The sequence below is a fragment of the Cheilinus undulatus genome, linkage group 13 (assembly GCF_018320785.1).
Source record: "Cheilinus undulatus linkage group 13, ASM1832078v1, whole genome shotgun sequence".
NCBI classification, from domain to species: domain Eukaryota; kingdom Metazoa; phylum Chordata; class Actinopteri; order Labriformes; family Labridae; genus Cheilinus; species Cheilinus undulatus.
The window spans coordinates 38,033,874-38,135,079 of NC_054877.1; the positions used below are offsets into that span (position 1 = coordinate 38,033,874).

The 101,206-nt window shown below is 38.3% G+C and overlaps 9 protein-coding genes across 11 annotated transcripts; 2 read left to right on the plus strand and 7 right to left on the minus strand.

Annotated features, from left to right (window-relative positions):
• Positions 1–6,371: 6,371 nt before the first annotated feature.
• si:ch211-227n13.3 lies at positions 6,372–14,207 on the minus strand. Of its 2 annotated transcripts, none has more exons than XM_041803334.1 (6): positions 14,133–14,207; positions 12,058–12,138; positions 11,458–11,939; positions 10,251–10,326; positions 10,013–10,132; positions 6,372–9,698 (listed from the first exon to the last, which is right to left on the minus strand). In XM_041803334.1, the coding sequence occupies exons 1-6, from the start codon at positions 14,189–14,191 to the stop codon at positions 9,311–9,313; spliced, it is 1,206 nt and encodes a 401-aa protein (XP_041659268.1). In that variant the 5' UTR covers positions 14,192–14,207; the 3' UTR covers positions 6,372–9,310. The 2 variants fall into 2 exon arrangements, with proteins under 2 accessions (XP_041659268.1, XP_041659269.1); XM_041803335.1 differs by lacking the exon at positions 14,133–14,207 and adding an exon at positions 12,919–13,021.
• A 3,465-nt stretch (positions 14,208–17,672) lies between these two features.
• LOC121520083 (UDP-glucuronosyltransferase 1A1-like) lies at positions 17,673–25,762 on the plus strand. Its single transcript, XM_041803333.1, has 9 exons — positions 17,673–18,275; positions 20,822–20,885; positions 20,955–21,103; positions 21,223–21,350; positions 23,928–24,021; positions 24,111–24,236; positions 24,998–25,085; positions 25,173–25,392; positions 25,492–25,762. Exons 1-9 carry the CDS (start codon positions 17,751–17,753, stop codon positions 25,760–25,762), a joined length of 1,665 nt encoding a protein of 554 aa, XP_041659267.1. The 5' UTR covers positions 17,673–17,750.
• Positions 25,763–25,884: 122 nt separating this feature from the next.
• ndufb3 (NADH:ubiquinone oxidoreductase subunit B3) lies at positions 25,885–29,857 on the minus strand. Its single transcript, XM_041803336.1, has 3 exons — positions 29,768–29,857; positions 26,206–26,334; positions 25,885–26,119 (listed from the first exon to the last, which is right to left on the minus strand). The coding sequence occupies exons 2-3, from the start codon at positions 26,331–26,333 to the stop codon at positions 25,969–25,971; spliced, it is 279 nt and encodes a 92-aa protein (XP_041659270.1). The 5' UTR covers position 26,334; positions 29,768–29,857; the 3' UTR covers positions 25,885–25,968.
• An 811-nt stretch (positions 29,858–30,668) lies between these two features.
• On the minus strand, positions 30,669–36,007 carry pecr (peroxisomal trans-2-enoyl-CoA reductase). Its single transcript, XM_041803827.1, has 8 exons — positions 35,869–36,007; positions 34,898–35,031; positions 34,556–34,721; positions 34,384–34,465; positions 33,832–33,928; positions 33,631–33,741; positions 31,516–31,627; positions 30,669–31,426 (listed from the first exon to the last, which is right to left on the minus strand). The coding sequence occupies exons 1-8, from the start codon at positions 35,978–35,980 to the stop codon at positions 31,344–31,346; spliced, it is 897 nt and encodes a 298-aa protein (XP_041659761.1). The 5' UTR covers positions 35,981–36,007; the 3' UTR covers positions 30,669–31,343.
• Positions 36,008–37,329: 1,322 nt separating this feature from the next.
• On the minus strand, positions 37,330–39,718 carry rpl37a (ribosomal protein L37a). Its single transcript, XM_041803690.1, has 4 exons — positions 39,634–39,718; positions 38,803–38,931; positions 38,559–38,641; positions 37,330–37,496 (listed from the first exon to the last, which is right to left on the minus strand). Exons 1-4 carry the CDS (start codon positions 39,634–39,636, stop codon positions 37,433–37,435), a joined length of 279 nt encoding a protein of 92 aa, XP_041659624.1. The 5' UTR covers positions 39,637–39,718; the 3' UTR covers positions 37,330–37,432.
• Positions 39,719–39,932: 214 nt separating this feature from the next.
• cfap410 (cilia and flagella associated protein 410) lies at positions 39,933–44,626 on the plus strand. Its single transcript, XM_041804402.1, has 7 exons — positions 39,933–40,136; positions 40,231–40,249; positions 40,396–40,442; positions 40,571–40,800; positions 41,359–41,512; positions 43,949–44,048; positions 44,140–44,626. The coding sequence occupies exons 1-7, from the start codon at positions 40,060–40,062 to the stop codon at positions 44,302–44,304; spliced, it is 792 nt and encodes a 263-aa protein (XP_041660336.1). The 5' UTR covers positions 39,933–40,059; the 3' UTR covers positions 44,305–44,626.
• On the minus strand, positions 44,619–54,313 carry orc2 (origin recognition complex, subunit 2). Its single transcript, XM_041804401.1, has 16 exons — positions 54,203–54,313; positions 53,988–54,059; positions 53,740–53,895; positions 52,147–52,233; positions 51,927–52,016; positions 51,820–51,851; positions 51,319–51,376; positions 50,940–51,232; positions 50,743–50,852; positions 49,388–49,520; positions 48,634–48,730; positions 48,405–48,551; positions 47,419–47,590; positions 47,266–47,327; positions 47,049–47,167; positions 44,619–44,995 (listed from the first exon to the last, which is right to left on the minus strand). Exons 2-16 carry the CDS (start codon positions 54,055–54,057, stop codon positions 44,912–44,914), a joined length of 1,710 nt encoding a protein of 569 aa, XP_041660335.1. The 5' UTR covers positions 54,058–54,059; positions 54,203–54,313; the 3' UTR covers positions 44,619–44,911.
• A 1,665-nt stretch (positions 54,314–55,978) lies between these two features.
• On the minus strand, positions 55,979–64,174 carry zgc:162816 (uncharacterized protein LOC571260 homolog). Of its 2 annotated transcripts, XM_041803906.1 has the most exons (11): positions 64,039–64,174; positions 63,330–63,485; positions 61,537–61,666; positions 58,987–59,137; positions 58,727–58,907; positions 57,465–57,583; positions 57,249–57,375; positions 56,643–56,705; positions 56,454–56,559; positions 56,281–56,366; positions 55,979–56,157 (listed from the first exon to the last, which is right to left on the minus strand). In XM_041803906.1, the coding sequence occupies exons 2-11, from the start codon at positions 63,473–63,475 to the stop codon at positions 56,115–56,117; spliced, it is 1,152 nt and encodes a 383-aa protein (XP_041659840.1). In that variant the 5' UTR covers positions 63,476–63,485; positions 64,039–64,174; the 3' UTR covers positions 55,979–56,114. The 2 variants fall into 2 exon arrangements, with proteins under 2 accessions (XP_041659840.1, XP_041659841.1); XM_041803907.1 differs by having other exon boundaries at positions 55,979–56,366.
• Positions 64,175–67,039: 2,865 nt separating this feature from the next.
• col6a2 (collagen, type VI, alpha 2) lies at positions 67,040–95,785 on the minus strand. The gene is made up of 32 exons (XM_041803087.1): positions 95,582–95,785; positions 88,470–88,561; positions 88,245–88,345; positions 88,000–88,143; positions 87,424–87,783; positions 85,854–85,874; positions 85,690–85,755; positions 85,057–85,155; positions 84,917–84,943; positions 84,781–84,807; positions 84,633–84,677; positions 84,091–84,144; positions 83,945–84,007; positions 83,780–83,842; positions 83,618–83,671; positions 83,495–83,530; positions 83,349–83,411; positions 80,283–80,345; positions 80,131–80,193; positions 78,770–78,832; positions 78,633–78,683; positions 78,448–78,546; positions 78,294–78,356; positions 78,051–78,086; positions 77,897–77,942; positions 77,344–77,496; positions 75,664–75,758; positions 74,540–74,721; positions 74,258–74,436; positions 74,123–74,161; positions 69,117–69,448; positions 67,040–67,988 (listed from the first exon to the last, which is right to left on the minus strand). The coding sequence occupies exons 2-32, from the start codon at positions 88,543–88,545 to the stop codon at positions 67,719–67,721; spliced, it is 3,033 nt and encodes a 1,010-aa protein (XP_041659021.1). The 5' UTR covers positions 88,546–88,561; positions 95,582–95,785; the 3' UTR covers positions 67,040–67,718.
• Positions 95,786–101,206: the final 5,421 nt, after the last annotated feature.

The following is a 101,206-nucleotide window of genomic DNA, read 5'->3' on the forward strand; positions in this document are numbered from 1 at the left end:
ACCTTGTCTTTTTTACGTCATGTCCAGCCTCCTGAAACACTCCCTAATTCAACAGGGAAAGTCACCAGCTGTAAAGGACATACACAACAACTCAAGACAGTTTCAGGAGCAAACTGATAATTTCTAGAAATTTTAAGAAATGCATGTGTAAAGACACCTTAATGTCTTAAGCCTGGATCCTGGATTTGAACAGAAATTTTTTTTTTTTTTAAAAGCCCCACAAAAACTTAGTATCAAGAACAAAGTAGCATCAACTTCAAACCTTGATTTGCCCTGTCAGTGGGCTCTGTATTCTTTCTTTATAGTTGAATTTTTAGGGGTTATAAAAATATAGCTAACACTTAGATAATTTCTTTCCATTCGCTGGTGTTTGCTTTTGTGCTTAGTTGAATAAATGTCAATAAAATAGTGTCACATGATCTCACTTTCCCTCCATACATTCAGCTCTTCACCCCTCACCCTGCTGGGTCATTCTCAGATTACAACCTGCACAGATTGCAGCTCATTTACATGTCAATAGTGAAGAAACAACCCCCCACCACTGAATGTGCGTAGAGAAGTGATCTAATGAAAGCCCACTGAAATGACCAAACCGGGACGTGCTGTGTACCACTCCAACAGGGGTGTGGGTGAATTTGTTTTTGCTTCACTGTCTTAAATGATGCATGTTAACATGATGACACATGAGACGGAGACACGGGGAGGCAGGCAGACGAGCAGGAGGAATGTGTGATGGTTATCTTTTCTGTTCTGGTTCCATCAAGACTCCTTAATCGGTGTTATTGTCATTGAACCAGGACAGCGTAAGTCTGTGGGATTAGATATTAGACTATATCAGAGAAAAGTGATGTTTGAACACATCCAGAGGCATGCCCATCTGGAGAATACCACCCTGGCTCTTTGTCTGTTTGGCATTAAGATCTGTCCTGAGTCTGGATCTCACTTGTCAGCCTCTTATGCAAATAAGAGCCCTGTGCATCGTTACAGTTTGAATAGTTCTTAATGGGCGTCATTTTCACCTAGTAGAAGGCAGCATTGTTCTCCCATAGCTTCAGTTGGTTGCTGCTGCAGATAACAAATTAAGGGAAGTGATAGGAACTGTTCCAGGGCTCATGAACAATCACACTACTACACTTAAATGGAAAATGCTTCCCAGAACCTCTGCATGCAGCCTGAGTGATCAGATCTCACTACATCTTAAGGACACATCAGAGTGCATACACACCTAGTTCTAATGTCTTGCTCAAAATCGAAACAATTAAGAAAAAGTGACATGAGGAAGAGGGAAAATTATTTTTAAAAAAGCACCAGTTAACAGACAAATATGAATGCACAGCAGGAATGTTACCTGACTTATGCAAATATACCTCTGCTGTCTACAACCCATTGTTTGCGAACTATGTCCATATGGAGTTTGTGCATTGTATTTATCTGTTGCTACTACTACATACAGTTTGTAGCTAAATTGCTTGATTGGAGAGGGTAATTATGTGTCAGTCTGAGTCATGACTTTTGCTAATTGACTTTCTGCTCCCAGTAAAGCTGCCAAAATTAACAACAATGACACAGACACTGATGCATCCTACTGTTACATTGCAATCTGATGATATCTGCAGGGATTCACACTCTACCATTGGATTGTTGCTTTTGCTCACCTTTTTGCTTGGTCACTCTTTTCCTAGCTCAGTTAATCACTATCCTCTTTTCTTTCTTAGACTCAGCTATTGGATCAAACAAGTGAAGCCGGGAATGAGTCATACACTGAACAAAGAACCAGACGGAGTCTGGGTGAAGTCACCCATTTGGTACTGAAGCTGTCCTCTGAAACCAAACCAGACCAAACCAATTTTTGGTCTAAAAAAGGTAAGGCAAGATTTGCTGTGAGGTTATGCACTTGCTTACAGTCAAATCAGCCCCTAATTATGCATAGCTCATATCCTCTAAACCAAAATGGTTGAGTTATCAAAGAGTAGTTCTAAGAGCTTGCACTGATAAAGACATGAACTTTGCTGACCTAAATCCTTTCATGAAACAGGCTTTAAAATCTTTATTCCAGCTGTAAAAATAGACATTTTAGCTGCAGAAACAGTTTTTTTCACTTGTACACTGATTTATTTTTTCTCCTCTGGAGGTTGCTGCTACACAGTAAAGCCTGGAGTGTTGAAATCTCAGTGTTAAACATTTCAGAGTGATTTTAAGATCCAAAGTGTTATTTTAACTCCATTTTGAGTTAAACGGCCTTCAGTGTTGGAGTTCTTTTAGTTAGTTAGCACTGTAAACTGCAATTTCAAATCTGTAAGGTGGAGTTTTGTCATCATGCATTGGGTGTTTGATGTGTTTTAGATGCATTTATATGTACTTAAATGTGTTGAGACTTCACCGGTTGTACATTTATCACTGCTGGGATTCCGTTTCTCATGTTTCTGATGGATTATTGTTGTTTTTGATGCCCGACAGACCATGAGTGTAGTTGTCCACTGAGTTAATGGCTTCCCACATGTGACATGCAACACACTGCAGGAAATGATTATGAGCTGCAAAAGAGTCAATAATCTCACCTACATAGTGGTAAAGTACTAACACTCAAAAAGAGTCTAATCTACCCTCTGGGAGGTGGACCCATATATATACTGTAGAGGTGTTAGAATTAACTCTGACAGTGGTAATTTGACTATGCAGGTTTTGCTGTGTAGTTGGGATCTTGTGCTATAAAGCTGTACATTCTTCTTGCAAGAGAACGTCAATCCACTAAGTTACATTTTGCTGAAAACTGGCAGTCAAGCACTCTGTGGAACAATAATTCCGTAGGCAGTTGCTGCCACCTTTTTGGACCTTTATCCCATACTTTCATACTCTGTTGAAATCATAGTACCATCAGACCGATTCAGAACTACAATTTTAAAGTGGAAAAGTTACATGCTGTGGCTTTAATTTTGTTGTTTTCCCTTTTGGGCAAATCACCAAGTAGGGGAATTTTGTTGTAAATGGGGCCTCTGACTGGCTGAAGTCTAGCCAATCAAATCTCCTGCTGTTGTGTGGAGATCACATTATTTTCAGGAGGAAATTGAAAACCAAAAGTGAAATAGCTTAGCGTGGGAAAGTAGTTAATCAAATTGTGCAATAATATAATAGAAGTCTTCTTTTATATCTTACCACCCTATTTTAAAATGTAAAACTTCATTCATCAGCTTGGCATTTCATGTAATCGGTGTATAAACTGATAATGAATAAGCTCCTTATTCCTCATTCTTCCTTTTGGATACTATCAGTTCAGACTTTTAAATCCCCGCCATCCTCTCCTAACACATTAATCCTGTAAATAAACAGAAACATCCCCTGACACACAAAAAACACTTTCAAACGTTGAGACAGAGCCCTCAGTCTCTTATCTCTTTCTCTTTCTACACACCCTTCCTCCTCATTCACCGCTATCAGCTCAAACATCTCAAAAATAACATCTTTGTAAGATGCCTGAAGCTTAAAAAAAGCTATAAACAAAATACTATTTCTTTGTCTGAAACATAACATGATAAATCTGCTTCTTAGAAAGGTGTTTGGGTATCGAGCTGAGCAGTCAATTGAAACTCTGATAAGAAATAGACAGGTGTGAATAATCCGTTGGTTAAAGGCCTCATTACATATCTGTGCTTTTGTGCAGAGCTCTGGATAGTGAGCATACTGATGTTGTCCAGAATCATACTGACTCAGTGACACGCTGAAAAGTCTTTAAAAACAGGCATGAGCAGTGATTGCTGATCAAGTCTAACTTCAGCACTGAGAACTTTATTAAGTGGCGCCACCATGTGGGCGTTTAGAGAAAAGGTCTCATTCTTATCAACAGTGGATACTGTAAACATGTTCTTTAACCTCCTCAGACCCTGCATATGAGGACATTACATTTCAGCTTCACTACAACATAGTAATCATTTCTGCTGTTAGAATTTCTGCAAAAAATGTCCAGAATGCCTACTGAAGTTTAGGTGAAAAGTGCTGTTTGGATATTTCAGGGAATTTGCTTGGAAATTTTCAAGTATATCCATGGAAATTTAGGTGATATGTTCTGGGGAAATTTATTGGGGGGTTTTCAGGCATTTTCACTGAAATATGGATTTAATTGGGGTTGTTTCAAAAAATTTGATTTACAAATTTTTAAGTTTATTCATGGAAATTTAGGAGATCTTTCTGTATATTTTGGAGAGTTTTGTTGAAGGTTTTTGGGGAAATTTGATAGTTTTTTTGCCCTTTTCTTTCTTTTTCACAGGAATTTTGATTTGTCTAGAAGATGCTCAGTCAATATCATGGCAATTTATTTGCAATTTCTTTTCAGAGATTTGATGTGTCAATTTTTCAAGTACAGCCATGGAAATTTAGAGGATATATATGTATATTTTGGAGTGTTTTGTTTAAAATTTTGGGGTAATTTAATTGGATTTTTAAAATTTATTTTAACAGGAATTTGGGAAATTTGTTTGGATGTTTAAGGAAATTTGTTTGTTATTTTCATTGATTCATTAGTATTTTTTTTTTTAGGATTTTAATTAGGAAATTTCCAAGTATATCCATGAAAATTTAGGGGATACATTTGAATATTTTGAAGTATTTCATTGGAAGTTTTGGGGGAAATCTGCCTTCAATGTTTTGGCATTTTCATGAGAGTTTAGCAAATTTGTTTTTACTTTTGGGCATCTTTATGGAAATGTTAGAAATTAATTTGTATTTTAAACAGTAATTTTATTGGGAATTTTCCAGTAATTTCATGGAAATCTAGGAGATATATCTTTATTAGAAGTTTTTGGGGAAATTTGCTTTAAATTTTAAAGAATTTTTATGGAAATTTCAGGGAAGTTGTCTGGATGTTTTCAAGGTTTTCATGGAAATTTCAGGGAATTTGTTTCAGTGCTTCCAAGATTTTCATGGAATTTTAGAGAATGGGTCTGTAAATTTTGGGGAATTTGCCGATCAATTTTAGGGGGAATGCTTTGAAATTTAGGGAAATTTCTTAAAAAGTTTTTAGAAATGTACAGTTAATTTTTTGGGAAAAAATTATTAGAATGTTAATGCTTAGGATAAAGTTTTGCTGAAACATTTGGGGATTATTTAAAGACATTTTGGGGTCGGTTTTATGGTATACTTTAAAAATATGTTCAAGACTTTTTATAGAATTGTAGGTAATTTCTTTGACAATTTAGGGAATTTGTGTGGATTTTGTGGAGACACACAAAATCTAGATTAAATAAAAGTAACTGACAAAATGATATATATAAAAAAATTTGTATATTTTGTGCTAGAAAGCGACCTGAGGAGAAGATTCAGGCCTCAGCAGGCATGTTGTTGTTTGTAGCCAAGGATTTATTTGTGGTTAAGTTGATGGTTATTGGGCATATATTTTAGAACACTTTCTATTTTAAGCTGATGATAATGAAAAAAAAAAATAACAGATTTTATGCTATGTACTTTATGGGTGTTATTATTGTTTATATAGCTTTGAGTTTTCTGATTGGACCAGAGGCTCAATGAGTGCTGATATCTAGTAAAACATCAATCCAGGTGTTCTGACTTCTCAAGTCGACATTAGAAACCATAGCTTGTCCTGATTAATCTAGGTGGTACCTCTGAATCACAAAACAGGCTCTGAATGATCAATTTAATCCTACAAATACAGTTATTGATAATTTAGTAATTCAGGATGCTTGGATACTGAAATCAGTATCAGGGATCCGTGCCGGTACCAGGCCCAAGTGCTCATATTCATACTCATAAAACATGACAGATACTGTACATGGTGCTATTTTAAGACATGATGCAAGTCTCTCATCATGTGAGGATGTAGCCAAACCAGATCCATGTCTGCAGACTGGTGATACTTTCTCATAAATGAGGATGAAAAAAATGTAGAGGATGAAAACTTTGCACTAAAATATTGTCAAATCAAGGGAAGAAGAACATGTGATGAAAATAAAACATTCAAAATAATTTTAAAAACTGTTACAGTATTTTTAAGTAGTCATAGTTGTACTCAGTATCGCCAAGTACCCAAATGTAAGAATTTGAACTGGTGCTTAGTCTAGAAAAATGTTGAAAACAAACTAAATAGCAGCAGTTCAGGAGATTGTTTGGGATAATGTCACGGTGTTTAGAGAGGTATGAACCCCCTGACTGCCCTTTGTGGGCCGCAGCTGTCACTCTGACATGTCTCTATTAGTGCATGTGTTAACGAAGCATAATTAACAAGTAAAAATTAAAATCCCCCTTCAAGGATTAATTATGTCTTCTTCTTAAACCCCCAATCATGTTTACAAATCATTACACCTGTCGGGACGATGGAAATATTCATTACAACTACTTTAAGTGTTTTTTATTTGACCAGAAATTGCAAAGGTGCATTTTGTCTGAAATCCACACTATCAACTAAATACAAGCAGTGTATAGCTAACTTTGTTGTTTAAAATAAATAGCAAACCTTACTGTTAATACAAATACAAACAACATCGAACACTGACATTTCTAATACTGCTACTTCAGAAAGTCAAGGCCAATTCACAGACTCTTAAAGCTGACATATCATACCCTTTTTCCACCTTTTAACACAGCCACGTGGTCTTGAATAATCGTCTGTACTGTTGTTGGACAAAATACAATATGGATCAAGCAACAGGAGAAACCAGCTCTAAAAGCCTTTCTCAGAACCTCTGGTTTTTGTGTGTGTCTTTTGAAATGCCAATAATCTACTTCCTACCTGGACCTTTATTTTATAAGGCTGTGACATGAGGACAGCTTTGTGTCTCCACAACCCATCAGCAACGACACACTGTCATTGTCTTGTAGACATCTGATACTAGGGATGCACAATATTTCCAGCCTGATATCAGTACTAGGGCTTGCCAGAAAATGTTCTGTTAGAGCTACAAAGGTGAAGAAAGCGTCATTAGAATGGCACAATGGAGAGCTTTCAGAAGAAAAAAAACAAGAGATTGTGATTTACGGTTCAAAAGTTATTCAACTTTGAATAGCAATTGCCCTTTCTTGTTGTATATAACCATGCTTGTCTCAGAGGGTTAAATATCGATATCGGTATTGGCTAAAATTAATGTCTAAATATCAGCATGAATCCAGTATCGTGCATCTCTACTTGATACCTCTGAAATGAAGGGGAATTTTTCTTTGGTTTGTGAATGATGTCAGTGTTCCTGCAGTGGTTCTCAACTGGCCTAGCCTCAGGATCCCCCTTCACCTCTGTAATGAGATATCAAGATTCAAACTGTTGAAAATGATCAACCACTCAAGCTTTTGCAATGAAAAATGTTAACTCTGACCTTAGGACAAAATGTGATTGAACAAAGTCAAATGACAAGTTTTTCATGTTGAAAAAGTGCTTCGTTACAAAAGCATAGGCGTCTAGTTCACTCAATTTTCCAGCGATAATGTGGAAATGTTGGTTATTTTTTAGATGTTAAGAAACAAAGATGCTATATAGGGAAATCCAGCTTTTTCCCCATGAAAATGAGATAATTCCAAATAAATTATTATACATATATTTTTTTGACTGATTATGTGTTAACTTAGTAATATTGTGCAAGATAACAATGTCCACATTTCATGAAACCACCAAAATTTACTCAGCATCAGGGAAAAACTTGGTAAAATAAAATGAGAATATGTCAACCCACTTTAGGATCCCAACCCACCATTTGAGAACCACTGGTTTAAACAACTTGCAGGCAAAATTTGCTGTCATTTCATTTTTCCTAGAGAAACGTCCTTTATCTAATGAGTATCAGTTCCACAAAATGGTAAGATACCACAGCTTTACTCAAGCTCCCTTTAGTGGTATAAGCCTGAAACAGAAACACATTTTGATGTGCTTTTCTCAAAATTAAGGGAAATAAAGTTGGCCGAAATAAAAACATTATGACTGATTGATTTAAAGTGAAAAGTCAAGCTTCAGAGATGAACAAAGTGTGAAAATCGGGGCTGATAATGATGTTCAAAATGACCATTTACCAATGCTGAAGCTGATGTTTTCATTTAAATCCTTTTTTTGCGGTAGCATTGCTAAAATGTCCCCATTTTCTCTCACATTTGACTGTGAACACAGATCAGACTTTTCTCAACAGTTCATTTTCTTGCCCTGTAAAAATCCCAGCAGTTAGATTAACCAGACGCCACACAACACTGACAAAACAGATAAAAACTGATATTTGTTCATACCGAATGGTTTGGCCAGTGGCAGATGTTTGCAAACAGGGCTGATATCAACCAATACCAATGTTAAACCTATGCATTGTTGCAGCCCTATATGTTGTGTCTTTTCAAGAGAAGAAGAAAACTTTTTCAAATACAATTTGGTTTAACCTTTTCTGATATTTTTCAGGTAGTGAGAGAACCTAAAAACTGATCGTCTTTATACACAGCATCAAGGATATTTGTTTAAATGTTTGATTATGAATTATTAACTGCACTTTCAAGCTTGTTTACAGAATAAATCACAGAAATACTGATGTTATGAACTGCTTTGTCATAAGCATGGACCAAGTTCTGCCTGTTTGTTGTCAACACTGACTGTATGCACCAAAACCTGCTAAACCATGCTTGAGCACAGCTTGGACAAAGCCTAAGCATATGAAAATCACAACCCCTCCGCACAAATTCCACATCTTCATGTAGAATTGATAAATAGAGATGGTGCTTAATGGCCTTGGGTAGAGACACTGGGTGAGGAAAAGGTATATAATACTGACTTCCATTATGACATGCAGATTATGAATGGACAATTACGAGTTTGGCCATGAAAAATGACTGGGTTGTTTATTCTTCATTTTACAGGTACTACTAACGCCCCTTCAAGTCTTCACATTTGTGAGCGTGCTCAGTTAGAGCACTGCAAAAATGGACAACAGCCAATTAAAAAAAAGTACAAGTAAATCCTTCCCATTCCAGTTTGGAGACACTACAAAATCTACATTTTGTTGGGTTTAGTAAATTCAAATGACTTGAGACTTACATTAAGTGATCTGTATAATGTTACCAAGGACTACTAGGGATGGATCTCTATAAAGGGAAAGGTAAAAATAGGGAGGCGAATACCCTGGTGACAAAAACCACAGAAGATATGTGCTTAGTTCTCTTCGTGTTTCAGACTTTAAGGCAATTTGAACTCTAAAAATCAATAAATTAAAAAAAAAACTTAAGTGGAACTGCAGCAGGAACTTTCTAGAAACTGAATATCAAAAAAAACCCTTCATAGTAAAAGCATCAGCCTTTTGTGACAATACACAGCAGTCTGACTATATCAAGACAAATAAATGCAAATTCAATGCGTTTCTCTCACAATCATACTGCTGTTGCCTCTCAGCTGTGCCAGCAAGTCTCTGAACCCGCCCCTCTTCTTTGCTGTGTTCTGATTGGCTGGGGCTTCTATTGCTGGTTCCAGAGTGACAGAGCAGGGGATCAGCTCGACCGTCACCGTGTCCATTTCTTGATCGTTGCCACTCTCTGGAGCAGGAGAGTCGACAACTTTCCTGGCTGCATGTTGGCCGTTTTTATCGGCACGGTCTGAGTCCACGCGCTGATGGTGACTGTTGTTATGGAGACGCCGCTGCTTTGTGACACGAGAGCCCCAAGGATCAGCTGTTTTCCTCTTCCTCCTGGTCTTCTTTGTCACTTTTTTCAGTGGAGCTCTGACGCATTGTCTGAGGTTCCTGACGAAAATAAACAACGTTTATTTAACATGCCAGGCATGTTTTCAGCCACCCTATCCATCAACACCCGCTCAGTTTTTCGCGGTTATTGGTCAGTTACACTTTTTATAAATCATAAGTGGTAAAATGGTTTCTACACCCAAATCTGTGCTTGTTTCTGTGCAACTTTGATAAACAAGGGCCTTTGTGTGATGACTGTAGAATATATATGTATAACTTAAAAATTAAATTACTGGAAAAATTAACTTTTTTATGATATTCTCATTTGTCAGGATGCACCTGCCTAGATATCTAGAGATGTATAGACTGTTTACCTCTGCAGGAAAGTGTGTGGCCTCAAGCAGGCTGATTCTCCTACACACTGCTCAGTCGGATTTGCACTAGTCTTAAACCTCAGTTTTCTTTTAACCAGCGTCACGTATGTCAAAAGCTTCCTAAAAGAAAGAGAGATGTGCATATAAAAAAATGACAGCACATGGAGCATCACAGCTGTGGTCTTCCTTTTTAAATCCAAACAAAAGTATGTGCACACACAGTATTAAGCTGCCGTACCCTTTTGCACAAGGTAGCCTCTTTGGTCTCCAGCTCTTGAGCAGGACCCACTGGTCACACGTCAGAGACTTTGGATCTGAAAGAAGAAGACCTTATCAGGATACTCCTGTTTACTACAAACAAGAGTTACAGACTGGATCATAGTTGGCAGATGCCTCATTATTCAGCCTTGAAGCGCTTCTCTGACAGTGTTAATAAATAAAACATGAAGGTATCCGATGTGACTTCTTAAGTCATCAAGCACAGTGGTTCTCAACTAGTGGGTCGGGACCTAAGAGTGTGGCTCGCCAATGTGTGCCAGGAAAAAAATGTGTCGAAAAGTCAATGTACAGAAGCCCTAAGTGGACATACAGTATATTCATACATATATTTTTTTAGGGTTTCCTAAGAAAACCAGAAATTTTAGTATTTTTCTCAAGATTTCTATACACATATCTCATTTTCTTTGGACAACATAGCTGGTTTTCCTAAGACAATGAGGAAATTCCTCAGTGTGAAAACTGGAATATTTCCATCAAATAAATACAGTGCTTGTAAATGTATAAAAACTTGGGTCGTGACTTTACTTAGTGGTAGTGGGTCCTGATGTCCATCCAGTTAAGAACTACTGGTCTGGCACATATTACACTTCAATACCAGTCTCTCAGACCAGAACTTTTTTTTTGGTCAAATGTGGTTCAAGGGATAAGGTTTGGACAAGGGAGGAGTTCATGTACAAATAAATAAATATGATATAAAACTTGTATGAAATATGTTTGATCATCTGAGAGAGAATATCCAGTCAGTGTAAACTCAGAGCAAAAAACAACAAACCTAGAGTTCCCTAGGGTTCCCTTCTGTCTTTTTATGAAAGTCTTTACCCCACAATACATTCATGAAGAGTATATTTACTTTTTGCTATGCAAATGTTAAGAATATTGATTATACTTTTAAAGCTTTCCTCCAGGATCCAATATAAATTGGCTGGCAACATCTGATTACTTATTATGACTCAACAAACCTGTAAGCCATACTCGTTTTTGCATTGACACACCACCTAATAAAAACTGGAAATACAAAAATAATGTCAGGCAGTACAAACCAAGCCCTGCTTCTTGGCAATATAGGCATACAACAAACTAAAAGATTCTTAATTTACATACAATCTACTCCTTACTTGTGTTAGAATTGTATCTTTTGCTGAAAAAAAAAAAAAAAGAGTTCTTACCATTGTCTAAGAGTTTGTTTTTGAGCGGAGCTTTCATCTTCTTTGCTTTCTGGTAGAGTTTCTGACAGGCTGAACACAAGCTCTGTGATGGCTTCTCTTTCTCTGGGCCGACCTCAAAGAAGACGGACGGACCAGAAACAACGCTGCAGTTGTCAGAGTAGTCCTCATCCGACTCGTCCACTCCTGCATCAGGGACCTCGACAATCTTTTCTTCATCGTCCTCTTTAACGTCTTTAGTTTTGTGAGTTCTGTCAATGACGTCCAGAATGTCACGATCTCTCCTGTCGTCTGTTTTCACTGCAATGTTGTCAGCTTTGCTATTCTTTAGCCCCATCTTCCTCTGTCTCTTACTCGCTGACTTGCGCTTGATCACCTCCTCATTTGGACTCGTGCTCCTCTGGAACCTCTGGGAGGGCTTTGGTGGTCTGGAGGAACGTCGGGGAAACATGGGTCTCTTCCACTGAAAACAAAACTGGAACGACCTATAGCAGAGAAAACAGTCATGACCTGTTATAAAGGTCTTTGAAACCGTTGGATATTAATTATGTGATCATTAGGGCTAATATTGTTTTAAAATTTAACTGAGTGTTTTTGTCTTACCTATAATATTCTATTCGTATTAACCTTTTACGAATGAATGACTCCACACCATCCACCTCATAGCAACAGTCAGTCACAGGCCTGCAGATTTGAAGACAACACACCATTTTAGTATCAGATCATTAAACACCAGTATTGGAGATTTGTTCTTGATTCAGATTCTCTCTGATCTAAATGTTCTTTAAACAAATATGTCATCTATCCTGTCACTCTAAGCTATGTGAATGAATTGTTCATTTAGACAGTATGCATGAGAAGTTCAAAATCAGAAATACCAAAATACTGGGTGCCTAGAATTTCTATTTCTCTTACTATGGTACCAAAACTTCAACATGCATTTACATGTATTAGTATTTCTTAATTTATTTTGCTATTAGACTGGCACTGAAGGAAAAAAAAACTTGCAATGTGACTATCCTAATATATATCAACTTAATTTTTTTTTTTTTAGGACACAAAAGTTTAACACGGGTGTGTGCTGTCAGTCATTCGGTGATCTCTATACTGAAACAGAGGTCTTCTTTATGGTGCCTTGCATTAGTATATCCACTCTCCTCAAATAGGAGTGCTATAAGCTGTAAATTAACCTTACATGGGCTTTGGATAGTTTGATTGACTCAGAAATTTTCAATATTTTAATTTTTAAAATTTCACTTCAAAATCGAGAACTAGTATGCATATGAATTTGATGAATAATAAAATGTTTTGGGTTTTTTTTTTTTTTTTTTTGCAGTTGTTGGTAATAAAGACCAGAAATGACTGAATATCAAATATCTAAAATTTCTATTATTGTTGCCACAACTCTCGACTCTAGCATCATATATACATAGGTGTGTTGGTCCAGCTTAAAACTCCACTTACCTATTCGTTTGTAAGGCCAATATTCACAGCTTACTATATCAGCAGGACTGATCACATCTACTGATATGGATGATTTACTTTTATAGCCAATATCTGCCTATACTATTATTATGTTGATAATATCATACATCCCTACCTTTTGCACTCAGTGAACACACCTTTATTTTTGAAAGAGAAAAGCTAACATTATTGGAGAATATCAAGTTATTCTGAAAGCAGTGCTGCAAACTCTTCATGTTTTGAATGTTGTTTTATGCGACTTAATATATTATTATAATATATATATATATAATATATTTTTTGATATAAAAAAAACGGTTCAAAAAGTGTTAATTTTGGCAGTCATGTCTAATTTCAGTTTTAGTCTAAATGAAATGCATTTTAGTTTTAGTCACATTTTAGTCATTTCTATCCTTTTCAGTCTGAGTCTAGTTTTAGTTGACAAAAACTCAAAAACATTTTTGTCTAGTTTTAGTCCATTAAAAGTCCTCACATTTTAGTCTTTACTTTTAGTCCAAGCATTTATTTTGTTTTTCAAATGTGGTAATAAATCATGGTACTGTGTTCTCCTCACCCTGCCAAACCTGGGGTCCCTGCTTTCTACAGCTGAGAGGCACATTAGCAACAGATACATTGTGTTTATGACAGATTTACTCACAGTGGAGAAATTCACGGATTTTGAATGTCCGACAAAAACTACGTGACATGTTTGTCTAATTTTAGACACCACAGATCTATTTTTGTTAGTCTTAGTCTAGTTTTTGTCATGGAAAAAAAGGCTGTCGACGAACATTTCAGTCATAGTTTTATAAACGACATTTACACTGGTTCAAAACTAGCATTATTTTCTGTAATTTCCTTGATATCCAAGCACGTAAACTCATGATACCAGTCATGTATCTTCTAATCGCAAATCGCAATTACACACAGAGACCTAATCATGTAGCTCTAAAATCAAGCTAAACATCGTAACCATGTCAGCTTAGCAAAGTGAATGCATAACTGCTGGTCTGAGGCCCTGTAATAGTAGTCCTTCGATATGAATAGAAATCCTTAAAACAATGAAGAGCTCCGCTGTCATAAAGCTTATTTTAGCATCGTAGCCAATGTTTCGTCAGTCTGAATACATAAAGAATGAACATCGGTGTGAATGATCGACATCAGCGCTGATATCCACTCTAAACCAAAGCTATCGGCTATCGCTACAAACTTACTTCTGTGTCGGATCGCAGTTTAGGAAATTAAACACGCTCATGGCCGATTTTTCTGACATGTTACACAAAAAATGCGAGGCGCTTACTTGTTTACATATTGGCTCGCGCTCGGACGCTTGTGTTTCACTGTGCTCGAGGATAACCGACTGTGGAACGGACTTAAAGCTCCGCGCGCGGCGGAAATCGGCTACGCTCGTAAATTCTTCTTCTACTATTTTTTTTCCTGAATAAAATTGTGCATTAGCATCACCAAGTGGACAAAGTGATATTACCAATTCATTCCTCATGTTGGCAAAAAAGTAGAAATAACATAACTTTTAGTAGATGGAATTCATTTTCTGATCAAAGATACTCAGTTCACTTCTTAATTTCTTACATTTTCCCCCCAACAAAAACAAAATAAATGTGATTACAATAATCTGTGATTTGCAAATGAGACACTGAGATAAAAAAAACCATCTCTTTCTCTCATACCCTCTTACCCAGTTATTCTGAATCAAGCCACAAAATGTTTATGAAGCAAAACCAATACAAAAACTCCTGAAGATTATAATGGTATTACTTTTCCTGTCTCACTAAAAGGTGATAATTCTTAAAATTGTAAAAAAAAAAAAAAAAAAAAAGTTTAAGATTCTCTTTGCCTTTATTAGACAGGAAAGCTGTAGAGTTGCATCAAATGGTTAACATATTGGAAGTACGGCCATTATGTTTAAGGCATGGTCTCTTAAACCAGCGCCCCAGAATTGTTCTTTTGTCGAAGATCTATCCTTTCCAACCTGACTAAAACATCTGGGAACAATAATTCAAAGCTAATCCACCTGAAGAGACAGATCTCATGACCACTGTCACACCTCTACCTTTACATGTAGAAACATATAGGATAACAAATCTAGATAAACAGGCTTTTCTAAAGACACTTTTTGTTTGGGGGGGATTGTCACCATTCATTTTAAAAGACATGGCTTGTATGGACAGGTTTGTACAATAATGCTAAGCAGGTAAAGGAGGTTAAACTGAACAGGACTTGATGTACTGAGATGCTACTTGACAAGTTTGATCAGCAGTTATGAGTGCAGGCAAAGATTGGGACTATAGCTGCATGTATATAAATGTAAAGATAAAGTACCAGTTGTGTCAGCTACAATTAGGCTAATATCTTTTGATATATTCCACATAGAAATGAAGAACCTTTAAACACAACCAGACTTTGGGATATCAAGACATCTGGTTTTTATCAGAGTGGAACTGAAACATTCAAACCACTTTCAGTGGCGATGAGTGATGATGAATTTATCAGAATAAACAAAAATCTGAAAAAAGTAAGTAAACAACTTACGGCAGTGCTTAGCAATGAGCAGCAAGGCCATCACTGTATATGTGTGTAATATGTAAAAAAGCAACTAAACAGTGTAAACTAGGAATTTCCCTTCGGGGATGAATGAAGTACGACTTTACTTTAAACTAGCATTTTTACTTTAACAGATCTAATGATGTGACAGAAACAAGCCCACCTAAAGGAGAAGTAATGGCATTTATGTCCCAGACAGCAAACATCGAAAAAGGCTGAGTTTCAACGAAGAACAAGTAAAAAAACTAGACTATTATTAAAGCATAAAGCGTATAAATAAGATTGTCTGGAAGATGTGGGGCAGTACTTTCGGGCGCGGCGGAGTCGTGACATAAGCAAGCAGCAATAAGAGGCCAGTGCTGTTATGGTAGAAGACATTAGTGTGGAGGCTGCTGAAGTGCCAGTTTTATCAAAACTTGACATTTCTTCGTTAAAAAAGAACAAAGAACAGCACTCAGTTGTTTTCTTTTCAAAAATGACAAAAGTCATGTATGTCATGGATGTGTGAAACACATCCATCTGGCATATCAGGTTAACTTTTATTGTGACAAAAGGTGATGAACCAAATATTCAGTTTCCTTCCTTTGTTAAATCATAAATTAACTGTGTCTATCCACATTTTTGGAAAGCTGAGTTCAATTTCACTAGGCCTAATAGGCCAATTTGACTAGAACCTGTCAGACAGAGTGAAGTAGGCTAAAAGATCTAAAAAGCAACACATCATGCAATGATCTGAAGAAATTCAAGAACAAAGAAGAAACAAAGTCATTGAAATCTATCAGTCTGGGCAGGGTTACAAAGCCATTTCTAAGGCTTTGGGACACAGTGGGAGCCATTATCCACAAGCGGAGAAAACCTGGAACAGTGGTGTACCTTCACAGGAGTGGCCGGCTTACCAAAATGAATCCAAGAGCACATCAACAAGTCATCCAGGAGGTCACAGAAGAACCCAGAACAACATCTAAAGACCTGCAGGCCTTACTTGACTCAATTAAGGTCATTGTTCATGGTTCTACAATAAGAAAGAGACTGAGCAAAGGTGGCATCCATGGGAGAATTCAAAGGCCAAAACCACTGCTGACCAAAAAGAACAGATGTCTCACATTAAAAAAAAAAGAAAAAAAATCTTAATGATCCACAAGAATTTTGGTAAAGTATTTTTAGGACTGAGGAGGCAAAATTTGAGCTGATTGGAAGGTGTGCATCTCGTTGCATGTAAGAGCAATCTAACACAACATTTCATCAAAAGAATATCACGCCAACAGTCAAACATGGTGGTGGCAGTGTGATGGTCTGGGGCTGATTTGGTGCTTTAGGACCTGGACCACTTTCTGTAAATGATGGAAGCATGAATTCTGCTCTTTACCAGAAAATCCTGAAGGAGAATGTTCAGCCATCAGGTTGTGGCATCAAGCTCAAGCACTCTTGGTTTATGCAGCAAGACAATGATCTGAAACACAACAGTAAGTCCACTTCTGAATTGCTTAAAGAAACAAAATGAAGGTTTTGGGGTGGCTTTGTCAAAGTCTGGACTTAAATCTTCTACTCAAAACCCTTCAATGTGGCCGAATTAAAACAATTCTGCAAAGACGAGTGGACAAAAAATCATCCATTGCAGATGCTTGCTTGCAGTTGTTGACACCAAGGACGGCAACAACCAGTTATTAGGATTAACGATTACTTTTTCACATAGAGCCAGGAAGGTTTATGGAATTGTCATCATTTAAAAACAGTATTTTGTATTTACTCAGATTGTCTTTGTCTAATATTAAAATTGTTTGATGATCTGAAACATTTTAGCGCGACAAGTGTTCAAAAAATAAAAAATCAGGGCAGGGGAAAATACTTTTTCAAAGCTCTGTATTATGCCCATGTGTTGGTACTGTGTCAAAAATCCTTGCACGCCTACGCAAACAACACTGTCATTTCCTCCACTGAACTCTCCCCCAGTGCCTCAGGTGTGGTGTCAGGTGTGAATATGTGCTTTCTTTTATGATTGGATAATAATAAATCCAATCAAACAGTAACTTAATCAGAAAGCTATGCATTAACACAGAGGACTTTGGTTGCTGCTTTTGACTGAACCAAGCTTGTTTAAAGGAGGACTTTGAACACAGACGCAGAGGCATGCTAATTCACAGAGGTATGTAACAGAGCAGACAGAGGAGTGGTTTAAAGAGGCATTCAAAAGACGGATTCTGATCTTACTCGGACACACCTTTCCGTCAGTGCTGGATTCAGGAAGCTTCACACCAAAAGGAGAGTAAACAATGTGGAAAGCGGTCGTGTTTGTGTTCCTGCTCCTAAACATGGGCATACATGTGGACGGTGCTGCAGATAAGAAGCTGGAAACTGTGGCAAAAACATCCAAACCAGAGCAAAAAGGAGAGAGTGAAGCTGTAACTCCTAGCCCTGTAAGCAGCCTTGCTCCTGCAGCTTTCAAGGGCAAACTGCTGGTGATACCCATGGATGGGAGTCACTGGGTGGGTATGAAGGCTCTAGCACAAGAAATGGGCCGCCGTGGACACCAGGTCACTGTTGTGATCCCAGAAGTCACCATGCGGATGGGTCCAGGAAAACACTACGATACCATCACCTTCCCTGTCCCGTATGACAAGACTGTCGTCGATCAGATGATGGCCTCAAACAAAGCAATGATGGACAACTCTGATGGATCATTTATAGAGAGGATGAAAAACAAATTCTCACATATACAGAAAATCAGAGATTTTATCCACCTGACTTCAGAACTCCTGCTATTCAATGATACTCTCATATTACACCTGGCACAACAGGTGAGTACAAATACAGAAGCTTGAGACTAGAAACGGGTATTATATACTTCAATTTCAAATAAAGAGCTACAGTTTGGCTGGCTCTGTTTCTTTCCAGTTGCTTGTTTGAAAGCTGTTATGTTAAATCAACATCATACTGGGGTGTTTTCATTATAATGTATTCTCAAAAATGTAGGGCAGTGGCTGACACAACTTACTGGATTTAAAGTGATTTATATTAAGTGTAAACGTACCTTTTAAAGTTATAACGTAAACATTGTATTGGTGTCAGTGCTTGTGTATTTGCATGGGAGTGTGCACCCTTTAAGCCTTGTTCGTGTGAGCACAAAAACTCCTGAAAACTTCCAGGTTTTGAGCTTGAGCTGAATTTGTGAATGCAATCGGCTGACTTTTTTTTTAAACCTTTATCAGGATTATGGCAGATGGTGCTTTAATGCATGAGCTATCTGGGACTGTGGTCCATGGTTTCTGCCTTTGAGTCCCTCATTCGGGAGCCTCATGAGAAAGAAATGTGACATCTGACTTAAACATAATGCAGAAGTCACTACACCAATGATGCTAATTGTAAATGAATTAATACATTATATCAACACATTGCATTTTTTTACACTGCATTTTTCTGAGTGATTTAAGTCTTCATTATGATACTATATAGCCTAGTAAAAAATGGAGACAGGCAGGTGGCAGTCCAAGACATGTCCACTAAAATGAATGACCTATATATGCTATGCAAACAGCTGGAGCTCTCTCCAAACAACCAGGAATTTACTCTATGGTTGGGCAATTAATCAAGATTTAGATTAGGTTGCAAATGGCCCTACTGCAGTTTTCAAATCGCAGGAGCAATAAACCTTTAACCGTAAATGTGTGTCAAAACACCAGTTTAATAATAATAAAGAAAATGCTGCAGAGATGTTATACTCTACATGTATTCAAACATTCAAGTGTGTATTTTTTATATTAGTTTACAAAAAATATTATTTTTAGCAAGAAGGTTCCTGGTTTGCTTCCTAGTCAGGGCCTTTCTTTGCGGAATTGACATGTTTTCCCTGTGCTTGTACTGGTTCTCTCCAGGTTCTTTCATGGCAACCAGTCCAGGGTGTACCTCGCCTCTCACCCAAGCTGGGATAGGCTCTAGCCCCCTGCAACCCCAAATGGGATAAGGGGTATAGAAAATAGATGGATGGAAAATGACAATACATAAAAATTTCTATACAACAATTCATATCAAATTTGCAGTATAAGAATAATCTCAACTAGATATTTTTTACTCAGTCCTGGTTTAACCTATCTAATATTGTGTGTTATAATATAGAATGATTGATTGCTTGTGAAAAAAAAAACACAAGATGAACAACTTAAAAAAAATTATCACTTATTAAATTGCCATCACAAAATTGGAAAACAAATTGCTAGGTTTCCTGTACTTCACTCCAGTGATATATTTAACAAGGTTTCCTCTCACTTCAGATACACAACTAATCAATGCTCCAAGTCTATCAGCTCCCTGAAATCACTCTTCTGTAGTCCCGTATTGGAAACATGTGTGTCCTCCCCTAACAGCTGATCTTGAGTGCACCCTAAATATTATCATTAATATTATTCAATTCATTAAATGAATGAAAAGTTGGTTCTAAAGTCGAGGCTCAAAACTAAAGGTGACAGCGTCTTCTCTGTCAGGGTGCCTCAACTTTGGAACGACCTGCCCGAGGAGATGAGGCATGTTGAATCAGTGACATCTTTTAAATCACTTCTTAAAACTCATTTTTATAGACTTGCTTTTATGTGATGTCGTCTTCTGTCTTTTACTGTCTTCCATATTTTTATCATTTTTCTCTCTCAGATCTTCTACTTCTCTGTCAAAATTGACCCTAAAGCCTCTATGTCTGCTCCTCTTGGCTTTGTATTTTATGCTTATTGATTCTTATCCTAACATTTCAAATGCTCTTACACTTCTGGTCCTTAGGTCTATTTTTATGTTGTTGGTTCCTGTGTTGTCTGGATTGGTCTAGGTTATTCTGGGTTTTTATTTTTGGTATTCACCTTTATTCTAGAATCTTACATATCTGGGTTTTTATGACGTCTTTCTAACATGTTCTGCTGGGTTTTATGACATTGGAGTTACTTTGCTGGTTGAGTTTTTTATGGGCTCTTCTGTTGTTGGGGCTTTGTCATTCTTGTGATGCTTTGCTGATGGCGTTTGATGTTTTGTCATAATTGTGATTCTGCTTGTTGTCAAAGCACTTTGTAAACCTCTATTTTTAAAGGTGCTATACAAATTAAGTTGTTATTATTATTATTCATAACCCTTCTTCAGACAGTAGACCAGTAGGTGATGTCAGGGAGACTACGTCCATGTTTTAGACTGTTTGCCCTGATGGTTTAATACACCAGAAACCCCAAAAGAAAGGCCCAGGATCCAAGCAGTTATACTGTTACATGATAGCAGAAGCATGCAGGGATCGGGATGAAGTAACTAGGAGAAGGTTGGTTTGTTAATGTTAAATCAATAAAGGTAGTTATTTCTTTATCTTTTCTCTCTGCAGGGTTTTGATGCCGTCCTCACAGACCCCATGATACCTGTAGGAGCTCTAATAGCTCGAAAACTGGGTGAGTTCTGCCACTTCAAGATTGTTTTTGTCTCATCTGCAGGCTATCTCACTCTTACTTTACTTCCAGGTCTGCCCATTATCAACGTGCTGAGAGCGATTCCATGTTCCCTGGATTGGCAGGCTTCAGGCTGTCCTGCCCCACCTTCTTATGTGCCCCGCTTCTTCACCGGAAACACGGATAAAATGAACTTCATGGAGAGGACCATCAACACTGTGGTGAGCGATAAAAGACAGAAATACAGGGCTTCCAGTTTCTCCACAGATTTGTCGTTAACTTATTAACTGAAATAAACTCTTACCCCTCACCTTCATTGTTTATGACGTCTGACCTGCAGGTGGCTTCACTGGAGCCGCTGATGTGCAAATTATTCTACTGGCAGTTTGACAACATGGCCTATCGCTTCCTGGGAGAGGAGGTGGGCGTGGCTGAGGTGCTTTCTGATTCTGCTATCTGGCTGTTCAGGTAATCTGTACAAAGGGTGTACAGTGATTGTTTGTAGGAACAGAAAATCATGGCAGGTTAGTGGAAGTTTATCTGGCCTAAAGTTTTCAGATTATTTGAATTTGAATGCATTGTGTATTAAAACAATACAGTCTGTAATTTTAATAATGACTGTATTGAAAAGTGCTGAAACTTTGTAAGACATGTTTTTAATGAGCTAGGAGGCAAACTCCTTCACACTGTCTAAGACGCACAAAAATACAGCTCAAATGCTGACTATGTATTAGAGCAAATTAGACAGTAATAATAATAATAATACATTTTATTTGTGGGCACCTTTCTGACACCCAAGGTCACCTTACAGACAACAGTCAGCAAAACATTAATATAATAATAAAAACTGCATTAGAGTCTAAAAACAACAAATAGACATGATATAAAAAAGAAACATTAAAGACACATTAAAGACATGGATCAGGTGGGGTAGGTTAGGTGAAAGAGGTGAGTTTTGAGCTGGGTTTTGAATATGGAGGGGGTCTCAAAGGAGCAGAGTGTACAAAAGTTTGCCTACAGTTATGTTCTTTTTAATCATTGACAACAAGACATCTTTCTTTTGCTGCGGTGTCAAAACAGGTATCAGTATTGTAGATTTTACAAGTATCAAACAATATCCAAGTAAATATTGGCTAAATTACCAATATAAATGTGTAACTAAGATTTCTCTCTAACATCGAAGCAGCTCAAGGACAAAAGCATTTCTAAAAATCTGTATAGCTAGTTTATTATTTTATTTTTTATACAACTGATGATTTAAGACACTAATTTTCTATCACTTCTACACATGAAGTACCAAAAATAGCAAAATTTTTACAATCTTAGTATACAAGACCCTGAAATTAAAAAAAAAAAACAAACAAACAAAAAAAAAAAACATGTTTTGGGATAGAAAACCCTTAATACAAAACGTCGCACACAGATACAGTTTTGACTTTTATTAGGTTTAACTGTTGTTGTTGGGGATTTAGGCAACGTATTCTAGGAAAAGTTTCACATTCTTTTAACTTTGTGATAAAACAACCAAGGAGAGAGGGTTTCTTTCATATTATAAATCAGATTCTATCATTATTGTGAATCTAAATTTACACACACTGCTGTTTTGCACTAACAGGAAGTGACAACAGTTGAACTGCCTCTGTTTTTTTCTACTTCTTTTTTAACAGCAGGTTATAAGTAGGCGTTAGACTATTGTAATAGATATTTGACTGCTTTTTTAAATCACTATTATTCTTAAAGGCCTCTCTTGAATGGATTCTGCTGCTCTAGTGGCTGCAAACCCTAGCTAGAGCACTCGCATGCTAACAGTACAACATCAGCCATTATGGCGTTCATCAAGGGTGTGAAGTGTCCATCGTTTCACACGCACTTGTGCACTCAGAACATTTAGTATTTTGTACATAAGTGTATGATTTGGGACACACTGATACAGCGAGCTGCATATTTTAGTTACTTTGTAGGCCTATGTAGCTATGTTAGCTTTAGCTAAAGCTAGGCTGTTAGCATAACTATTTCTAAAACAGGTCTAGCTTTGGCAAACATAGCATAATGTAACACAGCTAACATAGCTTAGTTTTCTTTAGCTTTAGCTATGTCAGTCATGTAGCTTAGTTACAGATGTAGCTTACATAGCTTTGTCAGCTTTATATTTAGCTACATATCTACTTTACCAAATAGCTTACATGTCTAATGTAGCTCCATTAGCTTATGTAGCTGCATTAGCTTTAGATTTAGCTATATTATATATGTAGCTTACGTAGCTTTGTTAGCTTTAGATGTAGCTACATAGTTGTGTTACCTACATAGCTTATGTATCTAATGTAGCTACATACGCTTTAGACTTAGCTTAATTAGCTGTTTTAAAGTGTTTTCATGCTGTTAGCAGACTGTTTACTCATGTTTGAACATTTTGTATTTAGGTTCTGTAGGTTAGATTTTTACTTATAACATTTGGTATTCTAATCCTTTTTTTCCTAAATTTTATTTTAAAAGTTGTGGTCCATTCTGACAGAGGTGGTGGTCTGCAGGGGATGAGGGGGTCTGAAATCTGTGGTCTGCAGCAGGCTGTCTTTGGGGAGTTACCTGATTACTTGATTTGTCATTAAACAGTGTGACCTATTTTTTTTTTTTGTTTTTCTTCTGGGTCAACTAAAGGATGTTATTAGATTCTAAAAAACACACCTAGCTTTTTGCCCAATAATCTGATTATTTAGTGTTCTGTTATATCCTTTTATAACACTTTTGTTGCACAAAAATCCTATTTTTGATATCCTATATCCTATATAGGATATCCTATCCTAGAAGTTACATGTATTTGCAATATATATTTTTTGTACATTTTTTAAAAGTGATACAAAGTGCTGTATAGAATACATTGCTTACAAAACAACTCATTTAATTAAACAAGTAATAAAAATAGGGATACGATAGAAAAGTAAAAAAGAAACTGAGCATGAGTAAAGTACACAATGGGAAGGGAATCCAACATGATGAGTTCATTGATTGCAGATTTAAAGCTTGTTGCTTATTACTTTGCCTGACCAGGTTTGACTTCACACTGGAGCTGCCGCGCCCTCTCATGCCAAATATGGTTCTTATAGGTGGAATCAACTGCAACGTGAGAAATCCTCTTCCTAAAGTAAGGCCCTTATTTTTACACATGAAAGATATCTGCGTAAATGAAAATTAAAGAAATAAAGCCTGACACTGACTTGTGCGCCGTTGCAGGATTTGGAGTCGTGGGTGTCAGGAGAGCACGGCTTCATAGTGTTCACTCTGGGCAGCATGATGTCAGACATGCCAGAAGAGACAACGCTCATTTTTCTAGAAGCTTTCAGACGGATCCCACAGAAGGTACAAAAACATACAGTATATCATGTATTGTAAGTAAAAGTAAACTCTTATCTTTACTATGCATTATTCATTTAATATATTACATGATGCAACCTGCAAACCATTAAAACAACACACTTTTTATACCCCTACTACTGCACTATATTCAAGGGTGGAAAGTAAATCATTAAATTTACTCATGTTACCATAATTGGGCAGCTTTTTATGTATTTTGTTTTACCATTTTAAGTACAATTTTTAAAATCAGTAATTTTACTTGTACGTAAGTATATTTTAGAAGTATTGTTCTGCCCAGTCTAGTATCTAGAGACATCTTTGGTTATAAATTGGTGCTATACAAATAAAGATTGATATACCATAATAATACCCAACTCTTCTTGCTATTCTGTTTTTATTTACTGCTTTTCTTTCCTGTACATCACAGAAACAAAACATTTTTGTAATTTATTGCCCATTGTATTCTAATATCTCTAGTCTTACTTAAATTCTTATTGAACCATGTTATCACACTTTTGCCCTCCAAACTAGCTATTTATCACACTATGCCACTGTTATTTCTACATCTGTCATATCAGCCTCTTGCCTTATCTGATGTTTTTTTATTTTTATTTGCATTTACCTATTCACTCATGAGCCTGTTTGCTTATGTCCACTTTTGCTGAAACACCTAAATTCTCCTCTGAGGCAATAAAGACTCTTTTCTCATCTCATCTTTTAAACTAGTGTTTTAATTTATGCATTAATTTAGAAACTTTCCACAGGTGATATGGAGGTACGAGGGTAAGATTCCAGACAACGTCCCAGAAAATGTGAAAATGATGTCCTGGGTGCCTCAGAATGACCTACTGGGTGTGTGAATCTAAAAATATTAAGTACTATACTAAAAATTGACTTGTTGAGCAGAGCACACGATGATCTCTGATCTCTCTGCTTTAGCTCAACCTGGAGTTCGAGCTTTCATCACTCACGGCGGCTCACACGGTCTCTTCGAGGGTCTGTGTCATGCTGTTCCCATGGTGATGGTGCCGATTGCAGGGGACCAGCCTGACAATACAAAGAGGTTTGCAAGCAAAGGAGTTGGAGTCGTGTTGGATATCTATACGGTCACTCCAGACAGCCTTGTACAGGCGCTGAATGAGGTCATCAATGACAGCAGGTGAGGGGCAGGAAGACGTGACAGATACTTCATTAGTCAGTAAATTGAATAAATCATTGATTATTCTTAAACTCTTGCTGTCAATCTGTTCCTTCGCAGGTATAAAGAGAACCTACAAGTTCTCTCAGCTCTCCATAAAGACCGACCGATGGACCCCGTCGACCTCTCTGTGTTCTGGACTGAGTTTGTGATGCGTCACAAAGGAGCCAAACACCTCAGAGCTGCTGTCCACGACCTCTACTGGTTCCAGTACTTCTGTCTGGATGTGATAGCGTTTCTAGCCACTGTTGTGTTTGTTTTTGTGATGTTGACTGTAAAATGCTTTAAAATGTGCTTCCGTAAACTGCGCAGGAAGAGGAAGCAGGAGTAATCTGGTGCTAAAATTTGCACATGCATCAAGAGTTTGTGCAACTCTTTGTAAAGGGAGATACAGTAATAAGTGAAACAGCTGGATATGATTTAAGGGTGTCAAAAGAAGAATAAGGGAAGCTGTGAGGTGATCAATTGTAAATTTATTTAACAGAAAATACAGAATATTAATATTATGTTTGGGGGTTGAGGGACAATAATTGAGGATTAGTGGCCACCTTTCTTCGGTGGGAAGAATGTGTACTCAATAGCCAGAGCAACGGTAAAGGCAGCGAAGCCCCACTTGAATCCTCTCAGCAGCACATCAGACAGAGTCACAGCTCGAGCAAAGCCTCCTTGATACCGCCACGCCTCGTTACTGCAGGGAGAAAAAGAAAGAGAGTGGCGTCAGATAGAAGGACTAAGAAAACTACAGTGATACATCACTCAGGTATGACTACTGACCGTGCCCATGGGTCCTTGAGGCCTCTGGCCTTCAACCTCTGCTGTGTGAACTCCAGCGGTGTCCCTTCCCACTTCCACTGCTTCCAGTCTGGCATGTTCATCTTGCCGTGGCCGTGGTCACCCCCCATCCTGAACACAGATAGACATAGACAATTAAATGTAGTTTCGACTTAAAACTTCAGTCCTTAAAACAGACAATATTATGTTTGAGGATGAAAACATTAACAAATTTCAGTCATCGAAACAGACTTTAAAGGGTAAGGAATGATGATTAATGAAGAAGAAGACTTCAGATGATGCAGGTCTGTTGGTCCAGCCTAAAACTTGACTCACTTGTTTGTTCGAACAGCCAATATTTACAGCTGATACTGGCATTTCACTAAGTTCTGTTTACATCACACTGACTTAAGACTTTCTTTTGGCACTTCCTTTTTTTCAAAACTATCTTCTCTCATTGTTTTGGTCTCTTGACTTGTAATGAAGAAATTTGGGGCATTTTCTTTTTTCCTGAAATGATTTATTCTTCACTAGATGATGCCAAAGACAGCACGGAATGAATTCATACTTTAACATCACTCCACATGAGATCTTTATCTACAGTACTTCTACAGTAAAGATACATAAATCCCTTATATTTAAAGGGCACAAATATTTTTACAGCTACAGATATTTAAATCATAAGACATTTTTTTCATAGCAACTGTTTTTTTCTCTCTATGCAACAATCAAATTGTGCGAATAAATTCTTCATTTTATAAAATACTGTGAAGCAAAACCTGGTTAAACAAAGATGTGCTTTTAAAAGTGTCTTTAAAACCTTAAGTTCCTAATAAATACTTAAAGAAACAAAGTTGTGACTGTCCATTTTTTTTGTAAATAGCCAAAAGATGTTTGTGTCCCCATGGATGACTAAGCATCATGTGAAATGATCTCTATTCACAAATATGCTCCGATCTACTACTGATACATTACATAACCTACTACATGTCCCTTGGTTAACCCTGCAATCCAAACAGCATCAACACTCTAAACAGGCTCAGTACATCACATGTGCATAGTATCATTGAAGTTACACCTATTAAAACAACAAAATAAATAGATAATTTAAAATAAACACAAAAGGGCAATAATTTTCTGAATCTTAAATTTGTTTAACTGTTCTTGATTGAGTTTAAACATACAGATGCATTTAAAAAAACTGAGTATATCCTGTAAAATTTAATTTTTTCCTTTAATTTACTCGAGAAAGTTCAATTTCCTTGAAGTCAAGATATAGGCTATCTCATACAAAGTGAGACATTTCAAGATAGTTTTCTTTTAATCTTGATTATTACTGTTTACGGTTCACAAATATAAAAAATACTCTCTCAAAATACTAGAATATTGTGGAGAAGTCCAATTTGCAAAGGTTTCCTGAACCTTCAATCTCTCACTGTGGTTCAGTACACACAACCACAATCATGGAAAAGACTGCTGACCTTACAGATGTCTAAAAACAATCTTTGTCATCCTTCTCTAGGAAGGTAAGCCACATAAGGTAACTGCTGAAAGGCCAGGTTGTTCTCATAGTGCTCTATCAAGTGCTGTATTCACTGAAAGTTTACTGGAAGGGAAAGGGTGTGGTAAGGTACTTAAACTGGAGCCAGTGTATCAAGAGCCCCCACACACAGACAGTCCAGGAAATTGACCACAAGTGTTGTGCTCTTAGTGTCAAGCCACTCCTGAACCACAGACAACGTTATAATCTTCTCACGTGGGCTTAGGAGAAAAAGAACTGGCACGAAGCTTAGGTCCAAGTTCCTGTTTTCAGATGAAAGCCAATTTGGCATTTCTTTTGGAAACTAGAAAAGCACTCGGAGAGCGCAGACCTCCACCATTAGCCCTATCATCCAATAGTAAAGAATTCTTTAAAAAATTACTGGATCCAGACGGTGATCCAGATCACTCCCAAAATCTAATCAGTTCTTCCTTATGCCATTTCTGACATTTCCTGAAAATTTCATCAAAATCCTTCCATAACTTTTTGAGTTATGTTGCTATCAAACAAACTAACAAACCCTGTTGATCACATAACCTCCTTGGTGGAGGTAATCAAGATCCCAGAGTCTGGAGGAAGGTCTGAGAGGCACAGAATCCATAGTGCTAGAAGTCCAATGTTTTTAGTTTCCACAGTCAGTGTCCATAGTCCAGAGTCAATGTGTCAGCCATTACCAGGAGATTTTAGAGTCCTTTATGCGTCCATCTGCTGAAAAGTTTTTATGTAGATACTGATTTCCTTTTCCAGCAGGACTTGGCACCTGCCCACAGTGAAGCCAAAACAACCAGAAACTGGTTTGCTGACCATGGTATTACTGTGTTTGATTGGCCAGCCAACTGGCCTGACCTCAACCTCATGGACAATCTCCAGAGTGTTGTTAAGAGGAAGATGAGAGACAGCAGACTCAAATATACAGATGAGCTGAAGGCTGCTATCAGAGCAACCTGGGCTTCATAACACCTCAACAGTGCCACAGACTGACTGGCTCCATGCCATGCCGCTTAGATGCAGTAATATGTGTAAAAGAAGCTCCAATGAATTACTGATAGAACAAATGAGCATGATTTCCCGGATGGTCAACACTTCTGTGTTATAAATAATTTTGGACTGGTGTTTGTGATATTTTAGTATTTTTAAATAGTAGATTTTTTGTGAGCTGTAAGCAGAGATCATCAAGATTAAAACAACAAAAAAAGTCTTGAATTTTTTTCACTTTGTATGAGATATATCTAAAATATTCAAGTTTTCAAATTGAATCACAAGAAAAAACAAAAACTTTTTATGATATTCTTAATTTTTTTAGATAAACATGTATATTCAAGATGTTATGTGGGGAAACAATAATTTCAAGAAAAAAAACTGTTATTCCTAATCAAGGGAAAAAGGATAAGAATTTTTGTGTTGTTGTATTTAAGCTTTTCCTTTTACATGACAATTATTATTTCCATTAATGCACATGATAAGACAGGAAGACCAATATTCATCAGTTCATTTATTAACTTCATGAACCTTCACGGGAAGGACTGAGAAATAAGGAAGAAACCAGGAATGTGGGCTTTACTACGCCTGGAAAAATCATTAGATTTCAAGAATTAACGGCTACGTCCTTAAATATTTGGACGGTTACAGTGATTTTTTATCAGTCCGCTTCAGTATGTGGCTGAAGAGCAGAATTTTAGCCTTCAAGAGTTTCACTAAAATGTGATAAATAGATAGATAGATACTGCTACTACTTAGAAATTTGGCTTGACTACTCAAATAAACATTTTTAAGATTCTTAATCAAGCAAAAACATGTTTTAAGTGGAGACAAACTGGAGTGTAGTGTTGTAGGTGTTTAGCATTTTCTCCGTTAGCACTTAGCTCGCTAGCTACGCTCTCCTACATGGTATTTATCAGCCACACTTTGTTTTTAAGACTCATTATGTTCACATTCAAACAAAAAAAGCGATCGCATTGAGACAGTACAAAAAGAGAAACAAACCCCTAGTCGAAAACGTAAGATTTAGCAGAAACAACACTGTACCTGAGCGGTTTGTTGTGACCTCTGCCGATTGAATAAATTTGCGACAGCAGATGGTGTTTTACGGCAAATTACGGCACAGCGTCCTTCTTCTTCTTGATGTTTTTTTTTTTTTTTTTTGGCCGTTAGCAAAGAAGGTTTGACATTACCGCCACCAACTGGTTTCAAGCGCCGTTTCATAATATGGAGTAATCACTCTTCAACGAGAGAAAATATTAACCTAAATGGAACAACATTAAGCAGGGGTGAAAAGTGGCTTATTACATTTTCTCAAATTAATGTTACGTTTAGCTTCTTGTACACGTGTCCATTCTTGAGGTGTTTTTAAAAAACGTAATTTTACTTTTACTTAAGCATACAGGTGCATCGTCAGGGCTGCCAACTTTCCAGAAAAGTTAGGAGGGAGATTTCAGAGAGAACTGCATGCGCACAGCTTGCCAAATTCTTTTTGGAGTGTGCCAGTGCATACAGCTGTGTATTTATTCATTTATTAATTTATTTAGCTTATCTATTAAAAAAAAATCCCCAAATACCAACCTAACACAAAGAGCATGGCACAGGGCAGAGTGGCTCGTTTTGTGCATAATGTATTATTGTGCTGATTGAAGACAGGAGTCTGAGACTAACTTCGTTTTTGACAGCTATGTGTGTCTTGTTTATTCGCTGCATTTTGTTCCTAGGACTCCTTGGTTGTCCTGGTGAGAATTTACAGGTAGGTCAGTCACAGGTCAAATAAAGTGGGTCACACCTTGTAGTCCTATGGGATATATAGCAATGGAAACAGAGCTGGCTGTGCTACTTTCTGTCAGCTTGATTCCCTCATCAGAATTTCACATTGACCCTTACTCCCCAAAGTGACGCAGCAGAAGTTGTACTTTCACAAAACAGGAGAAAAAAAACTTTCTTAATTGTAAGTTATTTGAAGCTTTTAATTATAAAATAACCTATTTTTCTGTACACTCCTAAAGATTTATATGTAAAGAAAATGTGTCACAGTATTTGTTATCAATGAAGCTGTGCTTTGTAATACATAAGATCAATAAGATGTCAAAATGACAAACTGTATCATCATAACTGCTGTTTTCAAAAGACAGACGATGAAAGGCGACAGCAAACTAAAGAATTTCATGACTGAGCCCATTGAAAAAAAACACAGAAGGCATGATAAAAGGTCAACATGAGGGCAAGAAAACTAATGAAGATCTTATTTTTTTCAACTCCTGATGCAGCCTCAGTGACACTATAAAACAAGGTGCTTATATCTTTTAGCAGCCCTGTGTCTATGGTTTGTTTTTAATGGCTCTTTTTAGAAAGATCATTGCTGTATTTGAGTAGTAAACCTCAGTTTACCAACCAAATGAGGCACTATAAAAGAATCAACATCACAGCAGATGATCCAGGAATCTAATCAGAAATGTTGCTGTTACTTACATACAATTATATACATGATTTTAAAACAGATCACAATACTTTACAATCAAGACCACTGTAGTAACTTGTTTCTCTGACAGAGCAGATCTTGGCATACATGAAACTTATGTCCATTCATACACGTTTGATAAACTGTAATTAGAGTGAATTAGAGTTTGCTTTTTGGGTTGAGCAGCTCCTTCAGGGCCTCCATGTTCTCCCCCTCTGGAGCCTCAGGCCATGCACTGTGGTCTGGAGAAAACAAAACACACATGCTTCAGTATGCACATAATGCACAGTGTAAAGTTTAGAGGCTGGATGCATTAGAAACCTGTCCTTACCGGGTATCTCCCATATGGAGCGGTACAGACTCTGTCCTGCATCGACCCTCAGGGTGGCTCCAGAGACATAGGAGGCAGCAGGAGAGAGCAGGAAACACACTGTTGACGAGATCTGAACAAAGAAACAGAAAAAATAACTCTAAGAAAGATGATTTCTGTCAGTCAAGCTGAAACACAGATACACAACACAGACTCTGCATGCGATTCTCTTTAACTATGTACCATTTGACTGAAAACCTCATAACAGCAGCTTTATCTCTCATTATTTCCAGAACACTATGTTAAATGGATTTACATCTAATACAAGATTTTATTTCTTTCCATATTGGTTTTGTCTTGTTCTAATAGTCATACACTGATCTATATATTGTAAGATGGATTTAGAGTTTTGGAAACCCCTCCCTCACTGATTTTAACAACAGCTTTACATATAAACTTTGTTAATGTTGGTAGTGGTGGGGAAACAATGTGCGTTCTCAGAATAACTAAATATATATATATATATATATATGTGTGTGTGTGTGTGTGTGTAAAATCAACCTGGAAAACTCGTTTCTACAACATGACCTCAGGATGTTTTTCTGTAAGACTTTTTGAGTTTGACCTTCTGTTGTCATAATCATTAACATGAACAAATTTATTAGACTGACAATATTACCTTGTTCCTCTTGATAAACACATCATGTGACATTAATAATATAATTTGTGTGTTAATTTAATTATGGGTAGGACTTAGGAACATAAAATCCAATAAATTATGAAAATTTGGAAGTTTATAGTATGGACGGCATGCAAAACTACTAAAGTGAATGGCTGAGAGACTTTTAATCTATCAATTTTATGTGTTTTTTTTTTTTTTTTTTACATAATTTACCAATATACAATGCTGTATTAGGGCCACTCAAAAAAGGGAGAATGTGTTCATTTAAATGAAAAAACAAACTCAAAAAAAAAAAAAAAAAATCATTTTAAGGGGACAAACACAAAATTTTGTGATTAAAAAGTCATACATTTCTGGGAAAAGGACAAAATATTAAAGTTTAAAAAGTTGTAACTTTCTGAGAACCAACCTAGATTTTCTTTTGAGATTATAAAGTCAAAAATCAGCCATTGTGTGGAAGAAACATACAAGATGAAGAAGGACTCCTTGAGTGAGTCCCACAGTTGAGCCTAGTCAAATGATACTTTCTACTGGGACAGAACAACGAGGAAGTACTTTAGATTATAGCCCAAATGCATTACATTATAGTCGTCATGAGGACTTAGAAGAGACATCCAACCTTCGTTTTCAGTTTGGTTTCTCGTAAATATAAAACTTAATAATGTTGTAAATATAATTTTCAAGTACATAAATCAGAATTTACTAATTTTTAAACCCAAAATTGTAAGTCTTTTTTTTTTTCAAATAAATGTGTGGCTTTTTAATCTCAAAAATTTTGTCAAAAATGTTTGTTTTTTAACCAGGCTGTAAACCAGTTCATTTCTAGTGTAAAAAAATGGCTTTTTAACATCTGTTGTGTACGTGAATTCCGGTGTTCCTGCTGCCAGCCTCAAGTGGACATTTGCCCTATTGCAATCTTTGGCACATCCGCATTGGCTTCATTTTTCAGGTTACTGCTTGCTCCAGTGCTCATCTGAGGCTCAAAAATCCAAGGACTCTCCTTTAGCTCCCTTATCAAACTGCCCATTTTTGACATATTACATATTAATTAATCACATAAATTCCCTTAGGTAGGGGTGTAACTAGTTTAACTGACAGGAGGATACCCAGGACGCTTAAAGTCCCTGTAAATTCCCTATAGGGGCTGTTAATGTCGTTGGCTGCTATTTGCCTTGCCCAAATTAAACCTACCAGAAAAGAGGTAAACAACTTTCTAACTGTCTAAATCCAAAATCCGGTCACATGTAGATCTCAGTGTTCTCCCATGTTTAGAGCATCCTTATTCCAGTATATCTAGTGTGTTAAGATACAAGCTTTGGACTTCACTTTACAGGGACTTTAAGGCCTGCCTCAGCTCCAGACCAACTCATAGTTAGATAGAGATAGTATTTCCAACATCCAGGACACCACTGAGACTACACTCATGTCTTAAACAGTCTATGATTGTCACACACCTCCTCTGGTACCCCGAGCCTCTTTGCAGGACTGAATGGGACAGACATCTTGAACAGTTCTGGTCCATACTCCTTGTAGTTCTCCATCGCAGTCTTAGAGAAGATAGTTCCCTGTGATCAGACGAATAAACAAACATATTAAAACTAAATGATTTAAGACCTTGAACTCTGATTTTGTGACATCTTATGACCAGTACCCACAGGAGCGACAGCGTTGACTCGGACTCCTGATTCTGCCCACTCGATGGCCAAAGTTTTAGTTAAATTGTCCACTGCTGCCCTCGCTGCTCCTGTGTGCCTGTGAGGGAGAGACAGTGTTTAATAAAGAGGAATTCAGTCGGCATGCTTACGTCATTTTCTGTAGAAGCTGTTGGATAAATTCTGGGTGTTGTCAGTCATTTAGTTACTGAAGGGGGCTTGTGATATTCTGATCAGCTTACATATTAAAAACGCTGACTCAGACTAACTTTCGGTCAAGTTACAAGTGGGCCAAAGTTTGATGTAGGAACTGTGGAGCATGCACAGAAGCCATCATCAGTTTGGGTCAAATTTAGGTGTATCCGTACATGCATTACCAAGATATGTTAATCAGACTTCAAGACATCCATTAGTACCATTTCAGTGGGACTAACATGTTAACATGCATTTTAAAAGTCCAGTTTTAGTCAGACCAAACTAATAAATCAACCTTTCTTAAGTGCATGTAAACATATTGAGTGTTTGAGGTGTTTATTCATGCACAGTGCTGCTTACGACATGCCCGGGAAGCCATTCCACATGTCAGCAATGATGTTGACGATCACTCCTCCGTGCTGTTTCATCCATGCAGTGTAAACTGTATGGGCAGAAAAACAGCACAGTCACACTGACAGCTTTTAATAAACACATAGTGAACATGAGCTAGATTCCCTGGTCTGTTTCTCACCTTGCTGACAGCAGTGGAAGGTCCCGGTAAGATTTGTGTCAATCACAGCTTTCCAGCCTTTAGAGGAAATGTGCTCTGCAGGGCTGCTGAACTGACCTCCTCCATTGTTCACCAGAAAGTCTATCCTGCCATATTTCTTCAGCACTGTGGATACGAGAGCTTTCACCTGCACAGGGAACAAAAAACTGTATACTGAACAATTGCACCACATCATGCAGCAGAGTAATCATTTAATCTCGATTATACTGATTATAGTTTTTTCATGATGAAGGGAAGCCGAAATCATAACTGAAACTGGACTAACTGCGCAGCACTGGTCTGAAAGTGCACATAGAGCCTCACCTCATCTTCGTTTCTGATGTTACATTGCAGAGGAGTGACACAAGCTGGGCTGGTTGGAGGGATTTTCTGTGTCATCTCTTTAGCTGCAGCCTCCAACCTCTCCCTCTTCCTGCTGGAGATCACCACACTGCAGCCTGAGCAGAAAACAGAATCAACTAAATATGACAAGTAGTTTGAGCTATTCATAACTGTTTAATAACATAATTTGATCATTTCACATTCAGTCATTTATTTATTTAAAGAAGATAAAGTTTCACATTGTTAACATTATTATGGAAAATAGTTTATTATTTATCTCTGCTTTTATTTTGATAGAAGTGATAGTTTTGCAGGTATAGGTGGGGTATCAATTAAAACAGATCTGTGAACACCAAGAAAGGTTGGTATTTTTAATTGAGAAAGACGTCACTGCTAAATCCTTGTTGTTTGGTTAGTCAGAGCCACTTTCTCTTGTTTGTTTTGATATCAATCACAGTTCTCTCTAGAAACAAAAGATTCCCCAGGTAATTTTAGGCCACCTCCTGCCCACCTCTCATTTTATTATTTCTGATGGAAAACTCTTGGAATATTCATGGCCCGACTATCAGGAGTGTTTCATGGGCTTGTAGACACTAGAGGCAAAGCCTAGACCCCTGCATCGGGGTCCTGGGGGATTCTCCCATCCCAACCTCTGACATGCTTGTGGTTTAGCATTATTGAGCGGCTCTCTTTGATTCGTCTCCTTAGAAATGCCTCCTATTCTATGCTGGCCGTGTTTAATAGTATTTCATCAATACTATTGTTAACTGATATCTAAAAATTATAAAGGTTATATCCCAGTACGAAGACTTATCTGCTCATAGTTGAACACCTAGAGAGACTTCTGTGTCAAAGTTCATTCTGATCACACTGACAGTACGCTGCTTTACTGTCTTTTAAACTGAAAGAGATGAAATAAAAACGTCCTTTTTTGACCAAAAATCTCCACTTACCGAGCTCCAGAAGCTCTGTCGAGATTGCTTTACCGATACCGGTTCCTCCACCTGTAACTATTGCTACTTTATGATTAAACAAACCAGGTTTGAAAACACTGGACGCCGCCATGTTTGTTTCTTGACCCTCTGAGGAGGACCACACACCGCCCTCTGGTGGACACTCTGCAGTACTGGGAATCTGTGGCGCTACTTTAGCACTGTTAGGTGTATACATGAATAAACTTTTCAGGTAACATTGCACATTTAGTTACTTTTATGCATTTTCACTTGTATTTCGTAAAGGTAAATGTTTCGTTATACACATTTAATACTCAATGTGAAAATAGTTGGATTAAAATTTCTAGAAGTGGGTCTTTCCCCTGCCATTACACATGGGAATGGTTTATGATTTATCAGATTATGAATACCAAAAATAAACACCAGGATGGTTCATTATGAAGACTGATTTAAAAACGACAACAAAAAAAAAAATTACATGGACTCAAAAACAAGTCTGCCCCATTTCCACCATGTTGTTTTTCCTCAGTTTAAACTGATTGCTTGTGCGCTTATTCAAGTTTTTTTTTTTTACACATTTACCTGAGGTCAATAAAAACAAAAGTTAAACATACATGACCCTATTCCATCTTTAATTTTTAATGCATTACATTAGCGGCAGGGTTTCCTGTATCTTTCATGCTGTTTGTAGGATAAAATGTAATTAAATATACAAGTCAGATAACATTTATTGCAGTGTGCAAATAAAGCTTTGTTGAGGCAGTTTGACATTATGGGGGGGGGGCTTAATTTGATACCATAATGTAGCTGAAAATGGAAGGTCTTTTTTGAGTACCTAGAGCAGCTATACCACAGTCTCAAAGTACTTTTTGACATGCTTAGCAATTCAGTTTATCCTACAGAACATATAGGTTTGAGAAAAAATGTGTGTTGTCCATAATCAATTTGCTATTGCAGCTGATAATATTGCTCACAATAGTTATTAAATTTGTTAACTTTTAAAGAACAGCCTTCCTTAGCTACAGCAAAAGCCTCAAGCAGCATTTGCAGGAAGTACCTCCATTAAGATGCAATTAGGAGTTTTTTGAACCAACTTGCACAAACTGAGCACCAAATGACTGACAGACATTGCAGGTATTTTAATTAGCCCCGGTGAAGTTGCCATATACTCTTTGCTCCATTATATTATCACTGTAAAAGTTCATCATTCTGTGGGAAATCTTATGGCGCAATAAAACAAATCAGTGAGGCTTTTAGCTGCAAACTAAAAACACCAGGAGAATCCATTCTCCAAGTCAGATCATTACATGCTAACCAAGACCGAAAGCTGCTTTTGATTATGCACATTCCTTTCATAAAGATTTGGTGAAGCATTATTGTGTAGTTTGGAAAGTTTTTTTTTTTTTTCCACAAATTCATCACTGCGGTATAAAACAGATGTACAAAGACACAAACAAAGACTTCCGCTCCAGACTGATTTATTTTAGGATGTTGAGGCCATGTCCTGGTCGGTTAAATTATACAAAATAAAGTCCCAAATCCACCAGTGATCGTTGCACTTGGTTTACTGGTCCTTCAACTCCTTCAGTCTCCTGATCGCAGATTTGACTGTGACAGCGGAAGTTGTGCTGCAAGACAAAAGAAGACATTGCTTAGACCAGGTATGTACGGGGTATTTTTGTGACCATTGAGAAGTGTATGGCCGCAAACATTTCGAAAATAGTTCAGAAAATCAAATCAAGACACTTCATAATATCACTAAATGGGTTATACAAATTCAAAAACACAAACATCAAACAAAGCAGTTTAATAATTAGTTATCTGCATATGAATTATAGCCACCTTGGGTAAGAATTTTAATACATTTAATAAAATGTGCAACACTTTGAAACTGCCCTTTGCTTCTCCTTGAGGATATGCAACATCTAGTTCAAGTACAAATGTCAGCCTTATCTGGCATTCTTAGGCTCACATAGCTCTCAAAATACCGTGCAACAACATTTAATCATCAAAAATGAATAAAAATGAAAATAACTTTTTTTTTTAATTAATTTGTTGGCACCAAGAGTTCCTTCATAGTTTAGATATTCAAGGGAATGGAGTTGATCCTTTAAGTTTAGGGATTCACAAGCCATTTAATAAATTCTCATTAAAAAGTCTTACGAGTCATCACTATTTACTCCATACAGGATTCCCAGTGGGGGATTAACATCGCTCTGCATTGACAAACTCTTCCTGGATCTAAGAGGACAAATGTACTGTTCTGGGGGTACGCCTGAATTTTCTAAAGCAGACACCAGAATGCCCCTTCTCTGAAAGTTATTATTGGACAGTCTTTTCGGTTTGCCTTGCCATCGAGTTAGATAGTGACCTGTTTTTTCTTGAAAACAAGGTTCAGTGCATTGGCATGCATGACAAACAAAATGGGCACTTTACTCGTCCAAAGTGGTCATATGTAAAAGTGCAAGTAGATTTTAAAGACACTTCCACATTGCGTTTTATTGAAAAGCAAGGGACATTAAGCTCTCACGAAAACAAGCCATTTTGCTGCTTGACTTGCAACCTTTGTTTACCAAGTCAATATTCATACCAACTTCAGACAGATACATCGAAATGATCATTTTGGTATACAGCATGTGCCAGATAAAGCTGCATGGTATTATTCAAGTAATGTAGGCAGAGTTACTTACTTGTAAGTCCAAGCACCTCCAGCCACGGTTTTCATGCATGACCCACAGTGCCAGATACCAACTGCCCTCCTCTTCATCTTGGTCTGTAAACAGAAACATAATATAAAGTGAAAAACAATAGTATCTTGCCAGTTTGATCAGACAGCTTGTGTGCATGACACTGGAAGCTGTGCAACCAACTGAAGAAATCCACAGCATCCGTGTGCCACTACATTTAGGCATCATATTTGGCAGTTATCCTTACCTTGCCACAGAAAGAGCAGGTGTATTTTGCGTGCTGGGAGATTTCAATTTTCTTGACCATCTTCCTCAGCGATGCACCATAACGTGTGCCATATTTACCAACGATCCCCACCTTCTTGGTACGCTTGGCCTGTAGACAAAATGAACATACAGAAACAATATGCAAGTTAAGCTATGATACACAAGTAGATATAACCTGCAATGTGACCTGTCTGCCAATGAATTTTCACTCAGTACTGAATTTAGTTCTGCATCAAACACTGATCCGTCAAAATAATCAAGATGACACCTAAACACATAAGAGGTTGCGGAATCCATTAATTTCACAGCAGATATGTAGATAAGGTAAGGCAGTAAAGATGCAAAACCACGCATATCGAGGGTAATGAGCTCCTGTCACTGGTAAATTTGTCAGCTAGCTTCTATTAGCTCCCTCTAGCCCAGCTAGCCACCTAGCTATAGTTTACACCCATTTCACAACCTAAAGTTAGGTTTGGAGACGAAACACCTCAAGGCACCAACAAATCGCGTTATACATCAAACCTGCCGATCTGTTAATTTTCGTGGAAACCAGGACAACGTGTCAAATAAATGTTGTGTACGACTAGCTCGTCCGGTACATGGGTTAGTATAGCAATGGTGGAAGCCATTACTGGCTCAACTGGACACGAAAACATCGTTTTTGCTGTTTACACAAAACCCTTATAAACTCAAATATTAGGTATGTCTGATCCCAGGGAACATCGGAAACCCTGAAAATATGTGAATATGTAATTTACAGCACAGAAAGCGCCAGATTGAATTGGATTACAAGGGGACTATTCAGGCTCACCATCGTTTCAGTGGAGACGTACGTCCAAAGAGGGATTGGGTAGGGCGCATGCGCGCTTTACCCACTCGCTCGCGCTGCATTGTGGGGCTTTGAGTATTCACGGAATGCTGCCGCAGCTATTAAAAAATGAAATTTTTGGAGACGAAAAAAATAGGAAGTTATTTTTCCAAGAATAATAGTTTCTATTTCCCCTTTAAAACAAGAACAAAAATCCCCGGTTTTGCAAGAATTACACAGGAAGTGGCTGTAACTAAGGACGCTTCAGTGGATATACGCATGCGTATTCGTGCAGTGGACGACAACAATCCTGGCTACTGCAGTTAAAATGTTTGCCCGCTGGGCCTGTCATAATGCGGCCCTTTGTGTTTGTGGATATAGTAGTAGTTAAAAATATTCTTTTTTGACAGCGATGTTTGGAGATATGCTATGAAGCTAACGCGGAAACTAGTTCTTGCTAAGGCTAAGGCCTCCGACTTAGAAAGCGTGAAGAAACTGAACTGCTGGTAAGTGGTTGAATCAGTTTGTATTTAATGCTTCACATTTCTGATAACGTCAGGGACATTTCTGATAACGTCTTATTACATTTTACTTCTGCAGGGGATGCAACCTGACTGATGTGAGTAGCCAGACAGTAAAAGGGTACCAAACTGGCACTGAAACCCATATTTATGGCCAAATAACCAAACAAACATACTCGTTTTCAGGGGAAGTTGTATGTCTGTTTGCATGTATCCATAATAACAATGTCTTAAATCTTTCCAGATTTCCATTTTCACTCAAATGCCAAACATTGAGGTGCTGACACTCAGGTTGGTCCACTAAACTCTTCCTACTTTGACACATTCCAACACAAGCAAAGACAGATTAAATTATCATATACTGTCAGAATTAATAATCAGAACATGACTGCGATGTTCTTATTTCTCTCCCTCTGTAGTGTGAACGGCATCTCATCCCTCTCTCCTCTGTCTGGCTGTCTGTCTCTGGTTGAGCTCTACCTGAGGAGGAACATGATCCCCTCTCTCTCTGAGCTTTCTCACCTGCGTCCTCTGACTCGTCTCAAAGTCCTTTGGTTGGCTGAAAACCCTTGTTGTGGATCCGACCCCAGTCAGTATCGTCTTACCGTGTTGCGCTGTTTGCCTCACCTCCAGAAGCTCGACAACCAAGGTGAGAATGCAATGGTTTTGTTTCTGTATTTAGGGTTGTCACTATTCTAGGATTCAAAAATAATGCCTGTAAAAGTTACACTATATCAATACCTATTTCAGTACTAATGATCCAAAAGTAGAAGTCCTGGGCAACCAGTATTAGATTATTTCTTGTTTCAGTGATCATAAATTACAAGAAAACACCTACACAAAGTCTAAATTGCACAAAACATTTACAACATTTCAGTACCCCCAATAATTCATGCAAGGTGTTTGCCTGCAGTTTTAAATTGAACTTTTCTTTTCTTACATACCATTCTTACAAAGTAGCTGTAGCTTTTTTAAAAAAGTTTTAATATTTTTGATCACCATTTATCATTATAGTATAAAAGATTGCTCTGTTATAAATGGGTATCAAAAAAGTTTCAAAGTATAAAAATGCTGACGTGATTTACACCCACAGATGGAAACCTAAATGGCTTATTTAATCTTGAAACAAAATTGTGCTCAGCATTGATTGACTGGGGTCATGCAGTTAGAAATGATTATATTGAAGTTTTGCATGTGGTGTTTGCAGTAGTGACAGAAGATGAGATTGCACTCGCTCTCATGGATGGTGAAGAGGTCACCACTCCACCAGGCAGCGTTCAAAACCAGCTCTCCTCCAACGGACTTCCAGATGCTGAGACAGAGAATAATGACCCACTGAACTACAACATGGAGGAGACCAAGTAAGCTGTTGATTGTATCATAATATTTTGGGTGGCAATATTATAAAGAAATGGCATTTTCTTTATCATTCTTCTTATTTCAAATATTAGGGTGATTTTGCCAGTGGAAACATAAATATTTTACATCAGTCGTTATTTATTGTAAGATTCCTTACTTTAGCATAACTCGTTATTCCTGTAATAGTACAGAGATTTACACATGGTTGCATTAATTTGAGCTGGAACTACAGAGGCTGTAGTAGTGCTAAGTTTAAGGACTGGTTGATATGGACAAAAAATCATATCTCAATATTATTTAGCTGAATAGGAATACAAAGTTTGTTCAAAATCTGATGCTCACGGGTCAAATGCTAAATGTCACACAGACTAGGGGTGCCCAAACGATTTAACTAAATTTCTGCCCACATTAGAACATAGTGCTTGTGCTTAGCTGTATTGTATTTCTTAGTATCAAAAGTAGGCAGTGTTACTGTGTTAATTTTATAAAAAACGCAACAAAAGAAGCATTTTACTAAGAAGAAATCACTGACATATACACTTGTGGACAAAATTGTTGGTACTCAAATAATAAAAAATACAAATCACAAAAAATGAATTGATGAAAATCTGATATTGCTTTTGAATTGTGGTTCAACAGAATCTTTGGTGCTTTTAAGGTGTTGACAAGACATAAAAATACTTTGAAAAAAATCCATGAGTTCAAAAATGATGTCAGAGACTCCTTTACATGATTTACAGCTTTAAAAGATGCTAGATTTGGTTAACAGTTCATAGTTTTGTTTTTGTTTTGTTTTTTTCAATTTTAGGGCTTTTATGCCATAATGTTCCTAATGACATGATGACATGCAGGAAAGGAGGCACAGCTGGGGCGTACACCCCAGCTGTCTGCTTTAAGTTCTTTAGCGTCTGTTCAAAGGGCGTGACCTAGCCATCAGGCTATCTGCACAAAGTACAGGTGAATTTTTGTGGATCAAAACTGACTGTGAATCCTGACACAAAACTTGTGAATTTTCCAAAGAAAAAGCCAATGAACCTGCTGTCTATCATTATGTCTCAGCTTTGCTGTGATCTAGTCTGTACTGTCTTGTAAGTCTTTCAGATTCCCAACTAATGATTCACCATCTTGGTGTGTTAAAAGTTTAATTGCATCTGTGTTTTCATTTAATATAAGTGATGGTTTTTCTTATTTGGGAAAAAGAGTTGTTGTTGCCACTTTTACATCTCCGACTGTTAATGTTCGATATTTACCTTCTTCTCAGTGCCTTAGATTTTTGGTTACTGTATACCATGAAGCGTTGAAGTTCATAACAAGTTGGTGCTGCACCATTTGATAATATTGGGCAACTGCGATTTGCGATTGCCACTACAATATCATGCATAAAAAGTATTATGAGTCTATTTGCTTGGTTATAAAGAAAACTATATAAAAATAATAATAGTTTTGACGTATAGATTCCTCATACCATGAGAAAATACAACATTGAGGTTTTTTACAGTACTGATTTCAAAATAATTTATTTTAAAAAAAGTTTTTCTATTTTGAAAATAGTTACTTCTACAAAGTGCAATAGCAGCACTGTTGTGAACTTTAAGGCCTTTCTGTCACTATTTACTAAACCTTTCAAGAACTACTTAATTCAAATAATATCAGCCTATTCTTCAATGTTACTGCACTGTCTTACATCATGATTGCAATTGCGATTAATTGTGCAGCACTGTAACACATCATACAGCCCTGACTCAGCATTGTACTCTTTGCTGAAGAAGGTTGGCCTTCAGTTGCCAATTGTAGTCCAAATATTTGACATCCTTATTTACAAGGCAATACTTAACCTGCTTATCACACACTTGTGTAATGTTTTTTATTCATAAAAAGTTGGCTGCTGCAGTCTTCACTCTATGAGCCCCACACAAAACTTATCCTTGTTCTCTGTCCCCAAAGTTCTTCTTGACTTGAAACTATGGTTTAAGGTTCTCCTTTAGCTTGGAGCCTGCTTCAGGAGAATTTGAATCTTGGGAGCCCTTTGTATCTTTTTAAGAAGTAGATTGAAGGTGTTTGAGGAAGATGAATCCAGTGTGAATGCTTAATTAGATAATTTTCTGTTCTATAATCCCGGATTGTTTCATCTGCGTTTGTATTTTTTGGAGTTTCATGTCTGCTACTGTTGAATGTGCATCTGCACTAAACCTGGTGTTCTTATGAATGACATTTCTAATCTAGATGAGGCTTTCAAGGTCTGAATAGAAAATCAATATTTCATTGGAATAATCATTAAATATCCTGAATATATTACATCCTGACCAAATTAAAATATATTGTGAAGTTGGATTTTTTTCTGTTCCTTTCCCTGTTAAACTGGTATTAACACAGAAAAAGTAAGGCCTGCATTGGCTGATATCTATAAATACAGCTGTTTTCTCTCTATTTGTTTTTAGCAAAATCAGGGAGGAGTTGGGGATGAAGCCCCTTCCCAGAGACAAGTTCTCTTCTCTTTCTTCTCCATCAACCAGAGAAATCAAACAATCATTCAGAAAGGTACTTTCTTCTCCAACTCACAACATCAGAATATAGTCTCCAATAACTGGAACGTGTCTAATAAATCTCTTCTTCGTTATTTTACTTTTAGACACACACTCTGGATGCAGTTCTGCTTCTGCTGAGGGATTTGGATGAAGAAGAGCTTCGTGTTGTTCACACAGCAACTCAGAACAGACTTCAGACTTACACGCTGGATTCAGAAAGGCTCAACGATTCACTGCAGACACAGAAAACACCCAACATCCAACACTGAACACCCAAACCTCCCATCCTTACACCTTAAACCCATCTTCTTCTTCTTCTTCTTCTTCTTCTTCTTGGAACTCTGAAGCAGAATCCTGAAACACCAGCTTCATTGTTAACAGTTACTTTCATACCACTTTAAGCTCTGCATGTGATGTTGATTTACTCAACAACCTCTTTTCTCACTCACGTGCAGCTGTACTGACTCATGTCCTCTACTTCTTTGCTTTGCAGCAGCATGCCTACCTGCCTTGTAAGAACAAAGATTGTAAGTTTTGCTAACTGTAAATCTATTTCTGTAATAAAGAATAAATTGCAATACAATAACTCTACAAGTTGATTTTTATTTACAGAGTTATCAAAAAACACGAAGACCAAAGCAAAAGTGAATGTCACAGTACTACAGGGAGATTTCTTAAAAGTCTCAATATTACACCAATAATTAATTTATTCAAACTGTTGAGAGCCTGTAAGTTGGCTTAAGTCATGTGGTATGGATATGTGATATAGGTCATCTTATATTCAGCCTTCCCTGTGCTGGGGATTAACCAAAATATCTATGCTGAAGCTGAGTCTGTCAGTGATGTGGAAGTGATCAAGACCAAAGCCGTCTCCTCTCAGTCCCCCTCCTCGTTCTCCAAAAAATCCATCAGTGTGCTTGCATCCACAGCCACCAGCAAGTACTCCACTCCATCTGCACCCTGGTAAATTATGGGAAACAATGTGAGTAAAAACACATCAAGTTACATTCCTATTTGTCGGTTTTGCACAGCTAAAATCTGGAAAACAATAAGATAACCAACACAAGTCAGCAAAGACCCAATTATCTGATGGTTCTGAACCTTATCTACAGATTTTCCTGTGATTTCTGAAGGGCTAAGAGGGATCCTTCCCTCAACTATTCTCTCATAAGATGATTGGAGCCACTCCAAATTGAGATGGTAAATATTAAACGTTCAATATTTATCATCAGAAATGCTGTTGTGTAGGGGAATGGCAAAAAAGGCATAGACAGGATCTTAATGTGGAACAGAGCAAAAAGAGGCAGACTGACTGAGGGAGGAAGCACAACAAACACAGCTTAGGCAATGATATTTACATAAAGTATAAAATTAGACCTCACACACCCTTTCTGACACTCTTCTTAAGGAAGCTTAAGGGTCATAAAGGCAAGGACAAACCACCTAAAGAACCCAATTTCCCCAAGTACTGTGAACGTATTCTTAACACATAAAAGCCCGTTTGGCTTTCGCATGGAGTTTTTCACAAACTTCAAGTGCGCTTTCATGTGTTTTGTACTGAGGAGAGCCACTCGGCCATAAGATCAGTGGAGGGCTGCAGTGATGTTTGTCCTTGAGGAACTTTGTCTCATTTCCACACAGGATCTTTGGAGCTCAGTCAGAGTGACCACCAGGTTCTTGGTCACCTCTCTCACTAAGGCGTGACCAGCTTTTAGAAGAGTCCTGATTGTCACCCATCTGAGACAAACGAGGGGCCTTTAATTCGGGCCTCGTCCATAGCTTTGTTTCATGCCCGAAAGTTGCCTCCTTCTGGAAAGAGGTGTTTAAAATCATGTCTGAAATTATTAATGGTCCACTAGAACCAGACCCTTGGCTGATCATCCTCGGTGTGTCCACAACACCCAATAAATTTACATCAACTCAACAAGAATTCCTCTCCTATTGCTTGGTAACTGCCAAAAAGCTGCTCCTTATGCTATGGAAAGGAACTTCGGTTCCCTCTACTAAACTGTGGTTACACCAGTTAATTGATACGTTGCACTTAGAGAGGATCAGGTATGTCCTAAGAGGCAATCCACACAAGTTTGACAAAATATGGCAACCATTTATCTCATGGCTTAAGAAAGAGAACACATCGAAGTCTATCCCTAATTACTACTGCAAGATAATGGAGTGTGCCTGGGGAGAGGGGGACAGGGAGGGCAGGGTGGGATGATGATGATGATGTTGGGATAGAGGGTCTTGTGTTTTTTTTTTCTTTTGTTTTTTCTGTCAAACCAAATTTTGTTTTTATGCTGATACCCATGTTTTCATGTTTGCTTGTTTATAACAAAGGAAATGAGCAATGTATATTTTGTATACTGTATAATTATTTGTACATTTTAAGGCATCTCAATAAAATTTACTTGGATAAAAAAAAAGAAGAGTCCTGGTTGTGCCAAACTTCTTCTATTTGAGAATCATGGAGGCCACCGTGCTCTTGGGAACTTTCAGTGCAACAGACATTTTTCTGCAGCCTTCCCCAGATCTCTGCATTGCAATAATCCTGCCTCTGAGCTCTGCAGGCAGTTCCTTTGACTTCATGGCTTGGTTTTTACTCTGATATGCATCATCAGCATCAGCAAGAGGTGTGTGCCTTTCTAAATCAAGTCCAATAAACTAAATTTACCACAGGTGGACTCCTGTCCAGGTGTGGAAACATCTCAGCAAAGATTGAAAGAAACAGGGGGAACATGAGATAAACTTCAAGTGTTTTTGCAAAGGGTCTGAATACTTATGTCAATGGGATAATTCAGTTGGGTATTTTTAATAAATTTGCAAATTCTAAAATTCCGTTTTCACTCGGTCATGATGGGGTTCTGATTATTATTTAAGTAATGTAATTAACAGCCTATTTTATCTCAGTAATCCCAACTCCTCCCTCCTATGCTCATATCTTTAGTGGGAGAGAGAGAAGAACGGAGAGAAATCAAGATATATAAACAAAGTACGGCTTTGAGAAAAAGGACCTCACCTTACGGGTCCGGATCAGTTTGTGATCTCTGAACTCAGTCAGCTGAGTCCTCAGCGTGAGGTCTGAGTTCACCAAGAACGCCTCTCGACAACGCTGATAGAAATCTTGGAAGGACAGTCCTGCACACAGCCAAAGTAAAACATTACAACCACACCAGCATACATTTAAATTTTACATGAAAATCATCATCATTTTAAAAACTGGAGTGTTTAGGCACCTGTGTACGAAGGATTGTCTTTGTTTTCCAGCTGAAAGTTCACCAGCAGTTTGAAAATTCCTCTGCACAAAGAAATGACACACAACAATCAGCCTCTATGGCATTGTTCACATTAAAGCTGTCACATTAATCACACTGAGGTGTGGTTGGTACCTTGCATTGGGCGTCAAGCTGCGCAGCACGTGCGTGAGTGAGGACAGAGCGAGGGCGCCAGTCTGCTGAACCAAGAGAGAGTTTTCATATGACGTCTCCTCGGCATAATGCTGGAAGGTCACACACTCCCACCATAACCAGTTAAACTGACTCTGCTGAAACTGGTCCCATACTGCAAGCACAAGGGAAGGAATTGTCTGATTATACTTTTAATTAGATTTAAATCAGTCACCCTTTATTTATACTGGACAAATTATTGAGAGACAATGCTCAATTACAAAAATGCAAGTTAAATACATAAAAACAATCACAAGACAAAATGGACCATATAATGACCAGGAGATAGATATAGAAAAGGACAAATGGAGGGATTATCACATAAAGACAAAAAGAAAGGGTGTAAAAAAAGCTAAAATCTATACATAAAAGCTGCACTGGTATATAGGATGCAGTCTGTTTTTGGGGTCTTCCATTAGGAAAAAAGATTTTAGCTGTTGTCCCACATTATGATTTTTACTGTAATCAGCAAAGTCCAGACTGTGCAGTATCTGTGTAGACATGAATCTCTTTTACCATCTTCTTTTGCCATTTGCAGTCTGTGCTCCAGCTAGCCAACAGCCTGGTAGTTGAGCTCTCAGTCTACAGTGATAGCTGTGAAGTACAGACACAAAGCCGGCAACCTCCACCTATCACTTCTTGTCTTAAATTGAGGAGTCATTTTAATTACACCAGAGCTTTGCATATTTACTTGACAATAAACCTCTATTTTCTTCAAATGAATAAATGAGCCTTAGAGGTAGAAAAGATGCCAGCCTGGTTTGCCCAGCACATTGTGAGCAGCAAAATATCTGCATTTTTACTGGTTTATTGGTAACACTTGCATAAAAGATGCAATAACCTTTTAAAAAATACATCTTGCACACTAGATTTTTTATGGTACGTAACCCCAAAATTCAAATTGGAAACACATAATCAAGAACACTCACCCAGAGGGGCGTTAATGTGGTCTAAAGAAGCCACCAAGTGCAGGTTGGGCAGTGATGCCAGCTGCCCCAGTGCACTCTGGGTCTTCTCTCCTCGCAGCATCGGTCCATCGATATTGTGGATGAGCAGGTAAATATGTAGGTCTGGGTCTGCAAAGACAAACCTCAAGTTGAAACACAGAATTCAAATGCAGCCTGAAGATGGAGAAAACTGACCTGCTCACATACTCACCGTCTTTAAGAGTCTGAGTGATGTACTGGATCTGATCTGACGGAGTCCGGAAACTTCCCTGGTGCTCCAGAACCTCACATGTCAGAGCGTTCAAGATCTGCCAAAAAAGAAAAAAAAAAAAAACTAATAGAAACTGGAGCACTGTATGTATAAAATTCACATCTACCTCTTTTTTCATTTTCCAATCACAAGGTGCAGCTCAAATGAAAATAAAATCCTCCATGACTATGTCTGACAATAATTCTTTACAATGCCCCACCCTACATGTGTTTCTCAGCTTAAATCCCATCTGTTCATACAAAGCATAGTTTTGTAGAAACAGTTCATGTTTTATTGACAAATGTTTCTGAAAACAATGGAAACATCACAATATAGTAGCTTTGGATTCATGCACTAATGAGGTAGAGATTTTTTTCATGTTTTTATATTTCATATTTCACAGCGTGACAAAACATGTCAGCCTTTCATAACTGCTCGAAGGCAGGATACAGTCATTGCTGGTCCTAGTACTGTTTTTTTTTCTCATCTCATGTCATACCAGGGACTTTCCCAGTCCCTAAGCTCTTAAAACAGGATCTTTGGAGATCTTTATTTAAAGCTACGTCCCCCGAAGTCATTGTCTTTACTAAAATGGTGTTCTTAGCTCTGTAAAGTACATTAAATTGCTCTTTCTGTGATTGCTTCATGAACTTACTCGACTTGTGAAAAGATGAGAGAACAGGGCATACGTTTAAAAAGATTTAAATACACTCACTGATTTGAGGGTAATGGAGGGGAAGAAGCCGTTGACCACAAGGTGGATTTCTTGAGCTAAGTGAGACGCACGGAAATCCTCCAGCAGAGACTTTTTACTTCCCAAACCGTAGACGACTACACTGAATCCCAACCTGAAAACACAAGTAATTACTGTACAACAGAAACCAAATCCATGAAACATGAACAGACATGGCAGAGGGGTACTGAACAAAGCCATAAAAGTGAGTTTTAAGATGAGATTTAAAGAAGGAAAACTAGTTTGCTTGTCTGGGATCTCAAGGCAGGGAGTTGTGCAGCTGTGGGGCCCAAACTGCAAAAGCTCAATCTCTTTTTGTGACCGGTCAGCTTTTAGGAACTGCTCGACAATTTCAGGCAGCAGTCAGGATCACGGGGGGGAGCAAATCATAGATACGTGAAGGGGTCTATTAAAGTATTAAAATGAAGCTATTTCAGAGTTTGGATGCAAAGCAGGGCTGCATCTCTTTGACCACCTGGGTGTTAAAAGATAGGTCAAAGTCAAAAAAGGATCCTTGCTTGTCTTTGTAAACATGGTTAGTTGGAGCAACCATACTGGCAGTGAGGTTTTAATGCAGAGACTGTGAACTACAGAGGGAGTAATAATAAAAATGTCAGATATGGAGTTGCTGAGGTTTAAAAAATTTGACATCTAATCTTTATTTTCTGCCACACAGGCTTAAATGTGAGAAATATCAGAGATGCTAGGGCATAGAGTTGCATTACAATGAAAGTCTGTTTACTCTAGGGAAGTGATCATCAACTGGAGGCCCAGGGCCACATCAGGACCCCCACAGCTTCCTATCTGGCTCCCAGAGGATTATTAAATTCAGAAATTTTGAGAGGGCAAAATTTGGCATGCTTTTTTTTTTCTTAAGGTAAACCCTTCAACCTGGTGACTTATCAAACAAGAGGCACACAAGTATTTCTGTAATTTGGCTTGGTAAACACATATTTCTGTTATCTTTATTAAAGTTGCAGTTTTTTTGCATCAATTTTCCACATAAGACTCTTTGAGAGTGCAATTTACCCCTTTGAGAATCTACACAAATCTGTTTCCTGCCTGTGTTTTTGACCAATCAAAACATAGCTCCAGAAATATGAGCTAAATTTCTCAATCACCCCCTTGTGGCTGGCTGCAGTATAGGTGATAAGGACTGATCTCACTCTTAAGGGCTCAAAGTTCCAGTATTTTTATAAGAAAATAATATTTTTTTCTACAAGAGTATGTTAATTAGACAGAAATATTGATTTTATTCCAGTTTATTTTAATGTCTGTACCCCTAAATAGACCCCTGAGGGATGCCACAACAGAGGAAATGAGCAAACCACACTCACTGTAACTGCAGCATCCACTTGTTAAAGTGCTTCCTGTGTTTGTTGTTGAGCTGCTGAATCTCTCTGGAGTAGCAGGATGGTTTCCCCTCTAACAGCTGCACCAATGTCTCCTACAAATACAAAATAAAAACGCCCTTCAGCAACACTGAATCAAGTCTTAGTTTAGACGTGTTAAACACTTGCTGTTTCTTACTGACCCTGTCCAGTTTAGGCGTATGCAAACGCTCCAGTGTGCGGTCTGACGTCAGGACCTTTGAGCTGCCATGAGCTTCAAAATACTCCTCCACCATACTCGGCTGGTTCAGGGGTTCAGAAATTTTGCTCTTCTTGCCAGGAGTTTTGTAGAGAGATGCAGATAAACTTTTAGAGTTCTTTACTGGAGTCTTCAGGTTCTCCTTGTCTTCTTTCTCCACTTTCTCCTCATCTTCCTCGTCCTCCCCGGAGTCAGAAGGCGACAGCTCACTATCGCTGTCTGAACGGAGGCTTGGAGCTGAAGGAATTATACAATTTTAGATTCCAACAGTCTTAATAACAGGGAAATCTAGGTTCAAACATGGCAGAACTTGTTAAACTTACTTGTTATCCTCTTCCTCAACCTGTGTGGAGTCGTGGAGACAAACTGAACTTTCTTGCTCTGAGATGAAAACAGAAGAAATTCAAATGAGAAAACTGAGAATTCAGCATCATCATGATAAAGTTAGAGTTAAGGATTAAAGCAAGATTATAATTTATTTTTGAATACTTTCTACTTTCCAATAAAGTCTGTGTGCAATAATCTCTGTTGTTTGTCTATCTGCTTGAATCCAAAAGTAGCAAACCTTTAGAAAAACTTCTAATGGAACAAGCCAACAAATTTGTGCAACTCAGACAGACTGCAGGAATTCCCAACAATTGTTTGACAAAAAACAAGAAATAACCTTATATTGGGTACTCATGAATTCTTTCTTGCCATTTTACAAGTAAGCATTGATAATGTTTTTAACTTTTATCATATCAAAGTTTAAAATTCTGGAAATGTGACAAAAATGGTTGAAATGCACATAAAATCTAAGAAAAATAAATTTCTTCGAGTCTCACCCTCTGTGGTGTCCTGCTCTCGGCTCCTTTGTCTGGTCAGAGAAAGAAAAAACACATTTAGTTTCACGTGAATGGAAGAAAAATGTCCAGTATTGTGTTAAACTTACTGCGGCCAGTCCGGGTGGGAGTAGAGGGCTCTGCTTTGGGCGTCTTGCTGAATGTCACACTTTTCGCAGGTGTCCGGGCCAACTCGTTAGCTTTCATTTGAACAACAAAAATGTTAGAACAATGTAAACTATAGAGGAAAATAAATCTGGTCAATGCAGATAGTTCAATCAATACACGATGGAGAGTATATATGTGACAGGAGAGGTTGGAGGCACTCACCCGTCTGGGCCATGCTGTGTCCTCGTCTGACTTTCTGAAAGGTGAAAATGGAGGCTCCAGCCACTCTGGACAAACCCTCTTCATCCTCTGTAGAGCCAAGAAAACTTATGTCAACATGGTAAGCACAATTCATTTCTTTTTTATCATATTTATAAAAGGACTAAACATTATAGCTTCATTAAGGCTGATACTGATATTTAAAATAACAATTTAGCTAATGCCAATGTTTCTTTCATTAGTTCTCTTGAAACACTCCCTGTATGCAAATGTTATGTTTGACCATGAAAACAGACCAGAGTTTTTTCCAATAGGTGACTCCTTCCACCCAGTAAAATATCTCCTCTTTTAAACAGTTGGGTGTGCTAGTATTCACGGACAGTTCATTGGAAACAACAAATAAACACTGGCAACTGAAATCTGTTCAATCCACATTATTTGGCCGGAGCCAATGCTTGCCAGTAAGGTTGATACCAATGATAAACCGATGCATCCCTACATTAAATATACAGTATAAAAGATAACTCACTATCTTGAGTAAATACGGTGTCATTAAGGTCGTTGGTGGAGAGATTTTAATATGTAGGTCAATACTAAATTACCCCAATGATTCTTAACTGGTGCATCAGGACCTAAAAGTGGGATGCAAATGTGTGCTGGGAAAAAAATGTGGTAAAAGTCTATGGTGTACAGAAGCCCTAAATGGACATTCTGCATCCACTTTATTCCCAGGGAGGTTACCTTAGCCACAACTGTGGTTGGAACTTCCTGTACAGTAACAATAACAGAGAAAACACGTTTCCACAAATTACTTACTTATGTAATTTAGCAATTAGCACAAATGGTGGTTGCTTCATTTCTTTTGAATGAGGCATCCAGCTAAATGTTATTAAAAGCTGAGGGTTATCAGTTAGATTTTCTGAAACACCTGGGACCTGTTGCTCTGTTGGAGGTACTAATAAATACACCAAGCTACATTTGTGTCTTCTGCAGTCTTGCATAGGGATGTGATTCTGTTATATTAATCTAATATCAATTCTTAATTTGTTCAGTCCGTTACCAGACTGAAGACCTGACCAAGTAAATTACAAGAAAAATTACACAGAAATCACAAGAAACAGTAAAATAATGTGAATGTATGGATTTCCTCTCAGGGCTTTGTAATGATGTACTTTACTGGCATGTTTGTTTTAGCTCTGTCTCCTTGTCTGGTCACGTTTTCTTTCAACCAAACTGCAACATTTTTCTTTAAATACATCTGAGTGGTTGAATTTTTATATATGTAAATTTTGGGTTGCTATTTCACATTAAAGAAGTGAGATGGGTAGTGAGACTAGACCAGTCGAGAACCACTGCTCTGCAGCATTTTATACCATAAAAATTATCACGTCTTCAAGATCATTTTGCAGTGACTTTGAAAGAGACAAATCTAGTGGAATAAACCTACTACCCTAAAGTTTATACTAAAAGGCAGTTGGGTATTGTTATTTATAGATGTGCAGTAGGCTGAATAAAATTCATAAAATAAGAATAAAAACAGGCAGACTAGGACAGATGCGCTGCTTTAAAAAAAGACAAAATAATAGCCTCACTCACCCTCTGCATTGTTTGTTCCTAGAGCTTGGATGTAGTTCTGCTCATCCAAAAGTCCATTTTCATCTCCATCATGATCCTCATCCTCTAGGACTCGTTTTCCAGCTGGACTTTTAAACTTCACCATCTTCTGAACAGCTCCACTGTTGCTTTGCCCACCTTACAGGTAAATGCACAGGCACAGGCAGCTCGTTTACACACCTGCTCGTATACATATAAAAACATCTTACCGAGATAAGTAACATCCATACCCTCCTGTTTGTCCACGATGTGCTCCAGAGCATCTCCATCACCGATAAACTTCACCTCCAACACACTCATGGCTGAAAGACACAGAACACTCAGATGCGGCGACATAAACGTAGATTGGCAGACGGGAGCAGCAACAACAAACAGCAGCGGTGACCTCAATATCAAAAATAAATCAGGAACAGTAGCGTCACGTATCTGAGATACAGCGTCTTACCTGGTTATGCCGGTGTAACTCAATTAACATGGATATAAGACTTCTATAAAGTGAAAGCTGCGCTGTGTGGTGGTGTGACAACTTTCCGCGCCATCTCCTGAAGTTTTAAACCACGTGACAAGTGAAAGGTCGTGAAGCGACCAATCAGAACGTCAAATTCAGCGGGGACTACATCTCCCAGAATGCACTTCGCAAAGTTGCTTTTTTGAAGCTACTTCAACGACGAAAGGAAGGCACCACAAGCTATAGATTCATTCATGATTCATAAATTACTATTTCTTTTAATTTATTTATTAAAACTCCGTGTAGCTACTTAGGATTTTCATAAAAACCAGAATGCTAATTTTCTTTTTTTTCCAGAGGGAAAAATGTTCTACTTCTTCTTCTTATTATTATTATTAAAAGTGATGGAGAAAAAACATTTGCGGTTGTTTAAGACTTTCCTGTGTCAAAATGCTAAAATTTTAAAAGTTTTTATAAGCATCATGCAACCTTTTTTACACACAGCTACAACCTCTTTTGAATAAGAACATTTTACTAGAAAGCCTATACATCATTCAATAGATATTGCTTAAAAGTCCATAAAAGGAAATTCATTAAACAGCATTTATTGAAATCACAATGTAAAATGGTTTCTGCTCAACATTGTATCATGTTTATTTTTCCATTTAATTTTTATTTTTGTAAATTTTGCTTTTTTAACATTTTGATGTTTTAACTTTACTCCAGTTAATGATTTGAATATGCTCCCTAGGTTTTCTGCCTTTTTTAATATTTTGCAGGAACTAACCTTACAAAAACGAAACTAGTTTATTTTCTTCATATTAGAGCATGTTAATTGCATTTTTAAACATTTTTCTCCCTCTCAGTAATACTTTTGGCCAAAAACTACTTATACTCTTCGTTTGCTTTTGCAAAGACATTCTTAAAATTAATATTTAGCACAAAAAAAGATGAATATTAAAAAAAAGTCAGCAGTAGCAGTAATACACAGCTGTGATTAATTAAGGTCCATAATTAGCGCATACAATTTTTTGATCACATGTTTTATTGTCTCTTTCAGCACACTTTGGTTAAGCCACTGCAATGCCTCCCAGCAGCCACAGTGATGTAAATTAAGTGCACAAGTGCTCCTTTATGTCTCATTTCACTATAAGAAACTCACAGACAGCTTAGTGGACAAGTCAGATGTCATCTGTTCCTTGAGATATCAAACATTTACCTTTTTACTATCCTCTTATTCCATTTTGAAGCCATAACAAGTTCCTTATTTCCATGGTTAAATTCAAGCCATGATCTTTAATCTACCTGAAGTTCCTATCAAAATAAAAGTAGGTCTATATACAAACAGGAAGTCAGTGACCCACAGCACAAAAATCCAAAATTAAACAAAAACAGTTTATAAGGTAAAATAGTGAGATATCAAAATGGGACAAAAGTGAAGGTAAATCATGAGTTAGTTAAGAAATTCTGAACTAAATCATCATTTAGAAATTCTCTAAAAATAACACTTTATAATGTAATCTAAAAGAAACATTGGTAGGATACAGTACCTGGAGCTCTTACAGTGTCTGTTTTTAGTTCTATTATGAAAAGAAACGTGGTCTCTGTAGTTGTCTTGTCTCAGATGTCTTTCACAGACAGATAACAGGCTAAATGCTCATTGCAGTCCACACTCATTTAGGAAGTCTTTTTATATTCATTTTTCTTTCATTTACTTTTTGATTTTAGAACACAGTAAGGAGGTTTTGGTGAAATAATGAGGGAACAACATGGTGCAAAAGCTTTAGTTTATTTAGAAATTTTGAAAAATATAGTTGTGCATTATTCACATCTATTCACATGTTTCTAAATACATATTTTTAATACTTCCATCAAAAGGACTAAATATTGGTTTACTTCAACGGTAATTTCAAACTACTGAATCACTGTATGCATCTGATATGTGTCTTGTGCTGCAGAGGCATAGAGGAAAGAAGAGGTTAAATATTTAGAGTTGTGCGCTTACAGTAAAATAAAGCGATTATAAGCTCTCCTAACAAGTTCCTGTGTGAGTAAACAGTTAAACAGTCATTCACCACCCGCGTGTTGGCGTCCACTTCCCCACCAGGCGTCCCTCAGAGTGCACATAGTACATGGGATGCATCATTGCAGTGGCACATGACTGTTAAAATCAGCAGAAAGAGGGAGTAAAGCAATCGTAGAGTGTTAACAATAACTGACACTGTATGACTCCTTGGACTGTACATACATGGTAGGGGATCAGTGTGAGCATGGAGCCCAGCGGATATTTGCTGTAGTCCAGCTGTCCTGAGATGGGTTCCACTCTCCCATGCTCCTGAGTCATAGACAACAATCTAGAGAGAAATATCTTTAATCAGAACTTCAGTCACACTTCAGTTTAGTATTAAGACCAGAGAGACAAAGGAAACTACTTTACTTTAAGTTTGGGTGTCCTTCAATCATGGCATACCCTGTGGGAAGTTTTCCAGCTCCATCTAGACTGAGAGCAGAGAACAGGGATAAAGTATTTTCAATGACATCCCAACAACCCCGCAATTTAGAGATAAAAAAAGGGATTTAATGCATTTGTTTCTGTTCTAGCGCAGATTAGAAATAGTCAAGGCAGCATGCCCCATGTGCAGAGGCTGCTCCTTTCCCACATGTTATTCACTACTTTCTCTCTCCCTGTTTTCAGCTCCATAGGGTGGGATGTATAGTTTTCTTTTCCAACTGGATCCAACCTGGACCACATCATATTTGAAAACAATCCTTCTAAATGTTTATGAGATATCTTGTTCACAACAAAAGGGGATAATGAAGACAGGCAGACAGCATTAGGTCTGAAACCACAGCTATTAACAGAATATTATTTTAGAATATTGGCACATGTTTTCCAAACATTTTCAATTTTCTCCAACATTATTTAAGTAGTCTGGGATTCATATTATTGTTATTATTATTGTTAAAAAACAACCGGTCCAATGTGCAAACACCCCCCCACCCAAAAAAGAAAAAAAAATCAGTACAGATAAAAGTACAATACCTGATTCCAGTCCATCCACAGTCAATGAGAAGCTGGTTCCTGTGAGGACAGTGTCCGATGACTCTGGTCAAAACCCGCACAGCCACATCCTCCAGACTGCATGAGCCGATCACAGACTGCTGCACATCTGTAAAACATCAGAGTCATCATTACTGCTCTGTTTTTACAAAGGCTAATATGAAAAACAAACTGGTACACAGAAAAATCCACACACACCATAGAAGGCGTAGTTTCCAGGATGCACCTCGCTGAGCTGCTCCATGTCTTTAACTGGGTGACTGCAGGAGGGGGTGGAGCCAATGCTGGACTTACAGGTGATGCCAACAGCCTTCAGTCTGCGGGACAACAAAACCCCATTGGTATACAGAGTCAATACATCAAAGCAGTATTTTATATGAAATAGATGTGTAAGCTTGTTTAATTCCATTTTAGACTGTAAACACAACACTAACATAGTACTAAGATAAACAAGTTTTTACTGTCTGTATTTTCCCCACAAGCAACATATTTCCAATTAATTACAGTTGAGCAAGGCCAATATGTCATTCTTAGTCTCAGCGTGCTTTTTAACTATGAGTTAGAAATTTACTGAAGATGAATATGGGCACCAAATGTGATTTTTTTAACATGACACCAAAACAGATTTACACTGATTGTAAAGCCAACTTGGTGCATTTTTTTTTTTTTGCATCTTTTTTTTTTGACTCAAATAAAAGATAACTCAACATCTATACATCAGGAACCAGTTCCAGAGTGGACAATTATCCAAGTAGCCCTCCTGGTGCTCAGCTGCATGTGCTGCTGACAAATAAAGGGTAACTGTACCCTATGCTGGACAAAGTATGCAACAGTAAGATTTCCAACCCGTACCTAGGGTTTGTATAGATGCATCAAAAAAACAAAACAAAACATAGAATATCATGTAAAAGTTCGTTTCTCTCCTTAACTCAAAAAAATAAAATAATCCTCTATCTTAAAATATTAGAATATTGTGGAAAAGTCCTATTTGCAAAGGTTTCCTGAGCCTTCATTCTCTCACTCTGATTCAGTACACACAACTCATTCATGGGGAAGACTGCTGACTACCAATTATCCAGTGCATAAATGACCATAATTTTCCAGAAGGTGAACATTTCTGTATTATAAATCCTTTTTTGGACTGACATTTTGTGATATTCTAATATTTTGAGATAGTGTATTTTTTAGTTTTGTGAGCTTTAAGCCAATCATCAAGATGAAAGCAAAAAAGTCCTGAAATATTTCACTTTGCTTCAATCAATCTAGAATTTATGGACGGTTCACTTCCTTATTTAAATCGTAGTTTAAAAAAAGATTTTTTATGATGCTCTAATGTCTTTAGTTGCACCTGTATTTACATAATATCAACAAAAAATATTCTTGAAATAAAATTTTATGTATCTTAACTACTCCCTGTGGAAGTTGAGATAAAATATGATGAGCCTTGAATTTTGTCTTACTTCTCCATGAACTGCAGAGTCAGGTTGGTGGTTTCCTGTGCGACAGCCTGTATCTGCTCCACCCCTCTGCAGTTGTAGGTGTTCCCACAGTGAGCGTACAACCCTGTTAGCTCCACCCCCTCCATCTCAGCGATGGCCTGAGCCAATCTTAGCGCCTCTGGCTCTGAATGCAGGACACCAGCTACAAAGAGAGCAAACAGAGGATCACATGTGCACTTTGTTTCCAATGATCAACTGTATCTTGGTTTCTCTGTGTTTACCTCTCCCATTGCCACAGTCGAGTTTCATCCACACATGCCACAGCCGACCGTCTTTCAGCGGTCTTTGTCTGAGCTGCTGCAGGGCATCAGGATGATCCAACAAAACCTGGAAAAGGTCGAGCCTCTCTGACAGGAGAGCACACCGCTCCACCTGAACACACAAAGAATAATTAGATGTAAGATGACACCTTAAACAGAGAGAAGTTATGAGTATCTAATAAATATTAACTGCATTGATCTACAATGCCAATTCCAAAAAAGTTGGGGCATTGTATAAATGTAAATAAAAACAGAATGCAATGATTTCTAAATTTAATAAATCCATATTTTATTCACAATAGAACATAAACAACATATCAGATGTTGAAACTGAGACATTTTACTATTTCATAAAAATATTACCTCATTTTAAATTTGATGGCAACAACACATCTCAAAAAAGTAGGGGCAGTGCAACTCAAGTCTGGAAAAGTAAGTGGTACTATTAAAAGGCTATTTTTCAAATATTTAGGTTAATTGGCAGCAGGTTAGTAACATGTCTGGGAAAAGGAGCATTCTGGAGAGGCAGAGTCTCTCAGAAGTAAAGATGCAAAGATGTGACAAGCTGCATCTAAAAATTGTGGGACAATTGCAGAGAAACGTTCCATTGTAAAATTTCGAAGACTTTAAAAATCCCATTATCTACAGGACCTAATATCATCAAAAGATTCAGAAAATATGGAGAAATCTCTGTGCGCAAGGGACAAGGCTGAAGGTTGATACTGGATGCATGTGACCTTCAGGCCCTCAGGTGCCACTGCATTACAAGTAGGCATAATTACCCACGCAGATGAAATTGGCAGGGGGTTACGTAAAGGGTTCCGTATCTTTGTTTGTTTGTTTGTTTGTTTGTATGTGTACAAGATAACTCCAGAACGGAAAGTCGGATCGTCACCAAATTTTCAGGGAATATTGGGATAGTGACAGGGAAGAATCGATTACATTTTGGTGATGATCTGCGCACCAATTCGGTGTGGGTCTGCCGCCTCAGACTGCCATTCTAGTTCTGTACATAAATCACTGCACGGGCTCAGTAACATTTTCAGAAATCATTGTCTGTCAACACAGTTTTCTGGGCCTTCGACTAATGGAAGTTAAAGCTGTATTATGCAAAAAGTCTTCTCTGAGCCACAGCACATCTAAAATTCTGTGGTCAAATTAATCAAAGTTTTATTTTTGATGCTGTGCGGATGCTGTGTCTTGTGGACAAAAACAGGAGAGGGACCATCCAGCTTGTTATCAGCAGACAGTTTGAAAGTCTGTATCTCTGATGGTATGGGGTTACATTAGTGCCTATCTGGAAAGGCACTATTAATGCTGAAAAGTAGACAGAGGTTTTAGAGCAACATATCTTAACAATGTCTCTTCCAGGAAAGGCCTTGCATATTTCAGCAAGACAATGCTAAACCACATCCATCACAACAACATGGCTTCACAGCAGGAGAGTCTGGGTGCTGAAATGGCCCGTCTGCAGTCTAGACCTTCCACCAACAGAAATTATTTGGCGCATCAAAATATGACAAGTCTGGGAAAGAAGTCCAAGGACTGTTGAGCAGCTGGAATCCTACATGAGACCAGAATGGGAAAACACTCTTTTCCTAAAACAACAGCAGCTGGTCTCTTCATTTCCCAGACGTTTATAGACTGTTTTTAAAGAAGAGGGAATGCTACACATTGGTAAAGATGTCCCTATCCGTACATTTTTCTTCTGTTGTTTTTTTTTTTTACATTTTACACAGCGACCCAACTTTTTATGGAACTGGACCTGTACATGTTTAGAACAATAAGTTACACATTTATAGGCTAAAAATTAATCAGTCACCATGACTGTCACGCCATGGTGACGGATTAAGTCCATTTAAAAAAGAAATTTCTATAAAAATGTCTTACTCTTGGTTTTCGGCTTTAGTTCAGAAGGAAGCATTTTAGTAAACAGCCACAGCAGTGAATATTAGTCCACGTTTACTGTGCATCTTTTTGTGCAAGTTTCAGCAAAAAGGATCAAATTCTACAACTTGCTTTTATTACCAGCTATGCAAATCATAGTAAATCTTGTAAATCTTCCTTTTTACCGTATGCTCAAGAAGAAAATCTTATTTTGTCTCAATCACAGTAGTGTTATTTTATGCATATGTTGTTAGTGCGTTTGTTTTTTAAGCTCCTCGTGGTGCCGTTTCACCAAGTGAGATGATTAATTTTACATTTTTGTTAAGAGGAGGCAAAAAAGGGTAACTGCTGATAAAGAAGTTTTTTTCTTTTTTCCAGTGCAGCACTGAGACTGTGGAGAAGCTAACTGGACTGCAGCCATTAGTCATTATATTATGTAAACGAATGATTTATCGACTGTGATACCCCCCAAAAAAAGGATTTATGGGACAAAAGTTAGGTCATTTCAGGATGCAAAATGAGTTTCTCGAGTTTGCACAGTTCTGTCACTAAGACTAAGACTAAGAAGACTATTACTGTATAACATGACTAAAGCTTAATGAGTCTAGCGTGGGAACAGAGAACCTTATCAAAAGGAAGAGAGTATGCATAGAGGATGTCATCAAACCCATGGTCAGCATAGAAAGAGGCCTCTGCCAGCGTTGAAACCACGATGCACCGTCGTGATCCACCCGTCATGATGTCAGCACACTCACTAAACATGAGCACAAAAACACTTTATCAGAAAACCTTATGGGCTGTACATTTGATTTGCAATCTTTGTATGTGTGTTGGGGTTATCACAGTACCAGATAACTCCAACATTTCTGATTTGTAATGGAAGACTAGTAAAAATTGAATGAAAGTGATACCTGTTAAGCTAAAATGCAACAAAAACAGAAGTCCCTGGCACCAAATATTGATGTATTTCTTGTTTTTTTTATTACCACAAAAGGTGGATACATTCCTGTGCACTGAAGATGATAACTCAGTTGTACCCCAATACAAACTTTAGACCTAAATTTAAAATATTCCACTAAGCCAGCATAAATGTGCTCTCTTAAATGCCCTCTATGTGGACAAAATAATTGACTAATTCTCGCTCAGGTCAATTATCTGCGCTGATATGTGGCATTTTTGTCAGTATCAGTATTTTATTTTACCAAACACTGATATGATAAATAAATTAAAAAGTCTGCTGTGTTGGCTCCTCCGCATCCATTTCTTCTCCTCTGGTTCAGCCTCATTCACTCACACTAGCGATCCTAATGCCCCGCCCACAACCTTATCTGATTGGCTAAGAAGTCATATGAGTTCTAGCCAACCAACACTGCAGCTCGAGGTCAGTTGAGAGCAGGCTAGAGACTGGGAGCAAGTCTCCCTTGTGTCATGTTGGGAAGGTAATGCAGCAGCTGTTTTAAGGTTTAAAACATTACAATCCTCAACACCCAAGTTCCAGAAACACCACAATCCTGCACACAGTTGCTACACCTTCTTATCTTTGTACTGCCTTCTTATCTTTGTACTTTACTGACTCCAAAAGCTGTCAATAGCTTTAATCTTCATTCTCATGGATTCATCATGTATGAGATTCCTCGCACTCGCTCTGTCTTTGGTCGAAGAGCTTTCAATGTTTTTGCTCCATTGTCTTGGTCAGAGTTACAGGGTCATCTTAAACTTGAGCGTGGAGTTAGTTTAGGAGATTTCAAAGCTAGAATTAGGGAACATTTGATCAGTGTGTGCACATGTTTTTCTACTGAAAGCTGCTGATTTTTTGATTGATATAACCTTTGTTCTATGTCCTGTTCTAATGTCATATATGTGAAACTTATCATGTTGCTGTCTTGGCCAGGACTCCCTTGTAAAAGAGATTTTTGTATCCCAATGGGAATAAATCCTAGTTAAATAAAGGTTAAATAAAAAAAAAATACAACGACAAGTTTGCCCTTTTTCCCAGTTACAACACAGAAAATGCTTGAATAGTAAACGCTGTCTCAGCCCTAACATAAGCAGTGGAGAAAATGCAATGTAGTGGTATAAGCCCCTTGGTATAAAGTCCACTTTCACATCCTCCCTTGTGTATCTTTGTTCAATAAATAGTTAAATAGTTCCTAATTCATTTGTTTTTACAGAGGTGTAGAAGACATAATCGTGATACAAAATGTTAAGTATCATCAGGATTTCAAACTGTTACATTTTATAGCTAAGTTTGACAGCTTTTTAAACAGCGGTGCCCAACTGTAGGTGTCCTTTTTATCATTTCCCTTTTCTCCTCAAACATCCTGAGTCCGCCACTGTTCTATCTCAGTAATCATTCATAAATCTGTTAAAATTACCAGTAACTTCAACCTCAGAGTGTGTTTGGTGTATTTTCATACAGGGTTTTGTGTGTCTTCATGTGTGGCCGAAGCTGCACCCCCATCTTCTGACAGCGCTCAATCATCCTCTGGGCATTTTTCTTCACTTTATCCACATCCACCACCAGAGCAGGGGAACACAGTGTGGAGATCGCCTCTCCCTCCATACTGGTGACACTGGAACAAATGTACACATTCACACAAACATGACACACATGATCACACAAAAGCATGAATACAGTCTAGATACTGGTCATCCAGTTAAATTCTTGTGCATGACTGACCACATCTCACTCTGTGGCAACCATTTTATGCCATTATTTTGGCTACTGTTTAATGCACAAAATCATGAATTATCACACAAGTTAGATGCTCTTTCCCCCAGTTGTGAAGTTTGCAGTCCGATGTGTTGTGCACTAGTGGCTGAACTTTGATCTTAGACATCAATGCAGGTCTTCTGCATGCCTTTGTAAACAAGCCATTTTAAATTAATACTAATCAGTCTGACAAAGGGATACTGAAACAAACTGTGGAAATATTTGTGCATAAAATGCAGACCGACGTGATACATGCTAACGCGATTTAACTAAGAATAACCCCCCAAAGACAAAGCGAATACGTTTAAATGTTCTCATGGACTGTAAATATTCCTTGTCAGCTATTCAGTATATCGAAACGCACATCGAAAATATTGATAGTTTGCATAGATACGTGACCACAGGTGACTTACCGCTGTCCACTGATTTCTCGACGTGAATGCGGATGTTATCATAGACATTCTATACGTAGACGTGCCTGCTGCCGCTATACGTCAACGTGTCCGCCATATTGCCACAGGCAAGACCGTTCCATAAACAAATGCAACTATATAGGGGAAGAAGGGTTTTGTTATTGTTTGAAATGTTATTCCACGCGATCTTGTCAGCCCCACAGAAATGATGTACGTATATTATGTCAATGGATGTTATAGTCACGTTTCGTCTAATCTGACGGTGTCCGTCAGTGGTCAAACCTCCTGGCACAGCGGGTGGTTCTGACTCTGCAAACCCTTAACGTGCCGTATTGGAGTCTGTTCCTTTAGAAGTCTCAACAGAAAGAAAATTCCTGCATTTATTAGCAGGCATTGCACACAGCTGTGAGACGAAATCCTTTCACTTCCGAGATGATAGGAGTCTTGTAGCCATGGTTACGCGACCAGCGTTTTTTTTTTTTGGACTAGGGTTGGGGACCAGAACATAGAGGTTAAGTACGGTGGCCCTAAAGGCCAAAAGGATTAAATATTTTAAAGTGCAAAATACATTTCGCAAAACACAAAAACATTTCACAGAGCACGAAATATGCGTCACGGAAAACGAAATATATTTCAAAGAGCACCATCCTTAAGGAGGAGGATTCTTCACACCACTACAGACAAAGTTTTCTGGTTAGATTTCAAATTTTAAAAAACGTTTTAGTATTTTTGTAAAACTATGGCGTAGTGCCTTTTCATTCAGGGTTAGTTGATTATCTAACCTGAGGGGACCGTCAGGTCTCCATTAGCTCAGTCGGTGTAGGTGCGAACTTTTAATATAACTTTTGCACTACTCATCTTATTTATTGTGAGTATTCTTTTGGTGTCTTTTGTTTTACGCTGTCATGTCTCCTGTGGGTTGAGCATGGTTGGCTATTTAGCCTGACTGGAACCATTTGGGTGCTTGGTCTCAGTCACTCTGAAAGCTGCCTGTCTTGTACTTTAAGTGAGGTTAGTTGCTTGTTTAGTTTAGTTTCAGTTTGCAGTCAGTGCTTGTGAAAAACTTTAACCTAATTGTAATAATGTACATGACCTTGTTGCTGTAACTTATCAAATTAACTTCTCATTATCATATGCCAAGGCAGAGTTTTTTCAGGGGACCTGGTCTGGAGGTTGAGGAGGAGGCTGATCATTCTTGATGTGCAAAACAAAGATCTTAAGGTAGGGATGGGCAATTGGCAGGCTGGGGGCCACATGTGGCCCTCCATCTCACTCAGTGGTGCCCCCAAGTCAATTTCAAACACCAATAAACTGTAAAACTGAAGAAAACAGGACAAAATCTGTCATGAAAACACAAAAATGGCAACATTTCTCTTATAACCTTTTATTACTAGTATATGGTTAGTTCTTTGATAGAAATTATTAGATATAATTGGCTGCAGCTATTTCTGTAAAAAAATGTATATGCATTGATAAATTGCACACAGAAAATACACACGCAAGTATAATAACATAGCAATCACTATTATGCTCACTACAGTAAAAAAGTAGCTTGAATTGATTTAAATCTAAGTTCATCCCATTAACTAAGCAATTTGCAGCATAAATGTTAGTATTATAAATGATCATGAAAGCAAACTTTTCTTTCTTTTATTGAGTAATTTATATCACAATTGTTACACAGAGAATATCTGAAAATATATATATTTATTTTACAATTTGGCCCTTTGGCTTTCAAAATTAAATGAATATGGTCCTTTTGGTTTCCATAGTTGCCCATCCCTGTCTTTACCATAAGAAGCCTGATCATGCCACTGTGATCATCATGACTATTCTTGTCACATGATAGCATGAAAACAAGGCCACATTTGCACTGCAATCACTTTGTGTTGACATCTTGATTTTTAAGCTTTCTTCCTTTTTAGTTTGATGTCAAAAAGTCAATTACAACAGAAAATGTGATCAATTAAATTTGATATAAAATTAATTTTACATATAGGGGAAAGTCTTTCTTCACAACTTTGGCATTTTACATAATTTTTTACAGAAAAAAATCCATATACTTTAGCTATCTGCTAATCAGTCATTCTGTAAAAATGCAGTCCATGTAATTTAATTTTCCTTGTGTTAGCAGAAAATATTGTACAGGGTTTATAGTTAAAAATGGGAAAAATGCATTTGTTTGTCATTGCATATTTCTGCATTTAGCTTGATTTTGGCTCACTAATATATTTTTTTGTGTTTTGTTTGCACTGTTTGGGAATCCTTCACAGTCTTGGAATGCAAAGAAACCATATTGTTCACTGTACACTTAAGTACAGGAATTATTTTAAACATGGGTATTGTTTAGTGGGCAAAAAAAAAAAGAAAAAAAATATATAGATACATATGCTCTCAAAAACAAAACAAACAAACAAAAAACAAACATTTCTAGCTTGATATATGCATTTTTGTACCACTTTTGTGTGTGGTTTATATTGTCAAAAATAGCCTGGGGACTTCTGAGGGCATTTCTTCTGCCCCCTCGTGGATTTTCTGTGCACTGCATGAATCCAATTATACTTCACAGTAAAGGCAGAAAAAATACCACTATGTCATTAGGGTGCAGATATCTCAAAAACATTTATCAAATATGATCCTATGGCTCTGGAAATTCTGCAGAATACCATTTCATAGTTATGTGTTACATAATGGATTTTAACTGTAAATTGTTGGATTTTATAAAATTATGATACATTTCAGTTGGTTTTACACAATTAAATTTGCTTGACAAATTAATCTACACCTCATATTTAAATTTTACACCAATGCAATTTTTTTAAAGAAAAAGTAGAAACAAAATCTGAAGACTCAAACAGATTTTGTGCACTTCTTTACCTTGATGAAACAATTATTTGGAGACCTTTACCTGCTGCTAAGGTTAAAGCGATTTAATGACAGATTGCACAATAATCAAAGACGTTGACATCACAAACGTATCTTGCAAACACAAAAGACAGTGTCGGGGTCACATTAGGCTTTATTTGGACTTCATGTTTACAGATTTCTTTCATTTTTTTGTCTGTCACTGTATTTCTAAACAGTATGCAGTGATTGTTTGTCTTCTTGTGTGGCTGATAGTGGGGCGTTTATGTGCAATTTTTTTTCACTTGAGAATGTTTGTCTACATGTTAAAATCCCCTGGACAAACTACAGCAAACATGACATAGAAAAAGTCTTCAGAACCACTCAGATGGTGTTGTCATTAATTTCTTAACTTTAGCACCTTTTATGTTAATACTTTGTGTAAACAGAGAGAAAGAGGAAACTTTTGCAAATGTAAAACCTTACAAATAAAAACAACAAGAAGCCTACAATTTGCTTCATACACATTCAGTAAACATACAACTTTCCTCTTGGATACTTGTGAGTGTCTTTGGATGGAAGAGGTGACCATAGACTTCGAAAAGAATCATGTAATGGTGTTGTGCAGTGATGTATTTGTGTTATCTCCTGGTATAAAGTGATTTGTTTGAGCTACTTTTTACCCCTATGAACTGGATATATTGTAACCTCAGTGTCTGATATCCAGTAATGATAATGGTCATAGAGTTGTGTGTGTTACGTGTACACTGAAGAAGCAGGCCCTTCTTTCATTCTGTGGTTTCTAACTCTATGGTGTGTTGTGTTACAGTTCCTCACTAGCATATCCAGCGGATAAAGCGCTCAAAGAACGCTGGTTTGTTCAGCATGGTGTAATCATCTCCTCTAAAGATGGCTGACATGTCCCCTAATGACACTTTCCGCAGCACCTCTTCGTCTGTGTCTGAGCCCATGGCGATGACCGTGGGGACGCCCTCCGCTCGCCTCATGGCAGACACGCCCTCCTCCAGCTGTTCACTGGAGGTGATGCCGTCGGTGATGAACACGAAGGCCAGCTCAGCGTTGCGACGAGCTGAGCGTGTTCCTCGCTGAAAGTAACACAAACATGGTTGAGAAAATTACTTAACTGCTGTTCAGAAGATCAGAACTTGTTTAACATCCGTCTTGTTAAAAAGCTTTAAATTCACCAATACAACATGGAGGCCTTTTCTCTCTTATGATATGTTATAATAAGTCAAAGCTGCTATTTTGTCATACAGCAAAAGCCTGACAATAAATCATGTAGCCTTTTTATCTTGGGTTGTTTTTCAACCTTTGAGTCAGGAACTTGAAAAAACAACATAAAACTTAAAAAAAATGGAAAAAATAAAGCTATTAATTAAATTAAAGGGGACAAGCAAAAATCACTATTTCAGGCTATTCTAACACAAATATGATTGTGGCCTGCCCACAATCCCCTCAAGTACCAGAAAAATCCATTCCTTCCCCGTGTCTCTTTCTTCACCTTTCACAAAATATGTTCTGAAACAAGCTGTTCTCAGATTTTCCCCTCATGATGTCATGTGGGGAGTTAGTCCCACCCCCAGGTTTGGTTGGCCCTTCCCACTTGGAAGAAAGCTCCGCCCTTCTCTCCTGATGCTCCTCTCAGCTGCCAGCTGAGAGGAGGATTGGAGAAACACATCCATTGTGCCACATCCATATACTGAGATGGGCGGAGTCAGGGGCGGAGTCAGATAGCTCAGTAACATTTAAAGACACAGGAACAGTTTGTTCTGAGCAGGGCTGAGACAGAGGGTTTTTCAAGATATGCTAAAATCCATTACTGGAGTGTTTTTTCAGCCACAGACTTCACAGGCATATTTTTGGGACCTCTGAGACCAATGTAAACTTGCCTTAAAAGGGTGAAATATGTCCCCTTTAAAATGTTTTTGATAGACTGTTAGCAGCAAATGTTAGCATTCAATTGCCCCCTGGCAAATACACTTTGCAATCAGAAAGTATTTCAGACCCCCTCACTTTTTCAATTTTCTGATGTTGCAGCCTGATGCTGAAGTTTTTTATTTTTCATAAATTGGCAAAAATGTCTAAAATTCTGTTTTTACTTTGTCATAATGGGGTACTGAATGTAGATTACTGAGAATGGGATTTAATTTCTCTTTTAACAGCTAAACCATTTTTTTCACGTTTGAAACTACCATGTTTATGTATGATATTACCTCTGTCACCACATTGTTGACAGCGTGGATGATTGCACTGCCGAGAGCTGAAGAGGAGTCTATGTAGTTGACACCTGCCAGTGAATCTGAGATTACTGTGATATTGTGAGTGAGCGGGAACTCCACCCTCTGCTCTGAAGGACTGCCGTACTGCAACAGAGCGAAGCGGGCATGCCTCTCGTCTGTGTTGCTGTTAGCCAGGATGAGACGATTAGCCACGTTCTCGATGAACTCTTTAGCCCTGCGGTGGTTCTCCAGGCCCATCCTCTCAGAGCCGTCCAGCATGAATACCACATCGACTGGCCGCTGAACGCAGCTCGCCACGGCAGGCTCTGGAACAGACACATACACACATATGTAAAGTTTTAAATTAAACATCGTGTTCTGCCAGCAGCAGCTGAAACACAGATGTGAAGAAGACAAAGCCAAGTAAAATACACTTTAACATGTTCTGCTTACATACATGCTAGCTGCATTCCAGTCATTTCAACCTTGATGGAGAAGAAGTAGCCTCATCAAGAAAGCACTTTTTATAGTTTGCCCTACTGTTTTATTCTCCTAAATCACATTATAAAAACATGAATGCACGTAACATTAAACAGTTCACATCAGAAAGTTGCAGTCACAGAGCTAAAATGATTCCAAATATTTGGTTAAAGCCGCTCTGCCGTCATTTTCCTCTAGTCATCGTTCCTTAAAAGCCAAGCCGCATGCAAACATCATGCACCAATCAAGAGCAAAACATACAACAGTTTTTTCCTGTCAGTGCCAACCATCATTTTCCTACTTCTCACTCTGTTATGGTATACTGTGACATGTATAAAACCAGGTATTCTCCACATTTAATGGCCCCTTACTTCTATGACTACTTCACAGAGCACAGGAAAATAATACACAAGGCCATAACCACGGATATGTGCAAAACAGCAAAAAAATGACTCAGCTAGCGTGTGATTCACAGTGGAAATAAGACTTCATCAGAGAGCTAGTGTACACTGTGCAGAAGCAATGAGCTTCCAACAAATGAATGACAAATGGCTTTCCATTTTAGTGGAAAACAGTCCTCTGCTCAAAGATGGAAGAAATGATATGTGTTATATTACAGATATTTTTCAGAACAGCTCTGTATGTATTAATTTAGAAAAGTTCTAAAATAAAATGGAGTTAAATTAAAGCACATTTTGAATTTGTCCTATTCGAAACAATCAGTAAGGCTGCTCTGTAAGTGTTAGCACAGGACCAGCTTTTTATCATGCACTTTTTTTTTTTGCATTAGCCTATATGAGTATTGCACCTTGAAGTTAAAAAAATGCCCTCTACTTAAATACAATCTATTCTACGTCCAGCAGTAAGCTTTTTAGTTATTGGTGCCCATAATGGCGAGGTAGCACTGATAGCATGTTAGCATTAGCATAGTCCCAAGGCTTTGTTTGGGTCTCCCATAATGTCTCCATAGACGTATTTGAAAGAGTCGATGAACAGCTGGGTCCACTGGTCCCTGTCCGATCCTTGGGCGAGTTTGGCTCTCTGGGCTGTGTACGCCATGGTAGCCACGCCAACCCCATACTGCTGCTCGCTCAGGCCATTCAGAAGGTTGGCCACGCCCTCCAGAGAGGTGGGGACCAACGAGTTGTTGCTTTCCTCCGACAGTGGCTTCCAGGGGGAAGGGGCTGACCCCTTGGTGGCGCCCCCTCCTGAAAGAAGTGGGCGGAACAACAGTGTGGGCGGGGTCCCACTGACACGACGCATCACAAATCCAACAAAAAAGCCGGAGGAACACCGAGGGCACTAAATAACAAGTTCTATTTTACATTTATTTATTTATTTATTTTTTATTACAACAATAAAAAATACCTCTTCTTAACCAACAACACCTCTAACACTGCATATTTGAGAAAAATGCGCAAAATAAATGTCCTCTTTTACCTTTTAAATTTAGTTTGCCTTAACTGTAAGAATAAAATTATTTCAGATACCTCCCGTTTTATTTCACCCCTGCAGGCCTGTCCACAGATTTGGCTGGGCCCCTGAAAAACCCAAAGAATGGGCCCTACCCATGTGACTACTGAGAGTATCAATGCATGTGTGTTGTGGCATAAATGGGTTTAAAAGTGGCAAAGAATTGTAAAAGCAGTGGGAAACGGTGAAAGTGAATGAAATAGGCAAAAATGGGACATTTAAACACAAGAATTGGTGGCAATGTGAAAAGCTGATAAAAAGTAGCAAAATATTGGCATTAATGGGCCAAAAATGGGCAAAAAAGTGACAAAGATGGGAAAAAAAGGGTTTGAAATGGATTAAAAATAGCAAAAAGTTGCAAAAGTTTTCAGATAAAGTATTAAAAGGGATTAAAAAGAGGCAAAAATAAGTTAAAATTGGGAAAAATTGTTTTGAGTGGATAGAATGGGTTTGAAGTGGCAAAAGTGGGCCAAAATTAGCATAAATGGGCCAAAATCACCATAAATGAGACAAAAACAGCTCAAATGGTTTAACGAAGCAAAAAAAATGGTGAAAAGGGGTTAAAAACTAGCAAAAAGTTTCAATATTTGGCAGGTAAAGTATGAAAACAGGGTTAAAATAGGGAAAATTAGTAAAAAGTGGGAATAAAATGGGCTAATATTGGGAAAAAGTGGCATAAACTATGCTAAAAAGGGGTTAAAAAGTGGTTAAAAGTGGGACCATTTAAGTAATTTTGACATCAGAACCCAATCATAGTTTGGCACACTTTTAAGCTCCAAAAATTAAGAAACTGTACACCAGGACACTAGCACCAATGCTTCTGATCCGTCACACACGTATTAATTGTATCAATAATTCATGACTGGGGAGGGTCCATAGGTTTTTCAGGGCCCCAATTCTATGGCATGCCTGGTGTTGGATCAGTAGCATTAGTGCTAGCGTTCTGGAAAATAGTTACCTAACTTTGGAGCTCAAAAGGTTACTAGGTTCTGATGTTGAAATTATTTATTTTGTGCCACTTTTAACCACTTTTCCCACCCAATTTTGCCACTGTCATTTGCCACTTTCCGTCAATTTTGCGTCATTTTCACCAATTGTTGCGATTTTGCATCACTTTTTGCCACATTTTAATCACTTTTTCTTCTGCCCATTTTTGCCACTTTTAACTTATTGTGCATCTTTTAACCCATTCTTCCTACTTCTAAAATCCCATTTCACCACCCTTTCCCCCATTTCTGCCACTTTCCACCTGTGGTTGCCTCTGCTGACCCATTTTTGCAACTATTAACCCATTCTTCCTACTTCCAAAAACCCCTTTTGCCAACTTCAACAACATTTTACAATTTGCTATTCCCATTGGTGCAACATTAAACACATTTTTGCCACATTCCATTATTTTTTACCTCAGTTGACCCATTTTTGCCACTTTAGGAACATATGTGCCACTGTTAACCCATTTCACCACCTTTTGCACTAATTTGTGCCATCTTTACCATTTTAAGATGGCTATGTTCTACAGTACAAATTAATACAAAAATATCTTTGTGTTGATAAGAGTGGTTATCATTCAGGTAAAAAATATGGTTATCACAGCTTAACTTACAATCGACCATGATTTTGCTAACATCAATGGGCCCCTCACTTGGCTGGGCTCCAAAAAGCAATCCCCTTTATCTCTCTAGTGGGCAGCCTTGACCCCTGCCTCAGTTAAGTTCAGGTAAAGTTTATCCCACATTATACCTACTTGTTAAATCAAATATCCTTATTTGGGGGCCGCTCTTTTCAGGAGATTGTCAAAAATCTGGAAGCTTCTAGAAAGAAAGCTACGGCTATCTTTAGAAGTACTATAAGCCTGTAGATGTCTACTTTTTCTGCAAGGCTACTAAGAACAACTTATTTGCTTTAGGCTATTTTTCTTGTTATTTCGAGGACACATGAATCAGCATTTAATGAAACTTGTACTTCCTGTACTGAGGAAACTAGCATGGGAGGATTAGAAAAACTGGAAACATTAACCACATCATAAAACAAAAAATCTGAAGACGAAGAAGACCCAGGGCTGCTGAGCAGCTAGAATCCTCCATCAGAGACGAATGGGACAACATTCCTCTCCCAAAACTGAAGCAACTGGTCTCCTCACTTTCCAGATGTTTACAGACTGTTGTTTTTAGAGAAATGTTGCTGCCATTAAATTAAACATGAGCTAATATTTTTCATGAAATGTTGAAGTGTCACAGATTCAACGGTATGCTGTCTATTCTACTGTGAATAAAATACGGGTTCATGAGATTTGGAAATCATTGCCTTCTGCTTTATTAATATTTTACACAGTGCCCCAGCTTTTTTGGAATTTAGTTTCTATTAAATTATCTGAGGTTTATTTGGGTCATTAGCATCCTCTTGTGACAAAAAACATATGAAAGTCAAAGCAAGAAACTGCAGTTTCCCAAGTGTCCACTTGAGGCTTGCTATCAAAGCCTAGGAGTTTCTATCGGGCTGTTTATTAAAATGAATTTCAAGATTTGCTGTTGGCTTCCTATACCCTTATTGGACAGGGAAGTGGATAAAGTCTGAAATCTAAGAGAGGGTGGGAAAGGAGCCACAGGTTGGACTTGACTCTTGACAACTTTGCCTCTGTACATAGTGAGTGACGTCAGTAACCCAAAATGTTGAATTTTTATGGAAATAAAAAATGTTACTGTGTGATTATTCTATCCGGCATTGCTCATTTATTTATTAAGAAAACTGTGAAGGGTATGAGTCATTAAATTGTATTTATTGTCATACATTTTCATAATTGGGGGTCTGGGTGTGTTGACAAGTAGTTGTATAGCAAGTAGCCTCAAAACCCACCTTAGCTCCACCTTGTAACCTGCTATTACTACTGTGACTCCCATTCTTGTGCTTCATATCGCCTTTTTAGAAACAAATAGCTGACTGAGACTTATGATGATTTCTGCACTATTGGTACTAGCCACACAGAAATCATGGCTGAAACAGTATAAAAAGAAAACAATGAGTTATACATGATGTTTTAAGGGTCTTACCTGATTTACATGGCAGATCGGGGCAAACAACAATAGGATCTAAAGAAAAGATAAACACAGAATGTCAGTAAAAAAGCACTTTTAACATGAAGTGGTCTACATGATGCTATAGCTGTGTTTCTGTCATTGGTGTACCTGGGCAAAGGACATTTTCAATCTTGTCAATGAACTCCTCAGCCACCAGGTCTGAAAAGCGCCTCATGCCCAGCACCCTGCTGTCCTTCTGGCAGGAAATGCTCTTCAGGATCTCATTCTCCTCAATCTGGTCGAACATGTCTCCAATACCGATGGCACTCACATCAACACTGGGATCACTGCTCACAAACACAGGGGCAAAGGATACAAGCAATGGGATAAAACTTCCTCCTCTCCACAAATGTTAATCCTAAGCTTTATAATGTCCCCCGTGTGAGGCACCTGCAGAGGTAGGTGAGCAGAGAGTCGTCATCTCTGGGGTCGAAGCGTCCGTCTGTGATAACAACCACAGTGACTTTGGCTTTGGCTCTGCGGCTGTCTCTGATCAGGTTGTCATAAGCGTACTTCAGAGCAGAGGGGGTCCATGTTCCTCCAGCGATCCACTCTAAACGTTTCACAGCATCCTGAGTGCAGAAGAAAGAGACGGCATGTTAAGGATTTGCATGTTCAGGGATACGTTTTTTGAGAAATGTATGCCGTCATCACGAGACACTGAAGAGGGGTTGTGGAATACTTTCCAAAATATCAGAGAAATTGAATTTTGATTTAAAGTAGTAAATTTTTCCCATTGTAAACATACTGTCAAAATGAGTTGAATTTAAATTGAAAACATATTTTTAAGTAACATTTTTGCTTATAAATAAATAAAGTATACAAAAACTACCTGTAATGTACATTTGTACACAATGCTTTGTGCAACATCCTACGCTTTAACCACCTGCAGGGAAGGTGGGGGTCCCCGGTCCCTGACACTGTTATTTTTGGGGTCACGAGCTGAAAATTTTGGTAATCTCTAGTCTATTTGACACTTTAGTCATTGCATTTGTTGACATAATGCTGTTGATGACTACTGAAGATGTATCATGAGCTTGAAGGGTCTCCTCATTTTACAAGGGAAGACTTCACTACTCCCCCTTCTAATTGAAAAACTGAAAAATGAGGGGTAGTGCAAAGTGGTAAAAGGGTGAAGTTTCAAGTTAACCAGTCAAATGTGCTGATTAATTTTTGTTTTTAAAGGTTTTCTGAAAAGAAAGGAATTTCACAGACAAATTAGCCATAACAGGCTATGATTTCACTGGAAAGATGATTTTTTTTTGCAGGCTTATTTCATTAATAGTTTGGAGAGACATCTAAAAATGATCTGTTGTACACGTATAGTGGAAAACTGTGTGATGACTCCTACTTTCTTTCATGTTTGCAGGCAGCACATGTGATCACATGTGATCTGAGAGCACATCAGCTTTGATTAATCAAGAAACATCTGGACAAAAGAGACAAAAGAACAGCCTGTACCACGCTCTAAAATTAACTTCAAAGCTCTATTCATGTGTGTTTGTGTGTTAAACCTTGAAAGCAGACAGTGAATCGATCTTTGGGTCGTCGAGTCGGATGGCCTGGAAGGTTCCACTGTGGCTGTACTGAACTACTCCCACTCTGGTGCCTGTGAAAACGAGACACAATGATTGTGTTTACATGGACTTGAGTACCTGATTTTCCAAGGAAGGTTTTTTGAGTAACCGTTTTCTGTTGTGCATGTGTACATTTTCAGAACATGGGATATTCCAGTATCTCGATTTTGCTACCTAGAGAACTCAGAACAAAAACAGGATTCTGTGCCATGTATACGCCGTATCCCAATTTTTGACAGCTGTAGACTACCTATGCGGGCACAACTTTGGTTAAACTGTTCATTTAACTTAAATGCTGGATGTGTGGAGGAAGGACAGCTGCTCTTCTCTGTCTAGAGGCAGTGAGTGACAATCAGACAGTACTTGGCAGGCATCCTGCTAAAAGCAGCTTTACACTTAACGACTTTCCTCCAATTTCAAAGTTCTTGACAAAATTCAAAAGTCGGAGTAAAATCTTTGGAGTCTTGCTAAAGTTGCAGCTCGCTCCTGTTGTCTCAGCCATTAGGTGTAAGGTGGTCTTTCTTCAGTCTTGGCATTACGATAATATCAAACTTGTTTGATATTGTCGGAAGTCTTAAGTTTGGTCGAATGCAAATTGTGTTTCTCAGTGATGGGCCATCGTCCACGACCAATGGGAGCCGGAGTTTTGCGTAATGACATTTAAGGGGACATATTATGCAAAAATCACCTTTCAGGCACCTTTCTAACAAAAATATGCGCCCCAGGCCTGTCCACATCCCCCTCAAGTACCAGAACCCCCCCTTTCTCCACCTTTCAGAAAATGTGTGCTGAAACAAGCCGTTGTCAGATTTTCCCCTCATGATGGCATGTGGGGAGTTAGGCCCGCCCCACAGGTTTGGTTGGTCCTACCCGCTTGGAGAAAGTCCTGCCCTCCTCTCCTGATCTTTCTCTAAGCTGGCAGCTGAGAGGAGGATCAGGAGAGCCACATCCATTCCCTGTGAGTGGCATGGTCAGGGGCGGAGTCAGACAGCTCAGTAACAGTGAAAGCTACAGACACAGAAACACCTCCCATCCCAGACCTGAAATGTAGAAATGGTAAATCTTCTGGTGTACTTTCTAAGTAAAGCCAGATCTTTTGAAGGCCTCCTTTGAGCAAACGTCATTTTTACACAATATTTTTTATTCTGAAGTTGTTTCTGGGACAATTATTTGGTGAATTAAGTCACTTGCATGATTGCTGAGCTCTTAATTTGCTCTGTCTCACATTCTTAATGTACATAAGATTATTTTCTAAGAGCCAGTTCCTGTTTAACAATTTGGCACACAGGTATGGCAAACAGCCTGAAAAATTAAGAGTATTAGGTCTATTTTATGGATGTCTTTTTCTTGAAAAATACACAAATTTCACACATGCCTGGGCAGAAAAGATGCAGTGATCAGGAACTACTAGCATTTCAGGGAAATGAATAACCAGGTTTCTCTGTGTGCATGTAAATACAGTATCCCAAATATGAACAAAATTGCGCTACGACTCATAGCTGCGATACTCAAGTCCATGTTAACATACTCAGTGTTTTCAACAAGCTTGAAGCCATCTTGTTACAGTTTTTAAGTTAACTATAACATGAACACATGTATGAGCATATTCATGCTCACCTGTCTCTGACTGTGAGTTTTTGGCCAGAGATCCCAGTCTGTTGATGGTGTTGATGACGAAGTTCTTCTCCAGGGTGAAGTTGGTCAGACCCACCGACTCTGAGCTGTCGATGACAAACACAATGTCCAGAGCTCCACAGCGTTTCTCACAGTCTGTGGGGAAAAAATAGGACAATGAGGTTGCTATCAAAGCCAAGTGGCAACATCAGAAGCTAAAAAAACTCAATGCTAAATTTCAAGGACAGCTGGTGAACCAAAGAAGGAATCCTAATTTCACATCAACACTCGCAACCTCTGAACTGAGACACAGCTATTGCCTAACAAGCTAAGTAGCAGACTAATGAGGTAGCCTCGAGAAAGCTAGCCCTTTTCTGATCTCTTATTTTAACATATCTTCCAAATATAGTGCTTCTGGCTTTGAAACAAGAAGAGGATGGCATTAAATTTCAGCAGTGATGCTTCATAACGCCACTTCATAAGTAAACAGCTAACATACTGTAATGCAGTCTATAATTACAGGATGCCAGTCAGCACATGAAGATACTAAACTTACCACAGCAGCCGCAAGTTTCTCTGATGTAGTTCATGACATCGCATTCCTGCCAAAAAACAAAAACATTACATGATATCATAGCAGTAATATTACTCTGTGTAATTTTCTGTTGATGTGCAGGTATAAAAGGGAAGAACTGGAGAAATGTTCTTACAGTGAGGCCAGGGTCTCCCTCAGGGCCAGGATATCCCTGTGGAGGAAGAAAATATGAAATCCAATTATTTTTATTCTTTTTTTTCTTCCTGTTTGAGTGTGCTGGAAGATAATGCTAACTGGTAGAAGTAAATCCGGAAAAATGGCTTAGCTACCCTTTTGTATGCTACAACATCTAACTTAATCCACTCTGTGTCAGTAGCTTGGGCAGCTTTGTTTGTTTTGCTTAATTTAAAGTCCTTACATCTCGCCCAGGATCTCCTCTCAGTCCTCTAGGGCCGGGTTCACCCTGAGGTCCTGGCTCGCCCTGTTTGGAAACAGAAAAATGGTTGAACTACCCTGAACAGAAAACTTCTGCTCCAGCATTAGCTGCCATCGAACTTCATGTAGATACTTACAGGCTCTCCTGGAGTTCCTTTAACACCAGGCTCGCCTTTCTGGCCACAGTCTCCTCTGCCACCACGAGGTCCAGGGTTACCACGCTCTCCTCTGTCACCCTGCACAGAAAGACAAACAACCTGTTGGCTCATTCTGTCGCTCTACGCTACATAAAGCTAAGAGACAGAGAGCATGCACAAGTTACCGATGAGCCACGTGGTCCGGGATAGCTAAAACCAGGTCTTCCTCTGTCACCCTTAAGAGAAACAAATGAAAAACAAGCAAGTTACAGTAAAGCAGCAAGTAAACACTGAAAATGTTGCCACAGAGACACAGACAAACCTTAGGTCCGGCCTGTCCAGGCTCTCCTCTTGGTCCAGCATCACCAGGGTCACCTCTGGTACCCTACAACAGAGACAATGTTTACGTCAGCTATGAAAGGTGATGTTTCCTGGCTGATTTAATGTGTCCTCCTGAAAATGTCAGCAGAAGACTTTCCATGTCAGACATGAGGGTTTCTAAGGAGGAGAAGACCAAGGTATGTAAATGAGGCTGGGGTGAAACGTAACTATTACATTTTCTCAAATTATTGTAACTAAGTAGTTTTTTGGAGGTACTTGCACTTTTTTCAGTACATTTTGAAAGTAGTACTTTTACTTCTACTTATGTTATTATTAACAAGAGTAACTTTACTTTTACTTAAGTATTATACTTTTGTACTTTTTCCACCCTTGTTGACTACACAGTAGCACATAGAAAAAAAAATCCACATAACAATCCAGAACTCCCCATTATTCCACCATGGGTGAAGTTATCCACTGAGTTAGGTGCTTCTAAAAAACACATTGTGCGTATTTTTCATCAGTGTGCATTGCCTGGTGATGAAGTTGACTCTCTACTTTGTTTTTGCCGGTGGAGACCCACTTTACCACAAATTTTCAAGAGTTACTGTAGCTGTATTTTAAATTATTTACCACTTCCAAACGTGTAGTTTTACTATATGTAGTGTATACAGAGGCTACAGAGACCTTTGAAGTGATAATTCAACTCTATATGAGTTAGATTAAGAGTGTAAATTTTGATTTGTATTTTACTTTATAATAGAGGTGTAACTTTACCTGAACAACCTGGTTGGAGAGCTATTCTCTTGATGTTATTGCCATTAAAGAAAGATCATATTTTACTGTATAACTCCTCAGGAGCTACTCAGTATTTAAAATAAATTTCAAATACTTTTTACTTTTACTTGAGTAGATTTATACACCAGTACTTTTACTTTTACTTGAGTACAATAGTCATATACTCTTCCACCTCTGGAAGCAGTAGTGCCTAACACTATAACGACAAATCATGCCTTAAGGTACGTGCTATGGGCAGCTGGAAGAAAAAGGTCTGAAGCAAGATCAAGCAAACAAAGCTGTTTAAAAATTCCTTGCTCAAAATTTTTTTTTTTTAACCAAATTGAACTATTATCCATCATTTAAATCGGAATACCTGTATGTAAAGAAAGAAACAATAATAGTTTATTTTATCCAGTTTCAAGAACAAGGTAAAGATCAAGTAGCTTTGTGCAGAAACAGCTGATAGAGTTTTTACAGGCTCTGTACTTTGACTTTTTAACTTTAGTTAAGCTGAGTCAGTGCACTGTTTTTCTTCTTCTACTTGCACTTCTACTAGTGCACCACTAATGGACTTTAACTCACATTTCTCCCAGGCTCTCCTGGTGCCCCCGGTGGTCCTCTGGGGCCTGGTAGACCATTGTCTCCCTGTTTAGTAGAGAGCAAATCAACAATATAAGCAAAAAGACTTGATGGTGTTTGTATGAGCATTGTGAGTTTGGAATTGGCCTTCACACCTTTGCTCCTTTGTTTCCCATTTCACCTGATAGTCCTCTTGTGCCCTCTGGCCCAGGTTCACCCTAACAGAAAAATAATGATACAAAAAATAATGCATTGAACCTCTAAAGAGGCAAAACCTGAAAATATATTTTTAAAAGTTTCTGGGGTGCAGTAAAGCAGATATTTCAAGAAAAAAATCTGATGTGAGCATGTGCATGAGAGTAAAAGATCACTGAGCTCAACTAATGATGCACACTGGCAGACAGTCTTAAGTGTTCACCTTCTGCACATACGTTATCTTCTTCTCGCTGTAAAAGTTCAGGTTTTCCTTGATAACCAAGTAAGTTGGATTCATGATACCATTTTAGTATTATATTGTAATTGCAAATCACAATTTTGTCCATTATAATTGCATTTACATATTATAAGCAGCAGTACTGTAAGTTCAGCAATTCCAGTTATACTTAAGTTTGCAATTTTGTCTCTTAGGCCCAATCTCAACCAAGCTGGTTTAGACGGTTTTTCCGCTGCGTAGCACCTTTATTCTGAACGTGATGAATATGTCATTATTGACTGGATATGTACCACAGTCCTTTAAAGTAGCTGTAATTAAACCTCTACTAACAAATTCTGATCTTGCAGGCACCATACCTTATTACAGCACCATACCTGATGTTCCTTTTATTGCTAAAATCCTTAAAAAAGTAGTGGCCAAACAGCTAAATGAGTTTCTTTTAAATAACAACCAATTTAAAGACTTTCACTCAGGATTTAGAGACCACCATAGCACTGAAACTGTATTACTTGAAGTGGCTAAGGATCTACTGTTAGCTTCTGACAGACGTCTTCTCTCTATACTTGTTTTATTAGATCTTAGTGCTGTTTTTGATGCAATTGATCACCCTATCCTGTTACAGAGACTTAAGCAATTACTTGGAATTACAGGAGTAGCCTTAAGCTGGTTTAAATCCTATCTCTCAGATTGATCTCAGTTTGTAAATATTAACAATGAGTCTTCCACTTAAAGTTGGCTATGGTGTTCCTCAGTATTCGTTGCTTGGACCAATTCTTTTCACCCTTTCTATGCTTCCTCTAGGTTACATTATGAGGAACCATGCCATAGATTTCAATGATATCTAACTGTATGTATCCATGAAGCCTGATGATAAAACTCAGTTATTAAAACTAGAAGCATACCTTAAAGACATTAAGATCTGGATGACCAGAAATTTCCTGCTTCTTAACACAGACAAGACTGAAGTTCTTGTGCTTGGCTCCAACACCTCCAACAGGCTTTTTCTAAGAATGTGACTGCCTTAGACGGCACTAGCTTGATATCCAGCACCACTGTGAGCAATCTAGGAGTTATATTTGATCAGGATATGTCCTCAACACCCACATAAAGCATATTTCATAGACAGCCTTCTTTCACCTTTGCAACATCGCTAAAATCAGGCACATCTTGTCTCAAAGCGATGCAGAAAAACATGTCCATGCTTTTGTTCCCTCTAGGTTAGACTACTGTAATCCTCTCCTATCAGACTGTCCCATTAAGTCACTAAAGACCCTTTAGGCGGTCCAAAACACTGCAGCACTTGAACTGACTATAACCAGGGAAAGAGATCATATCACTCCTGTCTTTGCTACTCTGCATTGGCTCCCTATAAAATCTAGAATTGAATTTAAAATTCTTCTTCTTACTTACAAAGCTCTTAATGGTCAGGCAAACTATCTTAAAGAGCTCACAGTGCCATGTTATCCCTCTAGATCCTTGCGTTCCAATATTCTGGCCTGCTTGTGGTACCTTTAGTCTCTAGAAGTAGTATGGGAGGTAGATCCTTCAGTTACCAAGGCCCTCTCCTTTGGAAGCATCTACCTGACAGGGTCCGAGAGGCAGACAATCTCTCTACCTTTAAGAGTAGGCTTTAAACTTTCCTCTTTGATAAAGACAATAGTTAGGGGGGCTCAGGCATGGACCAGACCTTAGCTAGTTATGCTGCTATAGTCTTAGATTGCCAGCAGGTCACAGCACACTGAGCCTCTCTCTCTCCTCCTCTCTCTTGTTATCTGTGTATGCATTCATATCATATTACTTCATATTACATGCTGTGATTCTCTTTGTGCACCTCTGTCTCCATGGGTTCTTCCCATGGCCCTGTGCTGTATGGGTTTATCTGGCTTGTTGGTATGGGCAACCTACTGCTGTAGACCCACCTGACTCCAACTACTACATTTATTATTAGAATTATTTTATCATTATTACTACTAATGATTAAAACTGATCTATTATGGTCCTTTTCTCATCACAGAAGAAGAATATCCCCTGTGTGTGTGCACTGTTTCGGTTTCTCTCCAACTTGTCAATATAGCTGCGTACCTGCTAAAGGCAAACCTTGTGTTATTTAGCCTGCATGTCTAGCTAGCTGATTCAACTAATGTGATTTCAGAGAGCACAGCATTTACTTTGTGAAAATATCACCATTATGATGAAGTTTTGGACAAAAAATACATGAACATCAACATAAAACACAAGTTAAAAAGATTGAGTTGAAGTGGTTTTATTGAAAGGCTGTGTGTTTCACATTATATTGTTATAGTTTTAGCAAACTAAAGAGCAGTGAAGGTTGTATCACACCTGTTATTTTGGCTGCAGAGTTAAGGATTAAGGACCGTTAACTAGGCTGTGCAAAGATGTAGAGTTGATGCATTCAAAGGTAGATCTACAGTTGCCTTTGTGCCATCATTAAGACAGTATAACTGATGTGTAATAAGTCAAAAAGGGTTTTAATTCTTGATGACATAAAAGTAATCTAATGTGGTGCTTTTCTCAGCATGTAGCAAGTTAATTTCAAATGGCAGCAATCTTGTAACATTGCAAGTAACTTTTAAAGTAGCATTACCAAACACCACTCAAAAGGTTATGCCGGTTTCAGAGTGCCCCTGAAACTTAATTTTTAATTCCTGCTCATGTCCCCTGAGAAGCTTCATAATAATGAGTCTAAATCAAATATTTTGAGACATAAGACAAAAGTCTATAAAACAGGAGTGTTTCACATTGTGGGATGTTGTGCTTGTACTCGTACCTTATCTCCTTTATTACCGTCCCGTCCTTGTTCCCCCTTTGGTCCGTAGTCTCCTCTTCTACCCTGAAAGATAAGAATGGTTAAAAAGACAGCACAAAAATGTTGATGAAAAAAAAGAGAAACAATAGTTTATGAGTGAATCTTACTGGTTCTCCTCTATCTCCTGGTCGTCCAGGTGTTCCCTACGAGAAACAACAAGCAGGTGAGTTAGAGGATGCTTTTAAATAGAGTGTGATTGAATGGTTTTTAAGGCTATCAATTTGACTTACTGGGTTTCCTTTCTGTCCAGGGACACCAGGTGATCCAGGACTGCCTCTCTCTCCCTGTTTAAAAAAGCAACAAGAATTTAGTCATTCCACTCCAGATTTGTCACAATCATTTGGCATGACTTATTTTTTTTTTTTTTTTTTTTTTTTTTCATTCAGATTTACCTTTGGTCCAGCATCCCCAGGTGGGCCAAGTGGACCAGATCTTCCAGGACGGCCAGGATCACCCTGAATACGTCATAAATAGCACAAATAAAAATAGTTAGACAGACTTAAGCCACTGGATGGCCGACAAATTTATTTTAATCAAAAAAGAAGAATTATATGAACCTTGTCTCCGTCAGTTCCAGAAGGACCACGATCACCAACATCTCCAGGATAACCGTCAGGACCCTACAAGGCATAAAACACACAGTCAATTTGCAATAAAACATTGTATATAAACTTATCTTTTCAAATAGGAAGGTGGATCATACCCTGTCTCCTGGGTCTCCTTTGCAGCCAGGAGCGCCAATACGTCCAATTTTACCCTGTGGAGAAAAAAAATCATATTAAAGTTCATGTGTTTGAATACAATTTTATTATTGTCCTTGCTGGTGTAATGGTCAGGCGGCTGAATACTTTTGTACCTATTTTCTTTTCATCCGTTTTTCAGTTGAGCAGCAATAAAATAAAACCAGTTGTCATAATCCTTAAGTTTACACAATAAATAACTTACAGTATGATTGGATAATGACAATGAAGCTTTCCACCCTGTGCGTGTTCGAGGACATGGTCATTGAGTCTTATGAAAATTCTCACGTTAAAAGCCATTGATTCATATGAACACCAATCAATCGCGCCCTTCCCTATCTGTTAGTTTGTAAATAAAGCATGCAAATATGTGCAATTAAATATTTCTCTGTATGCTGGAACTTTACATTCCCAATATGGAGCTGGGTTTTTTCCCTTGCTAAGACTGTTGTTAAATTATAAAACAAAACATTTTAGCCAAAATTCATCATCATACAGCACCCACCTTCTGTCCATCTGTCCCATTGCGTCCTGGGATACCAGCTACACCCTGATGACAAGGAGATGACACAGTTAGAGGAGTAAGACCAGTCCCTTTAGAATTAATGATCAGCAGCTACATGTAAAATCCAAATACAATTAAAAAGACCTACCTTTTTCCCTTGAGCTCCCATCTCTCCCTGTTGGCAGACAGAAGATCAACAGTCAGTTCATGTTGCGATTACTATTAAACTTATCCACTTCTGTTGACATAAACTCGATCCATGCAGAAGAAAAGAGATGTCTTACCTTCTCTCCTTTAAGACCTGGCTCTCCCTACAGACAGGAGAAAGAAAAAAAGAAGAATCATGGGTTATTTTGAAAAAACAAATGAATGTTACATGTAATGTTGAACAGTAAAATATTTTCATGAATTTTCTATGACTTACTTTGATACCAGGCTGACCAATGGGACCCTCAATACCGGGGTCTCCTGGGCGACCTCTTTCTCCTTTTGGACCTGGGTCGCCGTTGTCTCCTTTAGCTCCCTGCAGACAGCAAATTAAAACAAACGTGATGATGACAGTAAGAAGTAATGGCCTTTTGCAGACATGTGACTGCACCATGACATCACAAACTACAGTGGATGGCAAATATACCAGTGTTGACATGCGGCTTCTGTGTTTTTTTTACCTTCAAGGTGTATTTGGGAGCTTTAAAAGTAACAGAAACTAACATAAACAAAATTAGCCTATTCAACAGAATTGTTAGTGACTCTGTCATATGAGCTCAGTTACCTTGAGGGTGCTAACTAACTAAGTTGTGTATGCAAATTTCAAAATATGTTCATCAGACATGTATTTAATGGAAAACTACACAAAAAGCATCTGCAAGTACTTTTTGTTTTGTTTAATACTCCATGACATTATATTCAGACATTTCAAGCGTTCTAAACTTTCCATGTACAAAATGTGAACTACACAGATAACCATTGAGAATTTGTTGACAGGAGAGAGTGGGAATTTGCATGCAAAAGGTCTATACAAAATCTCTTCGTGTGCATTTGTGTTTGTGAGCCTCACTTTTTGTCCTCTGTGGCCTTTGGGACCAGGGGGTCCATCTGTCTCCAGACAAGTCACGCTGTAACACTGAATGATACAGAAACAAAGAAGACAACCAGTCAGAGATGACACAATCTCAAACATTGACTTGTATAATTTTCTTAATCATTGTTGTGTTTTCTTACCTCTGTGTAAGCCAAATGTTGCTGTAAAGAGAAAGGAAACAGTGTGAGTAGAAAAGTCATTCAGCTGTATAAATTTTTTGCGCGTTTGTCAGTGACTGCATGTAAAGATGGATGATATGTCTCCAGCCTTTATAGCTGTACAAAAGTGAAACCAACAGGATGATCCTATTTTACAAATCTTTTTCTACCCCTTAAAGTAACAAAAGTTGCTACTCAGCGACTCTTCAAGTAAACTTCAAATGAAACACGTTAACTTAAACTTGAGTAGGTTTTAGATAAATGCTTTTACTTCTACTTAAGTTCTGACTAAGGGTAACTGTACTTTTACTTCAGTATAATAGTCTTGCACTCTTATCCCTTCTGGATATATCTGATTTGACTGTCAAGTGGGTGTGCCATAACTGTTAATTGTGGGCTTATAGCATGCTTCAACTCTGATCTGATCAATCAAAAGTAAGGCTGAAGTAGATTCTAATGTGGTGATTGCCATTGTTTGGCTTTACAACACTTTCTCAGAAACCAGAGAGTGACATCCTTGAGCCTATGTGTCTGTTTTATATAGTCTGTGATTTCAGCCCTCATCACAGTAGTCTGGCTGAAGGCCGCAGGCCCAGACAACCCCTCAGGGCTGGCATTTCATCACTACTGTGAGACGTCAACTGTGTAAGAACAGAAATACATACCAAAAGTTTCAAAATAAAACACAATTAAACTTCTGGTGAGGGTAAGGGTTAGGCAACCAAAAGTTAAAAATTAAAAAAAGCTGGCCTGCAAAATGTATTCAAAATTCATTTAATAAAGCCAAATGAACAGTCAACTTACAAGAAAAAAAAGCTTGTCCATGAAAACATTCAATGGCAGCTAACATAGCTAAGGCTAAAGCTAATGAATAGGTGAAATAGCTACAAAGCTAATGTAACTAGAGGAAGCTATGTTAGCTTATGCTACATTTGCAAAAGCTAACTAAGCCACCAATAGCTAATGCACATAGCTAATTTGCTATGTAGCTACAGTAGCATTGCCTATAGCTACTACTAAAGCAATCATTGCTCAAGCTACAGCTATCATAGCTAAACTGGCTAATTTGTTAACGTCAGCTATATAGCTAGCTAGCGTAGCTATGTTAGTTTTATCTTCAGCTGATGAAGCTTAAGTGCTCTTCTGTTTATGTAACCTCTTCAAAACGGGTCTATACATAATCTTATCCCTTATTAGACCTCTGACCTTTTTTTAATTTATGACATTGAGCTTAGTTTTTAATGTTTGCAATGTGGTTATTTCATGAATGTAACTGCCAGACTTTAAAAAAAAAAACCTACTATAACCAGAAAATATTTTTTAGCAGCATATTACGTCACTTCTGTCCTGACAGTGTTAGCCTCTCATAAAAGTGGTCTGCACTGCAGCCAGACTCCTCTCGCTCTCAACAGAGGAAGACGAGTGTATGACCTAAAGCTGCCAGCCAGCAGGGGGGAGCTTCAAATGCTTCACCTTCACTTTTGTGGAGCTGCCATGTGGTCAATCTTTTTAAAAGGCCTGTGGCATCTCTGTGTGTCTTTTTGTAAGTTACCATGGTCTTGATGATGCGGTCGATGGTTTTTTCATGTAAGATGGCTCTTCCCTGGCTCAGATCCACAGCCATGAACTCATCCCTGTAGACTGTTGAAGGAGAGTTGGCTATCTCTCTCATCCCGATATCATCGATGTTCTTCGATGCTGCCACGGAAAACAACCGAATCCCCGCATCTCGAGCTCTCTCTGCTGCCACTTTGATGCCTCCGCACGGGCTTCCAGTCACGTGGCCGTCAGTGATGACCACGGCAAACCGAAGGGCGTCTTGAGTTGGTGAGCGCATCATTTCCTGAGTCATGTTGGTGAGTGCACAATCGATGTAGGTTCCCTTACCCAGGTAACGGATTTGAGCCAGACGCTGGAGATATGAAAAGAAGTGGCATGTTGAAGGCGGATAATAAATCCTTAAAAGACAGCATCTGCTAAACTGTGTAAACTAGTTTGTGCTTTTCTGAGTAATCGGAAATACATGACGTTGCATTGTTTTAATTTCATTTTAAAATTTTGTCTTAAGTACATTGCTTAAAATTTAGGTGAAAAACACTCATTTGTACATCATGTGTGTGTTACTCACTGATGTAAAATCAGCCTTGGGTCCAATGCGACTGATCACTTCCTGTCTCTGAGAAAAGTGCAGACCTCCGATGTTCCAGTTGATCTTCACAGCTCCTCTGTACTCAGCATCTTCCAAACGGTCTACAAACAGTTTCACGAATTGCTACAAGGAGACACAAAACAGCACACAACATGGGCATAAAGACACTGCAAAACATTGTGTTCATGATTTTTGAACTGTTAAGTTGCAGATAAGGGAGGAACCTTGATGCTTTCCACCAGCGATCCAGGTGGAGGCTCCTGCAGGGCGATGGTCTCTGATGTGTCAATGGTGAAGTACACATCTATCGGACATTCATTCTTCTCTGGAGGAAGACAAAAACAACCACCACAAAGGTATTTACCCCAGAAAGATGAGATATATCATGTCCATAATAATGTGGATGAGACTGACTTTAAAGTAAGAAGGATCAGTGTTGCAGCACTTACTCCTGCACTCTGGCGCCTGGCTGTGAGTTAGAGCTCCAAAAAGAAGACAGAGCACGGCTGTCTTCAAGCCCAACATCTTCCTCTTCTCCTACCTGGCATGAAAAACACACAACTGTGTCAACAATATGCTTTTTAATCCATAGTTTATCCCTCAATATTATGAAAGAAAATTAGGACTCATAGAAAGGTAGAAGACTAAAAAAAAAACAGGCAATTATAGAAATGAAAGATACATTAGTAGACTTTCAGCACTGAAGTGTCTTTTTCAATTCAAAAAGTGACCATTCAAATATTCCTGAAGTTTTCAAAGACAGAGAAATAATTTATATTTTAGAAATGTAAAGGGATGTGTCTTGTTATGGAGGCTGTCACAGGCTACCAGTTCAGTCCCTCCATAATATGGATCACCCTGCACTCGGCATTTAGAGCGTGTCTAGACCAGCTGCTCAGCACCGCCCACCTCTGCGGCCTCTTTCTCTATATTACCTTTTGTTTTAAATTGAAGTTCACTTTTAAGTGCATTTCTCCCTTATTATAAGAAATTTATGAATGAATACAAATATTGATTTTCTTGTTAGTAAAAAGGCTTTATGAGGTGATGTTTTTATTGAACAGTGCTCAATTCAAAACACAAAGTACACAGTGAAAATGGGTGGGGCTGTGCAGCATTACTTCCTGTGGGTGGAATTTTTTATAAATTGTGCATTTAAAAGTCCTAAATTTGGCTAGGTAATTCAAGGACATGAGTAGAATATGTGATTGTCTTTAAATTAGAGCCTTTCAAAAGATTAAAATCTTTAATCGCAATTTATCTCCGATTTTTTTTATAATTGCAATTTATTGCACCTTTCTATTGCATTTTAAAGTTCCATTATATTGTATTTAGAATTGTTTCCATGTAATTTTTTGATTCTTCTTTCTTAGACTAGGTGTACTTGACTTCCTGTTTGGATACAGACTTGCTTTAGTAGGTAGATGGAAGAGTTTATTATACAGTAACACAAGCAACACAAAAAAAGGAACTTGCTATGGATTGAAAATGAAATAGGAGAACATTAAAACTGGTCAGATGACTTCTAACTTGTCCACTGAGCTGTCTGCAAGTTTTTTAAAGTGAAATAAGACACTAAGGAGCAGTAGTGGACTTATTTGACATCACTCTGTCTGCAGGAGATTCTGATGTGCCTTTACCAAAGTGTGTTGAAGGGGACAACGAAGCATTCAATTGATCAGGATTCTTTTAAAAAGTACATTGTGGATCTTAATTAAATGTGATTAACTCACTTAATCTTGACAGCCCTACTATGAATTACAATTAAAATAGTCTTCAACTGAGGTGTGGTCTCTTGGTTATCATCTAAACGTAATGCTGCACTTTTATTTTGAAAACTCAAGTTTTAATGCTTGTGTTGCACTTGGTGTAGCCAGAGGATGGCATGGGGTGGCACTCGCCACACTAAAAATCTGATTGGCCAGCCCAGTAGTCACCCAAAAAAAAAAGAAAAAAAATCCAAGCCAAATTGGCCATTGGCTTTGTCAGAGGCAAAAGAAAAGGTTTAATTATGCAATGCATAAAGATATGGACAGAGGCAGGCATTCACAACAGATATATAAGCTAAATATCACCCTTAGATACCCAAAAGTTTGTGGAGTTTAAGGGAGAAGCAACAGATCTACAGATCAGCTGAATCAGCATCCCCTTTTCTTAAAGTTTAAAATTTATTTTAAGGTATAAAATTTTAGGTCTTATCCAAATTTATATTTATTGGTATGGGCTATAATGAATTTGTAAATATCAGCATATCAGAAATTGGCAAAAATCTAATGATGTAAAAATGAATTTAAGATGGCTTACAGTAGGCTATATGGTGTCACTGTGTTGCATTATGTTGAGAAGTTAAACACATATACAGGAATAAAACATCTGTAGGATATTTTAGTGTTGTTTGATAAGATATGTTAAATGAAAATGACAGGGTAAATGCATAACTCACTGCAGCTGGACCACCCAGTCAAAAAAGTCTAGCTAAGCCGCTGCACTGTTTTGATTTATCTCTGTCTAAAAAGGCTAAAAAATGAAGATAAAGATGCACTTTATTAACCCCTTGAGGGAAAATTCTATTATTAAACACTGTTGTTGAACATGCTACATACTGGGAAGCATGCAGAAGAACAAACAGGATCATTTGGACATGCACTATTGCAGAGCAGTCAGAGTGAGGTGCTGCTGCCCGCCTGAGCTGTTCGGTGCCTTGTTCAAGGAGACCTCAGCAACACCCAGGAAGTAAAATAGCACCTCTCTAGCAACAATACCCAGACTTGATCCAACCAGGACTAGAACTGGAGACCCTCCGGTTTCAAACCCTAGCCCCAGAGCTAACACCACCTCAAATTCCGACAGGAATTATAGCAAGGATGTATTCCTCTCATGTGCTGCAACCTGCCAGTCATTAATTGTTTTTTTACTGCAATAAACTGCACCCATTTTAACATCTGAGATGAGTAGCTAAAATTATTTTGGCATTCTAGTCATATATTTGTCATTCAGGAGCTGGAGGTGTATGCTGAGCCTAGAACCACTGGCCAGATATATTCTGTATGTTAAAAAAAAAAAAAAAAAAAAAACATTGGCAATCATTATTATAATATATTATTTGCAAAATCCCCCAGTCTTCTCATATAGATTCTGCACCTGGTATCAATTCAAGAAATCATGTTAAGAACCTGTGTGCTGCCTGGGGAACAAAGTGGCTTCCAAAGAGTTATGTAACATGTTTAAAGCATGCATGAGCTAAACATGGCTCCTTTTCTTGTTTTAAATGGTAGGAATGCTTAATAAAGCTAAAGGAAGTGACTCAAATTAACGCAGGATGACATTTTCCTCATCAAATGGAGTCTGTAAAAACTTTGATACATCGATTTACAGGCTGCACAGCTACATTTAAGAGCAATCAAATTAATTTAGATTAATCTCCATTCACTTTATTTGAAAGGGCGCATTGTTTGAGATAATGAAAAATTCAAGTTCTGGTCTGAAACTTTACGTAAAAAAAAAAGTCTAGCTAAAGTTGAGAAATAACTGAACAAGTAATGATTGGGTAATAATGACAAAAATTAGCAAGCAGCTGAGTGAATAAAGTAAACTCATGAATGAAATGTTGTTTAAAACCACAAGATTTTACAGGTCATACCCATGCAATACCTCAAACAGAGGAGGCCAATCTTGCCTTCATGTATAAATCCCTCCATAACCTCAATGATTTCCTTCTTTTGTACTTTTTTCTCAATCTGTCTAATCATTGCTGTAATTGTACTAAATCAAAGGTCCATATATACAGAGACAGAGAGACAAAGGAAATATTTATATGGCAAGCATTAATCTGCCGCACTCCTGCAGTGAATCAGGGTCATGGCCACATTAACCCTTTAGGGGGCGCTCTCTCTCTCTTTACGCTGTAATTAAAAGCAAAGGCAGCATGCTCATCTGAAAAATGGCCTAATCATGCAGGACCTGCCCTCAAACTGATGCTGATGACATTTCAGGCCCACATAACGAATTAAAAACTAACAGGATAACTTTAAAATATTCAGCCACACACACTTCAAAGGAGTCCTTCAGGGCCGCGGGGCAGTGCCCGCTGGGAGGGCGTCTCTTTACTAATTTTAAGATCACAACTCACCAAGTGTCAACTACAAGACCTAGTGTCAAGCCCAATACTGCAAACCTATTTCTACACTTCAAACAAATCTGCATTCTTAAACTTAGAGGTCACAAATCTTCTCTGTTTTAAAAATAACAACCATGAGGAGTGACAGAGAGAAGATTAAGGGCACACTCACACTAGGTCATCCATACCATGCCTGGGCCCGTTTGAGCCTGAAGTCCAGTACGTTTGACCAGTAAACCTGATTATTCAGGACCTGAGAGGGGTTCACAATGATCCTACAAGAGCAGTCTTGATGGATAGGTCAGAGCATGCTAAAGCAATATCAAACAAGAGGAAGGGTTTGTTCTGAATATCAGTCCAGCATGAGACTGCAGGATGAATACAGAAAATAATTACAGCGTGCAGATATTTAGAACATCTCAGCCTCGTGTGTGAAATTGCCTTAACGGTTCTCAACTGGTGGGTCGGGACCCAAAAGTGAGTCACAAATCAATTTTTAGTGGATTGTTCAATTTCACAAACATTTGGTTGAGATTGGAACGTTTAAGATATTTGGTTTGGTACTTGTCATTAGGGGGTGGTGATGATGGGGGGGTCTATAAAGTAGACCAGCTGAGAATCTGCATTTAACCATAACTCAACAACCAGCATACTAGAGTAAACAGTTTCTTTAAAAAACAACAGATTTTGACTGTTTGCTCCACCAATTCAAGTAGTCCTACAACTGAAAAGAAACCAACCTGATCAACACAAACAGTTTTCTTACTTCTCTTTGTTAACCAGCAGCTACTGTACATGGTTTAATGAACTAATATGTACAGAATAATTAATTATGCAGTTAAATAAAAGGTTTAGGAATCCAAACTGCACCATTAAGGACAGACTCTGTAAGAACATCTGGCTTTGGTGGAGTGATCCCCACTGTTAAAGTCACAGTAATGTTGTTCTTTATATTGGCGCTCAATGGAATGCCTCTCGTCCAATCAGAATACTGGGTTGGAATAATGATAAGGCAATAACAAACTAGAGGGAGTGATGCTTTACTATATATGAGCACTGGTGATATGGAGATGCTTTATACAAGCAGCAAAATTATCAAAAACTTACACTCAACAACAGTGCCTGATTTGTTCAAACAACTAGTTCAACAACCAAACGAAAAATAGTTTGTTGCTGAGCTCAAACATCCCATTGCAATCCCATTGCACCACCAGCCAGTTAATTTGTATTACCTGTAGGTTGACATATTCTAACATTTACATTTTTTATAAAGTCATTTGAATTAGTAGTGTTGCATGATACCGAACTCTTGCCAATATCCTATATGCTTTTATCTACAAAATCATTTAGCTAATAACAGTATCAATATGTACGTCAATATATAAATCCAAATGAATGTTGTTCAGACTTAAAAACTTGAAAATCGCTATGTTTACTTATTCTTGAGTCAATTTTAACCAGAGTAACTGTACCTTTACTTGAGTACATTACTCTTGCACTTGTCCCACCTCTGTTAACTAAATGTGAGAGAATGATTCCACATCACATGCCAAAACAGATATTAGACACAGCAAAAACTGGAGTGTTGATATCTCATGGTTAAACATTTCAGAGTTAATTTTAACTCCCAACATGTGATTTTAGCTCCATTCTGAGTGAAATGATCTCCAGCGCTGGAGTTATTTGACAGTGTTAATCCACCAGAGTCAACTGATCTAAGCTCCGCCCACTACCACTTCAACTCTTGGATGATGTGTAGGCTGAGTTCCTCGTCATGCCTGCGGGCATGAAAGTGTTCAGATGTGTTTTATATGCGTTTAGTTGTATATAATGTTGGCTTTTGTACAGTGATCTCTATTGGGGTTCTATTGCCCATGTTTCTGGTGGATTTTTGTTGTTTTGATGTTAGACACATTTGCATCATGAGAGAAGTTATCCACTGAGTTAAGAGTTTCCATCTGTTAATTTAGGTGTTCCTAAATGACGCATGGTGCATTAGCATGCACTGCCTTGCAATGAGGTTGACTCTCTGTTTTGTTCTTTGCCAGAGGAGGTCCACCTTAACACTGATTGTCAAGAGTTACTACAGCTATGTAATACTGTAGAATATTTAACATTTTCAAAAGTGTAGTTTAACTGTATGTTCTGTGGACTGAGTACTCAGAAACTAGCACTGTCAATTTAGCATGTGCATTTTACTTTATTATAGAGGTGTGACTTTAGCTGAACATCCTGGTTGGAGATCTAGTTTCTTGTCATTGCCAATAGGGAAAGATCAAACTATACAGTACATCTCTTCAGTAGCTACTCAGTACTTAAAGTAAAGCTTAAATTAAATACTTTTTACTCTTACTTGAGTAGATTTATAGACCAGTCAAGTTTTTACTTCCACTTAAGTAAATTTTAACCAGAGTTATTGTACTTTTCCTGAGCACAACAGGATGGTACTTTTTCCACCTCTGGCATTTAAGTTGCAAATTGTGTTTTATATATATATTTTTTAATCTCCATCATACCCAAAATGAACTGCTAAGTTTTTTTTTTTTTTTCAAAAATCAGGCCAATAATATCGCATATCCCTAAGAGTTGCTGTAGTTTTCTGATTCCGAAGTATCTGATCGAGTCCTCTGCTGTAATCTGAATGAACTTTATAAAGGACACCTGTCAGAGGCGGAGTGATACATATTGTGATCATTCTCAGTGTTGTTGTTGCTACTCTTGTCCAATCAGATTCATCAAAACTAACTGCTATGAAAGCTAGCTAGCTAGGGCCTAGAATTAGCCTGTTTGAGAAAGCAAGAGGCAACTTTAAAGAAGAAAACGTTTGTTTTGATAAAATTTAGTCCTACCAGTGGAGCACTTTGCCTTTCATTTCTTCCTTTTAAAGATTTTCACAACAGAGGAAATAAGTCATGCTCAAGAGTCAACTCACACCCGCATGTTGCTGTTAAATGTAGATACGATAAACGGTAGATACAGACTGTTCAGTTTGGACTAAGAACAGCCAACATGCACAGTAAGCAGCAGACTTTGAGTCTCTGCTGTGGCTCCCTCCAGCGGACAGACAGCTGTGAGCAGCGGAGGACTCGCTCCTGCAGATGTTCCCACTCCTCTCCTCCTGACCAGAACACAGGAGTGAGCGACTCTTCTCTAATTTTCATCAATGCACAGGTTGATCTCTGATGCAAATTATATGCCGATAGAAGCTTGTAAAATCTGTGCTCTGAGGCCTTTGTTGGGAGAATTTCTGGGTATATTTGAAGCAGCTGCGTGTTAAAAAGTTTTGTTTGAGAGTGGGGAAAGTCCTCATAGCAGTGTTTTCTGTAGTTAAGAGTAAATTCAAGACATGCCAAGAGGAAAAAGTAGAAACAGAGAAGCTGAGAGAGACAGACATGAGATGAAAAGACACATTGGCATATTGTTGTGCGTAAAAGTTCTTCTTACCCCGAACTCTTTCCAACAACTTCTGAACTTGGTGAGCAGCTGGTCCCCTTTGGGTTATCTCCTCATCTCAGCAGGAAGAAAAGCCAAGAAAGAAAAGGAGTCAAAAGGGAAGGAAAACGAGGAAGAAACCCCTGGATGTGCGTTGACTTTCCGCAGAAGAGCCGTCCGCTCGCTCTCCTGTCCCGGTCCAGCTCCAGCGACGAGCTCTGATCCCTCCTCCTGCACGCGCGGGACGCACCCCAGTGCGCACCACTGTCCGCTTGGAGGCGCCATAGCTCCGCACCCTAAACCCGTGTGTGCGTGCGCGTGTACCTGTGGCCCTATACTGTAGCTAACTAGCAATAATGCCATGCAGCAGTAAAAGAGGATGCCAAAGCGCAGCTGGAGTTTTGAATAAATCCCCCCTTGAAGATGCAGTTAACTCCACGCACAGATTGTAATGTGCGTTTATTTATCAGGAGATATGACTTTTTTACAAATGTGACCCTCAGAGGAACACATGGAGTCACCCTGGGGACACAAAGCTTTCATGTCCCTCACATAGGGCTTTCAGGAGGTTTCACAGTTAATCCTATACATGTGGTGAGAAAGAATGAAATAGAACAGGATAAAGAGCAGACTGAACCCCCCCCACCCCCACCCCCCACCCCACAAACACACACACACACATATACACCCACACACATACACAGACAAAAATGGCTCTGGACTGTGAATGCCTGTCTGGTTGCAATTAGTAGTCAGAGTGAGAGGAGTTTATACTCGCTGTAAACACTGACAGACTGTCCATGAGTCTGCAGCACCATGTTTATAACCATGTAGGTGCTACAGCTGCCCCATTTGCCTATTTGTATGTGCTTGAGTGTTTGTGCACATGGTGGGAGGTCTCCACTTTAAGAGGATTTTCCCCATCCTGAAAACACCTGCATTTACATCCACACTGCAAGACTGTAAAGCATATCTCCTTTCATTTTCAGGCTTCAGCAACAGAGAGTACATTTTTCTTCTCTGATGTGGCCTGAGGAGCTGCCAGGACAGTAAACAGTGACACTGCCACTAATGTGATATCCATGCTGAAACTCAGGAGGAACAAGCTTTAACACAAGTCAGCATCTCTTACATGAGTTGTTTGGAGCAGGAGATGAGCCTACTATAGAGTGCTGATGATAACCAGAGGTGGAAATCTTTCTTTAATCAAAGGAATGGAGGCCATAGGGATCTCGCCAGTTGTCCTGTGCCGTGCTGAACCCCGCTTGTCCCCTCTCCCAAGTCACACACTAGCCTGCTCTCACATTGGATGCAGTGTTCATTTCCACAATCTACAATATGACTATAATGTGCCTTTTTCCACAAGGAAGACGAGACTAAGACTAGCTAATATGGATCTTTGATGATACAAATTCTGACAAAAAGTAAATTCAATTTTGTCAAAGAGACTTAATGAGACAGAAATGTTAGTGCTTGACTGTTGGATGTTCAAAATCTACAATATTTCTCCACTGTGTGTAAAAGGTATGTCAATAGGCAGCATGTTTTAATCAATGAAAGCATTAATAGAGCAGAATAAAATGTTGTCACTAAAAGTCAAGACAGAAATGTAAGGACTTCTTTTAAAATACTAAAACTGGACTGAAATGTTTTGAGGTTTTGTTGATTAAAACTAAACCAAGGAGATATGACTATTTTACAAACCAGGGGTGTTTTTGTGTCTGAAAGTCCTGACCAAGGTTCATGTTTTTGTCACATTGTATATATTTGATACAGTTGGTTTTGGTTCAAACTGTAATTATTGCAAACAGACTAATAGTCTTTACATGACAAACCTATGTGATATCGTCATCAGCTACATGGCTTGCTTGTCTCTATAGTTTACAGTGATTGGTTAGTTGGCCAGCAGATGTCTGACATCAACATGATGAATAATGCGCGTAGCAGAAAGAAAAAGAATGCAATAGTGATTTCTACCATCATAATTGTTGATTTTCTGTCACCAACAGCGCCAACTCAAAGAGCAGTACATAAGGCTGGCCCGAGTTCTCCATGCAAGCTTCCTCATGAGATGACAACTTTATCGCTGTAGACAAGAAGGGAGAGACCGTGGAATCCTGCAAGCCATAGCGATGCTGACTCAAGAGAGAAAGTGAGTGGTGGTACTGGTGGAAGCACTACTTCATATACTCCTCACACGGTTTCTTTGTTTTCAGGTGTCAATGCTCTCTTCCTGTCATAACATTTCTCTCTTATTCTCTCAGGAAACGGTTGGAAAGTTACAGTATTTTTATCTGTTTTTTTTACAGTTGGCCCCTAATAGAATAGGCAGACCAAAAATCAACACGATATTTGGTCTTCTCTTTCCCCCATGCGCTTCTGCTGCTCATTTGTTTTTTTATGTTGGATTTCCTTTTTCTGGCTCTCATGCCATGATTTCCTGTCATTCATACAGAGGTCTAATCTTGCAAAGCAGATGGAGATGCCAGTTTCCTAGTTTTTCACTGGCGAATCCATCTTGCAAAGCTCCCGTCTGAACCGTTTGGGCCCAGTTAGAAAATGACAGGACCAATCAGCGACGAGGGGCAGTACGTTCAGGCGCGGCAGAGTCATGACGTAAACAAGCAGCAACAAGTGGCTGGTGCAATTATGGCGGAAGAGATTAGCGTGGATACTGCTAAAGCACCAGTTTTATCAGAACTTGAGAACATTTCTTAGTTAAAAGAAGAACAAAGAACAGCAGTGAGTTGTTTTCTTTTCAAAAATGACAAAAGTCGAGTACTTACATGTCTATAGTCGCCGTGTTTCTTGTTATTCCTCGGTAGCTGTGCACGCGCAGCTCGACAGTGGCTACGTCACGTTTTTTGTTGCTCTGATTGGCCCGTAGAGATGTGACAGACAGAACGTTCATCCTATCACACTCCAAGTTTTTTCAAAGCCTCTACCTTTTCCCAACCGTTTCCTATTGAAGCTTTCCCAGATGGATGTGCAAAACAAATCTTTCTGGCATGTCAGGTTAACAGAGGTCTGAACCTTTCAAAATAACGTTTTTTCACACTGGGAATAAACCAGACTGTTGTTCAGTTTGGTCTGGACTGAAACCATTTCTTTTGGTCAGACCAAGGTCTGACTGTTTAGTCTAGTCCATGGTCCAGGTGAGGTTTCATACCTTTCATTTTGGCTCAGATCAAACTCAAAAGTCTGGACCAAATGATGTAAGTGTGAAAGCATCCTAAAACAACTAAACGAATGGGTGTTAGTTGTACCGAAAGCATATAACAATTGCTGCCACCAGTGTGGCTTGGATGTAGCAATAGTATAGTGGCAGTTTAATCAGAACCAGACTAAAATGTGACTAAAACTAAAAGGCATTTTAACCTAAAGACTGAGACTGAATTCAAAATAGCTGCCAAACATAACAATGATTGGGTGTTTTTATGTTGCGTTATAGCACTTAAGTTTACAATGATATGACATGCACACAGTCTCAGAGTCGGTACGGTGGAGAAATACACAGACACCATGACTGTAACTCCACTGGCTTTGTGACTTATTTTGAGTTGTTTGGTTAGATATGGCTCTCTAACGCTCCCCCATTTTTTAAACAGCTGTCCAGTTGTAGAGCAAATTTTCAATGTAGTGTCTGTTATGTGGCTGTGAGTACAAATTTTGTCCTTTAGTTATTATTGAATGTTCTATGGGTGGTATTCACACATTACAAATCACTGTGTTAAAAGACAGACAAAAGTTTAGCCATGTGTGCAAACATAGTTAGAGCTGATGACATGAAGTTTTGCGTCAATGACGTTAAATAGCTGTGCTTCAGTAAGGATTGGTTTGTGCCTTTGGATGCTCAAAAGTTGGCCATTGTTTTTACTTCAACCAGCATAGCTTGGTTTGGATCAGTGTGGCTGAAAGTCAAAATGGAAAAGCTCCATTGTTCTTGATGTGGGCTGCCGAGGTTTGATCCCATGTGGCTCCTTTCCTATACATCATTCCCCACTATCCTTCCCATATGACTATATCCACTGATTTGTCTTTAAAATAAATAGACAAAAAGCTCCCAAATAAATCTAAAGCTGTTTAAAGGCATGCTGTGGACTTTTCATACTGGAAATCCTGCAGGAAGACACTTTACTTCTCTGGAAAACCCCAACACAGACTGCATCCTAACTACCAGTGTGACTCAACTGGGTTTCATGGCATTCAACTTATTATCTAGGGAAAACAATTCAGCTTTTTCCATTATAGTGAGTTAATTTAATTTTTTTTCTCCGGATCTTAAAATATTTAATGATTCTCACGAGGAAAACCAGAGCTGTATTCTCAAGAAAACAAAAATGTGTTGAGAACTCAGGGAAACAACCAGAAGTTAGATGTTTGACCAAGAAAGTGGATCACAGTAAAATATATGGATTTGCCTCCTTATAGCTTCCACACAAAGGAGCATTTGGTGTTGCATTTCATCACTTGTAGTTGTAGAAACATGTTAAGTTTTTGTCCTTATGTTTTTTAACTGAACTCCACCTGGAGTTTGTGAGCTGTGATGAGTTTGGAGGCTGTTGGAGGTGGGACAAGCATCATTTCTTGCCAAGATGACCAAGTGAAGATGAGAAAGAAAAGGAGGAGGAGGAGGAGGAGGAGGAGGAGGAAGAGGGCAGCTGCTGACCAGAGTTATTACTCTGTGCAGCTCTCCTCTCTGTCTTGGCTGTGGATGAGTTTTTCCTTAAAAAGAGAAGGAGAGAAGAGTGGAGCATTGTGTGTGCATGTGATGGAGAGATGTGGAGGTGGGGGAAGATGGAGTTGTGGGGGGGTTCTGGTCTCTCTTAAAAGTGTGACTCATAGAATAGGAATGACCTCCCTCCCCAGTAAGAGTAAACCAGTCTCTGCTCTCTCTTCCTCTTTCTCTCTCCCCCCTCTCTCTCGCTTTTATTTTTTTTATTTCTTTCACATGGACTAAAAGAGCGTTTCAGTCTGAGGGGATTTCTGCGTAATCAGTTCCAGAATCATAAACAGCTCATGTCTCCCACTGCAACTTTTCTCTCCATGTTTCACAGAAAACGACGACTCAGTCGCCTCACATGCAAACCTGCACAATGACAGGGTGGAGATCTATCATGTGCATGAAAATGTTAGAACACAAATTCCCAAACTCAAACAGCACATGCATGCTGATGCAGCCCACTGCCTGCACAGATAAGTAGGAATATTTACAGCTTGCTCCTAATCTGACTGTTTTTCTGTGAGTTTACGAGCCTGGTACTATTCTCCAGATGTTTCCCCGTGCAGGTCCTGGATGGGAGATGCTATTTTTAAAAAGACACAAACAGGATATTAGAGTTAACTTATGATAAGCTAACATTTACTCCACTTTTCCCTTGCTTCATTTTAAAATCTTTCCCCCTCCTTCCCTCCAGATGTGCTCTCTGTTCAGACAAGGCAGCTGGGAGTCGTTACTTCACTGCATCACACACACAGAGCATGCACGCTCAGGGTCAAGTCCATGTGCAAAACTTATGTCACTCTACCAGAGAATTTCAGTGGAAAAAGGTTGAGCTGAGGTCTGAGAGTGAGATGGTGGAGCGAGGTCCAATCGGCTTTAGAAAACAGGAGGAAAGAGGAAATTGGCTTGAGGAA

Excerpts from the sequence above, each read along its gene's own strand:
- si:ch211-227n13.3 (XM_041803334.1), bottom strand. The coding sequence starts at position 14,191 with ATGTCAGAAAAATCGGCCATGAGCGTGTTTAATTTCCTAAACTGCGAT. Across the intron at positions 12,139-14,132 it reads AACTGCGATCCGACACAGAA|GCCTGTGACTGACTGTTGCT; the intron begins GTAAGTTTGTAG and ends TCAAATCTGCAG. Across the intron at positions 10,327-11,457 it reads AAACAAACTCTTAGACAATG|ATCCAAAGTCTCTGACGTGT; the intron begins GTAAGAACTCTT and ends TTCTTCTTTCAG.
- LOC121520083 (XM_041803333.1), top strand. The coding sequence starts at position 17,751 with ATGTGGAAAGCGGTCGTGTTTGTGTTCCTGCTCCTAAACATGGGCATA. Across the intron at positions 18,276-20,821 it reads TATTACACCTGGCACAACAG|GGTTTTGATGCCGTCCTCAC; the intron begins GTGAGTACAAAT and ends TTCTCTCTGCAG. Across the intron at positions 21,351-23,927 it reads TCTGCTATCTGGCTGTTCAG|GTTTGACTTCACACTGGAGC; the intron begins GTAATCTGTACA and ends TTGCCTGACCAG.
- ndufb3 (XM_041803336.1), bottom strand. The coding sequence starts at position 26,333 with ATGGGGGGTGACCACGGCCACGGCAAGATGAACATGCCAGACTGGAAG. Across the intron at positions 26,120-26,205 it reads CTCAAGGACCCATGGGCACG|TAACGAGGCGTGGCGGTATC; the intron begins GTCAGTAGTCAT and ends TTCTCCCTGCAG.
- pecr (XM_041803827.1), bottom strand. The coding sequence starts at position 35,980 with ATGGCGGCGTCCAGTGTTTTCAAACCTGGTTTGTTTAATCATAAAGTA. Across the intron at positions 34,722-34,897 it reads ACATCAGAAACGAAGATGAG|GTGAAAGCTCTCGTATCCAC; the intron begins GTGAGGCTCTAT and ends TTCCCTGTGCAG. Across the intron at positions 31,427-31,515 it reads CTCCATATGGGAGATACCCG|ACCACAGTGCATGGCCTGAG; the intron begins GTAAGGACAGGT and ends TGTTTTCTCCAG.
- rpl37a (XM_041803690.1), bottom strand. Across the intron at positions 38,642-38,802 it reads CCTGCTCTTTCTGTGGCAAG|ACCAAGATGAAGAGGAGGGC; the intron begins GTAAGGATAACT and ends TTCTGTTTACAG. Across the intron at positions 37,497-38,558 it reads GGAGGTGCTTGGACTTACAA|CACAACTTCCGCTGTCACAG; the intron begins GTAAGTAACTCT and ends TTTGTCTTGCAG.
- cfap410 (XM_041804402.1), top strand. The coding sequence starts at position 40,060 with ATGAAGCTAACGCGGAAACTAGTTCTTGCTAAGGCTAAGGCCTCCGAC. Across the intron at positions 40,801-41,358 it reads CCAGAAGCTCGACAACCAAG|TAGTGACAGAAGATGAGATT; the intron begins GTGAGAATGCAA and ends TGGTGTTTGCAG. Across the intron at positions 41,513-43,948 it reads TACAACATGGAGGAGACCAA|CAAAATCAGGGAGGAGTTGG; the intron begins GTAAGCTGTTGA and ends ATTTGTTTTTAG.
- orc2 (XM_041804401.1), bottom strand. The coding sequence starts at position 54,057 with ATGAGTGTGTTGGAGGTGAAGTTTATCGGTGATGGAGATGCTCTGGAG. Across the intron at positions 52,017-52,146 it reads ACACAGCATGGCCCAGACGG|CTAACGAGTTGGCCCGGACA; the intron begins GTGAGTGCCTCC and ends TTCAAATGAAAG. Across the intron at positions 51,233-51,318 it reads GTTGAGGAAGAGGATAACAA|CTCCAAGCCTCCGTTCAGAC; the intron begins GTAAGTTTAACA and ends TAATTCCTTCAG.
- zgc:162816 (XM_041803906.1), bottom strand. The coding sequence starts at position 63,475 with ATGGAGGGAGAGGCGATCTCCACACTGTGTTCCCCTGCTCTGGTGGTG. Across the intron at positions 59,138-61,536 it reads ACTCTCTTCCTTTTGATAAG|GTGGAGCGGTGTGCTCTCCT; the intron begins GTTCTCTGTTCC and ends TTGTGTGTTCAG. Across the intron at positions 56,706-57,248 it reads TGTGGATGGACTGGAATCAG|TCTAGATGGAGCTGGAAAAC; the intron begins GTATTGTACTTT and ends CTCTGCTCTCAG.
- col6a2 (XM_041803087.1), bottom strand. The coding sequence starts at position 88,545 with ATGTTGGGCTTGAAGACAGCCGTGCTCTGTCTTCTTTTTGGAGCTCTA. Across the intron at positions 83,843-83,944 it reads CTGGAACTGACGGAGACAAG|GGTGATCCTGGCCGTCCTGG; the intron begins GTTCATATAATT and ends TGACGTATTCAG. Across the intron at positions 78,833-80,130 it reads CAGGAGAGCCTGGGAGAAAT|GGTACCAGAGGTGACCCTGG; the intron begins GTGAGTTAAAGT and ends TCTCTGTTGTAG.